We start from the raw sequence: 132,500 nt of genomic DNA on the forward strand, positions 1-132,500 counted from the left end.
GAAGTAGCCTCTCAGTGAGCCATCTGCAGTAATTTCATGCTGAATCCATTTTTTGAAAGACCAATAGTGAGAGGTGGAGAGAGGAAGAAAGAGTGTGATAGAGGCTGGATGAGAACAAGAAGAGGGAAGAAAAGTGGGTGAGATGGAAAGAAAAAAAACAGAGAGAGGATGAAAGACAGCTGGGTAATTTCATTGTCTTTCCCTGTATGTCTTTTGAAATTGAATGAAATGAAATGTATTTTGGGGTGATTTATAGCACAGCCATGTCACTCGGTAAAGTGGCTGCCATGCCACTGTGGCTGAGGCGAGGCTGGAAGAGGAAGTAAATATCATTGCCACAGCAGCTATCTATCAGCCGGACTTACTGACTGGGGTCAACACAAAGGCCACAAGCCATTTTTTTGTTCAGCTGTTTAATACAATAGCAATATTGCTCTTAACCAGTGGAGAGAGCTGACTGAAGAGCATGCAGTTCACTAAAATACAGTGTGAAAGGGTATGGCTTAAAAATATATGGTTATTACATCAAGTCCGGACAACCACTTCTGTTGCCTGTAGCCCCCATTTACCTCTATCATCTCAATTGTTTTTCTCATATTCAACAACTTATTGTGGTGAGCAACCAGGACCAGCACCTTGCAGTCCAAAGCTGTGCTCTGTTGGGAGAGAGGGTAAAATGGGCAGGAGATTGACAGTACAGTGGCCTCCGTCATGCCGTCGTTGTACCGGGTTGTCGTTGTGAAGAGGAAGGTGAGCCTCAGAAGGAAAGCTCTTGATCTCACCCTCACCTATGGTCACAAGCTTTGGGTATAGTGACTGAAAGAAAGAGATCGTGGGTAGATGAACTTCCTTCGGGCTCACGCTTGTGGAGCCTCCATGAGGAGCTGGGAATAGAGCTGCGGCTCCTTCGCTTTGAAAGGAACCAGTTGAGGTGAAATCAAATTAGGATGCATCCCAGGTGCCTCCCTCTGGAGGTGTGCTGGGCATGGTTCACCTTTGGACTCATGACACACTGGGGGGACTACATGTCCCAGCTGGTCCTGGATAAGAGGCAGAAAATGGATGGATGTGGAGAAAACTTCAAAATCCTGTGATCAGGCCTATGGACCTTGTACAACTTGTCCTCGTGGCTGTTGATTCTTTTTTAGATCTACTAATGGCGCTTTTCCACTAGTACCTACTCGGCTCGACTCAGCTCGACTCTACTCGCCTCGACATGGTTTCGGTCATTTTCCATTACAATTGAGTACCACCTCACCGTGGGTGGAGTTGTCATAGCAAGGCAGTCCACTGTCCATCTCCCTCTGGATTCTTTGGGCCGCCACCAAGCACAGAAAAATCTTCAACTCTTCCTTTGACTACGGTACCAGTTTGCTTGCCATCTTCCGACTTTGCCAACTTCAGCGATGATCAATGTGCATGGTCGCTGTTGCTGTTTTTTTTTTTTTTTTTTTTTTTTTTTTTTTTTTAATGCCGGGTTTGGTTTTCATGTGTCGTCACTCCCTGTCCAAAGCTTACAAACCAAGTACAGTCGAGCCGAGTCAAGCTGAGTAGGTACTAGAGTTCTCATCGGGCCTGAAAATTAAGACCCGACCCGACCTGGGCCGGACTGGGCCAGCCCGAGGCCCGACCCGACCCGACTAATTAGCCGAACTTTAGGCCCGACAGCCCGATAAAGCCCGAAAAAAAAAATCGCCAAATTCGCCATTATTTAGCAGAGCCAGTCGGCCGTGGCACCGGGGCACCATCAGTCGGTATCAGGCGGGCCGCGGCACAGGCCAGCATCAGGCAGCTCACCTGTCAGACCCGGCAGACCTGACGGGTGGGCGTGGTATCGGACGGTGCCGCGGCCGGCCCGCCTGATGCCGACTGATGGTGCCGCGGCATGTGCGGGTCAATACGGTAGTCTAGAAAACTGGCGATTTTTTTTTTCTCATGTGCCCCCAAGTAGATTGCGACCCGACCCGACCCGAAAATGTCGGGTCGGGTCGGGTCGGGTCGGGTTCGGGCAGAATATGAGAACTCTAGTAGGTACAAGTGGAAAAGCGCCATTAGGTCCTTCAACCTATAGGTGCCTTCACCCAACTCATGGAAATGACTGACAGAGAAAAGACAAACCAGGTGAACTGCATTTTTTTTAATAATGATTTCAGTAATGATTCAAAGGTACTCTGTTGTACACTTACACAATGGTTTGTCAATGACATGAAAACAAAAGCAAAACGTTTTTTCTCTGTCCAACCCCCCCCCCACCTCCCCGCACCATACCCCACATCTTGTCCGACTGCACAGCATGTTGGAAACACTGGCCGGAAGTCTCCAGAAATCTTTTGTGTTTTGTCCTAGTAAGAAAAACGAGAAGAGGACCGTGTCATCCTGAAGAGCCAGAGGGTGGATGTAATGAATGCCCAGTAACATGTTTCAGCACAGTGGTTCACCTTTTTCAGAGCAAGTGCACTAGCGCTCGTGAGGTGCTCAGGTGCAGGGGTGGGGCAGGAGGCATGAATGATTTGAGTGAGACTGTACTGCCTTTCAAAACACCAAAGTCCTGTGGTGGCACTGTTTTGTTATGACTCAGACAATCTCCAAACACCTTATTTAATGTGTTTTTCTCTTCCTGGTATTTAATGCATCACACACCTAGAGCCAGCTGGTTAGACTTCTATCTTAGGGCACACCGTGTTTCCCTTATGCATTCCCAAAATTTCCTAAAGCATTGCACATTACAAAAAGCATTAAGAATTAATGAACCAACAAATGAACACACAGAGTCCGGCTTTTTTAAAGGTACTCCCCAACACCTGGCCACTGCACCCAGAGCCAGTGTGTCAGCACTGCCCACCTGGAGCACTGTTGCTATGACACTCCTGAAAGTGCAGTTGTGAAGATGCAACATATGCAGCGTTTGCATTTTAAAACAACAAACAACAGAGCTTGTATTATAGGAGGTCTCCAGTGGATATTTAGCCTAAAACATTACGTTACGCATGTACCCACAGCTCTGGGCTCATTTATAGTCTTATGACTGTCTTTCTCTCGTTTTTCCCTCTAGGTCTTATCTCTTGTGACCCACCAAGAAGCCTCTGTACAAGGCCCCAGTTTCAGTGGCAAAGAATCAGGAATATAATTTGGGTCCCAGTTGAAGTTGATTGACCTAGTTATTATACCTTTCTCAGGGTGAAAAGCATTACTTTTTTAAGTAAATTGCCGTCAGAATCTGTTTACCTTGTGCTTCATGAAGGCATAAGCAGCTGATAAATTTGTCCAGATCTGAGGCAAGTCAAAGGCTCGTCAGTGGGCAGGAACACTGATCTGACAGAGAAAACTTGCCCGGGGTGTACCTCCACACCTCCCCACCCCCACTCCAGAAAGCCACTTACAAACATATTTTTCCAAACAGCTAGAACCATAAATTCTCACATTTCACAAAGCTGAATGAAAATCTTAAATAGATCATTAAATATCAACATAAAACCATCTTCCATTATCACACCAATAGAACATCAAATTACATTCTACAGCTCTGGACAACAGAAAAAGAAAAAAACAAACAAACAAAATAATAGAACTCAAAAAGCTCAAAAAGTTCGTTAAAAGAATAGACTTTTCCAGCCGGCTATCAAATGTTCATAAGGGTGGATAAACATTACAGGGTTTCTTTGTGATGTGATTAAGTAAAGAATAATGGTGTTTTTGCATGTTTTAGCCCATTTACTGCAATTCACTAACCATGTTCTAAAGCATACCACATGTTTTAGATGTTTCAGTATATTTTTCCTTATTTTTAGAAAACCACTCATTTCAGTTTATTACAGTACAGCATGGAAATCAACTTACAGGAACTGAAACTTGCTTGCTAATCCATCACAGCAAACATCTTGCCTGGAATTATATTTGTCAGAGTTACTTTATTATTGAATAGTATCTAGGAAGTTCAAACGGCACGGCACTCACATGCTTTTTGATGGAAAAATCAAACCCAGAAGATAAACGATAAGCCAATGTGGCATTCTGAAAAAGATGATGTGCGTTTGACTTCTTCTTACTTTAAAAGGTTCTAGTAATCTGACTATGCACCAAGTAGGACTTTGATTTTTGACTTTGATTATCAGCAGGACATAAATTCACATTCTTGTCTGTCACGCTCAGAAATTCACCCAGCAGAATGCATGTCTCCAAAAAAAAAAAAAAAAAAAAAGATTGTTTTGCAAAGTAAATTCAAATGACCATGACTCATAAAGCATTTAATCATTTAATACGAGATTTTCAAGGTCAGTTTATCATTAATTGGCAGAAAGAGTGAGAGGGAAAGAAGTCATAAATATTCAAAAATCTTAAAAAAAAAAAAAAAAGGTGTTGTATCCTTTGGAAAATGTTGCGAATAATGTTAAATATGCGTCCTTTGCAGTAAATGGCCTTAGAGAAGCATACAAGACACGGGTATTTAAACCATCTTTGTCAGGTTTACATGAACAGGGCACTATGACATGAGGTAAAAAATGTCATGATATGAAATTTTCAGATTAATGTTTGGAATTTGTGGTACTGATCAAGTGGGTCTAACTAAGTGCAGCCTAAACCAGCTGTAGTGTTCGTCCACCCAGACTACGAACCATGATAGCACTTGAGATCACCAGGTGAAAAAATTTGGCACTGAGTAGAGGAGCTTGAGTCAACAACACTGTGATGAAACCCCGCCGGAGTCTGGGCCTCATTTAGCATGCCTTTACAGTGCCTTAAAAAAGTTTTTATTTAATTAATTAATGTATTTAAATGAATAACAGGCTCCAGAGGTATTGCTTTAAATGAATGTGTTTTGATCATCAAGCCTGGGGGAACAAGGGTTTATAAAAACACCAAGGTACTAACATGTGAGTCACTCTGAATCTCATAAAACAAAACACTCCTCAGGATGAGTAATTCATGCGATCATACGCTACTAGTGATTTTCTCATTATGTTTTATGATGCCAACATTTTGCTCCTGCTCTTACACACTGAAAGAAATCCCCATCGTAACAAGTACTTCAGTCTCATATTCTTGTTTTCCGTAAGTAGAAAAAAAATCTACTAGTGGAGTAAGATAACCCCACTTGTTTCCGACACACTTTCACTTGGTCAGGCTTTTTTTTTTTTTTTTCTGGGAGCAAATATAAATATGGTGCAAGAAAGCAGAGGAGGAAAATCCACTAGTGTCAAGAAAATGACACTTGATTCAAGAATATTCTGGAGACAAGTTGATTAACATTGGAAACAACTGGGATTACTTCATCCCACCAGAAGATTTATTTCCACTTGAAAACGAGAATTTAAGACTGAATATGAGACTTCTGCAGCGTAGATGTGAGTGCTGTTTCAGCTGCTCTCACCGAGTCTGCAAAAAGCTCATTACAGAAACAACCACACTAGGGTGGTTTGTATTTTGAGGAGAGTGTGTTGCAGCGATGGTTATTTCCTCCGTGGAGTGGCTAGACTGCCAAATGAATATTTAGGAAGTTTAAAACGCTCTCCATACTTAACGCGGGGAGTTGAGCTCAATCCGCTTTTAAACTCACACCAGTAGTTCCTTTAAGTAAGTTTTGGCAGAGTTATCATAATTTCCATTTTATCAAAATGAGGCCCAAAGTAAGCGCTCCAGTGAGCTCAGTTGTATTAGTGTTTTGATAAGTTGCCCGGGTTCTGAGGAGACTGAAACACAACACGGTGCCTTAATTTATATGCAGATGAGCTGCCTTTGTCTAGAATGACTGAAATTTGCATTCTAGTCAGGTCATCCACCCCAGTGTTCCTGAAAAACTCCAAGCACGCATTGTATGTTTGCTTACAAGCTTGTTAAATCATCAGTGCAACAGAATTCAGCGATTAGACATTATAACCTTGATTATCTCAAGTGAGCAGTACGAATGTAAACATCACTTCTATAGGCAACATTCACGTCCTCATTGACATCTCTGACGCCGTACTCAAAATAGAATCTCATCAGAATTAAAAACAGCTCTATAAGGGGGGTATTTGTTTGTGTTTGTGCGCACAGCAGTAATCCAAATAAAACAATCTCTGAAGAATATAAAATACACACATCTAAAATCCATATTTTCAGACATGCCAAACAAACACAGACTTAAGTATTTCTCCGATATCCCATCATTCCCTGTAAGGATTGTTTTGTGTTGTTTGGCATGCCATCACAGTTGAATTTGGTATCACTCTCTTACGAATGGACACAAGGGATAAATTTGTATAAATAAATATATTTCACACACCCACAATAGGCAATAATTGAAATTCTGCTTACTCTGAAAACCTGCTTACTCTGCATGTAAAATACTAAATCCCAAAAGACCCAGGCAGGCCCGCATATTAAATTATTCCATGTTCACATAAGCACTCATAAACTCTTAAACCATCTACATAAATGAGTCCACAAACTCCTCTCTTACTTCCATTCAGAAGGTATAATACAGAGCCTAATTTGTCACTATGCAGCTCCAAGTGCTGTGCACCTATACTGATCACTTTTAATCGTCGGTTTTTAGTTTATTGACTGAGGAAACCACATATCAAAAATGCAGGTGCTCTTTGCTCGGTTATAAAAAGCAACATTCAGATTAGCAGCTTGAGACGAACATACAAAAATACTGTTGATGATCTATAAGACACCCAGCTTCCTTAGCGCCCATGGGTGTCGATAAAACAGCTGCAGCAGAATTGGGTTCATCCAAACCCCCTGGGACTTAATCGCTCAGGGTGGCATACACACACATCTTGGAATGCTTTGTACAGTGTAGTTTGCAAACTAAATGCCTTTAGTTGGGTTGTATGTCCAGAAGAGTCAAACGGTTACGCACAACCAACAGAGAGCGCTTTTCACAATGCCACCTTTATAGCTCGTTTAGTACATCGCTCGGTTTGGAAGTACTTCCATCCTAAAAAAACAACAAACAAAAACGTGCTGTTCTCAGCATCTCTCTGAGTGTAATTTAGGATAACACACCTTGTATTACTTTTCAGTCCCACAAGCAGTAAGAGCAATAACACGTGGTTATTCACTGAAATTCCACATGCTGAAAGGTAACAAAAGTTGTGTAAACGCTGATGCATTACAATCAGAGAAGTGCTCAGCGCAGCACGCTGTACGAGGGTGTGGCAGTGTCCTCAGCAGCCTAGAACAAGCTGGGCCCGGCCTGCCTGACAGGGTATGAAATCGTATGTCCAGTGTGGTGTTTACACAGTAAACATGGTTCTGTCGTCTGTATCAGGCTAAACAAACAATCAGGCAGGCCGGGGGGTGGGGGAGTGGGGCGGGTTCCCACTCATGGGACTAATCTACCTGTTGAGATAGCCAGTGAAACTGCTAAAGCCGTAAACCACAGATTTTCGTTACACTCCACTGAGCCCTAAGAGAAATGTTCCTATTTTCATTAGCCGCCCTTCACAGGGAGGTCAGAGGTCAGTGACAGCTATGGAGGGTACTCCTGGAGCTGGGAGGGACTCAGTGTCTTGGTCGGGGACGCCTCGGTAGAGTGGATGCTTTGACTGAACATGTTGGAGGAGGGTTTCCCTTAACTAGTACTCTGTCATCCTGATGCCCATAATTTGCTCAGTCTGGGGATCCTAGAATCGACAATATTGGATCGTACCCTGAGACCCATGCTTGCACAACTGTAGCAGTGAATAATGCGCAGCTACAGAGGGAATCATGAGGACACAGGTCCATGATCAGTGTTGGGTCCTGAAACACAGTTTTGAGGAAACGGGGACCAGAGGAATCTCTGAACTGGTTAAAGCCCTGAATATTTATGTCCCTCTGTTTTAATCCAAAAAGGTATAATAAATGACCTTGGGTATGTTTGCCTCCTATCAGCAGATGAACATGTTTGGATTAAAACTGTTTGAGCACAGGGATTATCAATCCAATTCTTTAGAGTGCATTTACTAAAATAAGTCAGCCGACTGCATTTTGGGTAGACATTATCCTCAGGAGATCATCTTCCTGGTGAAGATTTTGCTCTCATCTCTCTGTTGTTTACTTTGTTTTGGATAAAACGTGAGAGGAAATGATAATTTAGCTGAATTCCCGCCTGATTATGTTGACCAAAAGCTTCCTGTGATCCATGAGGTAGGACTAGAAAAGCAATAATATTAATGCAGATGGGTCACAGTTTATCAGCTAACTGTCTTGTCTGCACTCCTGGCTTCTCTTCTTTTAAATTCATATAGGGTCGATTACTACACTTTTGCTATGGAATATGCAATAGACCCTACAGTCACCTTGTATTAAAAACCCACTGTGCGTAAAGACGGCTGTAAATATTCAGATAAACCAAAGCCCGCCTGGAAACATATTCTGCCAAAATGCTGCAATAAAGAACAGTAATATTCAACCCCTTGTAGATGAATTTACATTTTATCTTTCAAAGTGGCATGTGCCTCACCAAAACTGTCTAGATGCATTCTACTTCTGCAAGCCAAATATAAACAAAGCCACAGCTATGTCTTTTTTTTTTAAACCTTTTCTTGCAATTAACAAATCCCCAAACAAGCTATATTAAAACCTACATCCTTTCTAATGACTATTTATTTACTTTACCCTAATTTGGTCATGTTTGATTCTAGCTTAAAACTATGTCCCAGAATTGAGCCCTTTAAGAGAAGAAGATAGAAGCAGATGTAAGCATTGATCCTGTTGTTTTCTGCACACACAGCACACAACTGTCGAGCATCAGCTGAGGGGGCTGATAACACACAGCTGAGGTGCTGAGGAAAGCTCCCTGCTATACTCAGCACATTATAAACACTGTGGCAGTGACAACGCACAGACAGGGCTGTATTAACTACCTTTTACCCAATCACATGTCCACAACAGCACAGGCAAGTGTGACAATAGATCAGGGCCCGGCTTCCCAAAAGCTGATGAGCACTATGAAGCACTTTGAGACAATTAGTGATGTCAATAGTATGACACACATGATTTCTCACAGCTTTGCTGTTTTATCCCAATTGAAAGTAGTTTCCATTCTAATTATCTCAAATGCCGCATGTGTGTCTCTACTTTGATTTATCAACCAGGGACGCAAAGGAAATGTCTTGTCTTGGGACTATGAGTCATTAAAATGTATTACTACTGCAGATGGGGGATCCAGTAGAGCTTAATTATGGATCCTAACTCAGAGAGAAAGAAAACATGACCATAATGGTGACACTAACTCATTATGTGTCAAAAGGGAGATTATCTTACAATTTAGATGCTTTCAAGACACCAGGCCCAGTATGGTTCATCATTAAAAAGCTATTTTTCAAAAATAGAAAAAATAAAAATAAAATAAATAAAAATAACACTGCAGAGCCAAAACAAAGTTACCAATCTATCTGCTTTACAACTGAGTCGTCAGTGGATTGGAAAAGCTGAGAGGGAGTTCATGTCAAAGACTGAACCGGGGAAACACACTGTAAAAAGTGGAGCTACAGGCTCAGTGAGAGATATAATGTAGGTATGGAACTGTAACTTCTTTGTTTACATCCCTTTCCTTGACCATAAATTTTAGAGATAATGTGAGGGAAAATGTCAGTTTCTCTCCCTACTACTTCCTAATCTTAAACAAAATGCGCACTAGAGATAACGAAAAGACATGGAGGAACATGAGTCTAAAACACTGAGCTTATGATTTAAGAAACTGCTCTGATGTGCACCATGTATACTTTTGGATAGTATTGCTTTTACGTTGGAAAATATGGAATATTTATATAGAAAATATCCAAAACAATAAAAACAGCTGTACATACAGTTTTTTTTTGGCAGTTTTTTTTTTTTCCTTTTTTCTTTCTTTTTTCTTTTCTTTTTTTTTTTTTTTTTATGAAACCACTAATTTACCCACAAGCTATTTAGCTATAACCCCTCAATCCCTTTGGCACAATAATCATATTAATGTTAATTATTATTATATTGTTGAATTACAAGACATTGAATAGGAATGGTCACTCACACATTCAGCGTAGTAACACAGTTTTTGTAGAAGTAACACATATTGGTACTGTATGATGTTATAACATAGTTTAAAAACATCTCTTGATGTACTTTTTTTTCCTTTTTTCTCAGCTTTGTTGATATGTAGATCAATTTACTTTCATCTGAAACAAAACAGAATTGTATTTGCATGCCCTTATTATTTACAGAATCACTTTGTCAGAGTTTGTTCTTGCTGGCTACCGTAGAGCAGTAATACTACACTCACCATGAGATATCAAACTGGAATGCATCTGCATCAATCTCATCATCGCGTCCAAATGCTTAGTCTATGGAAGTTATGGAGATCACTATGGACCATTAATAGGCAAAACAGGCAACAATTTTAGGCATTGGCAATGGGTAACTGTATCAAGAACAAGAACTAAAAGGATCATTTCATGATACTAACAGTCTGCCTAGCTGCATTAACTTGTACATCCAGCAGACAATACTACCCATCTGTGCTGTCTCAAAGAGTATGTGTCACAACCTTTTGACTGATATGAAGCATTTCTGCTCCAGCCAGCTCTGTTCTCCTCTAAGGAGGGAGCTAGCACAAAACCAAGGCCCCATTTCTCAAAAGCATCTTAGTGAGTGCATTTACCAGCGTATTTATATTCCAGTAATATTCTGAGAGTGTCTTTTTAAGTGTTGGCACATGTAAATGCCATTGCAAATCCATTTAAAGTAACTGGGATAAAGTGTTATCCCAAAATTTAAAAGCCCAAATTTAATATTGTGGGTTTTTTGTCTTTGTATGCTCTTCCACTGTAATATTTTAAATATTCTGCTTATCCATGCTGGCTTATCTGAGGCCTTTATGATCAGGATATAAGGATGTATATAAACATCTTATCCTGATTCTCACACTAAACCCTATATTAGCTGGCAATACAATGTCCCCATAAACATACTCAGTGTTACAGGTGTCATTAATAGCCTCCTCTAGGAAAGGAAACGTTCTCATCCTGCATCAGTCTCAAAGCTTGTGTAGGTAACTCTTTCCCTCATAATTTTGACAAAGCAGCACAGCGGGTCCAAATCAAACTAAAACAGTAAGGAAAAATGGTCTTCCAGGCTTCCTCTGGGGCTGTAATTTCATTTGTTTAAATCCTTTTTGGATGAGTCAAAACAAACAATCGCCTCAAGGTAGTGTTATGATCTTAGTCCAAGTACACGCACGTGCACCATCTAACCTTAGCTACAGTAGTTTAGCTTAGCTTACTGTAGCTACGGCTCACCAGCATTAGGGTTGGAAGTTCTGAATCTCACGTGAACGCTGTTTGAGTTCAAGTTTTTGACAAATGCTCGCCTACTACAAAAAGTTATCTCCACAAGCTTTAAAGTCCTGTGCCTGTAAGCACAACAGATGGATGTGCTACCAATTAATCTTATTCAGAATTATTCTTCTCTTTGAGTAGGCAAAATTACATCAGTGTCTTGGACACATGTTTTATGGAGAATATTTCTTGATTCTGAGATCCAGCCAAGCCTGCTCTGTAAAATGTCAAAGACCCATGTAAATAAAATAAAAGTACTTTTAAGCCGTTTTCACACATGAATTCTGGAGAAGCAGGTCCAGGCTTTAGGCAGAGCTGCCCTTTCACACATGAAAAACACAACAGGAGATTGTTGTGTCTGACATGTTCACACCTAGAGGAAATGCTCCATTTGGTTTAAGTGAAGGGTTGCACCTGGGATTTTGGGGACACAGCTCTGTGTAAGAGTGAAGTTATTGAATATTTATGTAGTGTCTGTTCTTGGTGTGGTACTTTATAGACAGCTCCTGTGCACTCACAGCCAGCTGCACATAGAGACCAATGTTAATTGTCCCATTCAGAGGACAGCCTGTTTGGGTGATAGTTGGGCTGTAGCTCATTGTCTACCTTATTACGGTAGGAAAGAGGCATTGTTTGTGTTTTTGGTGATGAGTTATTGATCCAAGAAGTTAGAATCTCTGAATATATTTCTAAGTTTACTGACATGCACCAGGGTAGAGAGTGCAAGAGGCAGGACACACGCCCACTAGCTCGCTGTGCCTTCTCCAAACTTGTGCCTGCCCTATTTACACATGGGCCTCTAGTTTCCTGGCGCGGCGCAGGGAGGTGAACCCCCCGCAGAGCTAGTTTCGAGCAGCGCAACCCAAGGAGCGCTCAGTTTGCTAGTTTGGCAGACCGAGGTGCGCTGAGATGGGAGTGGCGGTGCAGCAGGGGGAGGTGTCAACAGATTCAGCTTGGCATAGTGACAGTTGTTGTGCCAAAAGGCTTCGCCGAGGTGCGCTCAAAGCTCGCCATCTGAAACCAGGTCTACTGTCAGCACAGGCTGAGCGCAGCCGGTGTGGTGGAAGTTTGGCTGACTGGCGCACAGTGCGCACACATCACCAAAACCTCACAATCAGGTTTCAAGAATGTCAGGCACATTAACAATGCAATAAATACCCACAAAAACCACTATTCAATGCTACTATCTCAATCAGCACATAAATTTACCACCATATCGACTGTCCTGTCACAACTGATGTCAGATCAAAGGAGATGGGCACCGTTTGGCATGCGTAATGGAAACCCAACCTGATCACCTGTCAGTCAAACAATGTGTCCAGTACAGTGATGTCTTTTTCCAGTCATGGTGTCTGGTGCTGCTCATGTTAACTACCCAGTGCTTATTCCATATATATAAATATTCCACACTAATCGAAAATGTAAAATGCATCAGTTCCTTGCCAGACACTGGTCGAAAGTTGCAAAACAAACATGTATTTATATGAAGATGGCAAGGATTATCCTTTGAGGTAAAAACATTCATGAAAAATGACTTTAACAGACGGTGACAGAGCTGGAAAAAGAGAGATGCGAGGCAGGTAGGTAATGGAAAGAAAGGGGAATGACGAAGACGAATGTAAGGATAGATGCATGGATGGATGGATGGGTGGATAGATGGATGGCAGGTAGCTCCAGCAACATTCCAGCAGCCAAGACTGGCCTCATTGTCCTGAGTGTGTGTTGCGGCTGCTCTCTTCCTCCATGTTAGTTGTGTAAACTTTCATTACGCCTTTGCGCAGCGCATTTTAAAGGCGAGGACAGGGGCTCATTTGATTGGTTAAATGTGAATCGGCTGTGTCAAACCCACTCCACGCCTTCTCTCCTCCATCCGCTGGTAGGAGGCATGGAGGTGGGAAAGAGGAGTACCTGCGCCAGCGCGCACAGCGTGCCAAACTTGCAAAATCCACCTGGCCACACCCAGTTGGCGAAGCACAGGTGCGCTGCACCCCGCCTCGCCCGGTCTGCGAAACTAGAGGCCATGGTCTCAGCTGAACGTTTTGCGCTCTTAGCACCAGGGAGCTGGTAGGCTCAAGTGTGGATCAACTGATGCAGACATTTGTGTTCACAAATACAGCTCCTCCGGCTAATGTTGGAAGCTTGCAGTGTCCAGTGCATGTGTGAAAGGGGCTTTACAGATTAAAAAAAAAAAAAAAAAAAAAAGTTTTTGCTGGACACAGAAAATTAACATTGAGGTCAAATTAATGCCAACAATCCATCTGAACAAAATGTTAGCACTAAAATGGTTATCATAAAACCAGTCCTGGTCTTTTCAATCCCTGCTCTCCCTCTTTCTAGCGTCACAGACAGAGAGGTACAAAAGGTTTGGTCCCAACTGCTTCAGGAATCATGTAGAAAATATACATTCAAACCTCTGAAGAAAACAAACAGTAGAAAACATCAAAGAAATATTGGCAGGATAAGAGAAAGGAGTAAGAGAAAGAGGGACTGAAGAAAACAAAGCTGTGTAGAGGCAGTGGGAACAATGGTTGAAAAGAATAGCGGGCTCAATCAATAAAAAGATGCTTTGTGAGAAAGTTCTTCAGAATAACATACTGCATGGTATGTTAAAACAATGCACTTTTGTCAGAAGCATGCTGGATTTTATCATCCGAGAAAAATCCATAACCTCTCTTGTATTTACATTGTTTATGCGTTTGTGCATGTTATCCACGTGTGTGTGTGAGAGCAAATTGATATGCGCCCTTGATGGCCACTACTTAGTCCACATAAACTATAAGAGTCTTGCACACAGTACCTCATCAGTACCATTCATTGCCACTGTCATGATACATAATCAGCTATGACACACCCAACACTCTCGCACTTACACACGCACACACATACACACACACACACGCCCACATGCGCATGTGCACACATGCACGTTCTCTAATTAGATGATAGCCATGTTACCTTAAGGCCACTACCAAAACCTACATCACTGCTGTAGACTTCTAGAGAATGATCTCTGGCATTACAGACACCAAAACAATGAAAAGTTATAGTGGCCATTTTTGTAGTCCTTGAGTCCTCGCTCTAAAGAGACAACACTAAAAAAACTACAATGCCGGCGAGGGTCTTATACTTGCATCTCACTGAAAACATGTAAACACAAACACAACAGACTGTTGCTGTTTGATGACCTCACAGACCAGTCCTTGACCTCACAGTTTTCCCTTCACTGAGGGACGGATGGATTTCAGTCTATCCATCTTCCTGTGCCCCATTTCTCACAACGGCCTGTGTTGTTACTCAGCTTTCCTCTTCACTTCTTCCTTTTCCCTTTACATTTCGTCCATTCCTCACAGCGAGGAGGAGCTCTGGCTGTAGTTTCTGAGGGTCAGTCTGCTGTACCTGGGTGATGGAGGAGATGGGGGTGGGTGGGAGGGAGCCGGGGGGAGACACAGGCCTGACTCTGATATCTGTGAACCACTGCTGGATGGCAGGGAATCACGGAAGGGTGATGGAGGAGTCAGCGCCATAAGCTCCTCCTCTAGCTCTACCCTCCTCAGAGGGGACTCAGTGAGGCAGGTGACTAGGCCTCTTCGCACAGGGGAGGTAGAGGGGGGTGTTTGGGGGTGTGGAGGCGGCAGGGGGTAAGGTGAGTGAGGATTAGACATGGGGTGGGCGTGGCAGCTGTTACGCCCCCCCAAGCTAGACTCGACAGGGGGCAGAGGCTGAACATCAGCATAGGTGGTGAGCGTCGGGGGCATCTGGAGTTCACGGGGCAACAGATATGGGTCAGTGGGGTGTGGGGGTGAAGGTGTGTGTGTGTGTGAGTGTGTTGGAGAAGGTGAGAGCATCATGGTATTGAGCTCAGTGATGTTCGCGGTGAAGCGGTTTACCACGCAGCTGATCTGATCCATAAGTGAACCTTGACACTCCCCTGGGTTGTTGTTGTTGGAAATCATGCGACTGTCAGCCCCTCCACAAACAACGGAGCCACCGCCACTTGCACCACCACTCCCACTGCTGCAACTGCTGCCCATGTATTTTGACATGCCAATCACCTGGGCCTCGTCTCCCAGTCCCGCCCCCACTCTCTGGCTCACCGTGCTGATTGGTGAAGGGGTCTGTGGCCGGTACGTGATTGGGTACCTCTCTTCGGCTTCTGAGAGCTCGTATAGGGTCTTGTCAGTGGCTGTATCAGGATGGGTGGGCAGGGTGGTAAGGGAGGGCATGGAGGGGAGAGAGGGCAGTGGGACATGGGGAGGCAGGTCCCCCCCACCACAGTAGCGTCCCTCGGGGGTTTTGGAGAAGGGTTTGATGACGGCAGTCTGGTTGTTCTCCTTCTTCTTGATGTGGAAGGACAGCCGCTGCCACAGGTGGTTGCCACGCGAACTGCTGCGCTCCGTCTGCCCCCAGGACACCGACTTTCCGTTGGAGCTGGATGACAGGAAGGAAGCGGAAGGAGAAACTGGGTTGTGTGGAACAATACAGTTTTGGGAAGTAGCTTAACAAATGTAATTCAATTAGTTGCTCAACTGTATTTTGCAGTAGCTTAGTGACAGTTCAACTAAATTTGTACTTAGATAGTGTTTTCAGTAATTTATTCTTTTTTTCATTTGAGATGCAGTCACTGTAAGAAGCTGCACCACCTATTTTTGGATACAAAAGAAGAGAACTGCATGTTTTCAATCTTATTCATTTATTTAGATTGTTGCTTACTTGCATGATTAACTTTATTCAGCCTTTTACTTGTCAAGGTTGTACAAGTCAGATACTACAAACTTGCTTTGATTTCTTTTCAGTTCACTCAAAAGCTGAATTTAACTCCACTTTTTTCTGCGAAGAACCCACACCAGGTTGCTTGGTTTGGGTTTAGGTCCAGATTTAAGTCTGACAGCCAGCTGTCTGAGTGACAATGCAAGAGAAACTAGGTTTCATAACATACAAAAGAAAGTTCTCAGATTAACTGAGGGTTATTCTTTTTGTGTTTACATGCAGATTCTATTTTTTATTGACAGTGAACATTTTCTTCTTTCAAAAAACATACAAATTTTTAACATCCACACACACACACACACACACACACACATATATATATGTATATATATATGTATATGCAAAGTAGTTTAACATATTCAATGTAGCTTTTACAGCATTGAAAATAAGGCAATCTAAAATTGTCAGTTTACTGTTATTTGCATTCATTTTAAGTCTATATAGAACCTCTACTGAGGTACTTATCATTAAACTCATATAGTTTTAGATAAGAACATTTGCTGCAAAGCAAAAGCAAGATAATGGAACTTGACTTACAAGTTTGTTCATCATATGTAGTGAATCTAAAACCACTACACCTCAATTAGCATTATAAGCAAAAATATTACACACACAATTTGGCTAATGGCTGAGCCACAAAAAACTCAAGCACCATGAAACTATGACTATTTAAAAATAATCCATTAAAAATAAGCCGTTCAGTAGGTACGAACTTCCTAAAATGAGGACCTTACTCCAAAAGACTTTAAATAAGAAAACTAAATAGACTTCGTATGCTGAGTAATTTTATTACATTTAATTATCTGCCCTATTTTTGCCTAACAGGATGTTCTTCCTTTCTCTCACTCCCTGTACCTTGTAGTTTTCCATCAGTCAAAGCAACCTCCTCCACCCTACCCCTATCCCTATCCCCACCCCGCCATGCAGCCCCCCTTTGCCTTCCTCTTATCTCTTTGTCAGGTTAATTAGTGTGATAAATCTATGGTGGAACTTCTGATTATCCATACACCACTGTGGCTGGGGGAGAAAAGAACCCAAATGAACCAGGAGAGAGAGAGAGAGAGAGAGAGAGAGAGAGAGAGAGAGAGAGAGGGAGAGAGAGGGGGTGGGGGGGTTGTGCGGACTGCATTTCACTTATACACTGTGGGCCAGATTCACTAAGCCTTTTGCCGTTTTTTCAGGTGCATTCTGTCCTTTGCATCATGTGTAGTATCAAACATTAGCAACGCATGTGCCATGCCACTTCAGTGTGAGTTTCTCTCCTGTATGCATATGCATTTAAGGAAGGATTGCACTCATAATGTGAGGGGATATGATAAGTGTGGCTGATTAGACATTCCGCAGGACTTGGTAAAGCTCATTTGCGACTGCCAGTTTTGCAGCTGCCAAACAGCAGGTGCAAAACTGGCTTAGGTGTTGTATATTAACCTGCACGCCATAGCAATGACAGCAACAGGTTAGGTGCATTGCACTGTGGAGGGGTGGTTTAGGGAATTTGTGATTAATTAAGAGGATCACAAAATGAACTCCTTAGAAAGGGTGTAGTAATATATTTTTAAGGGCACAAGAGTGAATTGGAACAAATATTTAACACAACTGTAGGCTAGCACCAAACAAAGACTGATACTAAAAAAGTACAATAGGCCAGTTTTCCTGTCATTCTCTGGAGACATCAACTGTATTAAAGCCATCAATACCCTCTACCTGTTCTGATGGTTCTTGCTATGCCTTGCTGCACTTGTCACAATGGCTTGTGGTTTAATGAGGGCAGCCTTTTCTTTTCCTCTTCTTTTTATGCGTCTCTCTCTTTTTTTTGCCTTTTCTTTTACTTACTAAACTGACACAGATAGATAGATAGATAGATAGATAGATAGATAGATAGATAGATAGATAATATAAATATGTTAATATATGTAATTTCTTAATACATTACATGCAGCCATACTTTGTTCACTGGTCTGCTGGCTTCATGTCTGTCTATGTTCAGGTTATATGGTGACAGCATCTCAGACAGACAGCCCTGCCAATTACCACCACACAGAGAGGAAGACAGGAGGAGAGGAGATTTAAAGAGGGGGAGAGGATGGCTGACACTTCCCATAAGGGTGTGATTGAAATCTTGCTTGCCAAGTGGCGTGAGCTAGAGTAACCTGCTGACAAATGAAAATGTGTGCTTGTCTTTCTACTCTCTCTTCATTCTGGGCAAGTGGCAGTGTGCCGCTGCTTTTGTGTCCTTTGATCAGTTAGTTGTCACTGGAGATGACTTGTGGATAGTCTTAAGACGGGTGTGAAAGCTATTTCTCTACTTTATTCCTGCCCTTTCCATGCTATTCCTTTTGCCTTTCCTCTCTCTTTCCTTTCAACCTCTATAGTGCCATTCTTCATCTCTCTATTCTCCTGTATTTCCCTTTCTCCTATGACCCCTCTCTGCCTCTGTATTTGTCTCTCTAATTTTCTCGTTATCTACCTTTGCCTTGCTCCCACCACCATTTGTGTCTCTCTATACATTGCCCTCTGCACCCCCCTCTCTCTATCTTTACCTTGTCTCCATTAGGCCGTTGTCTGCAGTTCATGTTAGGGTCAGAGGGATAGTCAGGCAGACTTGGGAAAGTCCAGAGAATTTATCTTTCAGAGAGCCCAGAGACACACGCTCATAAACTGAAAAAGGTCTCAGACAGGAGCCATTACTAAAATGGTCCCATGAACTGTTATTGAGACATAACCAGACATTAACCTCCTCTACAAATGTCTAGTATGCACACAAAGACACACATAGACAGAAAAATACCTCAGTGTCTCTCCAGCAGAGCCCCTGCGTTTCCAGAGGTTGACCAGACTGGAGGAGCGGCTAGCAGCCGACGAAGATTTGCCATCTCCCACATGCATGCGCACCACTGTGCTAGTGGTAAAGGCACTGCGCACGTTACGCTCTGGCTTAGCCAGGATGATGTACACCTGATTTGAGATAAAATACAAAGATACACTGAATTTAAGAATGTACAGAAATTAGCTTTACCAGTAAACATTTAAACCTGCCTACTGTGGTGTGTTCAATTTTCTTAGCAGTGATGGTCTTGCTTAGAGGAATGTGTAAAGTGCAATTCACCACAGAAATATATATAGACACAATTTGGTGGGGTGCTCTCTCTATCCATATCTAGATGTCTGATGAATGTCTTTCAGACTGAAATTTATCTAATAGAAACCTAATAAAAGACAGTCCTCCACCATAATTGTTTGTGCACAAACAACTCCCTTGAAGCTCAACAGGAATTTTACAGTAGGTAAATCACTGTCAATGAACGATGAAAAATGTTTACATGATAATTTTTTAAATATTTTACTCTCCACTTCAGTGCAGGAATTTGATATAATTGTAATAGCAACCATTCATTCAAATAATGACAGTGGGCACACCCACTTTCCACAGTGAATACTTGGTACACTGTATGTGCTTCTCCACTCGAATGACAATGTAACTGCAAGTGAAAGTGGGTCAGGAGCAAATATGTTTGGGTTCTTTATCAGCACATTTCTTGTATACCCACACAAGAAGAAACTGTGCTGTACTGCATCAAATAAAATTGCACAAAGCATGAGTGAACAACATACCATACTGCAGTAGCATTAATATAAAATGGTACACTTATGCAGAGGGAAAAACAAAAGTTCCTCTCTTGCTTCTGGCTATGAAAAGCAACAGTAAATACTCAGTGAACTGCTCTGTTGTATAGGAATAATACAGTGAGAATTCAGACTTATGATTATATTTCCACAATCAAATCGAATCAAATCAAATCAATGCCATGTGCTTAACAATTCAATAAAAATACAACAATACAATGAAGATACAACAATAAAGTGAAAATAAATGGTTATAAGGAAATGGTAATATAGAAAATAAGAGACACAGTAGAACAGACAGACCAGGGTAGCAGAGGTGAAGTGGGTAGATTAAAATAAGTTAAAATAAATTGGATTAAGTGAATGCTAATCTAAAGAGGTATGTCTTAAAAGTTATTTTAAAAATGTTTACAGAACGTTTTCTCAAGAATTTTACCAAAAAAGAAAGATTTGAAATTGGCCTAAAATTATTCAGGACTTAAAGATCTAGGTTACTTTTCTTTAGGAGAGGTGTCAACAGCAGTTTGCAGTGCCTGGCGGAAAATATCAGTCATCAAGGAGTGATTTCCAGTACTGACAACAGAAAACATTTCAGTCAAGGCATCGAAAAAGGTAGGACATTGTTTTGGAGGGGGTGGCTACATACAGTATTGTTGTTAAAAACATGCAGTCAAGTTTATGTTCAGATATGAGTTTATTAATATCAAAAGTCTTATTGTGTCATGATTGAACATTGAGAGGTATCATATCCATTTTTTCCATCTAGGACAGCGGTGTCAAACTGGTGCCATGAAGGGCCAAAGGGCTGCAGGCTTTCATTCCAATCTTGGCCCTCCATGGCACCAGTTTGACACATGATTTAGGACATGGAACATTTAATGGGATGGTAATCAGATTACTTGCAGTTATACCATGAGTAGCACAGTTTAACTGATGGTTAGTGGAGGATCTGGAGTGTGCTATGATATTCCTTTCTATCCACTATTCAAATGGTATTTTTTTCTAACTAGGGGCAGCTATCTGGATAGGAACAGTAAATAACTAACTGCAAACACTTGATGTTTGCTGTAGTCTTACCTTGGGTACAAACATGCAGCAGAGAGCTACAGTGGCACTGAGGCTAACACTGAAGCACATGGTGATAATCTTGTAGTTGGAGCCAAAGTAGATGGGGATAAAGGCAAGCCAGATGATACAGGTGGTGTACATGGTAAAGGCAATGTATTTAGCCTCATTGAAATTAGCAGGAACGTTGCGGGTCTTAGAGAGAGAGGGAGAGAGCGGGTGGGGGTGAGGGAGAGAGAGAGAGAGAGAGAGAGAAAGAGAAACAAGAATGAACATACAGACAAGCATTTTTTTGTAGAATTGTCCAAAGTTTAGAGTTGATTACAAGTCTTTAAAGATCCAGACCAGATATTGTTAAACACTACTAAACCACTGCCATTGCATGGTAGCTATAGTTTGGTTGTTGACCCTTACAACTGTGTAAAGAGGGAAGTCATTTAAGTGACAATACAGGATCATAACCCTACGCCACCACGTGTGTGTTGCCACAGTTGTGCCTGTTAGCTTTGTGACTACTGCTACACTAAATGGACAAAAGTATTGGGATGCCTACACATTGCACTCACAGGAGCTTTTATGACATCCCATTCTCAATCCATAGGTGTTAATATGGAGTTGGTCCTCTCTTTGCAGCTATAATAGCGTCCACACTTCTGGGAAGGCTTTTTACAAGATTTTGGAGTGTGTCTGTGGGAATTTTTGCCCATTCATCCAGAAGAGCATTTGTCAGGTCAAACACTGATGTTGGATGAGGGGGCCTGGCTTGCAATCTCTGTTCTAGCCCATTCCAAAGGTGCTGGATGAGGTTGAGGTCAGGGCTCTGTGTGGGCCAGTCAAGTTCTTCCACACCAAACTCAGTCAGCTATGCCTTTATGGAGCTGCTTTGTGCACTTGGGCACAGTCATGCTGGAGCAGAAAAGGGCCTTCCCCACACTGCACCCACAAAGTTGGAAGCAAAGAATTGTCCAAAATGTCTTGATGAGCTGAAGCATTAAGATTTTCCTTCACTGGATCTAAGGAGCTGAGGCTGACCCCAGAAAAACAAGCCCGTAGCATTATCCCTCCTCCACCAAACTTTACAGTTGGCACAATGCAGTCAGGCAGGGAACGTTCTCCTGGCATTCACCAAACCCAGACTCGTCCATCAGATAGAGAAGCGTGATTGGTCACTCCACAGAACATGTTTCCACTGCTCCAGAGTCCAGAGGCGGCGTGCTTTACACCACTCCATCTGACGCTTGGTGTTGTGCTTGGTGATGCAAAGCTTGCATGTGGCTGCTCAGCCATGGAAACCCATGCCATGAAGTTCCCGGCGCACAGTTTTTGTGCTGATGTTAATGCCAGAGGAGGTTTGGAACTCTGCAGTTACTGAGTCAGCAGAGCGTTGGCCACTTTAAAGCACTATGCGCCCAAGCACTCGGCGACATCGCTCTTTTACTTCATGTGGTCTGCCACTTCGTAGCTGAGCTGCTGTGGTTCCTAAACACTTCCTCTTTGCAATAATACCACTTACAGCTGATCATGGAATTTCACAAACTAACTTGTTTCAATGGTGTCATTCTATTACGTTACTATTATGGAATTCAATGAGCTCCTTAGAACGAGCCATTCTTTCACAAATGTTTGTAAAGGCAGACTGCAAGGCTAGGTGCTTGATTTTATATGCCTGTGGCAATGGTACTGAATTAAAACACCTGAATTCAACAAATAAGAGGTGTGACCCAATACTTTTGTCCATGTAGTATACCTTCATAAGCACTGCTAATATTTGCATGTAGTGCAGCAGATTTAAACTTTTCTCCCTTTTCTCTTCACTGCTGCTTTCTGCTGCTCTTACTATACTCTGTTGAGAATGGATGTCAGCAAGACAACAGCAATCAAACATTCATTTCATGAGGCACTTGGTATAATTGAATTCCACTTCCTGCTACTGAAACATTGTAGAGCCCCTTCAAATAGAAATAGTGTGTCAGTCACCTCTTCACAGATATTTTTGTGCATGGAATATGACATTAGAAAACAAGTTGGCGTTTAATACCCACACTCAAAACATATGCATGTATAGTTGTTCCTAACTGGAGCTCTGGATTTAACACATCCTAATGGTAATAATTTATATTTCTCATGCCGGACCAAAACCTGTTTACTAAGATTGTTTCTCTGTTACTATACACATTAAAGCATATTGCATAATAGCAAAAATGCATAGTCATACAAAGGATTTTTTCATGCAAGAATATTGCCGGATGTCATACCAGGTTGTCACTCAAGCAACAAAATTTTAAGAATGAAAAAACAAAAAAACAAAAAAACTTTGGGTAACATTAGTCTCATCCTTTCAATGATATCTAATAGAAATATCTGGTGCATTGTTTGGAGAGCATGTATTAATTTTCATTTGCTAAAACTGCACTCAGACCAGCTTGTACCTTGAAGGCATAGAAGGTGCAGCTGAGGATGAGCAGGCTATTATATCCCAGCGGTGCCACCACCCCCAAATTAGTGGTATTACAGATGAGGTTGACCTGTCGGATGCTGGGATAGTCATGGATCACCTGGAGAGACAGAGGATTGAACAGTGAGCTTGTGCTGGGTACAACCATTGGTAGAAAATTTGACCAGGTCATGTCACATCGATAGCTTCACACTAGTTATGTCAGAGCTAGAGCCCTATGGGAAAATGCTCAAAAGCATACACCTTATCCATAACTGCTCTAGTTTTGTTCAGTGCACTGGTGCAAATCATTTCTCCTTTATCTAATGGAATGTAAACATATTAAGTATATTTCAAAAACTGTGATATTTTCCCAAAAATGTAGGGTATAGTGTTTACCTATTTTATGCCATTATCCCGACAAAAATATACCCTATGGAGAAATGCGGTGGTGTCCAGACTAGGGATGGAAGATTAACTGATTTGTATCAATACACGGATATGTGCAGGCACAATGTGAGTGCATTGGTAGAACAGCTGTGAATAGATAAAATTTGGGGATCAAATCGAGATGAATCGTTTTTTAAATCAATAAAATCCAGTCCATTTAATTATTAAATGTTCTATGCCTTTATTTAGAAACATGACCCAACCAACAATTTGATATTATGGACTATTTCTCTTATGTTAACTTACGCTTTGGAGTTAATGCTGACTGCTGCTGAGCATCATGGGTTGGGGATGTGTCTCAACAAACTTATATGTTTTGAAGATGGCTGAGGCAGAACAAATACACCAGCAAACTACAAATCGAAAGTTTGGAAAAACTACGGATTTTACAAGAGAGACGGACAACTTGACAAATCAAATGCATTTTGCAAATTGTTCACCTCGTGCTGCTGTAAAATACACAGGCAGCACAACTAATCTTATTACATACTTGAGACGGCGACATGTTGTTGAAGGTGGAGGCATCTGCCAGTGCCCTGGCCTCCCTCGCCTCGTGTCCAGATTCATTTCGGGCTAATAGCCCCAAGAGTGGTGAGTTAGCAAACCTGCTGCTGAAAGAGTGTTAAGCACATCTGCTGCCAGGCAGTAGTTTTTCATATTGCACTATGCCTTATTATTGTTAATCTTGAGCATCCTTTATTGAGTCAAGTGTTATAAAAGTGTACTGTACTGTCAACTTGAAAAAGACAGAGAACACTTGTATATGAAAAAAAAACCTTTTGTGAAAGGTCATAATTTTATTTGGTTAATAAATAATCAAACGCATTGAGTTGCATAGCATCAGTGCTTTGTATCGTTATATCGCATCAAATCGCATTGTGTTGAATCAAATCGTTAAATTGCACTGCATTGTGATTGGGGAGTAAATCGTATCGTATCACATGGGTAGCTGCTGTGTATGTATCTTTAATATATTGGATCATTGGCAGTGTATCGAGATACATATTGTATCTGCCAAAGACTATAGATGCACAACCCTACTCTAGACTAATCAAATAACTTCTGTCTATGTAAATGCTCCTCATCTCATCCACAAATAACATTAAGACACTTTGTTGCAGCTGTGAACCTGCTGGCAAATGAAGCCAATTTTAAAGCAAAGCAGACCTGTGTCTGAGGCAGTGTCACATAGCATGATAGAAATAGAGCCATGCTGTGTGATGACATCCTATACATGTGATGAGAATTGTACATCATAACTTACATAATATTGTGCTTCAATAAAACATCTGTAAATTTATGGTAAGACACAATTACTGCTATTAGCTTGATGAGTGTGAAAAGAAATCTCTAGTGTGGGTTTAAATAGGGAATATAATTCTGCTCAAATTGTTGTGAAATGGTGAAAGAGGCATAATTTGAAGAACATGGAGTTCAATTATTATTTTTCATACTTGAGTAAATCTTTGTTCAAACTGATTGAATGAGGATAATAAAAACGTATAGATCATTTATGCACAGAGGGAGTATTACAATTAGATACAGTGATAGAACAAAAATTAGGATACTTTGGGTGAAATATCATGGAGATAAGCAACATAACAGGTGATTGATGATGTAATATGAGTAATCATGATACTCTGAGATTAAGAGATTAAGAGCCTCATTACAAGGAAACTTTTCCATTTCAGCTAGCTAACTCACTCTTTCTGTCTCTCTCTGTCTGTCAGGGACCCTACCACCCATTCATAGAGTCAAGGCAGATATAGGGGCACACACCCATTGACCCACAGCGTACCTCTGGTGGCTCCATGAGGAAGAGAGCCACTATGATGCCCAGCTGTAGGAGTATGAGAAGGAAGGCAATGATGAGCTGAGCGCAGGCGGACATGAAGCGGGGCTTCTTTGTACAGATCTTCTTCTTGCTTCCTGCCAAGATTCGTGCTATGCGGTTGGTCTGGGGTCAGATCACAAACAAAAATATTTACCATCATTACCCCCCAAAATGTATCGGTCATATCTGCTGTTAGCCTTCTGGATACTGCTACACTGCTGCTGCAATACGAATGGGTGAGAAACACATGACAAAGAGGTAAGTGCACATGGGATGCTAGGACAGGAGTTAAAATAGAGCCGCTGTCATAAGCTCAAGGTCGATTCAAATTCAGAAGGCAAGTCCCCTGCTACCCTCAACCTCTATCTCCCTTCTGAAACCCCATTCCCATACCCCAAGGTGGGGGTGGGTTGTGGGGATGGGGTGTAACTAGGGCAGAATGATATTGCATTGGATTATTAAGCTGGAACACAGGATTTCTGCTTTCCTACTAGGAGAGATCAAATACAATGGACATAGTCAGAGTTCCTATTTGTGAGGATTTAAAGTTTTACCCAGTTCATGATTTGACATTATAACTATATGTCTGCCAGCATTGTCAATAGTAAAACTAATGTCACCTATTTACTCTTGTATACTTTTGAAAAGACTTGAGTGTTTGATTTTCATCATGGTATGTTTATGAATAAATTAACATACAGATAAAGTAGTTAATTAAACCTTTTTTTTTTTTTTAATTTAAAGTTACCTCTTCAAACATTTTCAGCATTTGTTGTTAACATTAACAAGCTTCTTAGGATTAGCAAACAACATGTTTTTCCTTCAAATGCAGATTGTATGCACATGTGCGGGTAATGACACGTTCCTGAGTCCCAACCTCCCACATCTGATAAACAAATGTAGTCTAACTCTGGCTGGAGATTTTTTCCTGTTTCTTTCTGATTACCCTCTCTTCTCAAATTCTATCAACAGGTATATCCCTACTGTGTTCTGTCTTTCCCTACAAGCTTTTCCCTGGCCCTCTCTCAGCCTCCAGCCTCCTGTGGCTGTGGCCACTGGTGACCTAGGCAGATTAACTTGTGGTTGGGGCAGGTCTATCTCTAACTCTACACACAGGCTCCACTCCACAGACCTCAATCTGATTTCAGTACCCCTCGGCCCAGTCCCTACCTTGGTGACCAGGGCCGAGTAACTCATGGCAGGTGACAGGCCTATTCCCAGTCGTTGGAGGTAGCAATGAATGACATAGGGCTTGGCTATGAGGCTGAAGGTGCACAGGTAGCCTAAGCAGATCCCTGCCAGAATTATATAGCACAGCTCCCTGCTGGATGATTTCACCACTGGAGTGTCCCGAAACCTGAATACACACACACACACACACACACACACACACACACACGGAAAGACAGGAAAACAGAAAAGCACATAGCATAAATAGGGGCCATTTCTGTCTAGTTGGTTTAAATTTGACCTATGTTTATGATGACAGAGAGGCAAAAATCGTACTTGATGAAGATTGCAGTGACAAAGAGTGTGGCCAGGAGTCCCAGGCAGGCAAAGACCACAGCAGCAATGGGCTCAGGGTCCCCCCATCGCAGATACTCCACTGGGATAGGGTCACAGCCTGGGGGAGGGTGGAGAGGTCAAGACAGATGATGATACTTCAATTTATTTGTGTGAAACCTAGCTGAAACCTTAATTGAACTTAGTATAGTAAGACTTACATAACATTATATTTAGATGTCATTTCTTTTTCTCTGTTTTAGCCACACAGAGAAAGCCCTAGTTCATTAAAATTTTCTTCCTTTTGATACTTGATTCTTTTCCCTCCGTCCCTTTCTTTCTCAGTGTATGTAAAAATGTGCCAGTGTAATTTAATTGAGATTGTACAATTCAGTATTTCCATTAAACAGACTGTAATACAGCACCTCTTACAAGTTATATGCCTCTTTGTCTATTGTTGCCCTCCAAATCAAGATTCTGTTCTTTCTGCCACATCTGTTTCTCTTTTGCATTGTCTCTATTCTTTCCTTCATTCTTCCTCATCCCATTTTTGCCTGTCTCCCTCCATCTTCCCTTCCATCCTTCTCTCCTCTTTGTCCCCTCTCTCCATCTTCTGGCTGCTTCGCTTCTTCCTTCAAGTTGTTAATTTATCTCTTTCCCTTCTAGCGTTACACTTTTTCAGTCCCTCTCTTTCTCTGCAGTCGAGCTCCATCCTTCAGTCCCTCTCTACGTCCCTCAATGTCTCCCTCATCCTTATCCCTCCTTGTTGGCATCCCACCTTTGTCCCTAATGTCCTCCCTCCCTCCCTCTTTCTCCTAGGCGAGAAGATAAAGTGTCATTAATTAAAGGGACAGTTCTAATTACGATCTGTCGTAACGCTCACTGAAATTACCACCCGGCTGGTCGGCCTAGACATAGCATCAGGGACAGGGACACACATGCACATGCGAGCACGCACATGCGTGCACACACACACACACACACACACACACACACACACACACACACACACACACACACACACAGGCTCACGCACGCACGCACGCACGCACGCACGCACGCACACACACACACACACACACACACACACACACACACACACACACAGAAGCTGTCTTCCTCTCTCAAACTTTCTGTTCCTCTCCATTTCTCCTTTCTCTCTCTCTCACCTCAGAGACAGTAGGAGAGACGTAACAGTCATTAAAAGGAATGAAGTAATTTAATGACTTTGTCTTTAACACGGTCAATAAAGTTTATTAAATCAGTGATGTAGTTAAGTTTAGGGGCATAAACAACTATCTAATTGCTGAATGCGAGCCAGGGGACCAATAAGAGACAGACAGAAACAAAGTCAGGTGGCAACAGTCAGGGTAGGATGCAGCTCGTTTCCAGGCTTCAGTCATTTTAAGTCTGAATGTGCAATTTTTGGTGTAATCTTGCTGAGAAAAATAGCTAAATTATGATCATCTAAATTGTTTGAGGTATTAAGCATTTTGTCACATCATGCTGCGTGAAAAACAGAATAATCAGCCTAGTAAATTTATTTCAAGCCAGAAAATGCACCAGTTTGCCTGGAAAATTACCCTCAGAGAAAACAAAATAACTTTCTTATTTATTTTAAATGAAGAAGCTCCAGTATAAATTTGCATATTGCAATGATTGCCCCTCTTTTTGCTGGGGCTGCCCTCTGAAAGTCAACAAGTGGAATCATCAGTGATAGACCGCCGCAGTCTCAAGGTGGAGTCAAACAGTTGTATTGTTTTTTTTGTTTTGTTTTGGGCATTGACAATAACACAAGAAATGATTTGTTGTGCTGAAACGCAGACTCTGAGTTGACTCTTGAAACTGTGAGTCAGGTACAGCACTACTTTTTGTCGACTTTTGGAGTTACTAGCACAAACATCATTAAAACTGTACATATAATGTAAGTAACATGTGGAAGCTATTTTAGTAAGGCCCATTTTTAAAGAAATGGGAAACAACCATCGTGCCTTGAACTCAGGGATGGGACTGCTGTAAAAGTTTAGGACTTTGTGACTTTACCGAAAGTTAATCTTATCCTATCCACATACATTTAAATGCTGGGGGTGAAAATTCCAAATCAGTTTTTCTCACAGATTTCTTCAAAGTAGCTAGGTGGCTAGGTTTGGTAATTTAATACGTAATCAGCTTGTAGAATCTTTTGGAAACCTTGTAGCGTTTGACCCCAAGCCAATCTGCTGCATGGAGAGTAGGGGACCGCTTGGAAGGTTCAGTCAATATAAAGTTTCGAGGCAAACTCCTTCAAACATTCTTAAACTCAAACTGTGGAACTTTACTGATCAGTGGAGAGGCTCAAATCCCAGAGCTAATCCTCCTTTTTTCTGCTCCTTGCACTCTCCCTGGCTGCCGCTTCTGTCAGAGTCTCTATTCATCTCCATCTCTCTCTCTCTCTCTCTCTCTTTCTCTCTCCCTTTCTCTCTCTTTTTAGAACCCACTGTTTCTGTCTGTCTTTGTGTCTCTGTCACTCAGTCACTCTTTTCTCACTCTCTTTCTCCCTGTCTTTTTTTTCTCAGTGTCTTTTCTTTTATGGTGTTCTGTCTACACAAACCCTTTCTATTGCTCTATGGTTTTCACTCAGTCTTTACCTTCATCCCTGCCAGCTGAGACCCTGCTCTATCTCCTCTATTCCCTGTTTCTCTTTTTTTCACTTTCTCTCAATCTCTCTCATTCTTTCCTTCCTTCCTTTCTTTCAGCCTACAGGAGGTAGATCAAAATGTCTGCTGGAGAAACAGGGCAAGCAGTTTGTTTACACCTCATTATTGCTGTTGCATACAGCTCCGTTGGGTTACAAAAAGCACCTATCGTTGATGGAACAGCTCACACATAATTGTGCACACATGAGCATGCAGACATAAACAAGCATGCATGCACACACACATGCGTGGTAATGCATGGGTAAGCCTAGTTATGTGTTCCATCTTTTACCTTTCTCTTTATTCTTTATTCTTGCTTTCTTACTAGTTTACTTGTTGTTTTACTTTAAGGATGCTTCTGTGGCTAGCAGTGAAGCTGAATCTGAATTTTCAGCAGGGCTTGATTCATGTTTTAATCATAAAGCTTGGTGAGGAACTACCAAGCGGTATAATGAGCAGCTGAAAGCATAACAGAGCAATATCCAACAGCTTCGAAAGCAATGGAGGGGAAATAAATTTTCATTGCCGCTGAAATGTATTTGCATTGAAAATTGTTCTTGATGCAGAATAATTAAAACATTGGTGACCATGTCGGTAACAAATTAAAGGGATGGGAAGAGGAAACAGGGAGGGAACAAGAGGGAAAGAGGAGGAGAGGGTGAAGAGCAGGCACTGTCTCTGTTTGTCTCTAATATAATTGGTGGAGGATTTATAATAATAGGCTCTAATGGTGCACTGTAGCAGGGAAAAACACACCTATCTCATTCTGCTAAACACCATTTATCCTATGATCCTACACACAAACACTCACACGCACACACATTTCAGTGGCCAGTGTGGTGTTTCCTACAAATAGAATTTGTAGGCACTGGAATTATTTTTTACACAACAGCCATGCTGAAGTGGTTTTATTTGTTAACTACATTGTTGCTGTTATAATATTTTCTTAGAGGGCTGGAAAGGTTTCTGAAACTTGAGCAGCTGGTAGGGGGGACTGATCTACAAGGTCAGGGGCAAGAACACTAGCATGCACACACACACACACACACACACACACACACACAAACAGACAGACTGACCTGTGAGGTCGTCAGTAGGCCAGGAGCCGAGGTCACAGGCTCGGCAAGTATACTCATCAAATACAAACTCATTCTCTTTACAGGGAGTGCAGGTCCAGCAGCAGCTAACTTCACCTTTACGGATCACCTGGAGGGGGAAGGACATACGCGCACACACACACACACACACACACACACACACACACACACACACACACACACACACACGTGCACAGACATACAAGCACAACCATATACACACATGGGCAGAAAAGACTTACATGAATGTGTCTACCAGGGAGTTTGTGTATATTTGTGAGTTTGTGTCTATACACCTGTGTGCATGCTTGGTTTGATGTACAACCCAGCTCATGCACTATAATGGATCTTTTTAGCCAGCTACCTTGATCTGGGCCTTGGCACAGGGTTCACTGCAGACTGACTTAATGATGACATCTTTGCTGGCCCAGATTTCATCATCATCTATCTTCAACCCCCTGTTGTCCCAACTGCCCACGTTAATGTAGTCATAGTAGTCCTTGCCCATCTTCTTGAAGTTCATTATTTCATACCTGGGGATGAAAGATACACTCATAATAAGAAAAGGCACATGAACACACATACGCAGACACATGTACACACATGCACACATCACATTGAACTAAGTTGCTCAGCAATGCTCCTTGAAGTTCATTATTTAATACCTGGGGACAAAAACACATACATCATAAGCAAACACACACACACACACACACACACACACACACACACACACACACAGTACACTACTTTTAAATCCTGCTTTCATCCCTGTAAAGTGGACATCCGTTATGGAAATTGAAACTGACTGCTGCTTAACAGGTGTGGTAAGCAGCTGGTCAGTTTACCATTTTATTTAAAAGCCAATAAATTTTTTTTAATTTATTAAAGTTTACTATTAAATATGACTAATATTTTGGGTAAGTCTTAAAACTAAAGTATATAAGCAATGGCACTTTGTAGAAGCTATAACTGATTAAATATGTTTTACTGTCGTGACCAAAACTTTAGTCATGACAGAAATACTTAGATCCATAAAGACCACACTATCTAAGCAAATGTTTTTGCTGAAATATAATTACAGTAATTCATTCTTGAACTAAATCATGATTTGTCCCCTCTGTCAAATCACAGTGCCTACCTGCCAGGGGAGTCTCCATTCTCATCAAATAGGATTCCTTCGCCAGAGACGCCCGTGAAGTTTGTTTTCATCAAGAAGTCCAGCAGTGTAGCACCATCTATAGGTCTCATGGCATCACATAGGCCCTTCCACCCAACAAAAGAAACAATCAGAGTGATCATTTAACAGAACATTAAATACCAAGGCACTTTTTTCAAGCTTGGGAAATGAAGTCTTGCCCTGAGTACCAAAGTTTTTAAAATGCATTAACAGTCTTGTCATAAGCCAGAAAATGCCCCACCCCAAAACACATTCTTATGACTTTGTAACTATTTTTTTGGATTTGCAAAAGCAGAATCATGTCCCTTTGGGAATGGTGATTATTCAGCCAGGTGGAATGTTCAAGAAACTGTATGCAATGACAACTATAAGAGTGGACTCAGCAGAGTGCAGAGCTCAGCTAGGCACATCTCCCCTTTTACGAACTACAGGCTACCCCATGTGCTGAGCAAAACTTGGGAGAGACTCAGCAACTAATTGTACTGTCAAACAATTTTCAAATTACAAATTAAATTAATGCATGAATCAAATATAATACAGTATAGTACAGAAACTATACCCTAAAGCCTCTTGAGTTGAGCTTTTTCTTGTTCTCTCTCTGTATGTGTTTCAGTTTATTACACCCATTATATCAGTGGTCAGAAACATGTAACTCGTGAGCCATTTTTTCAGAAGTCATATGGCTTTTGACGGAAACCGTATTTTAAAAAGAACACGGATTAAATTAGCAAAATTAAGAATGACTACTAAAGTCTCTCTCTCACACACAGACAGTGCTCAACAATGGCTGTTTTACATGCCTTTTTTTTCTTACAGTCGTGAAGCCTGTAACCTGTTTTAACCCCTGCTTGTAAACAGATTAACCCAGCCTATGACACTTTTTACAGCATTTTTCTTCCATGTGTCTGCTGTATGTTCTGTTATCCCTCTTGTCATCCGTGTCTTTTAAAAACTTGTGCTGATTTTTTCACCTGTGATTGGAGCGAACACAGCCACAATAGGACACACACATACAGTACAGGCCAAAAGTTTGGACACACCTTCTCATTCAATGCGTTTTCTTTATTTTCATGACTATTTACATTGTAGATTCTCACTGAAGGAATCAAAACTATGAATGAACACATGTGGAGTTATGCACTTAACAAAAAAAGGTGAAATAACTGAAAACATGTTTTATATTCTAGTTTCTTCAAAATAGCCACCCTTTGCTCTGATTACTGCTTTGCACACTCTTGGCATTTTCTCGATGAGCTTCAAGAGGTAGTCACCTGAAATGGTTTTCACTTCACAGGTGTGCCTTATCAGGGTTAATTAGTGGAATTTCTTGCTTTATCAATGGGGTTGGGACCATCAGTTGTGTCGTGCAGAAGTCAGGTGACTACACAGCCGACAGCCCTATTGGACAACTGTTAAAATTCATATTATGGCAAGAACCAATCAGCTAACTAAAGAAAAACGAGTGGCCATCATTACTTTAAGAAATGAAGGTCAGTCAGTCCGGAAAATTGCAAAAACTTTAAATGTGTCCCCAAGTGGAGTCGCAAAAACCATCAAGCGCTACAACGAAACTGGCACACATGAGGACCGATCCAGGAAAGGAAGACCAAGAGTCACCTCTGCTTCTGAGAACAAGTTCATCCGAGTCACCAGCCTCAGAAATCGCAAGTTAACAGCAGCTCAGATCAGAGACCAGATAAATGCCACACAGAGTTCTAGCAGCAGACCCATCTCTAGAACAACTGTTAAGAGGAGACTGCGTGAATCAGGCCTTCATGGTCAAATAGCTGCTATGAAACCACTGCTAAGGCGAGGCAACAAGCAGAAGAGATTTGTTTGGGCCAAGAAACACAAGGAATGGACATTAGACCAGTGGAAATCTGTGCTTTGGTCTGATGAGTCCAAATTTGAGATCTTTGGTTCCAACCGCCGTGTCTTTGTGAGACGCAGAAAAGGTGAACGAATGGATTCCACATGCCTGGTTCCCACTGTGAAGCATGGAGGAGGAGGTGTGATGGTGTGGGGGTGTTTTGCTGGTGACACTGTTGGGGATTTATTCAAAATTGAAGGCACACTGAACCAGCATGGCTACCACAGCATCCTGCAGCGACATGCCATCCCATCCGGTTTGCGTTTAGTTGGACCATCATTTATTTTTCAACAGGACAATGAGCCCAAACACACCTCCATGCTGTGTAAGAGCTATTTGACCAAGAAGGAGAGTGATGGAGTGCTGCGGCAGATGACCTGGCCTCCACAGTCACCGGACCTGAACCCAATCGAGATGGTTTGGGGTGAGCTGGACCGCAGAGTGAAGGCAAAGGGGCCAACAAGTGCTAAACACCTCTGGGAACTCCTTCAAGACTGTTGGAAAACCATTTCAGGTGACTACCTCTTGAAGCTCATCGAGAGAATGCCAAGAGTGTGCAAAGCAGTAATCAGAGCAAAGGGTGGCTATTTTGAAGAAACTAGAATATAAAACATGTTTTCAGTTATTTCACCTTTTTTTGTTAAGTACATAACTCCACGTGTTCATTCATAGTTTTGATTCCTTCAGTGAGAATCTACAATGTAAATAGTCATGAAAATAAAGAAAACGCATTGAATGAGAAGGTGTGTCCAAACTTTTGGCCTGTACTGTATATATGTATGTATATTAGGCAATGAATGAAGAGAGGGAGCTGAAGTAGTGAGAACACCGCAACCACGAGAGATTCTTCATCATACAGTTATAATTGTGCACAAAAAGTTTTTAGGCTTCTAAGTTTAGCTGCGGACAGACACACAGACACACAACCAAATGCATGATCTCTTCCAGACTGTCACCTGGTGGCAGGGGCACCGTATATGGGGGAAAAGTTAGGACAATTCCAAGGGCCCTTGCCTGACAGGGGCCCCAAAAAATAGGTAAAAACTAATATAAAATTATTAAACCATCATCGAGTAAGCATATATATATTTTTTTTTCATGGGGCCCAAAATTCCTGGCGGCGCCCCTGCCTGGCGGAAACACAACAGAACAGAACAGATTGTGTAAATGCAAATGCAAATTTAAAGGTTAATGCAAGTTTCAAAATATTCCAAAATAAGGCTTTCTAAATGTCTTTTGAGGTAGGAAATGCATGTTCATTAAACTTCAAGGACACCCAAAATGTGTTGTAGGTGTGAAATGTTGTGAAATCATGGGAAATTATGAATATTAAGCAAAAAACATGTAGGTCTAACATAATATGAGCATAATTTGGGAAATTTAACCAACCAAAAAATAAGCAAAAATGTCAGTCCCCATGAATAATGCAGGAACCTCTTGAAACATTCAGTTTTATTAAAATCAGACTGTGATTAAGCAGTAACAGCCTTTCAGTTTGAAATTTGACCTTTAATTACAGTGTCCCTATCAGGCCAATCATTTAATGGCTCTAGCCTTTCTTAAAAGTCAAAACAGTACTTATCCACTTTATCATCATGTTCACTTTCATAATGAATCCATGCTCCAGGCACATATACATACTGCCTTGGATAAACTGAAGAGAAGCATGATAGTTCATTAAAGAAATGGTATGTTGCTTCAGCTGCTTGATGGCTCTATCTCCAAAAAAAAAAAAAAAAAAAAAAAAAAAAAAGTAAAAACAAACAAACAAACAAATAAAAACCTTACAGTTATGATGGCCATTTGAGAAGCTGTACCTAGAAGAGCGAGCAGCCTGCAGCCCAGCTGTCTCCTGTTACAAGTGTTGGGAATCACACAATCATTTATCATTTCATAGATTCCCCACTGAAACAAAATCATCACTGGACCTCAATAATCTTGAGGGATATCGCAAACCAAAGTCTGTCAAAAATTTCTCAGCTGTAAGTTTGCATTTTTGTCATTCAGTGTGTATGGAAAATATGTGATTTGCAAGAAACACCAAAAACGAAATCAGTGTTTCACAGAGCCTTACCAGCCATAGTGTGTTTTGTTCTATGAAATGCAATGTGGTTTGTTGTCATAAGCTAAAATATACAAACAATAGCAACAACAATAACTGTGCTTCGAGTGCAACAGAAATGTGTGAATGTGGCAACTATACCCAGCAGCAAACACCGCTAATCCATCCTTCCATCTATCCATCCATCCACATTCATTCATTCATCCTTTGCCACCTTCCTTTGTCACAATGTCCCTCCATTGGTTCATGAGGGCAGTGCTTACCTGATAGCCTGGGCAGAGTGCCTGCTGCATGTTATGTAGGCCATATGCCATTGAGTAGATGGCATTGATGACAAACCCCATTTTAGTGTCCTGTGCGTACTGCTGCCGAAGTGATTCACGTTCTGTAGGGGTGGTTGGAGTTGGGGGTGGGCGGTCGTGATGGCGGTGAGGAAGGACAGAGAGAAGGGCAGGTATATCAGAGCAACTCTTAATTTCACATTTCTCTCCTGCTTTTATGAAACAATCTGCTTTTTTTCTAACATCAAAGCCCTCTCCTTTCTTCTCATCCTCCACTTCCCACCTCCGCATCTCCTTTCTGCCTCTCCACCTCTCTCTCTCTCCTTTTCTCTGTGCTGTTCATTTCCATTTCACGTCCCCTTTCATTAGAATACATGAGACATGAGTCCCTTTGAAGCAGCTCTCTCACATCGTTTTGCCTATGAATGGGGGGAACGAAACTGAGAGAGAAGCAGGGGAGGAGATGAATAGAAAGAAAAAAGGAAAGGGAGCACTCATGGACAGGTATAGCTCTAGATGAGTTGGAAATCTGTGTGTGTTGTGTGTGTGTGTGTGTGTGTGTGTGTGCGTGTGATTTGCATTAGTAGCAGCCATTATGAAAGCAAGCATATAAATATGCACATTGATCTTATTATGTAGACAACAAAACAATGCAGCCATTTAGAGCCATAATTGGCAAAGATTTTAACACCTGTTGTACACCTTTGGCTCAGAGGTCCTTTGTGTGTGTGTGTGTGCATTTGCCCTTATATTTACAGTAGTACTCAACTCACTGCTACATGTCCGGTTGTACTTGGTGCTCTCCTGGGGATGGCCTTTCAGTCTGCAGTGGAAGCGATGCTGCCAGAATTCTGGGAACCAGGGGTTCCTGTGGTTGTTGTCTGGTCGAAGTTTCAGGTAGTATTCATCAAACCACTTCACATCAGCAGATTGAAGCTTAATGGTAATACCACCAGCTGCTTCTTTCACATAACCATCTGTCACATCATACCGGTCTGCCCAGCCATCACTGTTGGAAGAGAAAGACAGACAGGAAAGAGAATGGGAAGAAAAGAAGAAGGGATGGAAGAGTAGAGAGAGAAACAGAAAATTGGATGTCAGCAATTTATAGAAAGTGTGGCTCAGTTATGGGAGTCATGACCCTGACTCTTAAAGTGTTGACTGCAAATATGCAGAAAAACAACATGCTCTCCATATTATTTCCATCCCAGAGGACATCTTGCATAGAGTCAAAAATTACTTTGTAAGAGTCCAATTAAAGCTGCTGAAAAGTGCAAAACAGGAGAGTGATGCAGGAAAATTAAAAGGTTAAAACAATTACATGGGAAATACATGAAAATATGTGATGTGAAACAATAGAGAGAAATCGCTTCATTGCTGCTATTAAAATATTGATTTAGTCTGCAAACTGTGTGATGAGACTGAAAATCTGCATTCATTATTAATTACATGTTTTAATTTTGCTAATTAGCTTGATACAGAGTACTTTCACCCTTCCTTCAACAAGATAATGGACCACAAGAAAGTAATAACTTAGAGAAACATACAGCAACCCACACATACAAGTACAGAAACAAAGACGCACTTTTTTTTTTCAGTGTCTGTGTGAGTGTGCGTGTGTGAGTGTGTGATGTGTCAACATCACCTTTGCAAATGAAGAACTGGTCTATCCCTTCATCACCACAGGCCATTGCACAATAACAGGCTATCTTGCACATAATACTAACAATAATAATAATCAAGAATAAAGAGCTCTGGTACTGGATCAATACTCGTTATTGGCTGATACCCAAAGTACAGGTATAGGGATCAGACTGGAACTGGAACTGAAAAAGTGGATCAATGCATCCCTAATAAAACACGCTGAAGCTTAAAAGGGATTTGAGATTGTCTGCTGCTTAGTAATGGAGATTGTTGTACCAGACCATGAGCATGAAGTGAGAGCTGAGGCACGACACAAAGTTTTAACAGAGCTTTAATTTAATAAAGGGTTTTAATTGCCTGACCTTCACCTATGGCCAGGAGTGGTATAGTGAACAAAGCAATGAAATCATGCATGTCAGTGGCCAAAAGGAATTTTCTTTGCAGAATGGCAGGCCTTTCTCTGTATGATATTCTGAAGAGTTTAGTGATCTGGGAGGACTTTGGTATCAAGCTGCTGCTCTTCCATACTGACAGAAGCCAGCTGAGGTGTTCAGGCACCTGCTAAGGATGTCAAGTATCTCCCAGCCAGCCTGAGAGCACCTGGAGATCCCCCAGGAGGATCTGCTGTGCTTGTCCTGCTGCCACTGCAACCCTGACCCAGATAAATGGCTAGAAAATAAATGGCTGGATGCATCTGAGCTCACTCAACAAGATCTCTTTTTTTTTTTTTTTTCAAGATTGTTTTTGCAGCATTTCTGCTTTTTGGACAGTGCAGCTTAAAGAGAACAGAAAGGGGGATGACATGCAACAAAAGTCTCAGGCAGGATTCAAACCTGCAATGTTGCAGTTACATGGTAGACCAGTGAGCCATCAAAACACCACATGAGGCCTTTTATAACACACATACACACAAATCCTCTAATAGCAGTTAACAATACACACAGGACACAATGCTAACCTTGCATAACATGTTTTGTTCTTTCTGTCTTGCTTTCTCTTAGAATGTGTGTGTGTGTGTGTGTGTGTGTGTGTGTGTGTGTGTGTGTGTGTGTGTGTGTGTGTGTGTGTGTGTGCAAAGGACAGCTGATGTGCCTGTTACTGAGTGAAATTAAATGTTTGAGTTGAGAGGTGAAGCAGAGGGGCACCATCACCTAGCCATGACAAATAAACTCACTCTCACACACTTAACCATACCACACACACACACACACACACACACACACACACACACACACACTGATGAAAACATTTACTCGCTGAGTGCTGCAGTTTCCTTAGAGGAAAGGACAAACACAGGGAAAAAAGAGAGAGAGTACAAGGAGACTGGAGGGAGAGAAGCAGAAATAGAAAATCAGTGAGAGGGAAAAGAGGCAAAACAGAATGATTGGCAGGGAGTCAGGGAGAAAGAGAGGACATGTGGGACAGAGCTCTTACATCATTATGGGTAATGTCCAATTTTCATCAAATTGCTGACAAATAGGCATAAACACTATGATATGCGCACATGCACATTCACTCACACACACTGCTGAGATAATCTAGGTCAAATGGAGTATTCTGGCTGCAGCTCGGCAGCCATGCCCTGTCAGCTACCAACAAAATGAATATAACTGCCTCCCAGTGTGTGCGTGCTCTCTCTCACTCACTCTCTCTCACTCTCTCTCACACACACACACACACACACACACACACACACACAATCTGCAGAAACAGCTCACTTTTGTTTGGTGTTCTATGAGGATTTGGGTTTATTGTTTTTAAGGAAGCACAGACAGTGGATGACTGTGTTTATGGGTGTGTGTGCGTGCGTCAGAGAGAGAGAGAGAGAGAGAGAGAGAGAGAGAGAGAGAGAGAGAGAGAGAGAGAAAAAATTGTCTCCCCCAACAACTGCCAAAGTGGCCTTGAGCAAGACACCAGTCCCTGCTCAACATTCCTTCCCACCATCCCTCTTACCTTTCCTCCTTTCTTTCTTTCTTTCTTACTTTCTTTGCTTTCCCTCTCTGAGCCCCCAGAGAACAAAAACTCATTTTCTCCTACAGCAGTCTCACCAACTACGGTCTGATTGGAGCCCCAGAATATGTGTGTGCGTGTGTGTTTGTGTGTGTACTGTATCTCCACATGTCCTTCTCTCCTTGTCTGTATTACTTCTCTTTCTTCATTTCTCCCTCTGCCCATCTCTTTCCAACCCCTCCACACTCTATCTTTCTCTTTCTTTTTTTGATCATATCCACACTAAGCTGGGTACATTTGAACACTCTGTTTGAGCGTTCCATCTACACTGCACCACACGAGTGTTTTTATAGCGTTTCCAGGATGCGTCCAAAAGCCTGATGTCCACACTGAAATGTCCCAAAATGCATTAAGTCCAATATCAAGCATATGAACACCTATGCACAGGGTATGCACATGCTCAATATTACAGCAGGGCCTAGATCATATGACAATCCTACATCAGGGTTTTCAAAAAGCTCTACTTTACACCTCCACACTATGACAGACTGGTATTTTCAAACTGAGATATCATTTTTCAAAAGCCTGTTTTCATGTCTGGAAAACACCATCTTAGTGTGGACAAAGTCTAAGACAGAGGGAAAAAAAATGTGTTTTCAAACTTACCCAGCAAACTGTAAATGGCACACCAAAAGGGAGAGAAAAAAATTGCATTTTCAATCTTACCTTAGTGCGTACATAACCTCTGTCTCTCTTTCTTTCTCTCTCTATCCCTGTTCTTTCTCTTGGAGCTCTGGTCATAAATCAAAGTGTTGGTATTTCTAGAAGAGATATTCATCAATCTTTGAGCATGCCTGTCACCATCAAAATCCATGTGTGCTGTACATGATGTATGTGTGTGTGTGGCTGATTGATTGACAGATGAATATTAAAATATCTGTGATTGTGGACGAGCACTCTTGGCAAAAAAGGTCAATACCTCACATATTTTTTGTGGACTGCTGATATTTCTGATCGATTTGCTTTTTTTGGCTGCATGTTACAAAAGACAAATCAGGTTTACAATAACTGAACATTAACACAGTCAATGGCACCGTGTAATAGAGTGGTGAAGTCCCGCCCACCCAATTCCGGTACATGGGTCCTCAAAAGCAAAAAATTATGAATGCGATCCAATGGGTAGATAAAAATTATTTTCTGGTCCCGTTTGAATTGTGCCATGGATTTCACATATGTTGTTTGTGATATTTAAAGATAATTTTTCACGCAAAGAAGACTACAATTTAGCGCGAAGAATATTAATAATGCTAGGTTTTGTGTGAGCCCGCTTTGTGAACTACAACTCTTCACTGCTCTCGGTGCGAATGATATACGTCACCACCCGCACTGGAAGCATGGCGATTTCTCTGCTCCGCGCTGAGTTTTTGAGGTTCTGAGTTTTTTCGCCCGACAGTGGGGACGGCTTGCCCTCCTGCCCGGCCCGGCGCTCCGTCGGCCCTCGGAGACGCGGACAATGGGGAACAAAACACACCGGCATCTTGACTTGAATCTGGATGGAGGGAAACGGCGATGACGTGACGTCACATACGCGACACAGTATGTAGTCTTTCTAATTGTGTTTTCTCAACAGCATTTAACTGAACAATGGCGCAATAAACAGTCAAACTCTTGACATGAAAATTTGTTATTTAAGCCTATAAACAACATTTGTGTAATCCATGGCATAACGACGGGGGGACCAGAAAATAATTATTTTCTGTCCATTGAACACCATTCATTTTTTTCGCTCCGAAAGGTCTCATGGGGGCCCACCGGAAGGGGCGGGACTTCACCACTCTATACAGGAAATTTTAATACACTGTTCTACAGGGAATTTATAACAGCAATTTCAGTGAAAAAAAAAAGTGTCAAAGTGGCTGCACATGCTTCCTAAACCATTTAATTAACCGGGATACGGCTGAATTTGTTACATTACCTGTCACTTAAGTGGTTGGCTGATCACATAATGGTCTATATTTTATGCCAGGCTTGAAACCATCTACCTGGAAAATAAATTGAATACATGGTCCCCCAGTGCTGTACCTAGACACCCATATTGTTGTTCAGACTGTTACTGTATCTGATCCCATGCAGAGAACACTGTCTCATGCAGAGCAACAAAGTGTTGTCATCACTACAAGCTGAAGGTCTCTGCGTTGGATCAATCAGTAACTCCCCTGAGGAAATAATGAATGGGATTCTGGCTATTTGTGTAAATACTTGCTCCTTGTCTGTGTTCAACATGGTGCATTGACATTATGAGACAGTGTGGGAGAAAGAAAGAGAAAGGTAGTGAGAGAGAAAGAAGGAAAAAGGTGAGAAGAGAGAAAAAAGAGTAAAGAGAAACAAATAAAGAGACAAAATGACAAGCAGGAGTGAGAAATCCCCGACGCTGAGAGATTTTAATCAATAATCATTAATCAGTGCTCTCTCTGATCAATGGATTCCTCATTCATTTTCTCATTTTTCTCTTTCAATCTGTCCCTTTCACCGTATTTCTCTGCCTGTCTCTCATTTACAGCTTAATCTTTCCCTTGAGCCCCTTCCCCGTGTTTGTCTATCCTTCTGTTCTTCCCTGTCCAAATCTGTCACTTTCCTCCATCTGTCAGTATGTTCTCTCTTTTTGCCCACCTTTCTCTTTCTTCCTCATGCGCAAAACACACACGTTCTCCCTCATGTACACATACACTGCACATTTTCTCCTATCGCCAGTTCTCCTGCGACATCTGCCTCTATCACGTCTTCTATCTTTCTTACACTCTTTTTTGGAGCTTTTCTGGTTTCTCAGTATTTTCTTCTCCCTTTTCCTCTCAACATCTCTCTCTCTCACTTTCTGTCTGTCTCTCACTCTGTCTCTACCCATCCCTTTTTTCTGTCTCTTGCCATCTGTTTGGCAGGCTTCCCAGCAGGTCACACCTGCAGCTCCTCAGAGGCCAAAATAACACAAACACAAACACACACACATGGAGTTGCCAAATTAAAGTGTATATCTTTCTAAAAATGTCACCAACATCCCTGCTGGTAAACTCATATACAGCAAAGACACTGCAGTGCTGGGATCATGCAGGATCAATGATGCATGTTGTTGTGGGTTCATACAAAGTCTGTGACATTTGCCAAGATTCATCTCACTGCCTTACCAGTTCCCTTTATCCCCACTGTATTCAACTGAGTGAGGCAGAAATGCCAAGAAAAAATATTTTAAATAGCTTAGGACTTAGTGCCAAATGTGAGAAAACAAATGGCAGACAATTAACAACTTTGTATTGCCAGTTACATCACACCAAAGTCATATTTGCTGTTCCTTCTGCCATTCACAAATGGCATGAGACATGCGATTTTAGTAATTTGCCAGTTAGCACGGGAGCACACTACAGACTAACCCATATTGTTCTTGTCTCCTCAGCTGAGAATAAATAGAAATAATCACATATGAATTTGTTTTTGAAGCAATCAATGTTTATTTTAGGAATATTTGTTATTGCAGGCACTTTTGATTGGTTTTCATGTAAATCAATTATGCGGTAACAGGTTTGGTTCTGTGCTTTGTTGTGCTTTGTTTTCATTTGTTTCATGAAGCATAAAACATTTTTCTGTTGAGTTCTCGTTCCTTTTTTTTTTTTTTTTTTGTTTTTGCAGTGTTGACCTGCCTGTGCCCAATTAATGAAAGGGTCACTTTTCTGTATAGGTATAATCTAAGCAATGTTTCCTCCTATACCAACCCACACAAAGTACACTTAAGATGCTTTACATGCAGTGCTTTGTGTGCTGTAGGGTATTACACTTCATACAATATGCACACACGCACACACACACACACACACACACACACACACACACACACACACACACACACACACACATACACACATACACACAAACAACAGATGTTTATGAACACTTATGTAACTGTGTGGGTGATGTTACCACGTGAAGAGGGCTTCAGAGAGGGTCTTCGACACACATGTGTATGAGTGTAAGTGTTTTTATGTGTGTGCATATGTGACAGTGTGTGTGTGTGTGTGTGTGTGTGTGTGTCAAGGTGTCTCGTCTGTGGACGTGCATGTGTGAACATTCATTATCATTAGACTAATCAGTCACTCTCTTACACTTTTCTTGATCAAAACAATTTATCTTAATGACATCCTGGTCCTTTTCTCTCCATGTCTTTCATTCTCCATTGCTCTCTCTCTCTCTCTCTCTCTCTCTCTCTCTCGCTCTCTCTCTCTGTGTCTAGGAGCTCGAGGCCGTTGCTATGGTTTCCAGCCCACGCTCACATTGCCGTCTGTGCATTGCATCCCATTAGATTGCATTGGAATTAAAATGTACACAAACACAGACACCACAGGCACACAGCTATGCCTTTTCTTTTCTATTCATTGTTCAGTTAATATTAGATGGCCTGTCTCTAGGTCGATGCTGGAAATGCTACCCACATAATAAATGCAGTGCAGTGTGCCAGTCTTTTAGGACACTGTCATACCTTAATCAGAACTTTACAAACCACTTCTACAAATCAAGGCCTGAAGCAACTGACTTTCTAATCACTTAATTCAGAATATAAATAGAAACTGGAACTCATTTGCAAATGGGCATTTTTCAGTTAGTTCTTTCTTGGTTATGGTCTTAAGCTTAAAGTTTTTGAGTCTTTGAGTTCCAAGGAAATTCTGGAATGGAAGTTTGTTTAGAGACATGCTGAACACATTCAACTGATTCATCTTTGATTCATGTTTAATGAATAAGGTATATTATCACTGCCAACTCTTAAGTTGGTCCCTGAACAGCTGCAAATGCAACTCTGAATTACAACAACCTATTACGTTATCACTACTAGAAACCAGCACATTCCTGTTGAATATATTATCTGAAGTAAAGACCACGTTGGCCATACTTCATTAGTGAGTGAACCATGCTCATAATCTTAGTGAAAACACCTCTGTAGTACAGGAAAACACTTACCACTGTTTACCACTGTTAACCATTTGCCTGATGAGTGTCTAGCACCAAAACGTGGCATTACATGTATCACTGCAAGTTAGACAGTCTGCAAGAGTTTATTTGCAACTTTTGATCCACTCATTCTTCTCTTATGCACCTATCTCATGAAACAGATGTGTGAGGTGTTTTTTCTGTTCAGTCCAGTCCAGTGTTATTAAAATATTTTATACATTCTAGATGTTCTTCTGTCATTGCAGTTGAGTTGCAGCGCACATAAAGGCCATAGACTTTTCATTACCAAAATATTTGGATCTGATCTGAAGCAACATTGCCAATAGGTCACTTTAGTAATTAATGTCTGGTTCAATTACAGTATGCCACCCGACCCCAACCCACCCACTCTCTGGCTGCTATGGCAACCTGGCAGGCATTCTAAATGAGCATCTGCTGCTTACAACCATACATACTGTGCACAAATACCACACACACACACACACCAATACTCTACCAACAAAACCTAAAAGCACTAATGAGCCATTAAAACAACACAACCACTGTAAGAAAAGGGAACGGAGAGTACACAAACTCCTCCACAAACCACTGTATACCAACAGACACATACACACATCTGCACATACAGGCTGAATAGCAAACACTGCAGGTGTGCCAGCGAGGCAAGTTTAACATGCACAATGAGTCAGGAGATCCTCTACCCTCTTTACTTAAAACAATTGATCAAAGTTAATGCTTGTGTGATGTCCTACATACATTAGTGTCAAATGAACTGTGGAAATGGCCACCTAATGACTAGGCTTTATTGCCGTTATCAGCTTTCTATTAGCATATTTATTTGTTGTCCCTACTTTGGCACCCATTCCCTTATTCTTAGATGTGATTCAGTTTTAGTGTTGATTTGTGTTGCCATTATCAGTGGGTGTGATCGGGGCACTGGAAGCAGAACACACTGTAATTCTTTGAGCAACTGTTTTGTGGCACTTGCTAAAAGGTTTCTTTGGGGTTAAAGCCATGGATTCAATTTTCCAGTTTCTATATAGTGCTCTGGTGTCTATTTAGTGTTACAGCAATGCCATATTTCAGGACAGGCTTTTAACCTCATATGAGTAGCATTTGTCATTTGCGGTTTGTAAACACAACATTCGAAGTTCGCCCCTCCCTCCCGGCTTAGCTAACTGCCAGCCGGCACCAACCTGGAAAACAGGCCAACACTCTTCATCCTGGTCTGCTCCTCATCCTCGTCCTCTCTGTCAGTGCTCGCGAGTAGGTGAAAGCCAACCCGATTCAGTCTTATTGTGAAAGGAGCGAGATTTCCTTTTTCCACAATCTGCAATCCACGATCCATGTCCATGATGTTCATAGCTTCCTACTGGATGTCATGCTATCGATCTGACACTGCACCACAACACACACTTCTAGTGGGTCGTAAGTAAAGACTGAGAGGGATCATTTTTGTATGAGTCTATGCATAGTTTTTTTTTTTAGGAGACTCCTACTGTGGTGGTGTGTGGTCTGAGCTCAGCTGCAGGGGAGAGCTGGGTGGGAGTGGCTAATAGCGTGCTGGACTTGGGAGACACACGTTTGAGCCCGTGGACAACGGCTGTTCTCCTCATTATTCTGTGATATTTAAGTTTTGGTTTGAGAGACTGAAACGTGCGTGATCCGGAGAGACCGGAGGGGTGAGCGGAGGAATTGACAAAGAAAGACATGATTTGTGTTTGGAAAGCGTGTGTGAGCCAAATAAAGCTTACAAGCAGATGTGTTTGGGACGGGGTTTGTGCTGAGTCGAACCCATGGTAACATTGCCTCTTATTATACCTACTCATTCCGCCTTTAAAAGCAAAGTAACAAGCAGTACCGAGCTGCGATGCCTCATCCATCAACAACATCAGACTAATGGAGGGCAAAGTTCGCCATGACAACAGCAAAACTCATTAAGCCAAATGTCAGAACTGTCTCACATACAGACACAGTGGTGCTAAATGGTGTGTGTGTGTGCATGTAAGAGAGAGAGAGAGAGAGAGAGAGAGAGAGAGAGAGAGAAGTGCAAAGCCTGTGTCTTCAGTGAACCCAACTGTGTAATTATGTGAGTGATCGGACCACTTTACACATGTCATTCAGTAGCATGAGCAAACACGCACGCACACACACGCACGCACACACACACACACACACACACACACACACACACACACACACACACACACACACACACACACACACACACACACACAAATACAAACACACAGAGCAGCCCATAGCTGCTTACCTTGACAGCATCTTCACTATTACACATCTATCGATGCCACACTTCATTATCCTCTATCTCTGTCTTTTTCTCTCACCTTATTTTTTCTGTTTTTCTTTTCTTTCCACATCTGTGGTATTGTTTTCTCTCTTCCTCTTTATCCTAACTCTATACCTCTTTATATACAGTCTATGTTTTCTCTCACTGCTTTCTTGCCTTTCTCTCTTTCTCCTGTCACTGCTCCCCATGAGAATTCTATTGTCTCCGTCTCTCTTTCTGTCCACGTCCACTTTTCTCACTGTTATTTCCCTCCCTTTCCACTTCTGTCTGTTTCTCATCTTTCTCCCATTCTCTTTCAACCATCTCTCTCTCTCTCTCTCTCTCTTCCTTTCCATTCTCTCTCCCTTACTTTATTGTTCCTTTAACCTTTTAGCCTTTATCCTCCCTGTCCAATGTCTCCGTCTACATCTACACTATTTATTTTCCCAACAAGTACCTTGGATTTTCACAGAGCCATAATTGCATTGGCAGACAATCACAGCAATTCAGCAACCTAAACGCTTAGGAAAAATTACAATGATTCATCTAAAAGGCAGACAGACACACATAAACAAAACAAATGCAAACGAACAAAACACATCCGCTGCTGCCAGATGAAAATCTCATATCTCCAAAATGTCAACACTTCAGAAACTAAGAAAAGTAACCTTTTTCTTGGACTGATGACCATGCATTTTTTTTGTATATCCAGACAGTTTTGAAATGGTGTCATAAAACCATGGGTTGCAGAATTGTCTCAATGCACAGATGAGCATGTAATAAAGGGAACATAAACAACAGTGTTGACATTATTATTGTTATTGTTGTTGTTGTTGTTGTTGCTGTGAGGGTACTGCATTTTACGGTCATGCAATACAAGCCTTTATTGACTTTAATTTTAGCACTTACCATTATTTTTTAAAACAAGAATCATCAAAATGTGCAGACCTTATTGTAAAAACTCATCTGTTTGTATGATAAGGTGCATGGCTAGAAACACACACACACACACATACACAAGCTTTTTCACTTTTCACTTGCCTCCTTTGACTGTTTTTGTTACACTCCCTCTCTCTCCCTCTCTTTCTCTCTCTCTCTCTCTCTCACACACACACACACACACACACACACACTTTGTTCAGGCTAGCTTAGGCATACAGACTGTATCTCAGAATAGGTCAACTCTGGTGATTTCCCTTGAGCTTCAGACACCAGACTCTGATTTGATATGTGACAGGGTGACAGGAACAAAACTGTCAAGGAAGAATGGGGAAAGGCAGACATAGCAAAAAAAGAATAAAAAGACAAGAATGGGCAAGGGGTGAAACAAGAGAGTGAAAAGGAGACTCACAGATAAGCACAGAGAAAAGGGTGCAAGTGGATGCATGAAAAAATACAAGTCAAGAGAAGAGAGGAAAAGAGAAAATGAGAAGAGAAGAGAGAGAAGAGAAGAGAAGACAAAGGAGAGACTGACTGTACAGTCAGAATAACAGAACATTTACTCCTCAATTAGTCCTGTCCTCTTTAAATGCACAGACACAGCAAAATGCTGTTCAGACTCCCAATTCAATTCATTCATATGTCTGAGCTGACTCAGTGGAGCAAACTGGGGCTTGGAGAAGGACACAGTGACATGGATGGGAGGGAGAGAGAGAGCAAAACATGATGGAGCGAATGGGCATTCAGGGTAACCAAAAGGCTCTTTCCTGACCTAATGGAGAGTAATGACAACACAGATTGGTTAAAGCAATATTTCAACTTGGCATGACAATTTAATTTTCTATCATGCTAACCTTTGCAACATGTATTTACCTCCAGGGCCTGGTCGAATTCTATCAATCTATCAATCAATATTTGCAATCAGGAGAATTCACCTCTTGAACAGATGTCAAAAACAATGTGAGCAGTTGTTATGTATATGTCGGAGCTATGACTGCTCAAATGTCACTTTTACAATGCCCTGGTGAAGCAACATAATGGAGAATCCATTCAAATGTCCTATTCAGTTTGTCCTCCATACTGTCACTGATTTGTGGGACACATTCACTATCAATGGAGCAAACTATCACTTAGAGTAGAAGAAGATAGAAAGAGGGAGTATAGACAAGTAATGATACTTTGTCATCATGGGCTGCACCACTGGGAACTGAACCACAAACCCTTGCCACAGTGTCTCCCTTCTGAGCTATACAGAAAAGAAAGAAAGAAAGAAAGTAAGAATGAAAGAAGAAAGAAAGAAAGAAAGAAAGAAAGAAAAGGCAGGTAGGATTTAGGAGAGATAAAGATAAGAAAGTTAAAATAAAAAGAAGTAAAGTGTCAAGTGTGGACAGGGAAATGGAAAGAGGGTATAAAGAAAAGATGGATGAGCTCAAATAACAGACATTACTCCTCTCCAGCTGGGCGCTTTGTCTGGACGCAGCCAGCTGTGAGAGCACAACACACACAGACAAACAGACACACACGCAGACACACACACACACACACACACACACACACACACACACACACACACATCTATCACTTTCCCATATATTTTGTTTTTCGTTGTATTGTGTGTGTGAGAGAGGGTAAGGGAGAGACAGAAAGAAAGAGACTATCAATTTGCTGTTTGTTGTGACTTTTGCACCACAGTATTTTGGGGTATCAAGGTAGCCTACTGGTTGGAGAGACTGGTTGTCCTGTATCCAAAGGGGCCCAGATTTGATCTCTATAAAAGACAATGCTGTTCTGCCATTTCTCAGCTTCCAAAGTGCCCTTGAACAAGACAATGAAGTCCTAAAACACCTCATTTGTCAAGTGTAATTGCAGGCTTGCAACCAAAAGGTTGCTGGTTCAAAGCTCGGCACTAACTTGGTATGCATAAGCTGATTAAGTAAATACTGTAAGCAGGGGCGCCGCCAGGAATTTTGGGCCCCATGGAAAAAAAAAAAAAAAAAAAAAAAAAAAAAAAATATATATATATATATATATATATATATATATATATATATATATATATATATACAGTACAGGCCAAAAGTTTGGACACACCTTCTCATTCAATGCATTTTCTTTATTTTCATAACTATTTACATTGTAGATTCTCACTGAAGGAATCAAAACTATGAATGAACACATGTGGAGTTATGTACTTAACAAAAAAAGGTGAAATAACTGAAAACATGTTTTATATTCTAGTTTCTTCAAAATAGCCACCCTTTGCTCTGATTACTGCTTTGCACACTCTTGGCATTCTCTCCATGAGCTTCAAGAGGTAGTCACCTGAAATGGTTTTCACTTCACAGGTGTGCCTTATCAGGGTTAATTAGTGGAATTTCTTGCTTTATCAATGGGGTTGGGACCATCAGTTGTGCAGAAGTCAGGTTACTGTCAGGTTACTGTCAGCCCTGTTGGACAACTGTTAAAATTCATATTATAGCAAGAACCAATCAGCTAACTAAAGAAAAACGAGTGGCCATCATTACTTTAAGAAATGAAGATCAGTCAGTCCGGAAAATTGCAAAAACTTTAAGGGCTCTAGTTTCGCAGACCAGGCAAGGCGGGGGCGTAGCGCAGATGCGCTTCGCCAACTGGGTGTGGCCAGGCGGATTTTCCAAGTTTGGCACGCCGTTCTTGGTGGCGCAAGTACTCCGCCGTCCCTCCTACCGGCGCAAGTGAGGAGAGAAGTCGTGGAGTGGGTTTGACACAGCCGATTCACATTTAACCAATCAAATGAGCCCCTGTCCTTGCCTTTAAAATGCGCTGCGTGAAGGTGTAATGAAAGTTTACACAGCTGACATGGAGGTCTATTGCCGCAGGCGGAGCGGAGCTCAGGAGACAGGCGCGGAGCGGAGACCGGCGAGCTGTGCGGACACGTCACCAAAACCTCACAGGCAGGCTTCCGGAATGTCAGGCACATGAACAATGCAATAAATACCGAAAAAAACACTATTCAATGCTACGATCACAATCAGCACATACATATATCTCCATATCAACTGTCCCGTCACAGCTGATGTCAGATCAAAGGAGATTGGCACCGTTTGTGCTGATTGTGAGGTTTTGGTGATGTGCACCAGGCAGCCAAACTTCGACTGCGCCAGCTCCGCTCCGCCTTGCGCTGAAAGTAGACGTGATTTCAGATGGCGAGCTTTTGGCGCACCTCGGCGAAGCCTTTTGGCACGAAACTGTCACTGCGCCAAGCCGAATCTGTCGGCACCTCCCCCCGCCGCGCCACCACTCCCATCTCGGCGAACCTCCGCCTGCGAAACTTGGACACTGTCCGCCTCTGCCGTTTCGCCGGTCGAAACTAGCTCTGCGCGGGGTTCGCCTCACTGCGCCACCCCACACTGCGCCGGGAAACTAGAGCCCCAGATGTGTCCCCAAGTGGAGTCGCAAAAACCATCAAGCGCTACAACGAAACTGGCACACATGAGGACCGACCCAGGAAAGGAAGACCAAGAGTCACCTCTGCTTCTGAGGACAAGTTCATCCAAGTCACCAGCCTCAGAAATCGCAAGTTAACAGCAGCTCAGATCAGAGACCAGATAAATGCCACACAGAGTTCCAGCAGCAGACCCATCTCTAGAACAACTGTTAAGAGGAGACTGCGCAAATCAGGCCTTCATGGTCAAATAGCTGCTAGGAAACCACTGCTAAGGAGAGGCAACAAGCAGAAGAGATTTGTTTGGGCCAAGAAACACAAGGAATGGACATTAGACCAGTGGAAATCTGTGCTTTGGTCTGATGAGTCCAAATTTGAGATCTTTGGTTCCAACCGCCGTGTCTTTGGGAGACGCAGAAAAGGTGAACGGATGGATTCCACATGCCTGGTTCCCACTGTGAAGCATGGAGGAGGAGGTGTGATGGTGTGGGGGTGTTTTGCTGGTGACACTGTTGGGGATTTATTCAAAATTGAAGGCACACTGAACCAGCATGGCTACCACAGCATCCTGCAGCAACATGCCATCCTATCCAGTTTGCGTTTAGTTGGACGATCATTTATTTTTCAACAGGACAATGAGCCCAAACACACCTCCAGGCTGTGTAAGGGCTATTTGACCAAGAAGGAGAGTGATGGAGTGCTGCGGCAGATGACCTGGCCTCCACAGTCACCGGACCTGAACCCAGTCGAGATGGTTTGGGGTGAGCTGGACTGCAGAGTGAAGGCAAAGAGGCCAACAAGTGCTAAACACCTCTGGGAACTCCTTCAAGACTGTTGGAAAACCATTTCAGGTGACTACCTCTTGAAGCTCATGGAGAGAATGCCAAGAGTGTGCAAAGCAGTAATCAGAGCAAAGGGTGGCTATTTTGAAGAAACTAGAATATAAAACATGTTTTCAGTTATTTCACCTTTTTTTTGTTAAGTACATAACTCCACATGTGTTCATTCATAGTTTTGATTCCTTCAGTTAAAATCTACAATGTAAATAGTTATGAAAATCAAGAAAACGCATTGAATGAGAAGGTGTGTCCAAACTTTTGGCCTGTACTGTATGTATTTACTAGTTGATGGTTTAATAATTTTATATTAGTTTTTACCTATTTTTTGGGGCCCCTGTCAGGCAAGGGCCCTTGGAATTGTCCTAACTTTTCCCCCATATACGGCGCCCCTGACTGTAAGGACCCTCTCACCTCCCTAAAAAACAAGTGCTGATGTGCCTTTGAGCCAGGCACTTAAAGGGACAGTTTGGCTTTATTGATCCAAGGTGGTATGAGAACACACAGACAAACAACAAACAAACAAACAATCAAGCACACAAAATTCCATCCATCCACAGGAATACAGTTTGTTTATTTTATCCGCAGTGCCTCATGCTCCTTACAGACTGACTATATATTTTGGAATTACTGTGTGTATTGCAGAACGCAGCAGTATTACTACACAGTGGAGACTGTTAGCATACTGTGACATCAAGCCAACAGCTGATAGGCGTCATGATATGCTAGCAGGCTCTAGTGCATAATAATACTGCTGCAAACATTCTGCAGATATAGAGGAAAAATGTGAAACAATAACAAATACAGACCAAGAGGGAAAAGTGAAACTGAGGGGTGAGGATGGCTGACGAAATGGCAAAGGATGCAAGTGAGAAAGACACAGTGAGAATCATGAGAGAGAAATAAATACTGGGAAGGGCAGAGAGGTTAAACACAGTTAAATCCAGGGAGATAAGGAGGGATTGAGAGACAGACAGAGAGAGGATAAAGTGATATAGATAAGGATCTCTCTGGGAGAGACAGACAGCCTGAAAGAGAGAGGTATGGACCCAGTGAGAGAGAGAGGGTGAGGGGTGGGGTGGGGGCAGCATTTGGAGTTTGGATACACTGATGGTCTTGGTAAGGTCAAGGGAGAAAAAGAGGAATAGTTTGTTGGTGAGGAAAACAGACGAGGGGTGGACCAAGACACAGAGAGAGGGAGAAACAAAGTGGGTGATGTCAGAGAGTTAGAGGGAGAAACAGAGGCTGTATATCCTGCTGATACCTCAGGGCGTCGCCTCATCACTTTTTATCGCTTCACACATAAAAGCGTCATCTCTCATACTTGTCACACTAGCCAGCATAATAACATAATAACTAACATACTACACCAACATTATTCTCAATTTCACTTTCAACCTAATAAGCTTTATGGCCTTGAAAACTGGGCAACAATATTGCCTAAGCACGTTGAGGACAAACATTTTACATATTAAAAAACTTTTATTGATCTATATGCTTGTACATTTGTGTGCAAAACAGTAAACTTACAGTACAGTAAACGAGACCTTATTCCACCACGCTCACTTTCAAGAGTTTGTTTCTTTCGGCCAGTACTTAGACCTTACAGCCAGCTACTTGACTCGCTAGCTAGTAAACCGCATTAACAGCAAGTACAAAGCAGAAATGGCTAGAGCATATAGTATATATACTACACACTCCTAATCAAAATTTTAAGACCAGTTGAAAATTGCAAGAATTTACATTTTGCACTGTTGGATCTTAATAAGGTTCTAATTAGAGTTTCAAAATGCAAAAAGAAGAAATGGGAGTGAGACAAAAAAAAAAAATTGAGTAAGCAATTTATTGCATCCAACCATTAAACTAGGCTGTTATTGCCAACATCAGCTGATCAAAAGTTTAAGACCACAGCCATTAAAAGCCCAAATCTTCGCAAAAATGTGGATTCAGTGTCATTTTCTGTCTTTTTATTTTCTGTGTTCATTCCCACATTTTTACACTAACATAAACATGTTAATACTGTGATGATATGACCATCGGAAATCAGCAAAGTCATGTTCAAGGCAGATTTTCAGCATTTTCCGCTGATGTCAGTGTGATAATTATTGAGTACTGTTTATTCTAGTCAACGCCTAGCACTCCGGGGAGTCCTAGGCCTAGTACTACATAATGACTGAGTGCTGTTCACAGCTGTAGTAATTCATTGGTAGATAGATTGCCCTGTGTGTAACATAGCTATCACTTGGTGCTCATGGACATCTGAATTTATTGCTCTTTATGGCCCATTTGGAGTATCCTTGTTCGTAAGCATTTAAAAATTATCTGAGAAGCCACTGAGCCACTCAGTGAATGTGACTCATGAATGTGGCTCCTGGGGTTACTTTGAGATCTCACATCAACAGACACTTTAAAAGAGTGTAATAAAACAGGTTAGCAATACTTATTTTTGAGAATTTAAACATCTAAGAGGTTGCTCTCAGTGAGACAAATAAGGTTCAGCTATAGTTGAATTTGGAAAATATGAAGAAAATGTCCATAGTCTCATTTAGGTATGGAACAGATTTCTCTTTAGGATAGGAGAAGTAAATGAGCTAAAGGTCACATCTCGATTTGGATTTTGCTTTCCTTTTCCAGTCTGCCCTGTATTGTTTACAGATTTTGTGTTTTGTATGTTAACCTGGTGTTCTGTGGGTGAGCATAGTAATTGCAGATAGGAGCCAGATGTTGATAAGAATATCATCAACACAAGTTCACAACTGCTTGCAACTGTTAGCTGACAATGCCAATTAACACAACAAAATGACAACAACAACAAAATGTCATAAGAATTGCTTTTACAAAGAATTAGACAAAATGAATACTGCTACTAAAGACATGAAGACATAAAACAACATAGTGTATTGTACAGGTTAAGATATATATATATATTTTCAATTTAGAAGTCTCCACCTCCCCAGTCCTTTATTTAACTGATGATCCCCTTGTGCCCCCCACATGAAATTAACCTGGATTCACCCCTGGTCCATGCACGCGTGTACATGCACACTAGCAATGAGAAATAGTAGAGATGAAAATGTTCAGTGTAAGTGATTCATGCTGCAGTGGCAGTCTAGGTAAATTACTGTTGTTCTCCAGCTTATCTCTCTACAGCCTTCCCTATCTCTTCCTCTGTCATCCTCTCTCACTTCATTCAAGACAACTGCACAAAAGCCTAGACACCTAACCACAAGCCTCAAAGGAGACGTCTCATTCTGGTCCAAGTCCAAGTTCCTGATTACTTTGAGACTGCAGGTAGGTTTGGAGTTAATTAGCACAGTATTTAACAAAGCCATTTTCAATTCCATTTTTTCAAGGAAAGGGAGCCAAAGAGCAAACAAGCCAGGTGATGAAATGAATTAAAGTCTGAGCTTGTGATGGTAAGGTGAGTTTCAGAAATTAACAAGTGAAAAAAAAATGTGTTTGTTTATTTATACCTTTTTTTCACTTAAACATCCCTGAGAGGGTCATTCCATGGAAATTCAACAAGTGCGTTCTACCTGACCCCCTCAGAATTGGTTGTCTTTTTACATTCATTCATTGTACATTCATACAACATGTACCTGTGTAGTTCGCAAGTTTTACATCCCAACTTCAGCAGCAGCTGCATGCCCAGGGTTTTCCCAGCTGGTCATCATGAGCACGTGAAGCTGACATGTAGCCGAGTCAGTCTGAGAACTTCTTACAACATCTTATTACCGAGTTAAGGAGTCCCAGTCTCATTTTATCTTTGTCCTGTTTTTAAAAACTGACTGTTTTTCCATATAACGGAGGGGGAACCAGTGGCTCTCCTGTTCACCTGTGGCTCAACCTTGTATTGAACAAATCATTTGGGATATAATGAATGAGGATGTGCAATTCTAATCCAAAAAATCTACAATTCATTGCAACTGAATTAATTTCTGATTGACAAGGAAGATTTAAAATGGTCTTGGGGTCAGCGTTTTAACACCTCTATCCTCCTTGTTTACCTATACATCCCTATCTGGGATGAGCTATGGTTTATAGAAAAAATTATGTCTTTCCCCCTAAAAATAAATTGAGGCTATTTAGTCCTTGGTGCGTTATGGACACTAAATTACATTGATTCTTCTATCCTTACCGCTTGATCTTAACCTTTTTTTAAGCAGACAGAGTGACTGATATGGAGGCTGAACACAGTCCTCCTAGCTGATAAAGACATTTTTTTTTTAAACTTTAACTTTAACTTTGTGACTGTCAATTTTTGATAAGTAAGTCAGATAATATCTCACTGTCTAATATGCTCACATGCCTGAAATATATATGTAAAGGCTGAATATTCAAATAATACAACTTGCTATCAACCAATGACACTGACATGTTAATTGTTTAGGACATAAACTCTGTTCACATGAATTTCTTTATGAGTATTGTCAAAAAGCAGGCCACTTGTTAGGCAATAACACCACAGCAATGCCGGATTTCCTTGATAATTTAGACATACAAACCCTTATTTTCAATGAAGAGGCAGAGCTAGTCAAGAGGAAATCATCAAAATCAATGACTGCTATGCAAAGTGGCCTAGATGGCTACTCCACTGATTTTCATAAATAAATAAATTAATTAATTAACACCCTTCTTCTCAAAATGTTTAATCATTCTTTCTGTCTGTCAAGAGTCTCTCCCACAATCACTCACAGAGGCATCAAGGGTCCGGTACGGCCACAAGATTTATTGTTTTTTTTTTTCTAAAACCAGAAAAGATAAAAACATTTTAATAGAGGAATAAGCAACAAACGACTACTCTACATGGAGCTTTTTCCTGTCATACTTCGATAAAAAAGCATTGTACCCCTTTATGCTAAATAATTCCTTTTTATCAAGAGTCCAAGAGTGGAGTGCTGGATCCCTGTTGTTGTTGGTCTGATCATTATTATTGTTATTATCATTCATGCTGTGGTTGTGCACTGAGATAAATTGTCACTTGAGGCTGTATTTTTTTTTTTTTAATTAATTTTTACTTTATTATTGTCATTATTACCATTATTGGTATTATTGTCGTTTCTTTTCTTTTTTTTATTTATTTTTGAATATCGCAAAAGTAGAATTGAGTGCTAGTGTAGGTGATGTGTGTGCGTGGGAGCAGGGGTTGGGGGGGGGGGGTAGAAAATATTAATAGAACAGCAATGGATTGCACCCATACTTGTTCACTGGGAATCTGTTTGCATTTTCTGAAAACGACAATGGACAAAACAAGTCAAAATGTTAACCTGAGTATAATGAATATAGATGTGTGTATGCTTTTACCACCACGCCATTAGGACGTGGAAGTCCAGTCTGAGCCATCAACATTTGAGACAATGTAATGCTCCAATGCCAAGTCACGAGTTTGGGTACACACACACACACACACACACACACACACACACACACATTAATGGACAATCTTGTATAACCTAATGAGGGCCCACTGGCATAGAAGCAGCAGTTGGGAGCTATTCCCTGCTCTACAAGATGGCAATAATTATACTGGTTGGGCCTACACACACACAGACACACACACACCAACAGTCTGCCTGTTTGACAGCAGGGATTAGCAAGAAGAGGTGCAACTAATGCCCAGTAACGAGACCTCCAGCTTATCGCCCACAGGATCGTGTGTGTACATTTGTGTGTGTTTGTGTGTGTGTGTGTGTGTGTGTGTGTGTGTTTGTGTGTACATGAGAGAGTGAGACAGATCTACAGTAAATGAGCTGTATGTTATTCTGAACTTTAATGACTTTCCCACATCTTGCTGGTACCACATACCTCAGTCATCGCCCTCCTCTCTCTTTCTGTCTGCCTATCTCTCGTCTCTCTCTCTTTCTGCTTGTCTCTTCTCTCTCACTGTCTCTCTCTCTCTCTCTGTACCTTTCTCGTTCTCTTTTTGTCTCTATCTCTGTCTCCTGTGTTGCTATGGTAACAAGCTGTGCGGGGGCTGTGGTGCGGCACACATCACACCCGTCTCGCTGAGCTCACCGGAAGAGAGAGGAAGCGAGAGAGACAGAGAGAAATGGGTTGGGGGGTGCAGGGCTGTAATGGAATGGGGAGAAGGCGGACGAGATGGGCAAACTCAACTGACGAGTGTGGGGACTATTTCATTAGCGGCTGAATCCAATTTAACTAGTCCCTGCCAAGCGCTTGGCATTGAATAGATGTTGATTTAATGCCGTGCTCCCATGTTGTAAACCTGTGTGGACACTGTGCCAAAACGAAAGCTGAGACATCAGTAGTCTTGAAATCAGGGCCTCAATATCTTGCTGGTATCAGTTTCAACTATGCAGAACTGATTTAAAATGATTTTTTTTTACTATGCTGATAAATTTATGTGAAAACTGTGCTTGCTCGGGTTGGCATAGATACCAACTGTACATCGCTGTCTGTCAAAATCATGTTGGCGTGACAAACAGTTCCACATTAAAGCTAATTAATGTTTAAGTTATTATATTTAAATGTAGCTGTATAATGTATAAGGTTATTCCTGGTTAACCTTATTTCAAAAGTTTGTGGTATGTCAAAATGTGTTACAGTGAGAGTCTAGAAAAATACATTGATGCACCTTAAAACTCAGTTTCAGTGTGAGGTTGAATTTGTTCCTTTCAAAGAGTCTGGAGGTGCGTGCTCAATTCCCCAGAGTGTAACAGGGAAATGTTGTCTTGTAAAAGTTTTCACTTCTTCTTCTGTCCCTGGTGCTGATATGGCTCACATCACCACAGCAAATTTTGACATGTGCGATCCTTCCTTGCACAGTGTGGGTTACTCCATTTTTAGAAGCTATGGTGACCGAGCCTGCTAGCAGTATTCACATAGAGCACCGTGTTTGAACTGCATGGCTTCCCATCTTGGCTCACGCTATTCTGTTAAAAACATCTAAAGTACCGTTTCTGTATTTCACTGTGCAAGTACTTATTAGATATATTCGTTTTGAAATGAACCTCACATGAGAAGCCTGCGTAAAGTCAATTATTGCTTTGTTGTGAGCGGATTTCTGAGAATTACGGAGTGACTGAGAGCCAAGGCAAACATATTCTAATTTACTGAAGACCCAGTTTCCACCCTAACCCATTAACATGTTAGGCAACTGAACAATGTGAATAGGATGATTCAGTGCAATCATCTCTTTTACTAAACACGTTAGAAAGAGCTGACTTTTGAAAAATTGAATAAGACAAAAGGAAAAAGTTAATGAAATACTGAGAAAATGTCTGTCTTTTGGCTTGTGTCACATAATCCTATTTCCTCAATTGTTCCTGTCTTTCTCTGCTGTTCACATGAAAATAAAACAGAAAAATAATCTCACAATATGGCAACTGACAAAACATTAAGCTCCTAAGCTTCATTTTCTCTCCATTCTCACATCTTTGTTCACAGGCACCGCAGCTCATATTTCTCTTAATTACCTTTGCCTGGGACAGAGTCTGGCTGAGCTAAATTAAGGGTCAACTCATTTCCTGTCCAGGCACTTCAGTAGAGAACAGTGCCATTTTTACTGATAACCTTTCAAATGTGTGATGGATGAAAAGCAAGTGCATTTAGTGGATTGAGACAAAGAAACCAAGAGAGAGCAAAAGGTTAGACGTAGCGACAGATAGCGAGGATCAGGTGAAGAGAGGGAGAGACGGAAGGAGGGTTGGAAGGAAAAAGGGAGGAGCAATTACAAATGTCAGCCATCAATCCTGTCCTATTGGAATCTTTGTCTTGAGTAAGTTATATAAAATTACATTTAAATAAATAAAGGGTTATATTTAGTGCGAAAATAAAGCAAGGGGATAATGAAATGAATGAATGTTAAATGAATAAAAGAGCATTTTTCAAAAATAAGCTACCTATCGCAAAAATGAACATGAAAAACTAAGGGAATACCCTTCAGATTCCTGTGTGGATTACACCAAAAAGGATTATATTTGTTTGTGTGTGTGTGTGTGTGTGTGTATGTGTGTGTGTGTGTGCACGCATGTGTGTATTTGAGCATGCTGAGCCAATGCTGACGTAACAGTCGGTTTAATTCCACAGTGTAAATCTCAGAGAATGGGCAGCAAAATGCCGAACTGAGTGCTCACAACAGACTAACCACGCAAACAACATAGTTTATTGTACAAACACATAAATGAATAAGAACACAAATTCACACACTTAGAAATTTACACACTTGTCAACCTCTTCTATGCCACTGTCTCTCTACTTTTCTGTCTGTCTCTCTGTCTGTCTGACTCTGTCTCTCTCTCTCTCTCCCTCCTATCTTCTCTAATTCCCAGCACTTTTCCCATCGGAGGGCTGTAAGAGGATAAGGCCATTCCCTGGGAGAGCAATAAGAGGATGAATGTGTGTGTGTGTGTGTATGTGTGTGTATGTGTAGGTGTGTGTGTGTGTGTGTGTTTTTACATCTGAATGCATGTGTGTACATGCACACTTGGTTTATTGGGCACTTGGTCTGCAAATGTGAGTATGGGCGTGTTATATTTGTGTCCGTCTCTGCAGCTCTGTGTTAGAGTGCATCTATGTGTGTCTGCGTATGTTATCAATTTTTTTCTGTCTGTGTGTGTGCGTGTGTGTGTGTGTGAGACTATACGTGCCCGCGGGCCTGCCCTACATATGGAAAACCTCTTAATTCCCTGTCAAGAGACTCAGAGTTGGAATACCATTAAAAACTCCTCTGCATTCTTCTTTTTTCTTCTCTCTCATGTTTTTTCTTCCTTTTAACTGCAGACTGATCATTGGCAGACATTAATCATCTCATCCTCTACAGTGGGAGGAACAGAGGGAAGCAGAAGATGAGGGTAAGGCTCTGCAGCAGCAATTGTCTAATCATTAGATTTTTATAATATTTTGAAATCAGTCACTCATATGTTGATGTATATTGCATGTGATCTGGTGTGGAACAAGAAGGCAAATGTTATGAGCCCTTTGGATGTCCAATTATGTACTGACAAAAATAATAGATTTAATGTAGTTACTGTGTATGGGTGTTTTGTTGTTGTTTAAATATTACAGTCATCCTTTCTTTGTTTTTTTTTCATATCTGTAACTCTCCAGCTGTGAGAGGTCCTTGTTTACTGCTGTGTTGATGGCATTGCCACACTCCACACTGGAGCTATTAACAGACTACTATCTCACAGTATATTAAATAATTACAAATCAAAGCACAAAATTCAAATAACCCAAACAAACCTAAATTTGACAAGATGCCATTTTCTCCTCGGATGGACAGTAGATAGCGAAAAAAAAAAAAATACAAACTATGTTAACTTCATCTGAAGAGAAGACATGATGAGCAGTTGCACAAACATATCTAGGTGTATCTATCTTTTTATTTTGCTAATAAGTTTGCCAATTCAATGCCATTTTTCTCAAGTGTTCATGAAGTCTACTGTTAGACTCACACTGAAAATACCACGACCCAGTTTGCATTCTACTGCATCCTGGTACAAGGTAAATTCAGCATTAAGCTGAGAGTATTAAACATGAAGTTGATGGTATGGTATTTCAGTGGCCTGTCCATCCAATAATAAACAAGAGGTGAAGCTGCAGCAACCATTCACATATTTTTATCCACATGAAGCCATCCCATATAAAATACTTGAGTGGAGCTGTCAGAAACCAACACAGACATACACTATATTACCAAAAGTATTCGCTCACCCATTCAAATGATCAGAATCAGGTGTCCTAATCACTTGGCCTGGCCACAGGTGTATAAAATCAAGCACTCAGGCATGCAGACTGTGAAACAAGACATTTGTGAAAGAATGGGCCGCTCTCAGGAGCTCAGTGAATTCCAGCGTGGAACTGTCATAGGATGCCACCTGTGCAACAAATCCAGTCGTGAAATTTCCTCGCTCCTAAATATTCCACAGTCAACTGTCAGCTCTATTATAACAAAATGGAAGCGTTTGGGAACAACAGCAACTCAGCCACGAAGTGGTAGGCCACGTAAAGTGACGGAGAGGGGTCAGCGGATGCTGAAGCGCATAGTGCAAAGAGGTCGCCGACTTTCTGCACAGTCAATTGCTACAGAGCTACAAACTTCATGTGACCTTCAGATTAGCCCAAGTACAGTACGCAGAGAGCTTCATGGAATGGGTTTCCATGGCCGAGCAGCTGCAGCCAAGCCACACATCACCAAGTGCAATGCAAAGCGTCGGATGCAATGGTGTAAAGCACGCCGCCACTGGCCTCTAGAGCAGTGGAGACGCGTTCTCTGGAGTGATGACTCACGCTTTTCCATCTGGCAATCTGATGGACGAGTCTGGGTTTGGAGGTTGCCAGGAGAACGGTACATTTCAGACTGCATTGTGCCGACTGTGAAATTTGGTGGAGGAGGAATTATGGTGTGGGGTTGTTTTTCAGGAGCTGGGCTTGGCCCCTTAGTTCCAGTGAAAGGAACTTTGAATGCTTCAGGATACCAAAACATTTTGGACAATTCCATGCTCCCAACCTTGTGGGAACAGTTTGGAGCGGGCCCCTTCCTCTTCCAACATGACTGTGCACCAGTGCACAAAGCAAGGTCCATAAAGACATGGATGACAGAGTCTGGTGTGGATGAACTTGACTGGCCTGCACAGAGTCCTGACCTGAACCCGATAGAACACCTTTGGGATGAATTAGAGCGGAGACTGAGAGCCAGGCCTTCTCGACCAACATCAGTGTGTGACCTCACCAATGCGCTTTTGGAAGAATGGTCAAAAATTCCTATAAACACTCTCCTCAACCTTGTGGACAGTCTTCCCAGAAGAGTTGAAGCTGTAATAGCTGCAAAAGGTGGACCGACATCATATTGAACTCTATGGGTTAGGAATGGGATGGCACTTCAGTTCAGAGTATGAGTAAAGGCAGGTGAGCGAATACTTTTGGTAATATAGTGTACATGCATAAGCACACCTCTCACAGTGAAATACACAGAGGGAGAAGAAGATAAATGAAACAACAAAAGTAGAGTTGGGAGAGAAAAGTAAAGAGTCAAACAGACATGGAGAAACAGAAGGACAAAAGAGACCAAGAGAAGCAGCGAGGACACATAGAGAAAAAAAATGACAGAAATACCTGACAGACATCTAAGAAGAAAGTCTTTGATACTCTGTAGTTTCAGTTCAGCAGCCTTTTGATTGGCTGTCTTAGAGGACTTCACCCACACTGACAAAAGAAAATGAAAGTCAAGGTGGTGTTTCATTGGGGTTTGGAATGTAAAGACAAAAACCTGCTGACAGTGCTCTTTGGTGTGTGCTTGGCACTTCTGACACCAAAGAAAGAGATCCAAGGCACTTTGCCTCATGGATCCCTTCCCTTGTCAAATTCACAGAAAAGGTCTTGACATTGTAACACAAAAGAATGTCAATAAGAATGAAAACAGTGAAAGAGAGAAAAAGTGAAAGATAGATATCCAGAGAGAGAGAGGAGGAAGAAGATACAGAGTGAAGATTTGAGCAGAGCGATGATGAATACTCTACATGCGACAGACCATGGTGAAGAGTTAGATATTTAAACACAAATCAAATTAAACTAACAGGTATATGTGCTGTCCCTGTGAATAAAAAAGCACACCCCTGGCATATCGGTAATAAGATGCATCATCCAAGTTTCATCAAAAATGGACAAGAGATATTGCAATTAGTAATTGTAACCTTTAATTATAGCGAAACTGACAGTCAAATCAACATAATTTGAAATGCTTTAACAATGCCAAGAAGCATCATTCCTCCCAGTTTGATCAAACCAGTTAAGCCAGTTAAAGCATTCCCTTTAAAAACAGAGGCCAGTGCAGTCCCAGTGGCAGAGGTCCCTGTTCACACTGTTAAGAACTGGAAATGATACAGGAAACTGAGCTGGAGGTTTAACACAGCACTTGAATCTTTAATTCATTCTCACTCTTTACCCATGGTAGCTTCACAGCAATGGAGAAAAGGACTTGTGTGTGTAAGACAGAAAAAGTGGGTTTTGTGTGTGTGTGTGTGTGTGTGTGTGTGTGTGTGTGTGTGTGTCTCTGTGCGTGTGTATGTGTGTGTGTTTGTCAGTTTAACTAGCTGTGTCTGTGAATCTCCTGAGAGAAACCATAGAGACAGACCTTCTATTGATCGCACAACCTTTACAGATGACACCCCACAACAGGGAGATTACACATTCAACAAACGCACCGACACACACACACACACACACACACACACACACACACACACACACACACACACACACACACAGTACTATACATATAAAGCCAGTGTTAATATCCTGTGATAGCAACTGTGTCATGCTCACATACACACAGACCCAAACTCAAACCGACATCCACACGTGTACACACACATACAACAGATCAGACAAAATCACCAGCACTCATCCCTTTTTCTTTACTCCCCCTTCCCCCTTTCTCCCTCTCTCTCTCTCTGTTTCCCTTTCCATCCATCCATCTCTCTCTCTTCTACATATTCCCTTGTGTTTAATTACAAGCTTTTATTGCAATGCAAGAAGAGGAAAAAGAACAAGATGAATTTCCATCATTTCCCCAATTAAATGGCATGAAACAGCTTTTGTTTTAATCAAGAGTAAATTAACATAATACTAGCAAACATTACACAACCCCATATCCACTGACAGGCTAGAACGGTTCTGTGTGTGTGTGTGTGTGTGTGTGTGTGTCCATTTGTGTGCATGAGTGTGAATGTGCTTGTTTGCAAGTGTAGATACATCCCACATCCAGCAGTGATGTGTAAATTACATTCCTACTGTGAGTGATTTGCTTTCCATGTCTGACAAGAAATGTTTTAGTACCATGATATATTACAGACACACACACACACACACACACACACACACACACACACACACACACAAAACACGTTTAACCTGTCTCCTCTCCTCACCCAGCTGCTAATCTCTCATGTCTTCAATCATCCTCTCCCCTCGTTCCCTTTCCGCTCCATTCTGCAACTCTTCACTCCTTCCTCTCCCCTCTCCACTTCTCTGCTCTCCACTTGCTACCATGCAGGTGTACTGCAGAGAGATGAATCCACTGAAAATCAATTTCAAAGACTGCTTTCTTTGAGACAGCTTGAGCCCTACAAAAAGCCACTCATCTCCGGTAGTTATTTGACCACAAGATGCTGTGAAACCTCTTTCTCAAATTGAGACGACAAGGAAGCACGGCCTAATAAACAGCTGTTGTGTGAAGCAGGGCGCTGTGGGGGTTTTACCTCAGTTAAAAGTCTAGTTTATTTTTCATGCAATGCAACACACACTTACACTGCACACGGATCCAATCAGAGAGAGACAAAGTCACAGGTGAGAAGCAGAAGCAGAATACAAACAACACTAACAGGAAGGAAGAAGAAGAAGAAGAATGGGGGAGAGAGAGCATTAAGAGATGTGCAGAGAGAGACATGGAGACTATGATAGAGATGAGGGATGTGACAGATTCAGAGAATGATGGGAGATGGGAGGGCACCAGGGTCGAAGAATATCTGAGCATACATGTTAAAACTCTGATTTGAAATGGCCATTAGCAACTGACCTCACCAGCTCGCCTTCACTAATCTGTTCTTCTAAGGGTGCTGAATGTACTTTATAGAGCTCTCAATATCACTGCTTAGCTATAGTCACACACGCACACGCACACACACTTACTGAAAGACAAACACGCACAGACACACAAATACAGATGCACCCACGCATGCACATAGCCATTCACATAAACACATGCGCATGTGCCGCATATCACCCCAGTTGCGATGCTGGATTCGTCCAAATATGGTAGGTGATATTTCCATGGCAACAGCAGGCAGAAGGGGTGCAGAGTTGTGCGGGATGATTTCCAGAGAGATTCTGCGAACACCTTTGATTCAAATTATTCTCTTTCTATTCATTCTAGTACATGTCTATTCATTCTTTCCACACTGTCAGGACATCTACCTCTTATGAAAACACAGATCCTCCAGCACTTGGTGTATAGGCTACTGCCTGCCTTTATACCGCAGCTAAAAGGCTAGCTTGAGCCCTAGTGTCGAAGAAGAATTTGTGTTTTTGGGTTGTAACCAATTATTTTTGGCTGGTTTTCAGTGACTTGAATCTCCTCATGAAAGGTACAGTGCATAACTTTTTCCAAAAAGCTGTTGTAGAACATCTGCAAACCAGGCAGGAAAAAATATAGCCATTTACTATTAGCTCTGGAGCTGACATAACAATTAATATGCAGACAATATTTTAGACGGAAACATGCATTTTACATTTTACAGTGACATGACTGGCTTAAAGATTCAGAAAGCTGCTGCTGCTGTGAACTCAACCATATGGTGAGACATGACCAATGTCATTCATAGGCAACACATACACAACATACAGTACATGAGCAGGAATCATGTTGAGTATGTGTGTGTTCAAGGGCTAATTTATGTCTAAATTCTGTATTTTATCTCCTCCTTATCTGACCCAGTTGCAATTAACCACAGACTACAGACTACCTAACCAAATGAGCCATACAACTGCCCAGGGATTCCCAAAACTAACACCCATAGTATTGACTAATACACATGGAGTAAACACATGCACTCAAGTACGCATACACACATACATGCATGCATAATCTTTCACTAATAAAGTGAAACACAATTATAAGAGAAAATGCAGCCAATTTATTGGAAAGACAAATTATTTATAGGCATATAGCACAGTCCATTACAGTAAGCTGATGCAGAGAAAAACTAGAATAACAGAGAGAGAGAGAAAAGGGAAAAGGAATAGAACACAAATCAGTGTCTATTAGTAGTTTGATCTGTGACGTTTTCTGTCTCTAAGCTGTGTACTGTCATGTGCTAATGTGCATTTCTGGATCCATGTATCCCTGTATGCACTCACTGGTATGCTGCTGGTTTGTAGTGTGAGTCTGTGTCTGTTTGTGTGTGTGTGTGTGTGTGTGTGTGTGTGTGTGCTATAGATCTCTATCTCAGCCCAGCTATACATTAATAGGTCTGTAGCCTGCTGGCACCATGAGGAATGGTAGGACAGAAGCAATCAATACATTCAGGGTCCAAAGGCAGACAATGTGTACGTACACTATATTACCAAAAGTATTCGCTCACCCATTCAAATGATCAGAATCAGGTGTCCTAATCACTTGGCCTGGCCACAGGTGTATAAAATCAAGCACTCAGGCATGCAGACTGTGAAACAAGACATTTGTGAAAGAATGGGCCGCTCTCAGGAGCTCAGTGAATTCCAGCGTGGAACTGTCATAGGATGCCACCTGTGCAACAAATCCAGTCGTGAAATTTCCTCGCGCCTAAATATTCCACAGTCAACTGTCAGCTCTATTATAACAAAATGGAAGCGTTTGGGAACAACAGCAACTCAGCCACGAAGTGGTAGGCCACGTAAAGTGACGGAGAGAGGTCAGCGGATGCTGAAGCGCATAGTGCAAAGAGGTCGCCGACTTTCTGCACAGTCAATTGCTACAGAACTACAAACTTCATGTGACCTTCAGATTAGCCCAAGTACAGTACGCAGAGAGCTTCATGGAATGGGTTTCCATGGCCGAGCAGCTGCAGCCAAGCCACACATCACCAAGCACAATGCAAAGCGTCGGATGCAATGGTGTAAAGCACGCTGCCACTGGCCTCTAGAGCAGTGGAGACGCGTTCTCTGGAGTGATGAATCACGCTTTTCCATCTGGCAATCTGATGGACGAGTCTGGGTTTGGAGGTTGCCAGGAGAACGGTACATTTCAGACTGCATTGTGCCGACTGTGAAATTTGGTGGAGGAGGAATTATGGTGTGGGGTTGTTTTTCAGGAGCTGGGCTTGGCCCCTTAGTTCCAGTGAAAGGAACTTTGAATGCTTCAGGATACCAAAACATTTTGGACAATTCCATGCTCCCAACCTTGTGGGAACAGTTTGGAGCGGGCCCCTTCCTCTTCCAACATGACTGCGCACCAGTGCACAAAGCAAGGTCCATAAAGACATGGATGACAGAGTCTGGTGTGGATGAACTTGACTGGCCTGCACAGAGTCCTGACCTGAACCCGATAGAACACCTTTGGGATGAATTAGAGCGGAGACTGAGAGCCAGGCCTTCTCGACCAACATCAGTGTGTGACCTCACCAATGCGCTTTTGGAAGAATGGTCAAAAATTCCTATAAACACTCTCCTCAACCTTGTGGACAGTCTTCCCAGAAGAGTTGAAGCTGTAATAGCTGCAAAAGGTGGACCGACATCATATTGAACTCTATGGGTTAGGAATGGGATGGCACTTCAGTTCATAGTATGAGTAAAGGCAGGTGAGCGAATACTTTTGGTAATATAGTGTATGTATGTGTGTGCTGTGTGCATGTGTCTGTGTGCATGTGTCTCTGTGTGTGTGTGTGTGTGTGTGTGTGTGTGTGCGCACACACACACATGCGCGTGCACATGCACGTGTGTATTTAAGTGTGTGTGTTTAGTGGCTTGGTTAGAGGTCATGAATCAGTTGTCAAAGGCACACACACACACACACACACACACACACACACACATAAACAAACCCACAGGCATGCAGAAGACTGAGTAGTCTTGTGATATGGCAGTTATCCTCAGGATCTGATGTGAGCATTCAAGAACATTTCTGGAGGAAGAACATAAAATCTCTAAAGCCAGAAATGCACTAGTGTGCAGGAAGTGTAGAAAGTACACATTTACAAACAAACAAGATGTTTTCATTGACAAAATGTGCGCTCAGCATGTCTAGTGGAGCATCATACTGCCTTGATGCATCACTCAACAACAAGGAACAAGGTAAGATAATGTAATATTTCCAGAAAAGCAATATTTTCAAATTGTGCTGGAACACAATGAAAACATAAAAATGGACTAATGTCTACAAAATAATCTACCTTGCTTGTCTGCTCTGGTTCTCCACAAAACAGCACCTTAAAAAATACCACAGCAGTGCACTCGACCCTCACCATCTTTTACAATATACTGCGGTGGAATTAGTTAATTAATCATTGCCAGCTTATCGAATCAGAAAGTCCAAGATGTGTTATGGCCTTGATAATTATGTCCTTATGCTTGATAAAGTATCTAATGGCCAAAGAAATTTTTCAAAACTAAAGAATTCAAGGGTGAAAAACATTTAAAGATCCCACAAGTGAAGCCCACCATGCATCAGCATTGACTGATGGGAATAAATGCGAAGCCCCAGGATTCACCACGAGAAGAACACAATACATCCAAATGATGCTAATGCCATCAGTACACAGACAGGCTGAATAAGCTGAGAAACAGACTATTTGTGCATTGTAACTGATCAGGTGACATCAAGCACACAGCCCATCTCAATCTGATAACCCTTGTTTTTTAGTGGTTCAGACAAACTCATCATGAAAATGCCAGATCTCCTTCTATTCTATTCTATTCTATTCTACTCCTTTTTAATTAACTCCCATTGCTGTCTGACCTGGGTAACTGAATTATCCCCTTCATCATTATCTGTGTGCTCTTGTGGTAATGTAATTATCCTGGTGTTAAACAGAGTACGTGCCCAACTGGGATAATCAGAAGTTCCTTGAACAGACCTCCAATGAGTAGTGCACCCACCCATGACCATCTCCAATTTATACTGTAGCTACGCTCCGTTTGTAACACTGATGCTAACGAAGGCTGATATTCAATTAACTAGCCCAATCAGAACTGACTCTGGCCAAAGACAAAGAGGTAGAAGATACACAGTAAATATACTAGTTTTAACAAGTCATTTAGTCATAATTTTTCTTCACTCAAGTGGAAAGGCCAGTGGTGTGAGACATGCAGTTTGACTAGCTATGAGAATTTCAGTATGACAAGTGACCATACTTTCAAAAGAGGCAGAATGCTTCAAAATCACAATTTTACTAATTTCACTGGACAATTTTGCATTATTTTATCTCACTCCTTCCACTGTCATGCATTTCAAGCGGTCAGGATATACAGCATATTAAGTATAGCTTTAGATTTTACCTCACTCTCTCAGTCTCAGACGGCATGGTGATGATGACAACACTGATGAAGATGATGATGACAACGATGACAGTGATGAGGTTGATGATGATGACCATGATATTGTGGATGACAACAGCAATGATGCTGATTTAGTTTCACAACTGGGGAAGAACAGAATAGAATAGAATAGAATAGAATAGAATAGAACAGAATAGCACATTAGAATTGCACAATCTCTGCACTTTGGCTGCCATAGGTGCTAAAATCATTATTCATCTTATGTTAATTACACAGTAGTTGGCATAGCAACCAAAACACAAGAGGCTTAGAAGCAAATTTCACACACACACACACACACACACACACACACACACACACACACACACACACACACACACACACACACACACACACACACTTAGTTGCAAACTGTGCATGTGGAAGGTTATTTTTGCCAGAGAATTGTGGGCGGAATTCATCTAAGTGAGAATATGACGTAATATGAAAATCACCTCCAAAATCCAAAACAGCCTGCGTACAGTATGTGTATGTTTGTGTGTGACTGTAAATTAAAGGCCAGCAGTGTCTACAACTGTACAGTACAGATTATAGATTGTTAGCGTGAACTAACATTTTTGCCTGACAGGGGTCTGAAACCAGGTGACCAACATTTAGCATGTATCAGGATGTGTTTTCACAATGATGGGGAGAGGACGGACTTTTTACTCAGTAATCATAATGTTTAACTTCATTCACAATTTCATAAGCCAGAAGAATTCTTGGAAAACTTTTTTTTTTTTTTTTTTTTTAATAAAACAGGCTTATAAAACCCACATTGGAAAGCAAAGAGTAACAGGCAGACTAACAAACCACAGAATAAATTAACCAAAATTGTGCTGATGGCCTCCTGTTAATTATCTAAACCCTGGCTAACACTACCCAATGTATATCCAATGTACCACAACATACCATTACCTACGTACCTACATACCTAAGAAAGTAAGAACTGTATAGCTCCACTGACCTGCCAACGAGGAGGAACTCTCCCACCAGACCCTGGCGTCTCATGGCCATGAGGAGGTTACGGACAGTCATGCCTTCACAAAAACATGCCACCACCCTGGCTTTGGGCAGGTGAGCCCGCAGTCTCTCCAGCAGCCTGTCAAAGCTCTGCTCCCCGGCATTACTCCAGATTTTGCCTGAAACAAACGTCACAATTACAAATATGGGTTAAGTTTTGGTTTGTAACTGCTTCATGTGTTGTGATACCATGAACAAAATGTCCTTTTTTTCTTATTTTCACTGTAAGTTTGAGATAGCAAGAAAAGGCCAGCAGTGTCTACAACTGTATGTGGGACCTCTCCAATTGTTTATTATATGGACTTTGTTTGTAGCTATAGTTGTTTCAAAGATTGTGGACTTGTGGACAGTCTTTGCAAAGACTTCCCCTCCCACTAACATTATTCCTAGTGGTGTCTGCATAATTTTGTCTACTTCGTTATCTTTCAGAGTGAAGCAAGCTTTACTGCCTGCCGCTGTAGCAGCCACCTACCCTAATGCCTAGAACACTGCATTCTATATGCATTAGAAAGAAATTGACTCAACCAAAAAGGTAATGGTGAAAATGTGGCAAATAGGGGGTGCTTTGGGCATCACTTTTGGTGTCCTCACCAAGAATTGCCAAGGGGAATTTTTTCAGTCTCTTGTATACCCCAACAAATAATTTGAATATCAACTCTTGGGTGTCTGCACACAGTCACTGTATGTTTTATTGTTATTTAATGTGTTTCAAATGTTCTTCTTTTTATTGTGAAGCACTTTGAGCTGAAATTCTTGTATGAAAGGTGCTATACAAATAAAGTTTTATTATTATTATTATTATTATTATTATTATTATTATTATTATTACTGTAGCTGGAGCTATAAGCTTGTCTTTGTACCATCACAACTCATCACTGTCATACCATTTATTCTTTAAATAGCCGTCTTTCCACTGTAGTGGCATTGCGAGCTAGGGCTATTTTCAAACCAGATGGTATTAATGGCCTTCAGTCTCATCCCATCCATGCAGGTGAGTGGGGAGTAGGAAGTGAGTGGTTAAAGTCTGCACACCCAACACTAACTAACAATTGCAGAACTATGTTCCACAGGTGTTGTGTGCTTTTACTGCCTTATACTGAGACCTGAGTTTTTTGGAAGTTGTCCCATTGTGTGTTGGATCCCTGTTGCCAGCTCTCTCACTATATATTGCGTAACGTCCTCATTTCAGCAAACATTGTCAATTTGGCGATGGACATTATCCTCCCAGATAGTGAGCAAAGCCCTAATATCATCCAGTACTGCTGTTCTCCATTTTTATTTTTCAAGATTGTTTTTTGGCTGTCTGCTTTATTTGACAGTAACAGTTGAGAGAGACAGGAAAGGCAGGGGAGAGAGGAGCAACAAATGGCCTGAGGTCGGATACAAACCCAGGACACTGCGATCAGGACTTAACACGTGGTACTCTGTCTTATCCGGTGAGCCACTGGGGCACCTGCTCCATTTTTCTTTTCTCTGTTATTTTTCTGCTACAAAAGCGAGGTGCTGCGTTGACATCTGTACTTATCAGCTAGACCCGTCTCCCAACTTATAACCCTTAATGCCGCCTCAGACCTCGGTTAGCCCTGTCTGGCCAATAGATATTTAGTGGGCCTTTAGCACCAAGAAACTGACCCCGACAGCCCCACTGAGGCACAAACGAAGATCAGAAGTGACAATGGAAATGCAACTGGCCTTGGCAAGGCCTTGGCACCAGCATGCCCGCATTTGGCATGACAGTGGAAAGCCAGCTAATTAAAGTCAAATGCCCACAGGCTTGAAATATGTTGCCGAATAAACTTTACTGTTACATCCATTTCTTTTTATTTGGGTACATTTGTTAAGGAGTTTCATTTTAAGTCAGTTTTGACATGAAATGAGTAAATGTTATAGAAAAAACTCTATTTACATACAGAACGCACTGCAAAGTGATTGGGGGAAATTTAAACCAGATGTAGAAATTGGAAAATTTACTTTAACTTCAACTGACACTAATATTCTCCTTGAAGTAAGACACACTCAAAAAACAAACTAACAAACAAACAAACAAAAAAACATCCTTGTATCACCACGCTGTTTATTGTTTCAAAATGCCAGCGTGCCCTACAATAATTGCTCAATTCACATATGCTGTGCTCGTGCTCCTTTGGTCCCAGCAAAACTGAGGTAGCCTCGGCCGCCTACCTCTAAATTCTTTGGAAAAAGTCTTATTTTCTCTGTCGTGGTGGTTTTAATTGTATTCCACGTCAAGACTTTGTCTCTTACCAGAGTGGGCGATACAGATGCCCTCCTTAGCTGCCATGTCCTTGAATGCTTCCATTCCACTTTCTCCATAGTTTCCTGGAAAATCATAGAAAAGGACAGGGGGATTCTTTAAGTAATCGAATATCCTCTGAAAATGACCCACCACAGCTGTTAAATAGGAGAGAGAGAGTGATAGATAGATAGATAGATAGATAGATAGATTTGCTAGCAAATTATCAAATGTGACAGTTAATTACAAATGTTTTGAGAAAACGTCACATACAGTGATTTATCCATGATTTGTCCACTGCAACAGCTTGCCCACTACTGCACTATTCATAAAAGCTAAAATTTGTGTCAGAGAAAGCTACAAAGCAGGCTACTAAGTGTGTCTCCCCACTGTGGAACCCATTTCTTTGCCAGAGAAAGTGGGTGACCTGGAATTTATGCTAATGAAGGGTTGTACACACTGGCAAAGAATATGATAGGATTCCCCTCTTTCATTTTTCTCTCTATTTGTTTCATCTCATCTCCCTCTCCCTGTTTTCCTCTATTTTTACATAAGAAAACATCAAAACTCTCTTGTTCTCTCTCTTTTCCACAGTCTATCTCTCTCAACTCTCCCTCATCCAAGACTTTTATCCCTTCTAATGTTTCCTCCTCTTACTCTGTGTGACATCAATAGGAGAGAGCACCCTAATTAGCTCTCATCGATCGATACCTCGTTTAAAGAGAAATAGAGAGAGGAGGGTGGAGGAAAGGGCACGTAGATGCAGAGATAAGGGAATATAAGAGAACAGGGGGGTGGGTGGGTTGCAAATCATGACACTGGGGAAGAGAGTAAGAGCAGAAAAAGCATAAATGGACAGAAAAAAGCAAGAGATAGAAAGGAAATGCACACAGACAATAGAAGTGGTGCCACAATTCCTGACGACTCTCTGTATGTGTGTGTGTGTGTGTGTGTGCGCGCGCGCACACTTGTGTGTAGCCAGGCCACTGATGAGTGTGGTGGAGCGAAGTGCAAAGTCCTGTAATTAGTGTCTCAGTGAGAGGAGTGGGTGACAGATGGCACAGATTGCCTTTCCCCTGCACATGTACGCACAGACATACACACACACACACACACACACACACACACACACACACACACACAAGTATGGTCACATTCATCCACTGTTGCTATCATCAAAATCGATAAAGTTTGTAACCTACTTCACTCAACTAGGATTTATGTGTGAGACAACACACCTCCATCTCTCTCTCTCTCTCTCTCTCTCTCTCTCTCTCCCTCTCTCTCTCTCACTCTTTGGGCCCTATCTTGTGCCATCCGCTACCCGTTGCCACTACCCGTTACCCGTGAATTGCGCATTTAGCAGCTTCCGCTATCCCTAAACAGTATCTTGCGGCCACACTACCCGCTATACATTATGCCGACTCTGTTATTTGCGCCTGGAGGTGTGTCTGTGGGCGTGTTTATACAATTGCTATCTTGAGCACACACTTTAGGGACAGCAGATAGCGGGTGCTCAGGACCATCCCTATCCCATTTGGGCTTTTACAAGAGTGCACCCAGGCGGCTTTAGTGCGCGCCCCGACGGAGCCATGCCACGCACGCGGTCGGACTGATACCGCCGTCGGAATGGACTGAGTATATTACTAATATAGACTGTTTAGAGGAAAGACTGTTGTAGTTGGACACTTACGCCAGTGTGTTTTATTGTTTTATCATAAGCCAGCAGCTGTGCTATATTTTTATTCTTAATATTTTATTTTCCCAATCTACCTTGTCAATAAATTAGTTTACACATATTCCACCTCTGCCTCTTGTGTCTATGTGGTGTGGCCCGGGGATTTTACTCAATCAGTACAACCTTGTGACACGTCCACTTGGACACATGTGGACGTGCACATGCGGCTCCACCTCCCGAATTAACTCGCCTATAATATAATATATAATATATATATAATAAGCCACCTTGCTTTAGCCTCAGTAGAACTCCTGAGAAAATCTACCTCCCTCTCTCCATCACGGGTTTCGGTTTGCAGATTTAGGATAGCGCAGCCTGCCCTTAAAGGTAATGGCACCTGGCACACTGATTTAACTGGTGTAACACCCAAACCACGCCTATGCATAATATAGTGGGTAGCGCAGGTGTTTTATGGATAACAGCAAGTGTGCAAGATAGCAACTTTTGCGGGGGAACGCCTCTTACACAATGCTAAATCCCCAAATAACGGGTTTAGGGACTCTGGCGCAAGATAAGGCCCTATGTCTCTCACTCATTGGGCTCTAGTTTCGCAGACCTGGCGAGGCGGGGTCGCAGCGCAGTTGCGCTTCGCCAACTGGGTGTGGCCAGGTGGATTTTGCAAGTTTGGCACACCGTGCACGGTGGCGCAAGAACTCCGCTGTTCCTCCTACCGGTGCATGGGAGGAGAAAAAGCGTGGAGTGGGTTTGACAAAGCCGATTCACTTTAAACCAATCAAATGAGCCTTTAAAATGCGCTGCGCGAAGGCGTAATGAAAGTTTACACAATTGACATGGAGGTCTATTGCCGCAGGCGGAGCGGAGCCCAGGAGACCGGCGCGGAGCGGAGACCGGCGAGCAGTGCAGACACGTCACCAAAACCTCACAGGCAGGTTTCCGTAATGTCAGGCTCATGAACAATGCAATAAATACCGACAAAAAACACTATTCAATGCTACTATCACAATCAGCACATACATATATCTCCATATCAACTGCCCTGTCACAACTGATGTCAGATAAAAGGAGATTGGCACCGTTTGTGCTGATTGTGAGGTTCTGGTGATGTGCACCAGTCAGCCAAACTTCCACTACGCCAGCTCTGCTCCGCCTTGTGCTGAAAGTAGACCTGGTTTCAGATGGCGAGCTTTTGGCGCACCTCGGCGAAGCCTTTTGGCATGAAAGTGTCACTGCGCCAAGCTGAATCTGTTGACACCTCCCCCTGCTGCAACGCCACTCCCATCTCGGCGCACCTCGGTCTGCCAAACTAGCAAACTGTGCGCCCCTCGGGTTGCGCTGGTCGAAACTAGCTGCGCGGGTATCGCCTCACTGCGCCAAGCTGCGCTGCGCTGGGAAACTAGAGCCCATTATGTCTATCTGTCATATATTTATCTCTTTCTCTGCCTCTGTCTCTGAATCTCTCTAACTAAACGTTAGACAAACGTGCACTCTCTCTCTCTCCGCTAGCTTATTTTACAGTCACAAATGCATGCACACTTGTCATCTCTCATGTCACTCACTCATCACTGTCTTCTCTCGCATACAATACACGCGCACACACACACACAAACACACACACGCACGCACACACAAACATTCAGGTGACTATGATGACATGCATCATGCATCAACGACCCTGTTTCCACCTGGTATTAACATGTGTCCTGAGTGATCCAATCACAAGCTGTCACCTCTAAGTGCAGGTGTAAAGAGCACAAATTCGTCCTCAATGCATCTTGACATCCAGTGGCTCAGGCCACATTCGGATGTGGCCTGGGACGCTTTTGTCCACATCGCATTGGAGATGTAAACAGACATGTGTCCCAGGACAGACTGAAGGACCACCTACTCACTTGTCCTCCTCTGGGTTAAGCTCTGGTCCAGCCCAACACCCCCGACACCCCCGACACTGGCCAGACCAGCACTCTTCCAACAGAGAAAGTCTGGCACTGCCCAGTGCAGCTGAACTGTCAGCTGATAGCAAATACAAACTGAAGTGCAGGTCAGCTATAAAGCAGCTGTTTAATGAATAAAACACAAACTGTCTACCTGCAGGGTGGGAACTACAGGGGAGCCAGGGGGAGCTCGGCTCCCCTTAATAACACATGAGCTCCCTGCGGGTGTAACGGTTCACCAAATTCCCAGCTTGGTTCACTACGATACAGAGGTGTCACAGTCCGTTTTCGATACAGGAAAAAAAAGTATAGGCTACATGCCAGAGAAATTTCCTTTAAAAAAAAAAATCATTAAAACACAAAGACAAACAGCTCATTATTAAAACTAACATCATATAGTATGATCTATTTGACGATGATGATGACTGGCAGTGACTTCCCATTCAGCATTGAGGTAATGAGCTGCTACAGTTAGGTGTTGATTGTTTATTAAGATCCCCATTAGCTGCTGAAAAGATCAGCAGCTACTCTTCCTGGGGTCCCCAACATCATCACTCAAATTATAATACATACACACATTGTAGACATAATACAATACATCTTCCACTCAAAACAAACAACATAGACATCTGCTCTGTTCTAATACAAAAACTTGCCTATTCTAGCTCTATATATGACAAATCTTGTCAAAAATGAATTATTTAAGCATAGCATTCATCATCACCACTAAGATAAAGGACAAAAACAGCTTCATTTCATTGTTCCTTGGTGAACAAATATAGCTTAAGCTTTTTCTTAAAGCATATCATATTATTTTCTAATACAAGAAAAAATGGTAACCCATTCCATGCCACCATTGCTCTGTAATGCGTAGTCTTCTGTCTAATTTGTCCTACATGAAGGTAACAAAAAGCGCTCCTCTGACACCTGCCGAGTAAAATGACTATGTGTACCTGAAAAAAATGATAAACCTCTATACAAAATTTCTGGCGTTTTTGTCATGGTAATATTTTTGATAAAGCAACTTATAGAATACTGCACCCTGCCTTTGAGGTAGCTTCGCGTCTGCAGTCAGAGCAACAGCGGCTGTTTTGGACAATTAAAAAAAAACAATACACAAGTGCATGCAGAGGACAATGTCTGTGAGAAAGATTCGACATGTCATAGTTTGCTGAAAAGAACCGGAGGATGGAGAATGTGGCCAAGAGATTGTTTGCTCCAGGAGTCACATGGCTTCTTTTAGTCTGGGACTCTCTTTCGCTGTCTTTTTTTTTCATTCAATAAACTGAGAATGGCATGGTTTGACAGGCAAAAGTTTGCACAACATTTCACTCTGACATGATAAATAAATTGGCATGTGTAACCTTCTCCTTTCCAACCCACTGTCTCTGCATGTTTCATCCAAGCAATACCAGCTGCAGTCTGCATCAACAAGAAGACATGGTTTTCGCAGGCATTAAATAACACCTACAGTTACCACAAGGTGAAATACCATCAAGTTTGATAAATCTCAGTTTGCACTTTTAGACTTCAATAAATATGCATCTGTAAATGCATACTCCCCTATGGTCTTATGATAGGTGCAAAACGGCCACTGCAACCCCTTAGTATCACAACCAGTGCAAACAATTGCAAACCATTTGTAAATTTGGCCCACAGTAAGAATATTCATTCTAAAATACAATAGTATGTTGATTTGATATTAAATGGAAATGCGATGCCACACCTATGATACACAAATCAACAAATGCTTGGGGAAGACTATAATCAAAGACAAATGAGAAGAAAGTGAAAGAGAACCAAAATTCTCACCTTCGTATTATGTACCCAGCCATTACTGCAATGACAGCCACACCATGCCTGTGACTGAAATTCAATTTCAGGCTAAACCCTCTGGAGCAGCTCACTTACAGATGTACCAAACATATTGTTGCAGTGTTTCTGTATTTTCTACATAATGACTATCTGATTTTAAAATAATATTGTTCATATGTATATGCTTCATACTTACATTTTTAACTTGATTGCTCCCTATAGTTCCTCGCCTCCCACTGAAAAACCAGCAGGAATCTCTTATTATAGCATGCAGACCACAAATCCATAGATTCTCTCTCCTCATCCCGTTTCCTTCTCTGCCTTTCTCTCCTTTACCTTACCTCTTGTGGCAGCAAAGCTATTGTGTTGTCTCTCTAATCCCAATTTTGGCATTTTCTCAAACTACAGATGGAATTTTAGATTTTAAAAATTTTACATGAAAAAAGAGCAAAACATGGTTTAAAAAGGAAATCAATATCAAGTCATGTAAACACAGTTATATTGCTTTCACATGGTGAATAATATTATTCATTCACTTAATTTAAACATTTTTCAATTGAAGGGCAGAAAATCATTGTTGCACTGCTTTCAATGGATTGAAACTTTCAACCATGTTGCACCTCTGGTTGCCTCAATCAGTGATGTCAAGCAGGCATTTCACCTGTGGCAGTACAAATACGCTTTGAAATAGCTTTGTAGTTAATCAGAGGACATGAATGGGAAAAAAGAAAAGAACAAAAAACATGTCTTTTTTAACTCCTCTCCAGCTCACCGTGCTCTCTTCCCATTCATGCCACCCACCCGTTCCTCCTTTATCTTTCCTCCATTTCTTTTGATTCATGTGGTATATTTCAACATATTACATCATGCAATCAAATGCAAATCAGAGAAAGGGACCTCTGCCTTCCTCGTGCCCTGCTCACGCTCGTCCACATCTAACTTCTTGCTTCCTCTACGTCCCCTTCCTCATTCCTCCCCCTTTCTAATCTAGAGCAAAACAATCTGCGAGGAAACTTCAGAGATTTGTGTTTTTTCTGTCCTCTTTTCCTCCCCTCTCTTCTCCCCTTTTGCTTTCATCAGGTGCATTGTACATAATCAGACATTGAAATTATTTCCGTAATCTCCCCTTTCCCCTTCTCCCTCTTTCAATCCTCCTAAGTGGCGTAACCCCCCCACCCTCACCCCCTGGTATTCTCATCTGGAGTGTTACAACATGCAGCTAAATGTCAAACACAGAAATGGCCTGGGGCAGGCTGGCACGCTGACACTGATACAGTGTCAGACACAAAGTTAACAAGATCATCGATTCAAAAACATAATGAAACAAACACATAAACAATCCCATGCATGCATGAGTGCTAGCATAGCAGGCATGTACACATTCATTCACATACATGCATGTATGCAGGTGAGTAGCCCACTAGCCAATGCCTTAGGAGCTAAAGGGCCTTTTAACTGCTGCCTTTTAACTGCTACTGAGTTTTTAAGTGACAGTTAATGTAAGCACATACACTGCCATGTCACCACAAAGAAACCTCAATGTCTATAAAATGGAGCACATTTCATTAGATTATCCTAAAACGCTAATTCCATCACAGAAAGCACTTTGATCAAAAAGAGCTATGACCCAGCAGTTTGTGTAATTAAAAATATAATGCTAGGTGTACTTGAATTTCAAAGCAGAAAGAGAGAAAAAGTCCCATTAATTTTGCATTTTTAGAATGTTAAATTAATGTTTTTAGAGTTGGAATTGAATTCAAACTTTTTTAAATGGAACCCTTTATTAATCTCTTAGGAATCCAGTGAAGACTGAGGGTGAATGCCCAGTGCCACTATTTAGGTTGTCCAGTTCGCCAAAAGAGAAAATCAGGCTTGTTGCACTGAACATTTGGGACACCGAACTGTCACTCAAAAACCCAGTAGCCAATCGGGACCACCCCTGAAAAATCCCGCCTATGTGAGACGACTGTGCCAGAATTGCAAACAAAAATTCAGACAAATGAGAGAGCTGGCAGCGTAACCGTGAAGCCCACAGTGCAGGCAAAAGTCTGATTAGATAGAAAGAAGCATAGGGAGCTTTACAATAATTTGTTTGCAAGTTAAAAGATTTACTTCTGAGATGACATTTTTGACTCCAGTGTTTTTTTTTTTTTTTTTTTTTCCTCAAATTCGTGTTTTTGCTTGATACTGAAAAACTTTTGTTTGATCTTTTTGTCACAGATCTGATTCCGGAAACATGGGCCATATTTTTACTCTGCTGTATGAAGTCAGGTTCCAAAATGCATGATGGCTCTATTTTCATGAATGAAGGCACAGATGCAGACAGTGGCACAAGCTCACAGCACAAAATCACTTGGGTATGATTGACAATGGCATCATTCCTAACCAAGCAGTAACCTCCCCACCAAAACTCACTGATGTTTTCATATCGGGGAGCAGAACCCAGACCCACCCTAAACATGATTATGCAACACCTCAAATGTGAATACAGACCACTGCACAAACAAATATTTCACTAAGGGCAGATAATGTCCTTTTCTAATATGAATGTTAACAGTCAACATGTTTTAAAAGTGTAATGATGCTGATATGATATTTTCAAACGCAGTGATTCACACAAAAACAACGTGCAGGTAAAACAAACTTGTAGTACAATGAAACTTGTTTTTTTATTGCCTGTAGTTTGTTTTCCTTATGCAATATTCCTTGAATGAAAACTGTTTCACTTAGTCCTATTTGTCTACCCTTAAATGTACACAAAATGCCAAAATTGCAAATACTGTGAGCAAAAGCCGTTTACATGATTATATAAACTGACAACTCATCGTAATAACTCTGACTGGAGTATCCAAACAACTGTATTTCAATTTCAGAGTCTTCTTAACCCTATAAAGCCATTTGTATCATATATGATACACATTTTCAATTCCATTTTTCGTTTTCAGTTTAATCAATACTTGACCAAAATACTGTTGTATACCTTTGAACACTTCCCCTGTTCACCCTGGACCATACGATTGGCACTTCAAGTACATATCATATATCATACACCAGAAAGGTCATGTAATAACATATTTTTTAAATTTCATTTTTTTAAATGTATTTTGTTATAGGACTAAATAAAGGGTTCAATTTCAAAAAATTGGAATTTTCTGCCAATTCTTTCATAGTTCAGGCTTTACAGGGTTAAAACACACACACAGACACACACACACACACACACACACACACACATACATACATAAATTAATGGGACTGAATAGCCATCCAGACATCTATAAAGTATGGTATTCTTTGAAAAATGGTTGGTGGTGTATACATACACTGCAGTAGATTGTGTTTTGTAGTGAACTGGCTAAAATGTAATTGAGCTGGAACAATCAGCAATGGCATTCCAGCACCTTGAGTCAAAAACTTACATATATGATTCTCTCTGAAGTTATGTCTGTGACACAGTGATAGCAATACTGCAGCAAATGTGTTGACACAAGGCGCAGAATGGATGCAGCAGGGCTATTCAGACCAGAGATGCATTTACCCAGTTTCCCCTCAGGGATCAATAAAGTACTTCTGATTTCTGATTTCTGGGGTGCAGTACAACACCCTATTACACAGAGGAGAAATGCCCCGTTAACATAGACTTATACTGTGCTCCAACATCCCGAGCTGTAGCTTTACATTTAACATCTTCATAGAAGCAATTGTCATATATTGATAATCATATATGTCCACGTATTTTTCCACTTTTCTGATTAACTTCATATAATCATGTCTCTGTAGTACCCCTGGAGTCAACTGAAAAAAGAATGACCCATTCATAAATCTGTACTCTCGGTTTAGAAATCTGTGCACAATCTGTGAATTATGAATCCATACCCACAGATTTGTAAACCGTTCCCACGGATTGCAGTCCTTGTACTCTGAAGAAAAAGTTGTTTGAGCACATGGATTACAAATTACAGTTTACAAATCTGTGGGCATGGATTCGTAATTTGCAGGCACGGTTTACAAATCCGTGAGCATGGATTTGTAATTCAAGGGAACAGATTACGAGTCCGAGGGCATGGTTTATAAACTGCGCGCAGACTTTTAGACTGAGAGTACAGATTTATACATGGGTCTTTTTTTCTCAACTGCCCCCAAGGGGGCTCCATACAGGTGCCCGCCGAATTACCGCTTGGACAATATTATCGGCCAATACATTGACCTATCACAGATATCAGTGCCGTGTCGGTATCAGTGTATATGTCGACCAGTATGCACTATTACAATTTTTTTTTTTTTCAGAGCAAAATGCAGAAAAAGAGGATTTGGGTAATTTAACAATGAATATTTCATTATTTGATCCTTTTTCATAATTCAAGTCTCAATGTTCATTTCTAAAATTGGTTGACAGTGTATTGTAATGTTGAATATACTTTAATGAAATTATTTGTTTAATAAAGCAGCCTTCTGAGTGCCTTTCCATAACCATATTTGTGCACAATCCACATAGAAAAGATTTATTTTCATTACAGCTCAAAAATTCACCATATCAACTGCCATATCGGTAATTGGTTAATTTCTCCCCTCTAAAATCTGTATCAGTATCAGTATTGGTCTCTACTCACTACTCAGTACACATCAAAGCAGTTGTTTAGGATTATCTCTATCTATCTATCTATCTATCTATCTATCTATCTATCTATCTATGTCAAATACTTACTGCACAACATGACTCTAAAAAATAACATCAGTGAAGATAACATGGTAAAAATATTACTCAGATGGTCATTGAATATGGTGATATGATGACAAGACAATTCTCAGTGTATTTCTGTGAAATCAGCATACACAGAAAACAGACTCTACTGAAGCTACCACTGCAGGCCTACCATCCACAAGCATCCATACATACACACATACACCAATAAATGAATGTACTGCATGCATGTGCACATGTACATACACTGTATGGGTGCAAGTGATTGTGCACCTCCTATATAAATATATGTAATGCCCTGCAAATCTCTTCTGCCATAGATATCTTAAACCCTTTTTGCCATGGCAACAGCTGAAAAACATGGCATTAATGTCACTAAATGACCTTACTAACATCTGTGCCCTGACAGGAAATTTCCATATAATACTCCCTCAGTGGACAGATAACATGAACAAAACTGGGCAGCAGGACGGCAGGACGGCAGGCAAACCGTCTGTCTCTCCATCTCACTGCCTGCCTGCCTCTCTGTCTGTCTATATTAGCAGAAGTTATTAAAAGGACTCCCTGAACAGGGGTTGTGAAATTTTGCCAGCCTATGGGATTCAGTTTGAATAGATGTAATCTTGTGACCCAGGCTCATTAAAGCACAGCAGAGCTTTTGTCATATGGGGACCTATCAGAAACTGGTGACCCACTTTGGGCTTTCACCCATAATTTAAGCAAGCTGCTAAAGACTATACTGAAAATGTGAGAGTGTAGTCAGTCTTCTCTTCCCCTGCCATTTTTACCATTCTTCTTCTCTTTCATCTTCCTCAGTCCTGCAGTGGCCATCCTAGGCCACTGTGTCATGCCTGTCACCCACCCACACCCACACCCACACACACACACCCACACCCACACACACACACGCGTGCGCACACACACACACACACACACACACACACACACACACACACACACACACGCACGCACGCAGTAAGAGAGAGAGTAAGACAGACATACAAAAAACAAAGAGATAGAGACAGAGAGAGAATGTTGGCATCTTGATGTATGGAGAGATCAATTTCTGTTGCAGTGCTGCTTGGGTGACACATGTCAAACATGTCAATAAAACCCACAGAGCTAAACAGAACTGAAGTGAGATGAGAGAGAGAGAGAGAGAGAGAGAGAGAAAGAGAGAGAGAGGGAGATAGAGAGAGAGGGAATTAATAAAAAGGAGTAGTGACCTTAATAGTGGAAGATGAAAGCAACAGTAATCCTAAGTGTTTGGAAAATGCATGGTACCTTGAAGTCAAGATGCTGTAGTGGTAAATGAGTTGTATTTTACAGTGTGATGTCACAATGTATCATTGACACTGATAAAACCAATCTGTGCAATAAACGTCTTCCTCTATCTGTCTCTGTGCCTCTCTCTCTGGCTCCCTTCCCCTCTCTCCCTCTTCCTATTTCTGATTCTGTCTTTCTGTCTGTATTTCTTTGTCTCCCTCTCCCCCGCTTCCTGTGGTTTGAAACTAACACTTGAACAGCAGACAAGCAAAGCGACAATATGAGCACAACAGCAGCTAATGAACAATAAAAAAAATGCCATAAAAAATGACATTTCTACTTTCACCGTTTGTTCTTGGCTTCATCCCTTTGTTTTTCTCATCTTTCACACACATACATGAAGCAACAGGATTTGCATCAGTGTTGGAAAGACAGTCAGTAGGGCACATTCCTCAATATCATATAATTTCATTACATCTATGTAATTACCACACTGATATTACATGTATTATTCAGTTTCTTGCATAATATCAGTTTCCATCATCTCTTGCCTCAAGATGTGAAATATACTGCAGAGAATTAATGAGTCTCTATAAACTTCAATACTACCACCCTCCAGTCTTTCTGTGTATCTGCAGCTATTTTACTGCTTGTTTATCACAGGCTCACTATTACACAGCACAGCCACCCTTCAACCAACCTAAAATAGGCACACACACACACACACACACACACACACACACACACAGCTTCTCTGTCTTCTGTGTTCCTCTGGTTCAATTCTCATTTCTCTCATCCTCCCTTTCCTCCTCCCTCACACCACCCTCTCCCTCTTCTCTTCCTCTCCACTTGCTAACCCCTCTTCTTTCCTCCCGCCTTCACCTTTCCTCAATGTCCTCTGTTCTATCCCTCCTTGCCTTTTCTATCCCCCTTCTATCCCTTCATTTTCTCTCTATCTCTCCTCCTTTCTATCCCTTCCTAATTCTTTCCCTCCTGTCTCTGCCACCCTCCCACTCTGCCTCTTGCTGTCTGACAGAGACTGTGTTTGAGGAGGCAGCAGCTGTCCTTGAAGACTGATTCCAAGGTCATAGCCTCCTGTCTGAAGCTATACAAAAACTGATTCTTTCCTGGCATGTACACACACATTTGCACACACAAACACACATGCTCTCACACACACATATGTACACACATGCATACTGCCTGTATCATCACTTTGATAAATGCTTATACTCTAGTGCACACAGGCAGACACACTCATATGGTAGCAGAAGCAAATGTCACACAACACATACTGTAAGCATTACATCAGATGCCACATTTTCACAAATAAATGCAGTGATTTCTATCTGTAACCCACCATCTGAAACATATAAACTGACTTGTAAATATGCAAAAAACATCTGTGATGAACTGCATTTCAGTTCTCATCCGTGTACTGTGAGCTGGAAATTACAGGCTTCAATCTGACTTGAGTTTAATCTAAATATTCTTTATGTCTGAATGATGTTATTCTATGGTTGGTGATTTTTTAACCATAGCATTTTGAGGTGTAATATTTACTGGTTAAATATTTATTTAATACAGAAGGTTTTATCTCAGGAGCTGCGTTTCAGCTTGGTAGTATAAGTTTGTACTCTTCATCTAATCACAATCTTCAGTGTTTCAGTGGGGACCAAACAACATCTACGTTTCAGCAAAATCAGGTCAGATACTTGTAGCCTAAAAGAGTAATAATGATGATAAACAAGTCATACAATTTTGGAAAAAGTAGTTACTGAAAATATCACTCAACTCTTCATGGTATTAATGAAGGGTAAGTAATTTATGTTCACTCGTTTTTCTCTGGTTTTTCACTGGTTTTTATCATACAGATGTGCTAGACCGGTAGCACCAGCTTACTAAATTTGTCTACAAAGCCTAACATTAGATGCCCAATATTATTGTAGTATGTGTAACTGTGATATGAGCAACATCAACAAACTCCTTTCTGCACCTTGCTTCTCTGGTTTGTGTACAAAAAAGTCCTGTTAGTGAGTTGACAGGATGCTTAATGAATATCCATCCTTTTAACCATTTTCTGTACTTGTTTATTACTAATCCACTGATTAGTAATAAGGGTTTGAAGATTAGTCCAGTATGCTTTCAGTGGAGGGTAGGGAAACACCCTGGATACATTGTCAGTCCATTAAAAGGCTAACATACAGTACAGGCCAAAAGTTTGGACACACCTTCTCATTCAATGCATTGTCTTTATTTTCATGACTATTTACATTGTAGATTCTAACTGAAGGAATCAAAACTATGAATGAACACATGTGGAGTTATGTACTTAACAAAAAAAGGTGAAATAACTGAAAACATGTTTTATATTCTAGTTTCTTCAAAATAGCCATCCCTTGCTCTGATTACTGCTTTGCACACTCTTGGCATTCTCTCGATGAGCTTCAAGAGGTAGTCACCTGAAATGGTTTTCACTTCACAGGTGTGCCTTATCAGGGTTAATTAGTGGAATTTCTTGCTTTATCAATGGGGTTGGGACCATCAGTTGTGTTGTGCAGAAGTCAGGTTACTACACAGCCGACAGCCCTGTTGGACAACTGTTAAAATTCATATTATGGCAAGAACCAATCAGCTAACTAAAGAAAAACGAGTGGCCATCATTACTTTAAGAAATGAAGGTCAGTCAGTCCGGAAAATTGCAAAAACTTTAAATGTGTCCCCAAGTGGAGTCGCAAAAACCATCAAGCGCTATGACGAAACTGGCACACATGAGGACCGACCCAGGAAAGGAAGACCAAGAGTCACCTCTGCTTCTGAGGACAAGTTCATCCGAGTCACCAGCCTCAGAAATCGCAAGTTAACTGCAGCTCAGATCAGAGACCAGATAAATGCCACACAGAGTTCTAGCAGCAGACCCATCTCTAGAACAACTGTTAAGAGGAGACTGCGCAAATCAGGCCTTCATGGTCAAATAGCTGCTAGGAAACCACTGCTAAGGAGAGGCAACAAGCAGAAGAGATTTGTTTGGGCCAAGAAACACAAGGAATGGACATTAGACCAGTGGAAATCTGTGCTTTGGTCTGATGAGTCCAAATTTGAGATCTTTGGTTCCAACCGCCGTGTCTTTGTGAGACGCAGAAAAGGTGAACGGATGGATTCCACATGCCTGGTTCCCACTGTGAAGCATGGAGGAGGAGGTGTGATGGTGTGGGGGTGTTTTGCTGCTGACACTGTTGGGGATTTATTCAAAATTGAAGGCACACTGAACCAGCATGGCTACCACAGCATCCTGCAGCGACATACCATCCCATCCGGTTTGCGTTTAGTTGGACGATCATTTATTTTTCAACAGGACAATGACCCCACACACACCTCCAGGCTGTGTAAGGGCTATTTGACCAAGAAGGAGAGTGATGGAGTGCTGCAGCAGATGACCTGGCCTCCACAGTCACCGGACCTGAACCCAATCCAGATGGTTTGGGGTGAGCTGGACCGCAGAGTGAAGGCAAAGGGGCCAACAAGTGCTAAACACCTCTGGGAACTCCTTCAAGACTGTTGGAAAACCATTTCAGGTGACTACCTCTTGAAGCTCATCGAGAGAATGCCAAGAGTGTGCAAAGCAGTAATCAGAGCAAAGGGTGGCTATTTTGAAGAAACTAGAATATAAAACATGTTTTCAGTTATTTCACCTTTTTTTGTTGAGTACATAACTCCACATGTGTTCATTCATAGTTTTGATTCCTTCAGTGAGAATCTACAATGTAAATAGTCATGAAAATAAAGAAAACGCATTGAATGAGAAGGTGTGTCCAAACTTTTGGCCTGTACTGTACACAGACAAAAACAGACTAACACCTGCGGGCAATTCAGAGTCTCCACCTCACCTGACCTGCAGGTTACCTGCAGGTCTCTGAACTGTGGGAGGAAGCTGGGGCATCCAGAAGAAAGCCCCACACAATCACAGGGAAAGAAAACATGCAAACTCCACACAGACAGGACCAGGGCCAAGATTCAAAGCCAGGGCCTTCTTACTATGAGGCAACAGTGTTAACCTGAGTCACCATGCTGCTCTTGAATGAATATTCCTTTCAGAGAAAGCTCCAAAGATGAGCATAACCAGCATTGCTTATATAATGAATAAATATTTTTCAATGACAGACTGAGAGCAGCAGAAACACAGAACAGCAGGGAGGACTGACACAGATGAGCAGAGAACAGCAGCCACATCAGTAAATAAGGAAGACAGTCTGAGGTTTCCTCATTATTAACAATCACATTGAACCTTACAGAACTGAACTAGCTCTGTGTGGGCCTTCATTAAAGAAGTCTAATATTTAATCATCTAGATTAAATGTTTGTTTTAATCATCAAACCCAGAAATTTGAAAAATATTTGTGTTTATGTACAAAGGACACACTAATGAAATCTGAAAAGCCTTTATTTGCTGTTGTTTTCATATATTCATATATTTTCTATGGAAGAAAGTAAGAATTGTGAGATCCTAATTCTGAGAAAAAATCTTACAATGTAGCTAATTTTGATTTTTTGATGTGGCGGAAATGGTCTTCCATTTATTTCAAATATGTTTTCATATATTGACATTTATGTAAATTTGTTTTTGTTTTGTTTTTTTCAAATTGTGGGTTATTGATCCAAATTTGTATTATTTGTGTAACATGTATGAAATGTAGTGTCTGGTATCCATTTCTATGTTGTGTTTGATTTCACTTCCTTAGTTTGATCTAAACACAATCCACAGTCCATACAAGCATGTATGCACACAAATAAAGACACAGACACGTGCACATGCACATAGTTACATATAAAAAACCATCCTCCAAGCAGATGTGCAAGTAATGCCCTCAAGCAAAGCCACAAGCCAGTAGCTAGGGCCCTTAGTGTCTGTGATGTTATGTATATATGTATGTATACGTGTGTGTGTGTTTGTGTGTGTGTGTGTGTGTGTGTGTGTGTGTGTGTGTGTGTGTGTGCAAGTGTGCGTGTGTTTATCCTTCTTCTTTTCCACATACAAACAACAAGTTCAACAAGCCCTCTCTCTCTCTCACACACACACACACAGAGGCATTGTCTTCTAGTCCCAGTGGCTGTCACAGTATCAGCGAAATCTCACCACCTGTACACCAAGTGAATCAACTCACTCCTGTGCTCCTTGTACTGCTGAGCAGCAGGAGAGCAGTGGAAGTAATCTTGAGGGTGTGTGGAGTGCAAGAGAGACAGAGAGGGTAGAAAGACAGAGAGGAGAGAGGGACAGGGAAAAGGAGAGTGAGCTTCTAACCTATTGAAGCTATTCTCTCTATTTTCTTCTACTCAGTCTCCCCCCAACATACTTCTCTCTCTTCTTTTTCCTTTGAGGACTGTGTCACCTACTTTGAGAAGAAAGCTACTACTAATCGTCCTTTGTTCTCATTATTACTTTCTAGACATCTCCTCAATTCATGTACCAATCCCTTCTCCTACAAAGGACAATAATGGTGTTTTAGCCCAGTTACAAATAGATGTGCTGTTAGCAAACAACAGTGGGGTATATCCCTGGAAACAACCTGTATTTGGCCTGATAGGGCTGATGCTGGAGGAAAAGTCATGAGGTCACCAACATCATCAGAGTTCATCCTCCAGTGGTCAAGAATGTGCACAACGGATTTGAAAAGATTTGAATAAAAGGTATCCAACTTATTGCATTGTCAGACAGGATGGGAAAATACAAAACATCCCTGACTCTGTCATTCTGATGATACAAGTAATTAATGATTGTATACTTTACAATACTACTAAGTGTTTCCCAAAGCATATCACTGTGTTTTAGATGCCTGAATAACTTTCCTGCCCTCCAGGCAGCCATTTGCTTCTGTTAGTTTTAAGACATTAATGGAAACAAATACCAGTGAAAAAAAATCTACTTGCAAAGAATTGTAACTTGCTTTAAAAAAGTAATCCATCACAATTAACATTCCACCTAGGATATTTTTTTTTTCAAAGTTACTTCATGGTTGTGTGGTAATTCAGTTTGATGTCACACTGAAAAGCCTACACATCTTCTGGTGCGTGTCGGTGGGAAATTCCAACTCCCGGGACTTCAAAGTTGGCTGCCAAACAGCATTGCTGTCATCTGCCATTTGGTCAGAAAATCAAACTCAGAAGAAAAATGATAAGCAAACATGGACACTGTGAAAAGAATGATGTGGATTTGGCTTCTTCTTGTTTTACATAAGTTATGACAGTTAGTCTGGCTAGCTATCAGGTAGGAAATTCCTTTTTCCGGTCTATGCGATAGCATCTGACTACCACTACTCTCTGTGGATTTTGTAAATACTTTCTCTGCAGTCACCCACACAACAGAATGTACAACTCTTTCAGAAAATAATCTCTGATGAAAACACCACTTTAAAACTAAATCCAAATTTCCATGACCCAGACACAAATGTTAGCAGAGTAGCAGAAAATTTCAAGGTAGGTTTATCACTTAAACAAATTAATCAGGAAGGATAGGGAAAGGGGTAAATGTTAAAAAAAAGTAAAACAAACAAACAAAAAAAGACTTTTTGAAAAAGGTCAGTAGTAATGTAGAATACTTTAACCCCATTTTCTCTGGCACACTGTCTGGTGGTAGTATGACTTGCAGTATAGCTTCCACCTGCTCTTGAGATCCCCCTTACCTCCTCCATTCTTGATGCTATTACTGCCAATGTGGTCTGTCCTTGTTGGATACTATATAATTGTTAACTGTCCTTGGTTCACCTTTTTAAAAGAACCACTTTCTTTCTCTGCTATAGCACCACTACAATCCCTTTCCCCAATTAGATTCCCCTCCCATATCTTTGCCCTTTCTTCTTGTACTTGCACTGAAAATACTTCTGACTTGGTTGAAAGAAAACACCTCTGCATTTTCTCCATGGCTCCAATTTCTTAAACAGCTCCTGCTATTTTTTTGGCTTAGACTCTGCATTCCTTACTATGGGTTTCTTGTCTGTCATCAAGGAATCTAAATGTGCTCTACTGCATTTATTGTCAGTCACTCAAATTGGAGATTTGGGGGGGTGGGAGGGCGGGGGTGGTGGAAGGGGGCTAGAGCCAAAGAGAAAGAGAGAGAGATAGAGAGACAGAGAAATACACCATGAAAGTGTGTGTAAGAAAAAAAAGTCCTAAAAATGTGCAACAATTCATATTTGTCTTGCCTTCAGTGTGTATGGCCGACACGTAGCTCCAATTGTATCTCTTTACAATGTCCACCATAGCTCTAGCCTGCTGGGCATCTGAGGGTACAACCCGCATGAAGTACTTGTAGAGGCTCTGAAACAATTGAAAAAATAAATCAAATTCATAGTTACATTTTAAATAAATCAATGTAACAACTTGATTAATGTATATTCTGAAAAACAGAAACTATACTTTGAATAATTTGCATGACAAAACAATGTATTCATAAAGTACTAAATGCTCATATTAATATGCACTTATTATGCACATACATTTGTGCAATAATCAAAACTGTATTGAAAAGCAATACTATAGATCTATATACAGTACGGAAGAAATGTCCCACCTTATCACTGAGGTCCATACTGGTGGCAGAATAGGCAATCTGTGGTATGTTGAACAGCTGCAGAAGGTTCTGAACCTGGATGGCCACTGAACTCGAGCCTGGCCCAATCAACCCCACGATGGGTTTCTTCCCTCGCATAGGAGTGGCCGAGGGGTCTGCACACCTCATCCCTCCCCCTCCTCCTCCTCCCCAGGAACCTCCCCATTCCTCAGCCTCATCAGAGGAGACTAGTGAGTCTCGTATAAACTCGATGCTCTGCTCCAGAGCCACAGCCGAATGCCAACAGGAGTCACGGATCTCACAGCCCAGGGTGATGTTGGGGAGGATGTGTGGGTCAGAGTTGATGCGGTCCAGTGTGTGCATCATGGCCTCTACCCGCTGGATGCCATACTGCTCACGCACTGACCCACATTTACGCTCATGCACCTGTGAGGATAGGAGAGGAACCTCATCCAGTCAAATCAAATTTATTCATATCGCCCTTTACTGAACTTTGTTGTCAACACAACTTTGTTGTCAACCTCACAGAGCAATAAGATGATGAAAAATAATTTAAGGAATGTGACTGGTTGTGCCTGAAAACTTAAAATGATACTTTCTGAGACTGCACATACAAATCTTTAAGGGCATGCTTTTAAAACGGTGACAAATTAAAGGAAAAACCAACATAAAATGTCTCTTTTGGGTATTGGGCCACTGCTAAACAGCTAAAACAGCTTCAAAGCACCTTGGGTTTGAGTCTACAAATCTCTGAACTCTACTGGAGGGATGGAACACCATCATGGCACCACACCTTACTAAGAGATTTGTTTTTTTGTTTTTTTTGTTTTTTTTGTAATTTGTCACCCATCTGTATATGATCCCATTTGCTTATGAAATTAACGGTCTCAATGTGTGTAAAAGTGTTGTCATTGTGTATTATGTGTTATTAAAGCATATCCTGGCATGTTTTCATGTTGTTTTTTTAAGGAAACTTGTCTCCACATAGCTTGATAAACATCAGTGTGGTAGAGTGCGGTAATACTTTATTTCTGTGCCCATGTTTATTATGTTCAAAGGGTTATTTTTCCTTGTTTGCAATTATCTATAATGAGTCAGAAAAAAAGCATGAATGTCAGTGGGTGACTACAGATCCCCAGGGCAGCTAATGGAGGTTGAATGTTCATGGACTCACACAGAGGTACACATCCTAATTGAATATGTTCCTAGGGTCCTTAAATGCTCGGCAACATAATAATACTCTGTTGAAGGGCAGGTTTGCCAACAATTATTTTTTGACTAATTTTTTTCACTGCCTTTTTTGCAAATTGCCTCTTCCAGCTCTAGCCCATATATCCACACCATCACTTGGACTTGTGCATATGGTGAAAGAGAGATATGCACATTTACATTCATAAAGACTTTATCTGTATCATGCAATGTCTACACTTTCTCTCATAGCATGCCACCTGTAAACACACACACCTTATACAAAAAACCTCCCACAAATACACACATACTCAAAAACATCTCACACAAACACACCTTGTCAGCAGGGGGTTGATGATGGACAGAGAACAGCGCTCCAATGATGATGTCACCAGGAATGTGTGCTACAACTCGCCGCTCATTGGACTGGGCAGAGTCAGCTTGTTCAGGCCCCACCCAAATGGGCAGAGCTAGCAGCAGCCAGAACATCTTACTGGTCCGTGCAGCAAACAGGAAGAAGAGATCTCGTTGTTGTAGTTTAGAGCTGTCACAGAAAACTACTTTTTTCAGATAAACTGTTCCTTGCCATAGCAAGAGTTTGCAGCACACCAGAGATTTTGAAAGTGGGTGATTTTTACTCTCTTCCTTTCTTCTTCCTCTTCTTTTAAGTTCAAGGTGGGACCATTACTGCAGCAACTGAGACAGGCACAGCAGAGGAATCTGGGAAAATCATATAAAACTCTGGGCAAACTGTCATTGGCTCAAATACCTCCTGGCTTCCCCAGTTATAAGGCCGAGTTGGTCTCCATGGTAACAGGTGACAGACAGATGGGTTCATATAACCTGTGAGCAGAAAAGAGTTTATTAGAAATTGAAGGACACCGGCAGAGTTGATGCCAGAAGCACACACACAATGATTACCACACAGGTTTGTCCATACCTTGAAACATTTGACAGTTTGACAGATGTTTGACAATATATCGTTCATGACAGACATTTCTAAATGCATTTCTAAATGCATGTGTGTGCATTTCCAAACACTGATTAATAAAACCTGGTAATAAATGGATCCCTACAGCTCTATACCAGCTCTCATCTTGGCCGCCATATGGACATTTTTCTCATGAGAGTACTGGTGTATTGCAGACTTGAGAGGTGTGAGTGAGGCATCACCGCTCTACATATATTATGACATGTTTACTGTATTGTGCACTGCACTGCAGAATAGTGAACTCGTTGACTGGTGACAGCAAGTTTGGAATATTTACAATGTGGGCAACTGAAGCCTGAATATAAAATCAAATGGACACAGACGCCCCTACTGGTAGATATGAATTAATTATGTTTGTTTTTTTGCTTTTAAAGTTTATCAGGTTTATGTACAGTTTATAAAGTGAATCTTTAGGGAAATGTAAAATGAAATCTATACATTTAAATGAGATCCATTCTTCTGTAATTTTTCTGTAATCCATTTTCTTGGCACAGAAGATTAGGTTTTTATCAACTTTGACTTCATATTACATTCACGTGCCTCCATTTTACAGCAAACATTTTACCTTCCTCCAGGCAAACATTTGCTTCATAGCAGTAGAAATCCAAAATAGTATAAATGAAAACAAGAAAATGACCAGCTGCCATGTTTTTCATAATTAACTTAATGTAGTGCCCACACCATTGACATTGGACTAGTACTCTTAGGTTAGACAGATATTTACAGAGGTTTTACAAAGGCCTTGTTCTCGTCTGCACTCTCCTGCTTTGTGCTTGCTGGTGAAACACTCTAAATTCATATGGACATGACAGACTCTAGTAGCTGGTTAAGGAACCTGTCAGTCACACAGTATCAATAACACAACCACCAACATCAAATCACACCTCACACATGGTTTCTACTAGAAATCCTTGGTCCTCTGATATGTTTTATATAGCACTTAGTCACATGAAACCATGACACTAAACAAGAGAGCCATACTTGTCTCCTTTATGCCTCTTCTTTTTTAACTCAGAAGATGGTTTCAATTAAAAAAAAAAAAAAAGCCATTATATGAGTATGATAATTAATCAGAAGCAGTCATTCATCAAGTCTCTGCTACAACTTTTACTAAATCAAATTTTACCTATTCTATTGTCCCACTGTCCTAACTGCATGTGTAAATCCTTTTAATACGCACCTATGTGGATTCTCTGCAAAGGTGGGACACCCATAATCACTTGACTGTATTGTTTAAGAACGAAGCAGATAAAGAATGCCATCTATCGATATCGATAGAATTGTAAAGTCAATTCAGGATATTCTGAACTCTATCTGTACTAGGGAAGAGGGCACTGCATTTGTTATGATACATTTTTAAATGCATCTCTTTAATTAAGTACAAAGGTCAGATAGCACTGAGGCATCCCTCTTGCAAAACATGGCAAAATCAACTACTGTGTATGATCAAAGCAGACACATAGCACACGTCTAGATACATCAAGGAGGCCGCTTTTAGTTAACCAAACAGGAAGGACACCAGTTTCTTCCTGGCCTGTAAGAAGCCTTTCAAGTAAGCATCCCTCTGTGTCAGTTGACAAGTCTTCTAATTTGTTTAACCTCAGAGCTAAACAAACACACTACTTCGCGGCAAGGGAGCAATTGAATTGACCCTAAACAGCATGGGAGCTGGGGCAGTTCAGACAGTAAAGGATGACATCCACCACAAACCACTGACATCCACTGCTTATGCAAAAGAGCATCAAGGTCATGGCAGGGATGATGGTGGTTAGAAGAGTGGGGGAAGGGGGTGAGAGAAAAGAGGTGGTGAGAGATGAGAGAGTGGGACAGAGACACAAGATGCAAGGGAGAAAGGAAGGAGAAAAGGAAAGAGAGCATTAGGGAAACAGCACATGGAGCGCAGAAAGAAGGTGAATGGAGGGGAAACAAGGAGAGCCAAGGGAATGGAAGAGAAAGGGGGAGTGACAGAGACATATTGTGGCAAAAGAGAAAATGAAAGATGAAACAGGAAAAAGCAAGAAAGGGTGAAAAAGAGAGTGGGAGAGATAAGCAAAGAAAGAAGACAGTTGGAAGGAGAAACAAAGAGAGGAGAGAAAGGGATACAGAGAGACAGAGAGACTCTCAGTGGACATAATTAACATGACAGTGTCACAGTGGTTACAAGGCTGACTGCTGCTCCAATAATGAACAAATCAGACAAAACTCAGTTCTCTCTTCCTCACACAGTCTTTCTGAATGATGCAATGTCATATCTAACTAATTCTCCACCTGAGTACACTGTAAAGTTTACAAACTGTACAGGTGTATTGTCATTTGCAAATCACCCTCAAGTACACTCACACAGTACGCTCTCTTTCATTGTTAAACCTCCTCTCTTTCTCTGTCTCCCACACAAGCACAAATACACTCACACACACTCTCTCTCTCATGCCCCCTCTCTGTCGCACTTGTGTAGCTATAGCTGAAAGGAAAAAAGAATCAAATCCTCATTCCCTAAACAAACATCTAGCACACTCCATTAGGCATTTATATCTCGAGTTCTATCAACACAAGGCACAAGAGCATTATAAAGCCTCCCCATCGACCTTCACAAACACTGACATAAACACACAACATAGGCATGCACAAGCATACTCTCACTCTCTCATTCTGTTTTTCTCTTTCTCTCACGCAGAGACACTATATCATGAAAAACAACTTTCCCAAGCATCAAACACAATTATTTCTCTCTATCTCTATTTAGCGTATCCCCTCCTCTGTCATGCAGATTCTCTCTCCCTATCTCTTTCTCTGTCACGCACACAAAACGTTGGGTAGTAGCTAATGATGGGGGCAGGGGGTAGATTCTGAAGTCATTAATGTGGACTGAATACTGCCGTTTTCATTATAAAAGGCGCCTAACTCTGACAACAAAAACTTCACCACCTCAATAACTTGAGCAATGAAGACAGATAAAGAGAAAGGAATGGAAATCAGAGGCACACAGGGACACACACAGTACGATCACGACACACATATTCACACACGCAGGAACACATAACAAACACCAGCTGCTATAACCCATTTTTGTTCAGAACAGCAATCAGTCTCTTCTCAATGACATACCAGAAGCAGACAATTTGAAGATGTACAGAATAGCAACTGTTTCTAAATACAGGGATAAAATCAAGTCTTTCTCTGTACATATATAATAAACACACATCTTAACACATCTTATCTGTTATCTATAACTTATTTGTTTGAAAAATTGCAATTTCCATGAAAAAAAAAAATATCCTAAACTAACAGATGTAGAAAATAGCATATCTCAAACTTTCTGCTGAGACCTAAAATGGGTCACAGGACTTTTTCTGGTGTGTACCCATTTGAAGAAAGTAATATTTTGGGAACCTAAATTTATTCGGTTAAGGGTTTTGCTGAGTATGCATGTGACAGTATGTTTCCATGGGCCTTTTTGGTCCCTGCACAGGACAAAAGCACTGTTTTCATGCAGCTGGGGCCCTGGAAAAGAACAGGCTCCAGAAAGATGAAAGGTTTGTCCTCCTCATTACCAACTATGACGCACAGCCACCAATTTACAGCTACAACTATGGATTTATCACTGAGGCTGACATTGACATTATGTGTGTATGTGTATGTGTGTGTGGGGGGCGTCTGTAAGTAAAGAGCTGTCCCTGGTGCTCAGACCGATGACATCACTTAAAAGGCTGCTAGACGCCAAGTCAACACTCACCACATCCAACCCCAATTAGGCCGTCTAGCACTAGCATTAAAGATTTGTCCCTCCATATTGCTTTTCTGACATCGACATCTTGTTGGGTATACCGTCATCCCCCTCGATCGTCCTGTCTGGTTAACTACAGGTCAATAAATGTATTAACCGTGATGTTGGTGAGCCTTGACGGTTTGAATACTGCAGGGTTAAAGGGATAAAGTTGTCAAACACCCCCACAGTCTGTCGAGCGGTATTCATACAGAACCAATGTCTGCTGCACTAGGCTTCTATAGGTCGGTATAAACTTAGTGCTGAGTTCTACTAAAACACCGTAAATTAATATTATTGGAATGTTGTCGGTCCCAGCAGTGTCAAAACGATCGGCTACCTGCTGCAGCAGAAACTCCAGATAAGGTGTGATGGAGCAGTGGCTGCAACAACAACTCCGTCCAAACAATGTAATCAGAAATCAGTATTCGTCTAATATTCCAGTAGGACTAATAGAGTGTGTCTGTGGTTCTCAGTTCATAGCGACCTCATCACACTTTAGATTTTTATTCCCTATGGCGCTCTTGTGATATAATCCAATAATATTCCCATGGGGGTTTATAGCCTAGTTTTGCTGATATGTTTTGATGTTTTGAAATATTCTCCCAAAATGTAGGCTATTATAGTACTGCTGCGTTCAAGTGACAAACACAACGTCTGGTCAATTGCCCAATAAAGCCCAGCGACAACAACAATGCTTGGCGCAGCACTGCATACCCCGTCAACCGCAATGGGAGATCAGAGTCTGTCCTTTGCACGGAGCAAAACAGACAAAGACACAATCTATAACGAATGAATGAGGCAAAACATGACAGAGACACAATCTGAAATAAGCATAGCCACGGCATGCTCCGATAAAAACCCAGTTTCTGATTGATTCAATGCATGAATGACATGACTGAATCTTCTATACATCAATGCCATAGGCTGCTGTCCTCTCCGGTACGAACTGTAGTGATCCAATAAGAATATTTACAAACATATAGCTACAATACATAGCAAAAAAGTCCCTGTAGCAATGTTATTCTATAGAAATGTGGTTATATCAAAGGGGATTTTTTTAATACCTTAAAGTACGATAAGGTCACAATTAACTATCTATAGAGTAGCCTAGTCCCTATGGATATTTGGTTAGGGTGGGAATTCTGCGAAATCTATCCAATATAAGCCTTACCTTCTCGAAATCTAGCTCTCTCTGGCGTGATGTCACGTAGAAGGTCTCCTCTGATAATTAGGTTGCAAGTTATTACTGATAAAGATACTGGTGGTAATGTTATAGTCCAATGTCAAACAGAGCGGAGCTGCCGCTGATTGCTGTGCAGCCTTCCAGCTTCCTCCGTTTTCCAGTCACGCACACCTGAGCCTCTCACCAAACCCCACTCTCCTTCATTCCACCCTCCCCTTTCCTCTCCTCTCTTCCACTCCTCCTCCTCCACCTCATCCTCATCCCCATCTCCTTTTGCCCTTTTCCCCTTCCCCCACATCTCTCCATCCCCTCTCCCCTCCTTTCCTTTTGCCCTCTCATCTCCCTCTCCCAAATTCCTCCCCAACTCCCCCTTTCCCTCGACTCTCTCCTCCTCTTCACTCCTATTTTTTTCTCTCCCTCCCTTTACCACGCACACAAACATTTTGCCCTCTCCTTTCCTCTCGTCTTCCCCATTTCTTTCTTTTCCAGAATAGTCCCATAAACGAGGTTATTTTATTTTATTTTTTTTTTACCCTTCCCACGCCTCATTTCGCTCTCCCCTTCCTTGTCTTTTCTCTGCCTCTCCTCCATTCCGTCGCGCTGTCTCTGCTCTGCATGAAGCCTAACCTCACCTGGTGTGATGCTAACAAGTGAAGACACAAATGGGGAAATTACCCGTGCTTGGAAAACAAATAAAGTCGTCTTCTCTATAACCTAACAAAAATTGGACCATTAAAACAAGTGGTTTGGGCCGTGATAACCTCTGGGGTCTCCTAACTGGATACACAACAGGGCTGTTGTGAATATTGGGTCTCAGCAAGCACTATTTGACTAATTAATTGCCTTGTTCTCATTTCTTACCGTAGGAATCAACCCATGTGACGCTGCCCTTGGTGTTTGTAGATAGTCCTTGAATTGAAGGCTATGGTGCTCAAATTTTCCCTAAAAAACTTTAATTTTTAATCAATGGCAGTTTAATAAGATTACACAAGAGAATTCGGAGTTTGCTGTAACCCAAGAAATAGGCCTATCCTAGCACTAGCCTAGCTAAACTACATGGTTGCTAAGCAACACATTGAGTATAGAACGCTGGTACCGGTGTCGTGGCTCGAGCAGCGCGCATAAACAGGTTAAATTAGGCTGCGTCTCAGGTGTGCGTTTACGCGTCAACGGTTTCGAACGTGACTCAGCCAATCACAGTGGAGGACGGTTTCATTAATGGACAGATTGCTCAGTCTTGGCGAGTCTACTGCACCGCGCGCGCTAAGTACGTCTAACCGCAAGGTGACTACCTCCTGTCCCCACGTCTCTCTCTCTCTCTCTCTCTCTCTCTCTCTCTCTCTCTCTCTCTCTCTCTCTCTCGCACACACACACACACACACACGCACACACTCTGAAGACAGCTCATGAGCGAAAAATAAAGGGGGGGGGGGGGTACGGAGCAAGAGAGAAGGGGGAGCTAAGATAAATTGACATAGAGAGGCACATAGAGGGAAAAGAGGGCTACAGAGAGAAAGAGAGAGAAAATAAACACTATTAGACAAAACGTGGCGGTGTCAAATAGAACAGATCGATCTGTGTGAATACCCCCCCCCCCCCCCCCCCCCCAATAATCCCACCCCTCTCAACTCTAACATCCCTCACCGAAGAGGAAACGGACTTGTGTGTTGAAAACTGCAGGCTAGCCGACCTATTCCAGTACATTATAGCCTGACAGCACCTATAGCGTTGATATGGGAAGGTGGGGCGGCAGGTGGTGCCTCCCTCCCTCCCCTCGCTCTCTCTCTCTCTCTCTCTCTGATCAAATAGCAGACAGCAGAGGTGATACACTGTAGCCTGCCATAACGATAGAGCGGAGGACGTCGATAACACTGAAGTTTCATAACGCAGTCGCAAGAGTAAAGAACCACTGACCCACAGATTTGTCAAGGGTGCACTGCAAGGACCTACACGATTCATTAAAGACTGATTCAAATCAATACAGACATAATGGAGACACAGTATGTATCCTGGGAGCTCATCTGCAAATGTCTTCAGAATATACTGACGAGCTATGACCATCTGATATTTTGATTTTGCACTACAACAGCTAGTTTGAAATCTTAAGGTATGGCAGCGCAGCAGGGAATTTATCGGCTTTTATTTTGAAATCTAATTTTATAGATCTTTTAAAGCTGAATAATATGGACGCGTGCTAGGGAGTCGTGTCATTAAAACACTCATTCCGTGATGGCGCAAATTGTAGACGGGCTTTGACGAGCTGTTCCCATTCAAGTCAGTCAAATTTCCATTCTGTCTCTTTCTTCCCCTCCTTTTCAGTGCTTTCTTTGGCCACTCCATCGACAGTTTGTAGAAACAGGTATTTATTTAGGGTAAGGAAGTATGACCTTTACGACAGAGAATAATAGGAAAAACCTATAAATTTTAGACGAGTAAGCCTAATAAAAATAAAATAAAAAAAAGCATAACAAAACCAAGGGAAAATATTAATATTATGACAATATAGGGCATATACCATGATATACCATGGGAGGTTAAAACATGTCTGTGCACGACTTAGTCACTATCAGCTCATCCATGAGTAGGTTACCTCCGACACAGTGTGCTGAGTCCCTATAGGAATACAAAGGGAATATTACAGTGAGTTTGTGTTAGTTTTTTTTTTTTTTTTTTTCTCGTGACATTCTCCAGTGCACAGACCTACAAGGCGAAAGATGCAGGAGGCTATATGAGAGAGCGTGCCTTATATTCACACCATTTGAACCAAACACCACCTCTGCCAACTTTAATGTGTTTGGATAAACAGGTGAGAAAATGTAGCCCACACTGTCGTGCTGCTCAATGCATTTGGCTGTCTTTATTGTAACGAATCCCCCTGGAACTGAAGGGAAATTGGAGCCACATACCTTTGCTTGCAGGACAAGTGCATGTTTTTGGAGAAAAACATTTCTCATGCGTCCATCAGGGCAGCACGCTGGCGGTGGTTAATCCACTTTTTTCACCATGGCAACAAATGAACCCCCAGTCCTCTCTCTCCTCCGCGCCACAGCGCTCCAATGAGACTCCGTGCGCGTCACAGATCATCCATCCTCTCTCTCTCTCTCTCTCTCTCTCTCTCTCTCTCTCTCTCTCTCTCTCTCTCTTTGGATATCACACCTACCTCCAAGATACCATCTGGAGATGGATACTGATAGAGAGTAGCTAGAGAGAGAGAGAGAGAGAGAGAGAGAGAGAGAGAGAGAGAGAGAGAGAGAGAGAGAGAGAGAGAGAGAGAGAGAGATGAGTATAGGATAGAGGGGGGTTTAAAGCTTGGCCATGACAAGACTTGGATTAATTTGCCAGCCAAATGCATTTGGGATTAGTAGACCATTAAAAGAGCACACACACACACACACACACACACACACACACACACACACACACACACACACATAGCCTACACACACACACGCATATGCATGCACATACACACACAGGCACACACACCTGCACAAATTCACACACCCTGTTTCGGTGTCTCTCTCACACACAGGCTTGATGCTCACAGCTTTATCTGACAAAGTGATAGCCTTACTAATACTGGCCTCTCTCTCTCTGTCTCTGTGTAGCTTTTATGATATTATTTTGACATGGGTAAATTAACACAGGTAAACACACAAGTACACACATGCATAAGCAGACAGTTTCTTGCTCGTCTCTTTCATTGCTCTGTGAGTGTGTGTGTTTTCAAGTTGTTTAAATGGACAAATGTGTAGGCTATAACACATTTACCACCAGAATTTCCCTGGTTCTTCCAGAATTTCCCTGGTTGGGATCAATAAAGTATATCTATCTATCTATCTATCTATCTATCTATCTATCTATCTATCTATCTATCTATCTATCTATCTATATGGTCTCATATTTCACAAATTTTCTCAATCACAGGTCTTCCACAGTGCTGGTCATAAAATGTTGACGCCATGTCACATGAGAAGATCAGGCACATTTTGCTCTGGATCACACCGGTTTTATTTTATGACAAGACACAGAATGTCTCAAAACCCTGCTAACAGAGAGTTCATTTGCTGACACAGGCGAAATAAACAGCCATTAGTGAAGAGCTGGTTTGGGGGAGTCCTACAATCCACTGGATTACACAAACCGGATCAGTTTTGCTATTTGTGTAATCATGGAAAGCTTTGTGACTGGCAGCACACCAACAACTTAGATACAACAGATACCAAATAGTTACAAACTGTCCTTCATACCAAAATAGTTACAAACTTCCTCATATCCTCATATGTCTATATATGTATATGTATATTTATGTGTGTATTTTTATTTTTTAGTTTTTTTGACACAGTGTGATCATCGTCATCAACCTATTTTATCTTATTTAACACACTGTGTTGTGTCATGTCCTTTTGCCTGTTGTTGTTTTATGCGGTTTGTATCTTAGTGTGATTTAATCTGCTGCAAAACCAGTTGCCCCTTTGGGGACGAATAAAGTTGTACTTGACCTGAACTGAACTTAGTGTGCTATATTTATTTTATTTTATGTTATTTTATTTTATTTATTTCTGAGTGTCATAGGAAGACAATCATAGGTTTGGTGTATGCAGGCACAACACACACACAGACACACACACACACACACACACACACACATACACCATGGAATTGGTGTATTGGTCAGACTAAAACCAAGAGAACATATACACAACACTTGACACATATTCATTTTTTAATGCTATGAAAGGATGTCGATACACTGATCATTGTACCCTCAGGACTTTTATTTTGACACCTGTCTTCTGTTGTGTTGTGTGGGACATCACCAAGGTTTGGATATTTTTCAAGGCAGGTTACACTTGAAGATGTTAGATATGCAGTACTTTGATCCAGAGTAATACATATCCGCTGTCATCACAGCCTGACGGGGAGCCCAGACAGAATTTTTCTATCCATCAAAATGAATCGAGCCCAAGTATTCTCCTTGGGGCTAACCTCGTTCCCAAGTTTCCTCCTCTGCGCAGAATGTAACGCTTGTAAGAAGGTGCTTGATTATTGTGGAAAAGGGGGGAGCTGATAAGACCCACCCAGACCATCCTCTCATTGGTCTCTCAAGTTGTCCAATCTGAATTTCGACAGAAAAGGACCACTTGTCAATACACCTAATGATTTGTACTAATCTTTTTAATACTGTAATTAAATATTGCCATGGATACCTCTGGGGTTTGCCAACAGCTCATTTTTTTTTTCTCTTAACTGTTTCTCTTTGGTCAAACATTCATTTTGAGAATACCTGGGTCTCCATTTCAGCTTCAGACAGCAGAAATCCCCAAATTCTGTATGTCTGATAAAACAGGAAGACCAAGAAAAGAGGAGCTTCTTCCGGGCTACGTTGGGGCTGTCCATCTGCTTCATGTTCTTGTTATTATTCTTTTTGTACATTAAAAGTTGAAACCATTTTGGACGGTTTTTTTTCAGACTGTTCTACATTATTATTTACGAAGGAGGATTAGGGCCACACTGAGAAAAAAAAAATCCGAGATTTCGAGATTAAAGTCGTAATATTACGAGAATAAAGTCGTAAATTTACGAGAATAAAGTCGTAATATTAAAAAGTCGTTAATTTACGAGAATAAAGTCGTAAATTTACGAGATTAAAGTCGTTAATTTACGAGAATAAAGTCGTAAATTTACAAGAATAAAGTTGAAATATTAGGAGAATAAAGTCATTCTTGTCTCTGATATTTCAGGAGAGGGATATCAGGAAACCTGGATCCATTCAATGAGCAAAACCGCTCTGGTTTGATCATATGTTTTGACAAACTTGACTTTTATTTGTCGCTCTGCTCAGGCAAGTAGCGGACGACTGAAGCTGACGAACCAATCGCATTGTAGCTTTGAGAATATGAACCAATGGCGCACGGCGCTAGTAGAACCCCAATGCAAACACACTAACCGGGAGGAAGCAGACTGACAGCTCGTCTTATTTACTTCTTGTGTCAAAATCCTGCAGTCTGTGGTCAAAACGAACGACTACGTTTATATGGTATAGAATCATCATCAATACGTTTATGTAATATAATTGTATAACCAGACTGTAAATTCTTTTGCAGGTGCTTAAAATCGCCAGTGCTGTGATTTTTATATGTAATCTTCTCATATTGTTCTAATATTCAAGATTAATTTTCATAATTTATTTATAATAGACCATAAGCTGACGAGTTTATAAGCTTTTGGTGTGTAACTTGATCTGTTCAGAAGCATGACTTAATAAAGGCAAGGCAAGGCAAATTTATTTATATAGCACATTTCATACACAATGCAATTCAAAGTGCTTTACATAAGAGTGCAAGAAGCATTAAAACACAAATTAAAAACATAAAAATGTAAAAACAACACAAGAAACTGTTGCAGTTGTTCTTTGTTGTCACCACAAGACAGAACTTAGACCATTGTTTGGGTATTTTCTGTTCAGCTGAATATATTGTAGTCAACTGACATCCTTTTCTTCCTCGTCGGTCGTGTTCTGCATTCTTTATACTCTTGTTTTGTAGGTATCAGGGACTCTTAAGTACATTCTGCAGATGATGCTTGCATAGTTTTACTTAAATATACAATATATTCAGCTGAACAGAAAATACCCAAACAGTGGTCTAAGTTCTTGTCTTGTGGTGACAATCAAGAACAACTGTGTCACATTAAGGATGTTGGGAACATCTTTTCAACCCACAACAGAACTGTATGAAGCAACTGAAGCTTTTACATGTGCCCTCTGTGACCTGAAAGGCTGTAGAGATGTCTACTATGCAAGAGGTCAAATGTACAAGGGCGGAAAGTGCACAGACAGAAGTCTCCCACCAAACAGGGATGCTTTAGGGCAGGGGTCACCAATCATGTACCATGGAGGGCCGAGAGGATGCAGGTTTTCATTCCAACCAAGACCTCCACCAGGTGATTTCACTGATTAGCTCCTCTTTTCTGATACAAGGTGAGGTGACACACTCAGCAGGCAAACAACCAGGCAGCCATATACAGGAGGCGCTTGCAGAGTCAGCCAGATATACCCCCACCAACGGCCCATGGCTGGAAGATCGAGGGAGACTTCTTTGGGATTGACTGGATGACACTACCCCCAGCCCCTGTTGGCATCTTGAAGCTTGTGTACTGCTCCTGTAAAAAAAGACAATGTGTGGAAGGGAGATGTACATGCAAAATGAACGGGCTACCATGCACAGACATGTGTCTTTGTTTGGACTGTGAGAATTTTTCAAACTAAGCCTATGTGTAGGCATGTTTTTTGGCCTTTGGGCAAGTTAAAAAAGGAACTGTTTAAAAACTAAGACTGATAAATTAGTAAGATTCGGTTTAGATCTTTACCACTTCAATCTCTGTCTTGTCTGGTCACTTACATAAGTGGGGATAAAACTAACTTTGCTGTAATACAGTCTTGGGTTTCGTCTGGATTACAAACATGTCGACAGTTTAATTCCACAGAGCTACAAACCAAAGAGCGTTCTGGTGTTACAACATGCTAGCATGCTAAAGTACTAGCATGCTATCGTTAATAGTAGGCTATTTAAATACAATGAAAGTGCTTTGTGCGGGTGCCCAATAATGACTACAAAGATTTAGCATACAGAGTATTGCTATAACATGAAATTATGAATTTAATGAATTTATGAATTTAAAAAGATATTTCAACCTTACCAGACAGCAGTATCGTCGCTTCTGTAGCCGTATTTACTTGGTTTGCAGTATAGCATTCCATAGCGTTTGTCTGGGTAGTTTATCAAACATAAGCTCCATTTTCATAAAAACGTGATAAAAAAAAAAAAAAAAAAAAAAAAAAACTATCGCAGAAGATCGATCATTTCAAAACGAAAGCAGATATCGTCCTTCGGCCCACCATCTAATTATGTGGCCGGGCACAACACCGGAGACGGTGGTTGCCAAAGAGGCTGCCTGTGCTCTTGGCTGTTTTACTTCCGTTTATTCTTGTAAAATTACGACTTTATTCTTGTAAAATTACGACTTTATTCTCGTAATATTACGACTTTATTCTCGAAATCTCAAAAAATATTTTTTCTGCTCAATGTGACCCCAAAACTCCGTCGTAATTATTGACGAGTTTGCAGACAACAAACTAACTTGTCTTTTGTCTTTCCATTTGGATTGAAATGGAAACAACCATTTCAGTCACACCATCCACAGCTTTCCAGAGTGGTATGGTATGCATCACAGTCCAGAGCACTGAGTTTGTCTTGAGCTAGGAGCATGAGGTTATCAAATTTATTTGAGATTATCCACATGTTCATTATTATTATTTTTTTCCAAAAAAGCATGCAATATAATGCACATACACACATTTCCAAACATTTCATTATTCACACACACACACACACACACACACACACACACACACACACACACACACTGCATTCACACACTCCAATTCACAGGAAGTTCCTGTCTCCTGTCATATCACATCTAATCCATGATTTCTAAATAGAGCTGTTTGGACCAGATGAAATGCCAGAATGATAGGGGATGGGGGTGGAGTGGGGGTTACATGGTTACATCTCCATGGTAACCATTCACAGCTGTTGTAGTAAAATGGAAGATTAACAAGCTGCCAATGGATCAGCTAAGCTGTATTTGTCCCCTCTGATGCCAATCAAATCCCCTTCTCACACACACACACACACACACACACACACACACACACACACACACACACACACACGCAAAACGGTCAGACCCTTCTCATTAATCATGAGTGGTGACACTTGACATTTCATTGATCCAAATTTGGATCAATAAGTGAATTGATTTAGATGGAGTTTAACTGATTTTATGACATGTGATAGAGCAGAGTTTGTGGGATCACAGGGAATTGGACTGAGAGGCTCGGTAGATCAAAATTATGCTTCAAACTGACACTGTCACATATAGTGTGGATGCTCCCACTGTCACACAACACGTACAGACAGGTCCTCTGCTCACATGAAAATATGAACATAGTCACATAATACTGAATATATCAAGCACACCCTATGAAACATACCTGCACTGTGTGTGTGTGTGTGTGTGTGTGTGTGTGTGTGTGTGTGTGTGTGTGTGAGCATGCACTACCGAGTGTATGTGCATCTGTGTTTACCCTGTGTATGTATGTGCAGCTGAAAACCATCTACATGCTAAAATTCCCCTTTACACACACTCCTCCACAAATCACAAATACAACAGAGTCAGTGTCACAGTGTGCAAATCAATTGTTCAGCAGCATTTCAAAATAACATTGGATACCCACAGTTGCCATAGACACAGCTGATTTACAGGGTTGTCACTTGTTTGTGATGTTCTTGCTCTAAGTAGGACAAATACAGAGAAAGAGAAAAAAAAAAAAAATACAGACGCAAATGCCAACAAAGAAAGGAGGATGTCAGTTATGAAACATTCGTTACCATATAATCTGATTCTTATTTCAATTAACACACATAGGCCAAGGTATCTGTGTTTTAATTTTAATTTTATGTATGACTAAACAAATAAACTAAGCGATAAACGTGAGACAAGTAAGAGACATTCACTCTCTGATAAATTAATCATAATTACCCTAATCTGAGCTTTACGTAACCAACCACATTGACAAAGGACTTCTCTATATTAGAACCAAGATCCGGGAAGTCTTGCTTGATATTTGTCTAATTAGTGCACACCACCATGGGGAAACAAACAAACAAACAAACAAAGCATGCGTCTTAAGCATGCGTTTGACATAAAAAGATTTATTGAGGTGGACACGAGGCTAGTTGGAGAGTTGGGATTTGTTATTTTGCATTCACACACAGTCGTTGCTGTCTGTGAAGCTCCCTCAGAAGAAAAGCATTTCACCAGAGTGATCGGAAGTCAGGGGCAGGTGGGCTGCTGATGGAGGTTAAGTGTCTGTCTTAGCCTTCTGGACAGGTAGACAAGCTGTTGCAGTGTCTGTAACGACCAGGGCACCCTGCTAATCTATTAGAGGGACAGCACACACACCTTTGGAAGTAACATCAGTGTACATGTGAAATATTCATAATGCCCTATGGCAATAAAATCACAGCTTGTATATCCCTATCTATCTATCTATCTATCTATCTATCTATCTATCTATCTATCTATCTATCTATCTATCTATCTATCTATCTATCTATCTATCTATCTATTTTAGATGAGGGGATAGGGAGGTTACAAGGTTAAAGGTCAGTAGGTCACATCTTCTCCCTCTGTGACTCTGAGCCTTTGTGGCACATCAGGTTGGCCAGAGCAATCAAATACTTCACACACACACACACACACACACACACACACACACACACACACACTCACACAGAGGGTACGGGTGAAAATGTCCAATCAGTCACACTGATCATTTTTTCATTCCACCTCGCCCCCCGACAGCGGCTCTCCAATATTACATCAGGGCCAACTCAACATGTTTTCAGCGCTGGACTGAAAAGCACCATTTGCTGAGTTGAAGCTGTGGCTAAGACACGAATCATCTCCTTGGGCATCAAAATACAAAATTTGGCTCGTAATGTAATGGATATTAGGCAGATTTATCCTTCATCTGTGCATGGCAGCGGGGATTTCATTTAATGAATAAAACCTGTTTAAATGGTGAAGCCAACAAAGCACACTCAAGCCAAACAACAGCAGTATTTCAGATCATTAAGTGTCTCTCTTCTCTCCTGCCTCACTACAGCTGATGAGAAAAAACGCGCTAATTGTATGCACTAACCATGATTATAGGTGTTATAGGCAACTGTCCTGTGCAGTGGTGAAAAGGGTACAATAAATTCCTACTCATGTGGGAGTGCTTTTAATTTGTTACTGTTTTATTTAAGCAGAAGCAAAAGTGCTGCTGTAAAAATCTATGTGCAAAAAAAGTAAAAGGTAGCTCAGTTACAGAAAAGTAAAATTACTGACTTTAAAGAAGTTTTTTAAGTACACAAAAAGCTAGGCTACCTAATTACAGAAATGGGAGAAAATCTTTCCACTCCTGGTCCTGGGTTCAAGACAGGTGTTTTATGCTGTGCCGGGTTACACTGCCCTCTGGTGTATGGTTGGAGACAAGAAGATAGCTTTGCGATCAGCTCAGTCAGGCTTCATTCAGAGATCCATGGCTGATGTGTTTTCAGAAGCATTTACGGGGGGCTACTGGAATGCAGGGTTTGAAGTTTTGCAGCACTAAAACTCAGCTGGAACTTAAAGCTCGGAAAATAGGAATCTTGTTCATTATCTTTCGCCCACTTAGGCAGCACCCACTGAAACACACACACTGTCAACCCTCCTCCTCCTCCTCCTCTCTCTCCCAGAGGAGCCCTGCAGACTGGGGTTATCCTGTGATGGTCATTCCTGTGCGCTCCACTGCGTTCCAGCCGCGGGATAAGCTGCACCCCGTGCCTGGCTATGGCAGCATGTGACCGGCTTATGATCCGCCCTGGAGAGCCCGACTTTACTAGCCTAGGACACCTGAGGCAAGGCACATGATGAAAAACTCTCTCTCTCTCTCTCGTAGTTTCCACATTCCCAGGAGCTCTCATTCATTGTTTTGTGTTCATGATGGGGATGGGCAGTCACGCTGCTGCTGAGATGGAAGTTAAAATGATGGAGAGAGAGCAGAGATAATAAGGATAATAAGGGGGAAAGTGCTTTATAAATTTAATTTTAGATTTTTTTATGACTGTTTCCTGTCATATGATTATGGTATTCATAAAAATTAAATCGAAAAAGCAACTTCCCTCAGCTCCAAACCATAATCTTGACCTCAATTCTCCCATTAAATCTGATATCAGAAGGTAAACATCTCAACCACACTAAAGAGTAATAAATACATAAAAAATAAAATAAAATAAATACAAGAGTCTCTTTAGCTAATCAGTGTCCCATCATAATCAATGAACATAGAGGAAATCCTCTCTGTCCTGTATGTGAAATGGAGTTAAAATGCATGTCAGTGTGCCATACATGTCACACATAAAATCAATGATGATGACACACTCAGTTTTGTTGGCAACAGTGAAATGGTTTGTGGGAAGGTACAGGTTCCCTCCCCTTCATCAACCCAAATTTTGGCAGGCCTCCTCTTTCCTGAAGGGTAAGATTAAAAGAATTCAACCTTGCTCCTCAATAACAAACAGTCCCCCGCATGTAGATTTTAACTAATTGACCACTGTGTCAACTGCTGGAGGGATTTATTCACTTTTCAAAATATTACTGATATACATAACTTGTATTTTCAACTTCAAAATGTATTTCACTGCTATTCATTCAGTGTAAATGCTGATGGAAACATTAACTGTTTCTCAACTCAACTTCCAGTTCTTAATCTGACCAAATAAAAACAGAAAGAGGTATCGCCACAGCATGTGATTTAAGACATATTTTTCTAATCATGGCTAAAGTTTTACAGAGCTGCATGATCTCAGCTGTGAATTTCAGTTAGTTTTTACAGCTATATTGTATGCAGCGGTCTATGGCACAGGAAATGTTAATTTGACAGATATGACACTTTGACTGGTGTTTTTGAAGCTTTGGCTTCCACATACAATGCTGGTGTTCTATAATATCTTGTCTTGTGAAATATTAAAAAGTTAGGGCCATCTTTGACATCCTCATCATAACTGGCACTTCCATATGAGGATTTTTGTTAAATTAATCAGGTGCCACAATTGCCCACTATAGTCTGAAAATCATTCCTTTTGTGAATAGCAAACAACAGTGGTGCAATGCTGGGATTTTCCATTAGCTGTGCTGTCTTTTTTATTCTGTAATTTACCAGTCTGTGATAATCAGGTGTCTGAAAAAGCCTGCATGCAAGTGGTACATAGGTATCGTGGAAATGTCTTGCATCACATTGAAATGAAGACCCTGAAATGGAAATATCCCTTTACGGAGCCCTTCAGATTTAGAACAGTAACTATAAAGTAACAATAAAGATAACTATATTTTGATGTACAGCATATGGCAGCAGCCGGCAACACTTCCTCTTGTGTGATAAACAACTCATTCTTGCTCAAGCATTCACATTTCATCATCTGTGTAAAACAAAGCCTCTCTGCAGCAAGATACTAAATTGTTCTGCCTCCTTTCCTCTTAGAACTTAAACTGGTTGAAAATGGTTTATTGTTGAGCCAACATAAAGTTAGTCATTGTAATCATTGTTGTGGATGTTATTACTGTAGTGGGAACACATACATTTTCTGTACATAGAATGATGCAGATCTTTTAAGTTACACTTGTCATAACTGTTCAAATTTGGCTGGACCTTTACTATTTAAATACTTCATAAAAGTGCATTGTATTGTACAGTATATAGAATAAATACCCTTTAAGAAAAGAAAATCAAATTGAGAGATTATTTGGAAGACACAAAAGACAAATGCTGTATGAAATTCAAACAGGTGCACTGCTGTCAGTTTATATGAGACCAGTGGTCTTAAACCATGAGCCATGTGACCAAAGATCATTTTTCACTCTGTAGATAAAAAATGTAAACCAAGTATATGTTGAAATGTCACATTTTCATTTTTTGTGACATAGTAGCCTATAAAGTGAGTGGAATCCAGTGCATTAGCAGGCAGGTGGGCTGGCAGATGACACAAATAACAGGACTTTGCTTCTGCAGACTGACATTCAAGTCCTGTGTCAAAGAAGAGACATGTTTGTTTTTGACATACAAACGACAAACGTAAATGACAAACGTTTTCCTAACCTTAACCACGATGGTGAACCTTTTCCTAACCATAACCAAGTAGTTCTGAAAAAGGGAAACTGGTCAGTAAACTGAATGAAGACTGAAGATGATTTAGATCAAAATATTCAGTGAAATGTCAGTTTTTACCTCTCTCTTTCTGACTCTTGTCTCTCTTTCTTTCTCCTTCAAACACACTTGATCATGCACACATTCCAGGCAAAGGTTGGCCAAGGGGAGGGGGTGGCGCACACACACACACACACACACACACACACACACACAGATTTTTGCTTGAGGTATAGTAGAGCATAGGTCAGCTGGTCTCAAGACAAAATGAAAGGAATCGGGAATATTATCCTGAGCATGTGATTGTGTGTGAGTGCACGTGTTTGTGTGTGTGTGTGTGTACATCTCACCGAGTGCGTGAGATCACAATGAGATCACACATTTTGTTAAAGTACTGCCCCCAACCAGCTCAGTGAGTGGAGGCAGAGAGCAGCAGCCTCTGTGGGATGTTGGCTGTGTGAGAGAGTGTGTGTGTGTGGAGGGAGGTGTAGTAGTGGGGTAGATGGTAGCATAGTGGGGTGTTCGCATTTAGGACGCTGACTAGTGGCTTACTACACTTAAAACCTGCAAACTGCACATTGTGACAAGTAAATAACTGCATGTGGATGAAGCAATTACACAGGTACAGTGTCAAGGTACTTTTTTAAAATCAATTTTTCAAGTCTACTGCAGCGCATTGGCTAAAGTTGGAAGGATGTGCACTCCTCTATTTTTCTGCTTCTTCAAGCAAAATTAACTTCTGTGCAGTGAATCTTGTGTATTAACGTCTGCTGTGTTCAGTCTAACTGGCCTTTGTGAGATATGCAGTCTGTGAAGACATCAGATTCAGGCACCGTGAGAGGCTTAGTATTTTTAGGGTACAAAATTAGTTAACTGAGACAACTTAGTTAATTATTTAGTTAATCGTTTAGCTAAAAAGTTGCTTATCATCCATCTTTTCAACACAAGTTTATTTTTCCACTGAGGCTCAGTCTCTTTCTCTGTGGTGACTTTGACTTCTAGTTCATCATGAGGAGCCTGTGTATGTCTGTAACTCTGCTGCTGCAGCTCCTTGGGTCTTGTCTATGCCAGTTCCCCCGACCATGCGCTAACTCTGAGGGACTACGGACCAAAGAGTGTTGCCCTGTGTGGGACGGTGATGGCTCAGCCTGTGGTGCCCTGTCGGGCCGTGGGTTCTGTGCTGAGGTGGAGGTGTCAGAGGAGCCCCATGGGCCCCAGTACCCGCACAGCGGAATCGACGACCGAGAGCGCTGGCCCTTAGCTTTCTTCAACCGGACGTGCCGCTGTGCTGGAAACTATGGTGGCTTCAACTGTGGTGAATGCAGGTTTGGGTACTGGGGTCCAGGCTGTGCCCAATACCGGGAATCAGTGCGTCGGAACATCATGACGCTGTCAGTTTCCGAGCAACAGAGGTTCATCTCTTACCTTAACCTGGCCAAAAACACCATAAGCCAAGACTATGTCATCTCCACAGCAACAAGGGCAGAAATGGGTGAAAATGGTGAGAACCCCATGTTCTCTGACATCAGCACCTATGACTTGTTTGTCTGGATTCACTACTACGTGTCGCGGGACGCCTTCCTGGGTGGGCCTGGGAATGTATGGACAGACATTGACTTTGCCCATGAGTCTTCAGCCTTCCTGCCCTGGCACCGTGTCTACCTGCTGCACTGGGAGAATGAAATCAGGAAGCTGACAGGGGATTTTAACTTTACCATCCCATACTGGGACTGGAGGGATGCACAGGCCTGTGATGTATGCACTGATGCTCTGATGGGCGGACGCAGCACCTTCAACCCCAACCTCATCAGCCCTGCTTCTGTCTTCTCTTCTTGGAAGGCAAGAAACTTGTGTATTTGTCTCTGTTTGTGTGCACATGTCTATATTTGAGCAAATCTTCCTTTTAGATTCTTTAGAAACTAAAAAATTGCTTTCCTCAACACAAAAAAGAAAAAAACTTGTATATTTCCATTCATTCTGCAAGGCTGCAATCCTAAAGCTGCTTTAACCTGCTAATCCAAAGAGCTGAGAGATAACGTGGAAACACACATCCAAATTTGTCACGATTTATTCTTAATTGATCCAGCCCATATAATTTAACAAGATCAGGGTGAAAATCCTACTTCAGAGTCTTTCTCTCCACATCCTACAAAATTTAGCAGAGACAGCAACTTTACTCTTAATTAGTTTGAGGAATCTGCCAGAAATCTTGTGATTCACCCACATTTCGGTTTCTCATACTGGATTTCAATATCATCCTATCCGTCTTTACTAAAAAAGTAATACACATACCCCTACGTATACTAAAAAAAAACTCTGCATGAAGTTTGCTTGATACATTATGCAAGACAGAATTTTTTGTCATTTCTTTTTGCATATTTCTGCTCACTAACAATGTTGCACTTCATTTCCATTTTCCATTGATGAGTGTTTCCCTCTAATTTTCAGTGCCTCAGTAATGAAACAGATGCTTACAGATACTTCTACACAGTGCCTTACTATGTGTGTGGGGGGTGTTGGGGTGTGTGTAGGTGATCTGCACCCAGCCTGAGGAGTACAACAACAGAGAGGCATTGTGTAATGGTACCGGAGAGGGTCCACTGTTACGTAACCCTGGCAACCATGACAGAGGCCGCGTGACACGACTCCCCACGACGGCCGACGTGGAGTTCAGTTTGTCTCTCACTGAGTACGAGACGGGAGCCATGGACCGTTTTGCCAACAGGAGCTTCAGAAACGTCGTGGAGGGTAGGGGGTGCTGCATACAGATATATGCTAGCAAACACACACACACACACACACACACACACACACACACACACACACACACACACACACACACACACACACATGCCTGCATACACAAACAAATACACACATATACATATATACAATACATACAAAAAAAGAAACTAATACATGTAATGCATATGAAATATAGAAAAGCAAATACAGAAACATAAACACAACCATACACATCTTAATTGCCTTAACCCTACTCATGTAGCATCGCTCTTGACAACTGTCAGTCATACTGATCATCTTCATTTTGAGCTTGCCAAGTCCCATGCTGCTTGCAAAGATGACTGACATCAGAGTTATTTCAAAAGTTCATTCATAATCTATACAAATTCAACACATGAAGTAAGAGCAATATGTGGGAGCAATATCTGCTTTTAATGTAAAGGTTTTCACAGAGCCACAAGTGTTTGTTATATAAACATTAGCATATTTGTGGTGGGATATTTGTTTCCAAACAGTGGGGCTGTCATGCATTTAGTTTTATTATATATTCTCTCTTAATCTGTTTCAAACATCTGTTGCCTTCCATTTTTTCCCTTGCCGACCATTCATATTTCCCCCTATACTCTACTTGTCACCCCTTCCTCAAGCACACATGTATGCACGTTTTCTCCCTTCTCTCCTCTGTCTTTTCTTCTTCCTCTCTTTCTTTTCGCTCTTTCTTTCTCTCTCCCTGTCTCTCATACCTTTTCATTCTCCCTCCGTCCTGCAGGTTTTGCGAGTCCGGAGACAGGTATGGCAGTGCCCGGCCAGAGCACCATGCACAACGCCTTGCATGTCTTCATGAACGGCTCCATGTCCTCAGTGCAGGGCTCAGCCAACGACCCAATATTCCTGTTGCACCACGCCTTCATAGACAGGTACACCAACGAACACAAAGGCACAGGGTACTAACATCTACATCTGCAGGCAAGTGTACACAAAATCCATGCAGAACACCACCATTCGAAGTCACATACATGTGCTCATACATATCAAATCAAATCAAACTTTATTTATTTAGCACCTTTGATACATAAAACAAATGCAACGCAAAGTGCTTTACATTAAAATACATACAACCCTAATCCCCCACCCCCTCATACTCACTCACACACGCACACACACAATATGACTGCTACACGAACAAGCAAACTGATGCATATTTGCAAACACCCACAATATTGTTGTAAAATGCTCATTAAAAAAAGGCAGTTACTCGAGCTGAAATTGCTTCATCATTTATACTTGATGACATAATTCAACCAAATACTTAGCCAATCTAAAGGCAAAAATCATCTGTCATCCCCAACAAAGATGCATGACTAAGGAATGAGAAAGAGGTAAGCAGGGCAGTATTAGAAACAAGGATAAAGCGATGGAGGCAGCAGAGGGAGAAGAAAACAGATAAGGAACAGAAACAGAGTGACAACGAAGGAGGGAGAGCAAGAGCAAGAAAAAGAGAATAATAATTTTCAGTAATGGTCACTCTTGCACAACCTGGCAAGTTGCTGTGTAAAATGCCGAAGTCATTCCTCTGCCTTATCTGTCTATTCAATCATCCCGTGCAGGAGCGATACATCTTTCCTCACAGGAGTGGAAAAACAGAGATAAGCTTATGGATGCTTAGCAAAACAGCACTGCCTCTGGGTATCAGTTAAATTAAAATAAGCTTTTGACTTTTAGCAAAGGGAAATTTATGAGATCAGGCTCTCGATATTAAAAGCTACAATCATCAAAATTGGAGAAAACAAAAACTTGAGCAGCTTGTCTCGTTGGGGACATATACGATTTATCTCCTTCCTGCTATAATAATAATGACAATGATGATGATGATGGTGATGATGGTGATGCCGGTAATGATAATAATAATAATAATAATAATAATAATAATAATAGCAATAATAATAATAATAATAATAATAATAATACGGAAAAACTGAATTTATATAGCTCCTTTCAAAGTGCTTTATAAGAGAAACAATAGAAAACAATATTACAAACAGTAGGGCACAATTGAAATAGTTAACACAAGCACAATGTACAAAGGAAAGTAAAAACAATGAGACAAAAATCTAATAAGACTAAAAAGAACGTAAGACGTCCTAAGATATAAAAGCATAAAAGCTTTCTTTCCTTGTCGTCTTCATCCATCTATTCCTCTCTCATTCCTTCCCTTCCTTTTCCTCCTCTTCTTCAACCTTCCTCTTTTTCTTCAAACCTCTACCCTTTGCTGCTCCCTATGCTCTCATTCTTTCCCATTTTCTACCTTCTTCACACCTTCTTAACCACCTTCCATTTTCACTCCCTCTTCTCCTGCTCTCTCATTTCCTCCCTCTTGCCTATTTCTCCTGTCCCCTTCGCCTCTTTATCTTTTTAGTATTTATGAGCGCTGGCTGAGGGCCCATCAGCCTCCCCGGACACATTACCCACGTGCCAACGCTCCCATCGGCCACAACGACGGCTACTACATGGTGCCCTTCCTGCCTCTCTATAGAAATGGAGACTACTTCCTGTCCAACAAGGCTCTGGGATATGAATACGCATATCTGTTGGACCCTGGTCAGTACAAAAAACACAAACAGATCAAGTAAATGAGGTATGGTTAAACTTTTCATATAAAAACATTTTCATCCCCCTCCATCTCCACCTCAGGCCAGAGGTTCGTCCAGGAGTTCCTGACGCCCTACCTGCAGCAAGCCCAGCAGATCTGGCAGTGGCTCCTGGGCGCCGGGATCCTGGGTGCGCTGGTTGCCACACTCACTGCTGTGCTGGCTGTCACAGTGATAAAGAGAAGAAACCGCAGGGAAAAGAGGAAGAAGACATCGAGCTATGGAGAGAGACAGCCACTATTGCAGAGCAGTTCAGACGAAGGGTCAACTTCGTATCAGACTACACTGTAACATGCACAGACGCACACACACATGAAGGAAGAAAATATTAGGGACACATTTTCATCAAGTGCACTGATAGTGATGAAAGCCACGCTATGCAAAACTGAACGCTGATGATGACAGCCTGCTGAGTCAGAAGAGTCCTAACTTAAATTAAATAAATTAAACTTAACACACCGCACCTTTAACTCTATACCAATCTCAAAGGAGATGTAGATGAAGAGGAGCTGATACGTTACAGAAAGGTTTTCAAAGCTGAAACATGTAATATTTTTTAAATGTTGTGATATCAGTATATCTGTGTATGGTAGAGTTTGCTAAGACATCATACTCTGCTATAGAGAAATGTCAACCATATCAGTCAAAGTGTCAGGTTGCATCTCAGTCTGAGACAAGTGACCCTAATAGTTTCTTCATTCAGGGTATGCATGTGCACACACACACACACACACACACACACACACACACACACACACACACACACACACACACACACACACACAGACACATGCAACTAAAGACATTTCGACACATTTTCAGATCAACACATAAATCCAGTTGCCGATAATTCAGAGAGCCATAAACTAGTCATTAAAACACTGCAAGATACATTTTCATGTCAAAAATACAAGATTTATGGACTAGATTTTTTTGTTGGGTATATGAACTGTGACTCCCCACAACTCCAATAGCTTACCATTAAGTATTTTCACATTCACATGAGCCACAGTTAATGACAGAAGGCCTGTGTTTTGATTGGTTAAAAAACTGTGACCTTTATCCTCCCTTGACAACTTTTCCTTAAGTTTCCTCATCGACTTGGAACATAGCTGCATTTTATGTCATTCGTTATTTCACTGGAAGGCTGTCTATTTTATGCCGATTCTGTTCCTGGGACAAAACTGTAAATAAGAGCATCACTCCGTGGTTTTCCTTGTAAGTTCACTGGAGGGAACGGAATAACTCAGCTGAAGTTTTGCTCAAGGAAAAGTCTCAAGGGAAGGACTGTGTGTGTCACAACTTGCTGCTCCAGCTGGTGCTGTCTCAGGTTTAACCAAATCAAATGATCTGCTCCCTCACACTGAAAAAAGCAAAACCCTCCACTACCATACTGCCCTTGAGAAAAGTTACTTATCTTGAGATTTCTTGGATTAATTAAGGACCAAAACCGCTATTCTATATATAATTTAAAAACTAGGATTCTTCTGAATAAAATTTGGCAAAAATCTACAATGTACCATTTGTGTCGCTTTGTTTTCATTTAGTAGAGAGTGGCCCACATGAGGCTGCATCTGTTCAAAATCTGTCCTTCTCTGAAATCCAATGATGTGCCTTATTGTTGTGGCATTGTACACACCTGCGTCTCTCAGAACAAAAATGTTACCTTGTTTACGAAATCGTGAACACCTCGCTCAGTGCTGTCGCTGTTGCTAGATGATGGGGATATTTCACTAAGAAAGGAGAATATGGATGGTTTCTTGAATGGTAATATTATGAGTTTGCATGTGGTCCAATAAATCAGACTTGATCCAAAGTGTAGCTGTGATTTTATTTTGTCCTGTATCTAACCAGGATTGTTGACACATTTCCAGGTGCCAGGCACCAGCCTAGAGAGAATTGTTGCAGTATGCAGAAATGTCATGGAAACTAGACAATTTTAAAGTAACAGAACACAGTTTTTATATAAATAAATGAAATTTAACCTATACCCATTAAACTTATAGCCAGTTCATGAATGCATTTGTATTTGTGGTTCTAACCACCTGGACAGAAAGGGATGTGCTTAATGGTTATGAAAGAAGCAACATTTTCTTTGATCAAGTGTAAGTAGAACTGCATTAGAAACCATTAGAGACCAGGAGCGATGTCTACAGAAACTCTTCATCAACAGAAAATCTATGGGGGAAAAAAACGGATTAATTGCTCAGAAAAAAGCAAGTTTAAAGGGAAAGTGATCATTTCTAAGCCAAAGCTAGAGTGAGCATTAGCATTGCTTTTTCAAGATTAAAAGCACCAGAAGATGAGGTAAGTGGAGTGCTATCCTTTTTTAGCTGCAGTCTGCCTTCTCTCAGTAACTTTAGTCTTTTTCTGGGGCCGCTGTCAATCCGGTTATGTTAATTCAGTGCAAAACACCAAAGCAATGGCTGCTTTTAACCAGTGGTGCTGCCAAAAACAAGAATCCAATGGATTTGTTGTGTATTTTACCCCCATGTTTTCCCAAGATTATATAATGCAGATCAGTGTTTTCATAGTAGAAAGCAGAAAAAACAAACAAAAAAAATTGGTTTAATCAAATCAAACGAACCAAAAAACAAAACAAAACAAAACACATATATGTATTTTGTCTTTTTGGTGGTCCATATTGCTTTCTGCTTTATTTAGCATTCTGTCATTGATTGTAGGGGGAGTTAAACATTCCTGGTTTATCTGGATACCTGATCATTTCTCTTTAGACATCCCATCACTATCACCTACATATCTAAAATTCATAGCATCTCATTGTAACATCCCAATCACTACATACAAGTAGTCAAGACATAATAAATAGAAAATCTCTTTTAAGTTGTGCAGTGCTCTTTAAAAAAAAAGACCAATCCTGTAAATAGACATAAAAATAGAATTAAAAAACTTTTAAATATACATTTGAAAGGCTAAATAAATGGTAGCTTTGGTGGTAGATTTGGTGATGAACAGGATTGTTTCAGTGAGTCACAATATCTGAAGCATCAAAATACTGGCACTTTGCAAAAAAATTTTCAGTTGTAACTTTTTTTTTTAAATTATTATTATTTTTTTAAATAATCAATAACTGGCATTATCCCATTATTGTGACTTTAAAACATGTCAAACTGCTCAGAATGTATTGTCAAAATCTTACAAATTGTCATCAGTGTGTAAAATCCATCAGTTTTCAGAGTTTTCAGATTTTGTGGGACACTGATTTTACATAGTATATTACTTTCAGCAATATAAATTGCTGAAATATAAAAACTACAGACAAATTTGAGCGGCTTGAGGTGGTAGTGGAAGTTTGTTTTGTTTTTGGTGAGAAACAGAAACAGTTAAAAACACATGTTTCTATTGTGCTGCATGTCCACTCTTGTTCCCTTTCACTCTCATCTGTTGAAAGTGAAAAACATCAGAGATCCAGGTGAACGCCAGTCTCAGCGACCAATCAGATGCTTAACTCGGTCCCCCATATCCTCCAAGGTGAGGGTATAGAAAACTGATCCATGTTTGATGGGCTGATGCCGAACCAGTGCTCTGCCGTCACAATGGTCACACCACTTTCTTATTTCCATCAATTCTGTTTTTTTTTTTATGTTTGAATAAAAAGAGCTTGGATGTTCCCTGCATGAAGGATTTCCACTATCAGCAGTCTTGAATTTCCTCTGCTTGATATCATTGTCCCGTTGGTCCAATTCCTGGCCCTGGGTTCAGCATCATCTCAAGATTTTCAGACTTTCAAGTTGTCTTATTTATCCTTTTATTAGACTCCAACGTTGGTAATGACATTTAATCCAAAGAACTTCAGGTTAAGAGTACGAATAAGACAGAAACCAACTCCAACGAAAGCATCAGATGAGCAGGGATTCAGTGCAGTGAGCTCGTCTCTCATTCCCACGGGCTTGGACTGTCTGTTTTTTCTCTGAGACATGAGTCATGGTCGCAGAGGCCAATTGGACAACCAATTCCAGATATTTGTAAAGCTGTTTTTGGCCAGCATCTCATATTTCAAATTTCTGACAAAACTGGCTAAAGCATTCATAGAAATTCCTATTATTTCAAGTAACCAGAAGTGACTAAAGATTATTTGGAAATGTACTTCAAATGTATTCCTTTTTTAAAAAAAAAAAAAAAAAAAAAAAAGAGGAACGTGTTCCAAGCCGTTGTTTTTACTGACTGTGACCAAGAGGTGAAGAGGGCCGGGCCTGTCGTATGACCTGGTCTCAGCTGAAAGACTCCTTGTTAAATTCAAAGGTGGTTCCAGAGTAACGTGCTGAGTTGCAAAGTCTGTGGAGAGTCCTGGAGATGCTCTTCGGTCCACAGCAGAACACCCCTACTCGATTACTGACACCACACACACACACACACACACACACACACACGCGCGTGCACGTGGACAGAGACAACAACATGTTAGTACAATTCTCATATTATTAATTCTTGTGAGTACATCTTCAACATGCTTTGAGTATCTTATTCATTTATTCAATCCTGTTTTTGTGTATTTGTCCTAGTCTTGCAAATAAGAAACGCAGTACAGGAGAAATATTAAGAATATCTTCCTGATATTGAGCTGTAGCCCCACAATCCACAGTCCATTTCAGCTATCTCAAGCCTTGAAAATCACTGCCTGACTCATCGTCTTCTCTTTATCTATATCTCCTCCTTGGTGATTTGCATAGATTTAATAAAGGATATCAATAAGTGCAAATGGCTTTTACCTGGATCAGTCAAATCGATGCACTTCATGCAAACTGTATAAGGATCCCTTATATTTTGTTCCTTCAGTAAGACCCTTCAGTCTACTGCCCAAACTCCCTGCACTCCAGGCCTGAATGTTGCCTTTCTACTCACTGCTTATTGGTTTTCCCAATCTCATCAAACAGTAACTTCCACCTGGGCCGGCCAACCAGAAGCCTCGAGCTGAGTGGCCGGTACTTCTCCTCAGACATGCTCTGGGAAAAGAGAACAGGTGACCAAAATATGAGAATCTCAACTCAAAATGAAAAACTGTATCAGACTTTCCAACGTTACACATACTTAAAAGAAGGGATCACTTTCAACCCTACTTTATTTAATTCTTGTTTCTCATCTTTTGTAGTTGTATAGAGCACAACCTTACTCAGCTTATTTCTGAGAAATGTATGACTCAGCTGTAGCTTCTTATGGGTTTTAAACAGTGACTAATGAAGCCTTGAAAAACTTTTCTCAAAACAGGAGGCTCAGTGTCAGAAATGTCCTCATATGTTATAAAAAGCTTCCAATCCATGCTTTCTGTCAGGTTTTATTAGGTTTTGACTTAATTTGGTGGTTGAACAGATTTGTTTAGATTCAGTATTAAGTTAACAAAATGTGATAGAAAGCACTGATTGGATCTTTTTTTTTTTAGTAAAACATGAAAATATCTCTGACTCTATTGTGAGCCTCCTGTTTTCACAAAAGTGAACTTATCATGTTTTTTGAGGGCTTCAACTGTTGCCACATGGGATTCTGTTTAAATCCAATGAGAGGCTGCAGCTGTGAATTTGTAAGTTTCTCAAAAGTAAGAGTCCCTCTGAACACAAGGCAAATAAATATCTTGAATCGCGCTGTGCATGCTGTCAAATCTATGGAGGAATGGTTCAGCATGTGAAAAATAGCTCTGGATCTGGATCCTTTTCAACACATTTTAAAAGGACTACTAGATTGTTTACAGTTTTCGTATGGGACAGCAGCAATAAATATCACAGCAAAACATTTCTCCCTTTGTCTCAGCGGGCTGCTTCCCTTCTTCTGCAGAACCACCAAAGCCAGCAACGGTGAAGCGAATGTGAATCCAAAAGGGGTGAATTATTAAAGAAGAATATAGAAGGGCATGCTATTCAGACACCGCATACAGAGAGTCCATGCACATGAATGCCTACACACACATACACACACACAAACATACACATGTATGCTCACACTAAACACTGACACAATAAAGACTGAATTTCTATACAGAACACAGAAATAGACGTCACGACAGAAACCCTGACAGAGAGGGAACGGAGGAGTGACAGCGCTGTCAATAAGAGACACGAGTGTGCCTGCTAGCGTGGGGGTGTTGTCAGCGACAACGCACCTTGACAGATGGAAACAATGTGCTGAGACACAGGATGAATGCTGGCATGCATGAAAGAGCGCGCGCATGAGAGAGAGAGAGATCGAGAGAGAGATTGAGAGAGAAATTGAGAGAGAGAGAGAGAGAGAGGGAGAGAGAGGAAGAGAGAGAATTTTGAGCATGTTTTGTCCTTGACTCGAATATGAATGTGATTTCAAGATGACACAGCAGCATCTACGAAGCAGTTTTGCCCCGTGACCGCCCAAAAACTGACATCTTGCCCTGAAACTGCCCTGACACTGTCATATTAATTATGAGAAAGAAAGCAGGAGTCACAGACAGCGGGAGGAGGAGAGGGAAGGGAGAAAGGGAGAGAAAGAGAGAGGGAACAGATGTTCTCGTATGTGGAGTGTTTTCCATCTCTCTCTGGTCTGCACTGCCCTCTAGTGGTTACAGCTGTAAAAGACTGATGGAAGAATGAAAGAAAGGAGAGATGTGTGGATGAAAAGACACATTAACAGATGGACAATCAGACAGACAGACATATGGAAGATAGACATAAAAGGTGTGTGTGTTCCAGTTCCCTACCTGCAGCTTGTCTGTCTGACTGACATACAGTCTCAGATTCAGGTAGTCAGGCCTGTTCTCCTGCCACAGCTACATGACACAAAACAAACACAAACATTAGTTTTTACTGATGCTGGCAAATCTATATGTCTGTCTGCCACAGGATGGCGATATGTAAACAGCGAAAAGTGTATTTCTCTTGCGTCAAATATTGTATCTGCAGGTACCCACAGAAATATTGATTTATAATTTCACATTTCATTTCTCTTAACCCTTTATCGGGCAAGTGACTGTTTTTTGTAAATTTCAAAAAATTTACATATCACACACATCCCCTGTCTCAGTTAGTTCAATAATCTTTTGGTCTTCACCCAGCCAATCAGCAAAGATCGCTCTGCATCCCAGGTCACATGTTTGTGGCATTTGACCAATCTCATTGGCTTTGATTTTCTATAGGAAAATGATTTTTTTTTTTTTTTTTTTTAAATAAAAGTAATAAAGTCATGTCATGTTCGCTAATAACAGTCTAGTGTTGTTTTTTTTTTTAATTTCAAAGTATTTCAATGAATGCCCTATAAAGGGTTAATGTAAAAAAAAAATGCTTTAAACCTTATAATTTTCAAACATATGTTCACAAAAGGCAAAGTAACTCTTGTCTGAGGTTCCTCTGTCAAAGTAGTCAAAGTAAAAATACTGAGAGGCCTCTCAGTATAGAAATGTACTCTTGATCAGAATACATTTCTTTCTTTCTTTCTTTCTTTCTTTCTTTCTTTCTTTTCCTATTTAAATGAGGGTTGTTTAAAACCAGGTGGCTGAATTTCACATAACTGCACAGGTGGCGGAGCAACACTTGGTCCTTCACCCGTTTAACCTCTGACCTTTGCTTTAATGGGCAGAAAACCTGCTCTGACCTTGTACTTGGGGCCACCAACACAGGCATGGAACATTTACCAGAATTCGTGCCTTGCACATCATCTTTAATTGATACACTGTCTTAACTTAAGCTGTTGGATATTGATGGTTTTATCATCTATCATGTTCTAGATGTGTTTTAAATAATGCACATCGAACTTGACAGAAGGATTCAAAGTGTTCTGTAATTTTGAAATGAACTCTCTGGCATATGTGTTGTGATTGATTTGTTTTGTCGTTATTGTCTAGACCGTATTCATCGTGTAGTTGTTGTCCTGACCTTATGATGCAGCGCACACAGCAGCTCAGCAAACCAGTAGAAGGACTTGAGCTCCCTGCAGACCCACACAAAGTACAGCCTCCTCAACCTGAAGCCCACCCAGCCGTTACTGTGTGAAAGAAAGAAAGAAAGAAAGAAAGAAAGAAAGAAAGAAAGAAAGAAAGCTGAGTATTGTTGCATGAAACTCATTTAAAATTGTTCATCATTTGTCAGTGTATAATACAGAATCATAAAGCTGCAGTGGTCATCCTGCAGCAACAGAGAATCTGTGGGTCTGCAGGCGGGAAGGAGGGATGACGGACAGGGCAAAGAGCCACTCACAGCAGAGCGTGCAGCACGCAGGCGAATGGTGTGACTCCAATTCCACCTGCCACACACAGACTGACCTCGTAGTTAAACACCTCCTCTGACGGACTGCCAAATGGACCATCCACATACAGCCTACACACAAGCACAGGAGTCAGGTGGTCAGATAGAAAGAAACTGAGTAAACATGCAAAATGCAGACACACACAAACACACACACACACACACACACACACACACACACACACACACACACACACACACACAGAGGCAGCAGAGGGAATTACAAGAGTTTCCTCTGGGTCAAACACACATAAGCAGATAAACATATGACATCCTGCATGTGAAATCCCACAGTCGGGGTAGAGGGTGAGTTTTGTGTGAGGGTGGAACTGGATAGAGAGAGGGAGGGAGAGAGAGAGAGAGAGAGAGGGGAGGGGGGAGAGAGTTTGAGACAGAGACAGAAAGAAATAAAGAGACAGACATAGAGAGAGAGAGACAAAGTCACGAACACCCCCGTCATCTCTGGAACAGCTGCTCAAACACTTGTCTTGTCCTGGATGCACACACAGACACACGTGAATGCATCCCACAGATTCACACACACACACACACACACACACACACACACACACACATACACACACACACACACACACACTCATACACACAGCAGTAAGTTGCAGAATACAGCCTGACTCATTCAAATGAAACCTGTCTCCACATTGAAAATTGTTTAGCTTCAGGTATGTCCAGCCAAAATTACATTCACCATGAAATTCACTCAGTGGATGAAATTAACATCTACTCCAATGGTTGCACTGACTTCAGTCTGCTATGGTGGCCCTCACGTGTCCCTGCACTCACTTTTCCAATGTTATATCACATAAACAGCATTATAATCATCACACATGTGCTGAGACGACATTTCCCCCAGCAGCAGTAAGAAAAACAAGAACATATAAAACGGTAAAATATTATTTTGAGCTGAAATAAGAGATGCATTCCAAACTTTCTTGAATCCAGTGTCATTTTTTTATGCTAGTGGGATGATCTGCCTTATTCTTTCTTGTTTGAATACATTTCTACTTGTTCCCAGACACCTTTACTGGAATGAAACTGGATGGGAAACAATTGGGATTATTGGGACTCTTTCCACTGGCAGATTTTTTTCAACTTGTTTTGAGGAAAAACATGATTTTTAAGACTGAATGTAAGACTTGTTTTGACTTGTTGATGGAGAATTGTGAAACATGGGTATCTGCAAGAGAAAAATAGACAGAAGAGAGAAATGTTCCACTTTCTCTTACTGTCTTAAACAAACTCTCCTTTCCGCCTGACCTCATCTCTATCTCTCTCTCTCTCTATCTACGTCTATCTCACACCAACACAGAGCAGGAAGAGCACCAGGTCAGAGGTCAGGGGGTCGTAACCTCTCACCCCTCTGTGATTCTGGGCTTTCGTGGGAAATTATGTCTGCCACATCAATGAGGACAGGCACACACACACACACACACACACACACACACACACACACACACACACACATACGCACACACTTTGCTTTCTGACCAGACACACAAAACCTGCCTTCACCAGCACATTACACACACAGTTTCTCTCTTTCTTTCAAAGACCTATAAATTCATGTCCACTCAACCATAAACACCCACAAGGAACTAGACACACACTGAATTAAAACCTACTTGGGGTATCTTCTCTGTTGCACCATGGGGAGGATCTCCGATGCTATCCCCTGTTCAGGAAGTAACAGCTCTGTGAATCGCTCTGAGGACAGGAGAGGGATGGAAAGGAAAGGAGGGGAAGGAAAAGAAAGGAAAGGAAAGCGAAGGAAAGGAAAGGAAAGGAGAGAAGAGGGCAGGAGAGGCTACAGTTATATATCGTATGTACGCCATCATTCCAGCACGGAGGAAATGACCTTATACAACAAAGTGCCTTTTCTATTCATTCCAATTATGTGATTTCCAATGTTTCCTTATAACATGAAGTCATGGCAGATTAGTGTGCCAACATAAACAGACACACACTTCCCCTTACTGTATTCAGAGAGCTGTGTGTGTATGTGTGAACATGTAAGTGAAAGGAAGTTAGTGTACATGTCACAGCCTAACACAGGCTACAGCTTCCTCTTGGGCTGAGTCCCCCTTCCCAAGTTTCCAACCCCGAGTCCTGCACTGCAAAATAAAATCTCTATTTTAACAAGCAATACAGTCTCATATTCAGTATTAAAGGACAATTGCTATGTTTTTGGGGCCTATTTTTCCACCTTTTGGGGTCCAAATGACTGCTGGGGGCTACCGGTTGCAATTTAATCACATGGAACATTTAAGTACATTAAAGGACGTCCATTAAAAGTACTTGCTTTTGTTGCTGACAGGTCCAGATTGTTACTGTAAGTGTAAGATAACATTATGGAAAGGATCTACCAGAGGAACAGGAGGCTCCCTGTCCTGGTTGTCATCCAGGGAGAGGAAGTGAAGTGAAAATGCTGAGTTATGGCGTTGAATAATGGCCAGAGGTATTTTTGCAAAACATTATGATGTCACAGTGAAGACAATCTTTGACCTTTTTGGATATGAAATCTAATCACTTCATCATTTTATTGTATTTAACATTTGTGTGAAACTTTTTCATAGTTAGGGTATGAATTGTTATGGCCAGAAGTAAGTTTTGTAAGGTCACGATGATCTTGACCTTTGACCACCAAAATTTAATCAGTACATTCTTAAGCGCAAGTGGAAGTGCCAAATTTGAAGAAATTCCCTCGAGACGCTCCTGACATGTCAGGTTCATGAGAATGGGATGCACAGACAACCTGAGAACATAATGTCTCTGGCCGGTGTGGAGGTATAAAATATCCTTCACTGGAATGAGATAATCCCACTGGTTTCCAAAGCAAATCGACTTGTTTCCAGAGTCTTCTACCTGCATTATTCAGCCTTTTTTTGTTGCGACATATTCATACTTGTTCACAGAAAAAATGAAAAAAGATTATGAGTGTGAATATGAGACTTGATAGGATGGCAATTTTTGGCAGTGTGTGTCTCCCTGCATAACAGACAACAATGCTGCAGGTGCCAACAAATTTAAAAAAAAAAAAAAAAAAAAAACGCTCTTAATTTGAACAACGGTTAATATTTTCACCACTTCAGTAACCTCACCTATGTTCTCTTACATATGTGGGCACGGACAATGTTTGTGTGTTTGACTGACTCAAAAACCTAACGGCCATCTTACATGCAATAGGGATAGAAATAGGAAGGAAGAAATACATAACACAGCAGAATGCAATGTTGTGTGCAAATCCCGATAAATCCACTTTTTCACCTCACTGGTTCAACTGAAATCCTACACACTCCTCAACCTTCTGCGGATGTTTCACAGATCTCGGACTCACTTAGAAAACTGTGTATGCCGAGCTCGCTTTGCTCTACAAATTTTGCAGTATGTGTTTGATTAGGTCTGTAAGTCACAGTGAGTATGTTTGTGTGTGGATGTGTGTGTGTGTGTGTGTGTGTGTAAAGTGTCCACTCATGGAAAACACCCTCATATGAAGTGGAGTTTCCCAGCCTGGCAACAACATTGTGAGACTCTGCACGCACGCACGCACGCACACGCTTGAATAAAGCAGTGCCTCGGAAATGGGTCCTCCCCAGAGAGCAGGGAGGATGAGGAGGACAAAACAAAATTATTTCCATTCGGTCGGTTCTGATACGGGACAGACGTTTGTGTGTGTCTCTTTGCCTGTCCTTCTATCTGTCTGATTCTGCACGTGTGTGCTTCTGTCAGCATCCTGGCCTTGTGTATGCAGCTGTGCGAGTGTGTGTGCGCACATGTGTGTGTGTGTGTGTGTGTGTGTGTGTGAACTCACCAGTCCAGTCTCCCACGACTCGCAGATGTATGCCAAAAGTTTCCTTGTTCTCTGTGGGACACTGGAAGTTAGAGACCAGACAATGAGTCACAATTAAATACACAGACACACACACACACACACACACATACATACATTTACTGTTGCTGGAGTTAGCTAGGCATGGACACAAACATAATCCAGTCCTTGAAAAATCCAGTGGGCAAGTTTTATACACTACACTGACATACACAAAGTTTAAAATCACTTTTCTGTGTGTTAAACGTAACAATGCACACACACACACACACACACACACACACACACACACACACACACACACAGCCTTCCTGTTGGCAGACAGCGTTACTAGCCTCAGGGGTCTGTCTGCTCTCTGTCAGTGTGATTCTCTGCCCTTCTCCTCAAAGCGCTCCTAAAACACCAGGCATAGGCATGCACACAGTGTCTGTGTGTGTCTGTGTGCGTGTTTGTGTGTGTGTGTGCTCACTGTGAAGTGTAAAGCAGAGAATAAGTGTTTCTTTGTCTTCTGTTTTTTGTCTCACACAATCTGGAGTACTGTTAGGTAAAGCCATACTACTGTAACACTAAAGCTGAAAGACTAACAAAACAAGGTGAGATATGATATTACTGGAGGAGCCAGCTGTCGGTCCAGTGCCAGCCAGTATAGAGAACCGCGATACTGAGAAAGACAAAGAACTGCATGTTCTATGCCGGGGGGGAGAAAGTTTAAGATGCTGTAAAAACATGTGCACGTGTGTGTGTGTGTGTGCGCGCGCGAGAGCATGTGTGTACATTTATATGTGTGTTTGGTATTGTGTCATGTGTGAGGAATGCATTGGAGAGAGTTGTAGAGTTACATAAAGTCTTACTGTTGTTAGCGTGAAGGGATGGTTCTCAAACGAAGAGACACCTGGACAGTTAAGAACAATGTACTGACGGAGAGAGAGATGGAGAGACAGAGGAGAGGAAAGAAAATGGAGAGAGAGAGAGAGAAACAAAAGAGAAAGAGCGTAGAAAAAGCGATCATCAGATTAATTATTTAATTTTGATGTACCCTTTTCAAGAATTTCTCAGTTCATTACCCCCTTAATAATGCCTGTCTGTCTTGTTGGATGTTATTCCTGGCACTGTGCTAAAACAAAGTCTGGCTGCACATGACTACTTCACCCCCTGTAGCCAGAGATCAAATCTAACCAGGACCTTTTGCTCATGGCTTTGCCCTGCTCTCTAGCCCCCTTATCTTTTACAATCCCACAATAAAAGTAGCTTCACTTTTCATTATGCTTGGAAAAATGAAAGCGATAACTCATAAAATGCATAACATCATGCAGTGGTTTAAGGCAAAGGTTGATTTAAGTGTGAACTCAAATTTAACGGTGAATCAGGCTGATGGTTCGGACCACCACGGGCTCTCACCTGCCCTGGACGAGCCTTGAAGTCCCTCTTCAGCATGCGCAACTCGATGACATTGCAGGGGTGCCTGATCACGGTTACTATGGTAACGGGGTCACTGCTCCGGATGTAGCGGTAGAAACGTTCGGCACAGTAGAGACAGAGAGGACCTGATACCCACAGCCACGTCTGTGTGCACATGCACACACACACACACACACACACACACACACACACACACACCAATAAGACACTAATAATCAG

General features: G+C 41.3%; 3 protein-coding genes across 4 annotated transcripts in view; 1 reads left to right on the forward strand and 2 right to left on the reverse strand.

Moving 5' to 3' along the window:
- Window positions 1-14,008: 14,008 nt before the first annotated feature.
- Window positions 14,009-94,355, reverse strand: grm5b (glutamate receptor, metabotropic 5b). Of its 2 annotated transcripts, XM_030066726.1 has the most exons (18): window positions 94,005-94,355; window positions 92,481-92,906; window positions 92,113-92,227; window positions 73,515-73,589; window positions 71,197-71,371; window positions 36,901-37,136; window positions 36,110-36,231; window positions 31,876-32,000; window positions 31,099-31,267; window positions 30,717-30,843; window positions 26,966-27,083; window positions 26,630-26,816; window positions 25,424-25,582; window positions 23,171-23,296; window positions 20,754-20,936; window positions 18,841-19,007; window positions 15,263-15,713; window positions 14,009-15,208 (listed from the first exon to the last, which is right to left on the reverse strand). In XM_030066726.1, exons 1-18 carry the CDS (start codon window positions 94,155-94,157, stop codon window positions 14,630-14,632), a joined length of 3,693 nt encoding a protein of 1,230 aa, XP_029922586.1. In that variant the 5' UTR covers window positions 94,158-94,355; the 3' UTR covers window positions 14,009-14,629. The 2 variants fall into 2 exon arrangements, with proteins under 2 accessions (XP_029922586.1, XP_029922585.1); XM_030066725.1 differs by having other exon boundaries at window positions 14,009-15,713.
- Window positions 94,356-113,870: 19,515 nt separating this feature from the next.
- tyr (tyrosinase) lies at window positions 113,871-119,548 on the forward strand. The gene is made up of 6 exons (XM_030067911.1): window positions 113,871-114,025; window positions 114,406-115,242; window positions 115,935-116,151; window positions 116,918-117,065; window positions 118,565-118,746; window positions 118,840-119,548. The coding sequence occupies exons 2-6, from the start codon at window positions 114,412-114,414 to the stop codon at window positions 119,085-119,087; spliced, it is 1,626 nt and encodes a 541-aa protein (XP_029923771.1). The 5' UTR covers window positions 113,871-114,025; window positions 114,406-114,411; the 3' UTR covers window positions 119,088-119,548.
- Window positions 119,549-122,972: 3,424 nt separating this feature from the next.
- The window catches only part of nox4 (NADPH oxidase 4), a 23,951-nt gene continuing 14,423 nt past the window's right edge, over window positions 122,973-132,500 (reverse strand). Inside the window, exons 10-18 of the mRNA XM_030067121.1 lie at window positions 132,261-132,425; window positions 131,714-131,776; window positions 130,845-130,905; window positions 128,659-128,740; window positions 126,968-127,087; window positions 126,647-126,755; window positions 125,476-125,544; window positions 123,660-123,760; window positions 122,973-123,149 (exon numbers count right to left, since the gene is read on the reverse strand). Coding sequence (XP_029922981.1) covers window positions 123,029-123,149; window positions 123,660-123,760; window positions 125,476-125,544; window positions 126,647-126,755; window positions 126,968-127,087; window positions 128,659-128,740; window positions 130,845-130,905; window positions 131,714-131,776; window positions 132,261-132,425 — 891 coding nt within the window. The 3' untranslated portion in view covers window positions 122,973-123,028. The remainder of the gene's footprint in view (window positions 123,150-123,659; window positions 123,761-125,475; window positions 125,545-126,646; window positions 126,756-126,967; window positions 127,088-128,658; window positions 128,741-130,844; window positions 130,906-131,713; window positions 131,777-132,260; window positions 132,426-132,500) is intronic.

Source organism: Myripristis murdjan, chromosome 13, assembly GCF_902150065.1.
Source record: "Myripristis murdjan chromosome 13, fMyrMur1.1, whole genome shotgun sequence".
NCBI classification, from domain to species: domain Eukaryota; kingdom Metazoa; phylum Chordata; class Actinopteri; order Holocentriformes; family Holocentridae; genus Myripristis; species Myripristis murdjan.

Bases quoted from the DNA above. Each gene is read 5' to 3' on its own strand.
- grm5b (XM_030066725.1), bottom strand. From the start codon at position 94,157: ATGTTCTGGCTGCTGCTAGCTCTGCCCATTTGGGTGGGGCCTGAACAA. The intron at 31,268-31,875 runs GTAGGCACTGTG...TTTCATCCCCAG, and splicing joins AATGGAGACTCCCCTGGCAG to GTATGAAATAATGAACTTCA. The intron at 25,583-26,629 runs GTAGGGACTGGG...ATCTGACCCCAG, and splicing joins ACTCGGCCCTGGTCACCAAG to ACCAACCGCATAGCACGAAT.
- tyr (XM_030067911.1), top strand. From the start codon at position 114,412: ATGAGGAGCCTGTGTATGTCTGTAACTCTGCTGCTGCAGCTCCTTGGG. The intron at 115,243-115,934 runs GCAAGAAACTTG...GGGTGTGTGTAG, and splicing joins CTGTCTTCTCTTCTTGGAAG to GTGATCTGCACCCAGCCTGA. The intron at 118,747-118,839 runs GTCAGTACAAAA...TCTCCACCTCAG, and splicing joins CGCATATCTGTTGGACCCTG to GCCAGAGGTTCGTCCAGGAG.